This window comes from Besnoitia besnoiti, chromosome IX (genome assembly GCF_002563875.1).
Source record: "Besnoitia besnoiti strain Bb-Ger1 chromosome IX, whole genome shotgun sequence".
Taxonomy (NCBI): Eukaryota; Apicomplexa; class Conoidasida; order Eucoccidiorida; family Sarcocystidae; genus Besnoitia; species Besnoitia besnoiti.
This window is the reverse complement of record NC_042364.1, coordinates 2099882-2235774: the sequence shown is the minus strand read 5'-3', so window position 1 is coordinate 2235774 and position 135893 is coordinate 2099882. Positions and strand designations below refer to the sequence as shown.

The window sequence follows — 135893 nt, the reverse complement described above, 5'->3', positions numbered from 1 at the left end:
AGCCAGCCGTGGAGTGGGGTCGTTCGAACACACGAGAGGAAGCTGTATGGAAGAAACGGAGGCCTGAGAGATGATGCGCCACCTTGCTCGGGAGTGATCCTGCACTTCTTTGCGCCGTCGTTTGAACGGATTCCAAAGAGGGAATGTGTACGCTGGACGGTTTCTCATACACATGCATCTATACATAAGGCTGGTATGCATGTGCGTGGCGTCTCGACGCCGGGGCACACCGACAGCATAGCGCTTGCCTCACGCCGGCGCCTGCGGCACACTGAACCGCCCACACCTCCAGAGACCTCTAAAGTGCCATACCCTGAAGTGTTTTCCCCGCAACAAGATCCGCCGCTTACGGACCGCGGTGTTGCCCGTATACATATATATGTATATGGAATTAGGGTTAGGTACTTGTGCAAAACACAGTATACGCTTATACATAGAGATAGATAGATATGCAGCTAGATGTATATGTATGCATCCCCACCAAGATGCAAGATATGCGTAGGTGTCTGAGTTGATGAATCCATACATGACCCATGCGGCTGCATTCGTTTTCATTGGGATCTCGTCTGCCTTTTTTGCGGCGAATCGGCAGGACGCCTCACTTCTCTCGTTGACTGCTTGTCCTGCGCCAGTTTCCCTCGCCTGCGTGAAGCACGGCCGTTGCCAGAGTGACGCGTCGCCGTTCGAATGCATTTGTGCCTTTTGAAAGATTTGCGTGATCGCGCTACAGGCAGGAGAGGTCGATTTTTGTTGATTCTTGCCGCTGGTGTTCTCTGTCGCCCTTCCGTCTGCTGTGAGAGCTGACTCGTCTTTCAACGCGGGGGGACGGGGGGACGGGGGGGGGGGGCGGTCGCTGCCTCGCCAGACTGTCTTTTTGGCGCGTCGTTGTTTGCGCTTTTTCGCTTTTCTTTCTTCTCTCTTGCTCTCTATTGCGTGTGTCTCAATCTTGTCGCGCCCGCTCATCAACGGCTTCGCGTCAGAATCTCTTTTTTGTCGCGTGTTCAGGCTCTCCAGGACGGCGTCCTTCTCTGCCGCCTCTGCGGAGATCGAGCGGCGCGCTGGTGATCTACCGAGCGAGGCCGTTCATGCGAAAAGCCTGGGATTTTCGATTCGCGCGCATCCCGCTTTCTTCGCTGTTGTAAAGTGGAAGCGAGGACTGGCTCTCCCTCTTTTTCCTGCATGCGCTTCCGTTTTCTTTCCCCTCCCAATTCGCGTGCCTTGTGTTGCGAGCGTTCGTATCGCTACGAGTTTTTTCGCTGTTCGCGCACGCGTTTCCGCTCCGCAGCCCCTTCGTCTCCTCGCCCGCACTGAGATAGGGCGACCGCGTTCCCATCCGCTGTTCCACGTCGTTTCCGCGCCTTCCCGAGCATTTCTTTCTTGACCTCGTCTGTTTTCGACGAGCTTCTTCTTCTCGTGCATCCTCCTCGTGCCGCTGCATGCACGCCGTCGCGCGTGCGTCGGCCGCGCCCGCTAAACTCGCCGAAGAGGTTCAGAGGAGACGACGGGTCTTTTCTCTCTGCTCGCGCTGCTATCTGCGTGGATAGAGACCGGAGGCGAAAGCGACCAGGATGAAGCCGCAGCGACGAGGCTGCATGCGCGGACGTATGACGACTGAGTGAACTGAGGAGGAGTTGAGCATTCTAAAACACGCACCCCCGGTAACGGGTTCACTGTGTGCTGGCGGTCTCCGCTCCTTTCTGCGAAGCTTCGGCTCCTTTCAGCGAACCTTCGGCTCCGTTTTGCAAATCGTCGCCTTCCGCCCGCTGCGGAGCCAGGCGACGCGCGAAAGCTCTTGCCGCCCTCCTCGGTCAGGAGACAGAGGAACTCAAGAGATCGACTCTCCGTACCTCCTGCAGCCCCTTCTGCGTTTGTCCCCCCCCCCCCCTCCCCACGCGGAAGGCCTTTGTTGCGAGCGTCCGCGCCCACCGAAGGCAGCCAAGAACTATGGAAAAAGAAGGAAACGCGGCTGTTCACTAGCGCGTCTCTCCAGATCCGGTTTCCTCCAGCGACTCTCGCGATTCTTCTGAGGCGTCCACCCCAACGTGCGTCCACGGTCTCCCCTCGCTGTTCACCATGCGGAGTCTTCGCCCCTTCGCGGCCTCGACTCGCGGTCGCGCCGAGCCGTCCAGCGGGCGCGCGGCGCCCCTGTCGCTCTCTCCGCTTCTGCGTCCTGCTGCTTCTCTCGCGTCGCTGCCGCGTGCTGCGCCTCTGTTTCCCTCGCAGCGCAGGAGACTCTTCTCCTCGCTCGGCGCGGCTGCGCCGCGGCGCGAAGGCCGGCTGGCGTTTCGCTCGGCGGTCGCGCGCGCCTTCTCCTCGCGGGCGGCGGCGGCGGACGCCTCGCTCGCCTCCGAGTCCTTCTTGACCGGCACGAGTGCGCCGTATGTCGAGCAGATGTATCGCGCCTGGCAGAAGGATCCTGCGGCGGTCCACGCGTCGTGGAACGCATACTTCACCAACGTGGCGAAGAACTTGCCTGCGGGCGCTTCCTTCTGCTTGCCTCCGCAGGGCGAGGCGCTGTCGTCGCCGGGGAGCGCGGTGCCTAACGGCACGCCTTACATCGCGAGCGCGCCAGGGTCGCTACCTGCGGGCGCGTCGTTCGTGACCCCAGAGTCACTGCCGGTCTCGTCGCAGCAGAGCGTGCACGACACCAGTCGGCTGATTCAAATGATTCGCGGCTACCAAATGCGAGGGCACGAGCTCGCCTCGGTCAATCCGCTGGCGCTGCCACAGGAGGCGCCGTTCGTCTCGAGCGTCCGCGGGCGCTACCCGGCGGGGAAGCTGGACTTCGAGACTTACGGCTTCACGCAGGCGGACTTGGACAAGGTCTACGACTGCCGCGTAGACGGCATGTGCGGCTTTCTTTCCCCGGAGCTGCCGCCGCGCCCGCTGCGGCAAATCATCAAGCGGCTGGAGGAGGCGTACTGCAGCACGATCGGCGTCGAGTATATGCACATTGGCGACCGCAACGTCTGCAACTTCATCCGGCAGTGGATCGAGACGCCGACAAAGTACGTGTTCTCCGCGGAGATGAAGAAGAAGATCCTCGCGCGGACGGCGCGCGCGCAGATGTTTGAGAACTTTTGCGGACAAAAGTTCAGCACGAGCAAGCGCTTCGGGTTGGACGGCTGCGAGACTATGATTGTGGCGATGAAGGCGCTGACGAAGAAGGCCGCGCGCGAGGGCGTCAACAGCGTGGTGATCGGCATGCCGCACCGCGGCCGGCTGAACGTGCTGGTGAACGTTCTGCACAAACCGATGCAGCAGCTGCTGTCGGAGTTCCTGGGCGTCACTTCGTACTCCTCCGCGTCGTGGGGCAACTCGGGCGACGTCAAGTATCACCTCGGCGTCGAGTTCGACCACTTCGACGCGGACGCGCAGCGCTACATCCACATGGGGGTTCTGGCGAATCCGTCGCACCTCGAGGCAGTGGATCCTCTCGTCATCGGGCAGGCGCGCGCGCAGCAGTACTACTCGGAGGACGGAGACGGCACGAAGGTGTTGCCGATTATTCTGCACGGCGACGCCTCGCTCGCAGGCCAGGGCGTCGTCTACGAGACGCTGCAGATGTCGCAGCTGCCCAACTACCGCGTCGGAGGCGCGATTCACATTGTCGTCAACAACCAGGTCGGCTTCACGACGAACCCCGTCGACTCCGGCAGCGGCAGATACTGCACAGACATCGCCAAGGCCCTCGACGCGCCCGTCTTCCACGTGAACGCCGACGACCCCGAGGCTGTGACCTTTGTCAGCGAAATGGCGCTCGAGTACCGGCAGCGATTCAAGGGCGACGTCTTCATCGACATCGTCGGATACCGCCGCCTCGGTCACAACGAACTCGACATGCCCAAATTCACTCAACCCAGAATGTATAACCTCATCGCCAAAAAGAAAACCGTCTTTGAACTCTACGCAGACAAACTCAAAAACGAGGTACGACACAACAACAAGGGGGCGAAGGGGGGGGGGGGAAGGGGAGGAGGTAAAGCAAGAGAGAGGGGCACGCAAAAGGGCGCGAAGCGGAGGAGGTGCGCGGGTGATCTTGCCAGCTCCCGACGGGGAGAGACGACAGAGAGAGAAGAAGAGAACGAAAGAAAGAGATAGAGCGGGAGCGGCTGTGTGTGTGTGTGTGTGTCGGGCTGGTGAGGGCGCGCCGCAGACAAGAGACGGGAAGAAGTCTTGGAGGAGAGAAAGAAGAGAGGGATCGGCAACGCGTGTGGCTGTCGCGCCGTGTGGCTGTGCAGGGTGTCGTCGATGAGGCGGATCTCCAGCGCCTGAAGCAAAACATCCTTGCGTTCTACAACGCGGAATACGAAAAATGTAGAGACTTCCTCCCTCGTCAGCAGGTATGCCTTTTTCCTCGGCCTGCTGGTGGTCATGACGCGCCGCAGAACGGCTCGCTCTTTCTCGAGGAGAGTCGAACGGAGTCTCCTTTGAATCGCGCACAGAGGAAACCTACGCCGGAGGCAGCCGCGCAAGTGCTCGACTGTCGCTCGTCTCCCCTCGTTTCACCGATTGATCAAGGACTCGTTCCTGCGGGTTCCGTTATATAGTCAAAAATGTCTATCATTCTGTTTATCTGTCTATGTATGTATATTACCTATTACTTACTTATCCATCTGTCTGCGGCGACCTATCGATCTATCTATCTACGTATCTATATGTTTCGCGCATCTCTCGGCAGAGGGCGATATTCGCGCTTCCCTCGGTGCAGGCAAGCATTTTGCGCGCCGGCATGTCTGTCTATCTAAAGATCTACGTATAAATATATGCGCGTGTGCTGGTGCGTGTATTTCATTTTGGTCTTAGAGAGAGAATGCGTTTTTTTTTGCGCATGTGTTTCAGTACGAATACTCGCCGCAGTGGAAGCATCTGCTGCGTCCCGACGTGCCTGCAGCTCCGCAGTTGACTGGTAAGAAGAAAAGAGCATGCCCGAGCGGTTTTGCTTCTCCTCTCTCGCCTCCTTCCATTTGTCAAACGAGCCTGTCAAGCGGCGTTGGCATAGCGTATTTTCAGTGCCCGAGACCCCGAATACATGTTTGCATACGTATATATATATATATATATATATATTCACACATATACATACATTTAAATATATATGTATATATATTTGTGTGAAGCGGCGAGAGGCCGTCGACGAGCCTCGCCTCCGGTCGCACCACCTCTGCACGTGTTCACACATAGGTGTTTTTATTTTTAAATACATGTACATTTGCTTCAGATTCGTACCGCGTTTTCTCGGTCCTCGTTGGCTGCGAGAACTCTGCGTGTCACTCTCTCCCCAGGCCCGGAGGTGTGCCCGCGCGTTTTCGTTTTTCTGTGTGAGGGTTTTTCTTTTGCGTGTGAGTTTTTTTCAGGTGTGCCTCTGGAGCGTCTGCGGGAGTTGGGCACGAGGATTTTCACTCTGCCTGCGAACTTCAACGTGCATCCAACAGTTGGAAAGATCTTCAAGGAGAGACTGAACGCGATCCAGGCTGCGCCTGACCAGAACTTAATCGACTTTGGCACTGCGGAAAACCTCTGCTACGCGACGCTCCTCTCCGACGGCTTCCACGTAAGGCGATCGCGCTTCACGCCCTATTTTCTCTTGTGCATGCGACGCGTTCGTGGATGTAGGGAGAACTGCCTCTGCATCAGGCGCATTCATGTCCTGCGCGAAGTTAGTCCGAGGGATGTATATCTGTTGTGAGTAAATAAGTGGAGTTTTTATCGTCGAGCGTAGCATGTGGGCGGGTGTCTATTCATTCAAGCATGCGCATGTGTCTGCAGAAGCTCTTTTCCGTCCAAAGGCTGCTGCGTTGCATGCGCGGGGCAGCGAAGCCCGCAGAGAGAGAGAGAGCGGCGTCCACAGAAGAGAAGGGCGTCGCGACTGTGTGAGACTCGGTTTTTTTTCCTTTTTTCTTTTTTTTCAGGTGCGCATTGCAGGCCAGGACGTGCAGCGAGGCACCTTCTCGCATCGGCACGCGGTGCTGCATGATCAGACGACGTTTGAGCCCTACTCGATTTTCGATGCCCTGAGCCAATACGGCTTCCCTCACAAGATTCAAATCGCAAACTCGCTCCTCTCGGAGTATGCTGGTGAGTGTGGAACCCGCGAGGCGCTCACGCAGGCAGTCACAGCGCGCAGAAGTCCTTATAAGTCTGTATCTCTATACCTATACATATATATATCTGTGTGTCTCTCTGTCTCCCTATATATCTATATATATATATGCATATATGTCTGTCTGTCTGTCTGCGTTTATTTGTATGCTATATATCAATGTATATATCAATCTCCAGTCTATGTATATATCTATCTCTGTAGGTTCTGCTGGTGTATAGACTGTCGCGCGCATCTTTTTTGAGGTGCGGAAGGCTAGCGCTTGCCTGCACAGCATCGAGAGATGAGGGCCTACATCTCTTGTGCGAGACATGGACCCTCGAGGCTGCCATCCCACAATTATGTACGCGGGCGCAGGTGCACCTGTTGATATGTATATATGTGTATATGTGTATGCCATGCATGAGCAACGCTGTCTGCAGCTCTGCCTTCAAATATATATATATATATATATATGTAGTGACTTGTGCAGCGAGTTGCCTGCTAACTCTGTGATCGGTTTCCGGTTGTCTTGCAGCGATGGGCTACGAGCTCGGCTACTCGCTGGAGCACCCCGATTCGCTTTGCATCTGGGAGGCGCAATTCGGCGACTTCGCGAACGGCGCCCAGATCATCATTGACCAGTTCATCGCCAGCGGAGAAGTCAAATGGAACAAACAAACAGGTATCTCGCGGCCTGACGAAGCGCCGAGCGCTTTGCACACACTAGAAAGCCTATGGCACATGTACACGCGTATATATGAGTATATGTATCAGTATACTATACTATGGTACTATATGTTAAGTATATATGATGTATCTATAGAAAAATATATGGATACATGTAAATATGTATGTATATGCGTGGCTGATGGATCGCTGCCCGAGTGGCGAGGGCAGACACCAATTCCTCTCCACATACATGTAAATACACATGTATATATGTACGTATATCTGCATATATATGCATATATACTGGTGTATACTTGTAGATGTAAGTAGATTTCTGTATGCTCTCCGCACATCAGTAATGTTGTCGCGCGGTGTGTCGGGAATTTCCAGGCATTGTGGTGATGCTGCCGCACGGCTACGACGGGCAGGGCCCCGAGCACTCTTCGGGCCGCATTGAGAGAATTCTTCAGCTCTGCGACGACCGCGAGGACGTCATCCATCAAGAAAACTGGGAACTGGAGAAATCTAGCATCATCCAGCAGCACAACTTGCAGGTAAACCCGTTCGTGCTCGCGTGCGGCGGCTTCCCAGTCCGTATCTCCTCGTGTCTCCTCTGAGACGGTGTCTTTCTTGCTCTTTTTCCCTCTCTCTTTCTCTCGCGCTCTCTTTTCCACCGGACTGCGGCTGGCTCCGCGTCTCCGACCCTCCCTCTGTCACGATGCGTCCGGGGAGGGGGAGTGGCGGGGGGGGGGAAGGGTCGACGGGAGCCGTCTGCTGTCGCGTCTGCTCGCTGTCGGATTGTCTGTCTCTCTCTGGAGTGCTTCGGCTCTCCATCGACGCGTCTTGTTTCGCTGTTTGTCCTCTGAGGGCGGCAGTAACGCTTGTTGTGGCGCGCCGCGCATGCGTTCAGGTCATCGTCCCCAGCACGCCCGCGAACACCTTCCACGCGCTGCGCCGGCAGGTGCACCGCGAGTTCCGCAAACCGCTCATCATTTTCTCTCCCAAGCGAATGCTTAAGATGAGAGCGGCGATGTGCACACTGAACCAGCTCAACGAAGGCACGCGCTTCAGAAGGTGCGTTTGCTGTGGCGTGCGAGGCGGTTTTTGTTTTTTGCTTTTCTGAGTCTCCATGCTGGGGGGCGAGCGAGGCTGCTGTCGCTAAAGAAGTCGGGCTCTTTCCTGTTTGTAGGGACGTTAACCAACGCGAGACGCTCCCACGCGGTACGCTGAGGCAGCGCACCCGCGCGAGTGTCGAGGCATGCAGATACGCACATGTATCTACATTCGTCTTGCTGATACGCATATATATATATATATATATATAGAGAGAGAGAGAGAGCGTTAGTGGAGGACAAGGGAGAGCTTCATGAGGTTAAGTTGCTATGTGTTCTCGTTTGCAGATACATTCCGGATAAGACTGCCGAGCCCGAGAAGGTGACGCGGCTCATCGCGTGCAGCGGTCAAGTCTACTACGACCTCATCGCCGGAAGAGAAAAAATCAAGAATGGAGATCCCGGCAAGACGGAGGTCGCTCCTGGTGCGTGGTTTTCTTTTGCTCTTCCTCCTTTTTTTTCGAGGTCTTCCGCCTTTTTTTACACTCCTCGACTTCCCTTCTGCCGCGTGGATCGGCCTCGCCGGTCTCCGGCGCCCGCAACTCCTGTTAGCACTCGTCTAGCCTCAACCCGTCGCCGTACATAGGGCGACGCCGCGCGCGTGAACGAAGCGCCATCCGGGGCTACTCCACGTCTTCTTTCAAGTTCCGCTGTCGCCTTTGCGTGCGGTTGCTTGTATTGGGCGTCGTGCCTCTCTGGTTTCTTCAACCGCACTGCATTTTTCTGCATTTTTCTTCTTTTCAGGCGACAAAATCGCGATTGCGCGAGTGGAGCAGCTCTCGCCCTTCCCGTTTGACCTCTTCATCCAGGATCTGCAGCGCTACCCGAACCTGAAGTCGGTCGTCTGGGCACAGGAGGAGCCGATGAACCAAGGTACGAACTTCTTGAATGGGGGGTCAGCGTCAACTCCAATAAAAGACACTCTCGTTTGTAGACTGCAGAAGAGGATTTAAGTTGTACGGACCTCAGCAGATCCAATAACGTATGACATTATCCTTTCTAAAAAGCTGCAGATAACGTCCGTTATAGGGCGCCCAGCGATAGAGGCGACGCCCCCCCCTTCCCTTGCGTCTTTCTCTGGCGACTTCCGCGTCTTGGGCTTCTACTCTCGCTGCCTTCACGGCCTCTGCGCTCGTGTTTTGCTCTTCGCTTCCTTCGCCAGGCGCGTGGTTTTACACCTCGAAGCGCATCGAGTCTTCACTGCGGCATCTGGGCTACCCGAATGAGATCCGCGCGCCGATCTACGCCGGCCGCGACGTCTGCGCGGCGACGGCCGTCGGCGACAAGAAGCTACACGACGAAGAACTGGCGCAGCTCCTCGACGACGCACTGGATCTTAATCGCACTACGCATTCCTACCTCGAAAAATACATAAACGAACAGGACAAATAAAGCACTTTGCGATTTCATACATATACACATCTCTAGCGCGGAGGGGGGAGGGAGGGCCTTCTCGCCTGTGAAAGTGAATGCGTTTACAATCGTCCTATATATATATATATATATATATATATATATATATATATATATTTGTATGTCTATATATATGTGTGTACGCCAGCACGTAGGAGGAAAGAAGGCGCAAACGAAGAAATCGCAAGTGAGGACGTGCGCCTATTGGTTGAATACACTCCGTTCATCTGATGGCACGCGACACTCGAGAGCGCAGCTCTCTGTGCACTCAAACTTCAAAAACACGGAGATGTCTACGTATCCACGCGACGTCGAGCCGTGCCTCGGGAGCCCCTGAGTTGTTGCACAGCCGCCGCGTCTCTGAGAAACACGAGGAAGTCTAGAAAAAGAACCAAGATGTGCGAACGCTGGCGCAGTTGGAGACATGCTTTCCAGTGCCTCGGGCGAGAGCGGCGCTGGCTAAACTGCAGCGAACATGTGAAACTGTGGAGGCGGCTGTCGTGGCGGCGTCTATCAGCTCTATGAGACGCGCCTTAGACGTGTGTGTGTGTGTGTGACGACTGCGCACCTTAACTCGAGTCGAAAGCCATGAAAAACGCTAAAGGAACCACGGCAGTCCGCGAGGCAAACACGGCCTTCGAGTCGAGGCTCCGCACGCCCCGCCGAAGGCGAGGGGTTGAAGAGTTGCGCGAAAGACAAGCCGTCGCCTGCGACAGTTCGAGCGAGACGCAGCTGGCGTCAAACTCCTGATTCACTGAAAAACGCATAGGCGACTCATACAGGCGCAATTGTACGCGTACGCGGGAGCACGCAGGAAGCGCGTGAGGCGTGCGAGTCGGGCGCGCAAAGGATGAAGGAACGCTGTGACATTTTTTCACGCAGCTGTCAACACACTATCGCATCTGTTTAAATTCGCAGACACATGTGTGCCCCTTTCTTTCATCACTACTTCTATATGGATGTGTGTGTGGCTGCGCTCTATAGTGACCAGCGGGAGAGATGCGCCACTGTATTCTGCCCTCTATAAAAAAGGACATACATATATATATAAATAAAATTGTGCATGTAGATATATATATATATATATATATATAGATATTGATGAATCGTAGTGCTCATGTATCTGCCTGTATGCTAGCTGTATTCGTTTACTTCTCTGCGTCGCGGGCGGGGGTGTGTACGCGTGCCTCTTTTGTGCTTCCAGGCGAACGCGCACATGTGACCGATGAGAAGGGTCGCGGCGCGCTGAAATCGACGGGAGGCGGTGCCTCGTAGCGCAGTGGCAGAACGGCTGCGCAGGCCTCTCCCAATTGTTTTCCCTCACCTGCACGGATTTGAAAAGGAGGCGCGAGATCAACCGCAGAGTCCCTACACGCCACCTTTCTGTCTTTGCCTCCGTACATATACACATACGCACACTGGAGTGCTATATATATATACACACACATGTACACGCAGCGGTCACGAGGGCAGAAATCGGCAATTCCGTGACAACGAAATGCTGCAGGAAAAGAAAAGTTGCGGAGGCGCTGTTCGCAAAAAGGCCTCGAACCGTCGCGTGTCTTCGCTTCTCCGCTCGGTTTCCTCGTCCCAAACCTTCCACACTTCACTGCCGTCTTCCGCCTTGCCCTTTTTTTCGTTTTCTCGCTGAAAAACTGGCGCGCGCGTCCCCGAGCAGGTGGATTTCTGTTGTCCCTCGCAGCTTGGCTACCCGCTTCCCTCTACTCGTCTCCTCCAGCAGTCTCTTTTCCTAAGACGGTCTCTCCCCACACCGTCGCACGCGAACCCTCAGCCGGATGGCCCCCCCAAGTCTCTGCGCTCGAGGAGACACTTTTGTTCTACGGACCACACAGACAAAAATTCGCTCTCGACGCGAGCGCGCCCGCGTGCAGCCTCTATGAGACCCGCCATCCAACCTCCCTCGCACCCCTCGAAATTTCCCCGTCGCACACACATACGTAGAAGTATATAAACATATAAATGCAGAACACATATGTCTGCTCGCAGCGCCCGGCGACGCAGTCCCGCCGCAGCGCCACCCGCTCTTCAACAGTTGACCCTGCGTTCTGAGGCCGCGACGGTCTCGCTCTCTCTCTCTCCCCTGCGAGCGTATGGACGCATACAGATACGTGTATATAAACAACTCTACGATTCTGAATGCGTTTGGTTGAGTACACTACAAAATGCCATTTGCTTGACGTACGAAAAATAAATCTGAAGGCCAAAAGAGTTGCTGCCATTGCGTCTTCCACGAGCGCTAGATGTATGCCAGGAAAAAAGAAATGTCACTCCCTTCTTCCACTCACGCACGCAGATGCACATCTACAAAATCGACTACAGATGCATATATACATACGTATACATACATGTCCACATAACGGAGTTCCTGCACTCTCTGTCATCTATACACACATACGCGACCCCCTGTTCCGTTCCTTCGATGCGCTAAATTGCCGCAACCATCTGCGAAATTGGCGCAAAAAGTTTCTCGTACACGCCGCTACCGAATCCGATCACAAACACATACACATACATGTCTTTGATGTCGATCGATACAGAGGTCATTACGTTTATACATAAATGAGGTAAGACGAACGCGGGGCGTCACCGCTGCATCCTCCCCAACAGATGTCTCTCCGCCGTTCTTCTCTTGCCTTTCCTACGTTTGCGTATCTCCAATTTTCCGCACCTCTCCCAGAGACGCACTCTACTCAACTCGACGCATGCGAAGCACACAGACACATGCGATGGCATGCCCGAGATCGGCGCCCACCGCGCGCATTCCTCCTTCCCCCCCTTCCGCGAGGGAGTCATCGCGTCTTCTTCCACTCTCCCGCACCACCAGCCCTGCCTGCCTCCCTCTACTGCAGAAGCCTCTCTGCGCAGCAAGCGAGGGCCTCGGAAGGTCTACCCAAATTTTTCTGAGTCTACGCGAGCGCGCAGACAACTCGACGCGGCTTCTCGGGGCTCGGCTGCCGCAGTCGCTCAGCGGCGTCGGCGTCGCCCTTCGCGCTCTGCCCGCAGCCGGCCCCTAAGAAGGCGCAGGGGACTGGAACCTGCGAGGGGTCCGGCGGCCGCATGAAGACAGGCAGCGCGAAAGTGCCTGGCGCTGAGAGCCCAAACGTCGGCGCAGGAGGGAACGGCGGAAAGGCGCCGACGCCCGGCTTCGTGCGCGGCTCTTTGGCAGCCAGAAGAACGCGCGTCTTCTCCTTCGGGCGCTGAAATCCTGCGCCGTCGCCCTTACGGGCGGTGCCTCTCCCCTCCGGATTCCCCCGCGCCGGCGCCTCACACGGCCGCGCGGGCGCCGAAACGCAGGCAGTCTCCCCGCCCGGCGTGGGGGGTCTAAAGGGTGGCAGCGCCCCTGGCGAGAGGAATGCCTCCGGAAGCGGAAACGCAGGTGCCAGCACGCCGCTCGCTGCGCGCGCCTGCGCTCGCGTCGGCGGCGTCGACTCCCTCCAGCTGCGTTCTCCGCAGAAGCCCTCCGCGCTTCTGCTGTCGCGGTGCGCCAGAGGCGCGGGATGGAAGGAAGACGAGAGAAGAGGCAGGGAGGCGCGGTGAACCGAAGGAAACGACGCCGACGCATGGAGCGCAGGAACAGACGAAGAAGAAAGGAAAGTCGCCTGTCCCTTCCCGTTCTTCTCGCCCTGACGCTTCAAAAGTGCCAACAAGCGATTGCCCTTCTCGCGGTGTCGCTCTTGCAGCGCAGCCTCCTCCCCTGAGAGCGACGGCGAAGAACGCGACAAGGCGAGCGCAGTCGGCAACGGGGATGAAGCGGGAGACGAAGAGAGAGAAGAAGGCGAATGAAGAGAGGAAAACGAGAGAGACTTCTGCCGAAGCAGTGCAATCAGTCGCGACGTTGTTCTGCAGGTGCCCTCGGCAGGGAGGAGACTCGCGGGTTGGACTGGGCTGCAGGAAGTGTTTGGCACCGAGAGCGAAGGCGGTGCGGGGGAAGGCGGCTGCGAGAGCCCTTCATTCTTTGGCACATTTTCCTTCCCTTTCTCTCCCTTCTTCTCTCCTTTTCTCCTCTTCGCCTTGGCGGTCTTCGTCCCCGCCGCCGCAGATCCGCACTCCGCCTTCTTGCCTTCTCTTCTGCCGTCTGCGCTGCCGTCACTGCCTTCCTTCTCGCGCGTGTCGCGGCCTCTGTCTCCTCGCTTCTTCGCCTTCAAGGCCTCATCGGTGGAGCGCGCCCGGCTCACTCCACTTTCTTTCGTCTCAAGCTCGGGAGAGAGAGATGCCGCGACCTCGGCAAGTCCCGCCGAAGAGGCGCCTGCTGAGCCCGTCGCGGCTTTCTTGCTCCCCAGCCGCGCCGCGTCCTTCGCATGCGCCTTCCTGCCTTTCTCGCCCGCCCCCCTCCCCTCACCTCGCGACCCAAAGCCGGCCTCGGGCGCAGGCGCGGCCTCCGCCGCCGCTCGCGGCGACGACCCACCAGAAGAGGGAGAAAGCACCGACGCGCGGCGCGCAGGGGCAGCGCCACGCAGGGCTGCGAAGTTTCCCTCTCCCACCCCTGCAGGCACCACGGGGGATTTCTCGGAAGGTGACCCTCTGCTCGTTCTCTTCTTCACTTTCCTCTTGTCGTCCTCGCCGTCTTGGCCCGGGAGCCTGCGGCTCCACCTCCCGCCAGCCACCGGGCCCTCTGCCTCGGCAAAATATGAAAACGCCATGCTTGCTGCCCCCCCGAATTCAACGTGCATGCACCTAGTACGTGAAGCCGAATCGGCGACGTCAACGGTCCCAGTCGTCAGACTTCTTTTCAGAAACGGCGAAAACCCAACGCGTCCGAACGTCCGAACTGCGGGAATCAAACAACGCGGACACAAACCTGGAGTGGCACCCGATCAAAACGCAAACGCCCTCCCCAGCAACCTCGCTCCCATGCGCACATACATACGTAGATATGGCCTATACAGATCGCCCCGACACGAGCCCCCGCGAAAACTGAAACTGCAGACATCCACAACGCGATCGATAACTAACCACCGAACGCGGAAAAGCAGGCAGGCAAGCGTGGTACGCAGGCGGCGCACGAACGATCGGCGTACGCGCCTGAGAAAGCTTGGAGATTTCCCTCCCCTGGAAACCCAGCGACGTCGGCAATCGCGGCGGACTCACACTCCTCGGTACGAGAAACGCACCGCACTCGCATACCACAGTACATTCACGCACACTCTGCTCGTTATTGGCGTTTGCGCCTCCACTCGCGTCCTGCCCCGAAGACCTTCAGCCGCTACAGCGTCAAATGCGACACAGACACACCGCGAGCGGCGCCGGCGGGCGACAGGAGCCTTGCCACGACGAAAGGATAAAGTCTAGGACAAACAACTCTACCTACGCTCGCAGACACGCGTGTAAATGAAGACGCGTATCGTGAGCAGGCCTCAACTAAGCACAATCCGTTCCCGCACGTCTCGTGTCACCATGAGAGTCCGTGGGGGTGACGAAGAAGAGAGAAATACGATCCGAGAAGCACTCACACGCGTGCAGAGCACAAAGCAGGATACGCGCTGCCTGCAAGCGCCCAACGAGGCCGAAAGAAGGGAGACGGAACTACCTCTCTTCGTTCAAACGCGCAACCCGTACACGTAAGCGATCCACAGACGAAGAGAGCCTTTCTCTTCCCGCCACTACCGGTCACACCCCGGGCGCCGCTCCTCACACTGCGTGGACCGTGTACGTATACTTCGGGCGACACACACCGCGGGAACGGGACGCAGAAGTCCTCTTATGATACATTAAGCATTTGAAGACATATACGCATGCGGCTTATACCTTTGCGTAAGTCGCACACATGCATGTCATGTCTGTACGCTCCAGTAGCTGATAATGAGGACTACGCACACGCGTGTAAATCTATACGCGAATACACGAAACCGGTCTTACACGCACCTGTATCTCTTCGTATACGTCGAATCACAGCGGCCACGAAAGAAAGGAGAACACTGCGTCGTAGCCTCGAAAGAAAACGCGAAAATCCACCCGCGCGAACCACAACCCCACAGGCAACTACGGAAATTCTTTCTTCAGAAACACGCTTTACCCGGAAAAAAGTCTCTTCCTGGGTGTCTTCTTCCGATTCGGAGTACACCCAAAGAACACACAAGTCGTGGGGAGAGGACGGAACCCCAGGAAAAAAAAAAAAAATAGCCTCGACGAATCCTTCAAAATGCGCTACTGCGGAACTTAATGGACAGACGCGCAAGAGTCGTCACATAATCCGCACGAGCACGCACGTGCACATGTGTATGAATACGTAGACGTGGACGAATGTTATTATGTATGCCGACCCGCCTGTTCAATGCGGATCTCACTTGGCAAAACTAGTCCCAGCCCTCGATGCAACGCTGTAGGTGCTCTGTGCGACTCTGGTGTCTTTACACCTCAAGTCACCACAAAGAAAAGTCTCTTCCTTCTCTTTCTAGTGCCTGTTTGCTCCCGCACACGGAATCTGAAACCTGTCAAAAACAGCAGCGCGCTGAACACGCAAAACGCAAGGATACCCCACTTGCAGCAAGTGATACCCAGGTCTTCCCTCAGGACACAGAACCGGCACACTACGCTGGCATCTCAGAGCACTCCTCGATTCCAAGAGGACCTCAGCAGACACCGGAACCATGCAAATTGTGTCCTCTTCCTTCCCTCGAGACTGCGAACAAAGCGTGCGACACTCCCGCTCAGTCCACCTGGTGTATATACACCAGGCGCGAAGACGCTTGGGCAGGTGTATGTACGGTGGAGACCTACGGGTCCCGGGCTCACCACTTGGCGAGCTGAGAAAGAAAAAGACGGTTGCTAAGAGACGAAAAAGAAAGGAATTCTACATCAAAGCCAGAGCAACGGCGATAATCTTATCGAAAAAGCATGCTGATAAGCCTCTATCTTCCTTCCACCCTCTCCTTTCTCTGCTTCCGACTCCTTATTCCGAGAAACTGACACAGACCGACTCTCCTTCCGCTCTCTGTTTGTTCTGCTCCGCCTTCCTGAGAGCGTCAGTTTTCCATCCCCGACGACCTTTGCACATTTCATGCGTTTGCATACACGAACAAAGCTAGGAATGGATGCAGACGCAAAACGGGTGCCCGCCTATTCGTTTACAGTTCCCTCGCTGCAGTACGCATGAGCTTCATCCCGCCCGTCGCCTCCTGCCGCAACTGACGGGCTACAGAATATACGCACCTCCGACAGACAAATAAATATATGTGAATGCATATATACGCCCGTGTGGGTACGGAAACCAAATCTGTTAGACAGGCACTGTTGCAGGTTCGTCCGCGAGGCACAAGAACGCAACATCACACGCAGAAGCCCCTCACGATGCGCCTTCATGGACCTTGCCCTTTGACACCTTCTTTCAACGAATGATAATACCCATATAAGCAACGCATGCACAGAAGTATGCGGAGCGCCTCTTGTTGCGTAGTTACAAGAGGAGCCTATGTGAATCCACGCGCGTTGCTCCCTTCCTGTCAAGAGTGGCGGCGATTCTCAGGATGTTCAGTCTTGCCTACTTTCATCGCAAGCGTATCCGTCTTCGCTTCGTGTATTCGCTTTCGCAAATCCTTCGCCAGAGAGCGGCGAACCATGGTGAAAGAAACAGAGGACACCAGTTGGTTCCCAGCTTCCCTCTCGCTTGCGCGCCCAGATCAGAGTCGGGACCGCGCACTGAAGCCAGAAAACCGGGCAAGAACGTTCTGTTGATCCCGCGGCGTCTGGCGTGCGACTAGTTCCTCAAGCCCAGGCGGCGCTGCGCCCTTTCCATACATACGTATTTGCGAGACGCATTCTCACATGCGCGCGGTCAGATGCACACGCGCGTAGCTGTATACATCCCCGTCAGCACTGCCAACAGACTCACGAATCGGAAGAAAGTGGAGGTTGCACCAAAAGCGTCATCCAACGGTCATCCGCGAATTCGCTGCGTTTCCGTCTGCCCTGTGAGTCGTTCCTTTCTTCAGCGAGACGTATCCTTCCCCTCGTTGCTGGAAGCACCAGACAAAACACCCGAGCAACGAGCAAAAGGCCAGTCGCGGGAGCCTCTAAGTCTCTAGAAATCGCCAACGTTTGGGCACCCATCGAACGGCTCTAGCGCGCATGCAGAAAAGAAAGTGCCGTTCCGGCGCCGTGAGTTTCGGGCTGCGGAAAGGAACTGCGGCGCTGCTGTCTTCCGCAGGACCCAGCTGCCAGAAAGTGCGCGCTCCACGGCAGGGAAAGAGCTTCACAAGAAAAGAAACTCTTTACTGGAGCAGAAGACGCGCGTCGCAGGCGGCCTTCACCAGTGCACCACCCGGGACAAGTAAGGCCGCGCTCGTGACGCGCCCAACAGTCAGCCGCAATGGGCAGAATTGGCGACAAAACTCACGAAAACGGAACGGGAATCCTGTTTTCTACCTCGCTTCTGCCTAGAAAATGAAAAACTGGCCAAAACAGAAAAGAGCGAGGCGCGGGGCGACCCTGCGCGTCGCTCTCTCTGCTCAGTCAACAGCGGCGGCGAACCAAGCAGAAAGGACAGGTATTTGTCACCTTCTCGCTTGCGGAGCTGTTTTCTGGCGAAAACGCAATAAAAGCGTGAGTTTGAGCTGGAATGAGTCAGAGAGATGACGGCACGCCAAACACTCGATCCGCCGTCTCGTATGTTGAGCTGGAACGCGCGCGCTCAAGAACCGGGTCGCCGCAGCAGCATACGGGGCGACAAAACTGGCCTCTGCGCCTGAGAGCCGAACACCACGAAACAGAGACTAAAAAGAAGAAACGAGATTTTATCCTGTTCTGGCGATGCAACAGTCCTGCAGACCTGCAAAGCGCCCGAGAACGACCCGCTCGCGAAAGACAGCCAGCGACGCGCACAGACAATGCTGGCGGCTCATCCGGATGCGGGAGGAGAGGCGTGTCACTTCCGGCAGCGAAGCGAACTGCGGAGAAAGGCAACCAATCCGCGCGTGAAAGAGAAGAAAACGAATGTATTCTGGGGTTTTCTGAAGAGCCCTACAGAGAGGGGAGGAGACAGACCCACTAGAGAACGCCGCTCGAATGACTCCCGGAAAAGCAACTGCAACCTTGCTTCTGCGGGCGTCGCTTCTGCGCCGTCGCCCAAAAGTCGACGATTGACGGACTGCAGCCCCTCATTCGCTGTCACGGCGCCCAAATCAACTAGAATGAAAGAGGAAGCGCCCGAAGACGGAGTGGTGCTGCGTACTTTGTAGTCTCTCTCGTTTCTTTGGCAGGCAGAGCGAACCAACCCCATGGAGGAGCTGCGGTCGCCGCTGAGATTAGGTATGAACAACACCCACGCGGGAGAAGCCGCGAGGGTCCACTCCGTACAGTTTAGAGAAGACCTAAACAGCAGAGCATATACCCTGTCATACTCGGTCGAAAGCAACAAAAGTGCGCCTTACAAACGAACGGAGACAGGATGCTACAACTGCTGCACAAAGTCCTCCTCAGTGGTATGGCGTTCACGAGCCCAGACCCGAGATCCCCAGTAAAGAAAACAGCCGGTTCACATGTTTGTGCTCTCTGGCTGCAGGTTTCACGTTTTGTTCATTGCTTGCGTAGGCAACAGCCCGTGGAGTGGCGTGCTTTGCAGCTGCTCGGGACATCGTCCTGCAGCGGGGAACCGGTGTGTGTTTTCGCTGCAGCAAGCTCCTCTCGTGCTGTGAGTAAGGACAAGTCAAAAAAATATCAGCGCAAGCGTGCGGCTTATGGCAGTAGCGAGCGCACTGCTTGAGACGCTGTTCTGAGAGTGGGCGAATTGACGAGGCGTGTGTCTCCGGGTTCTCTGCCTGTCGACACACTTTAGGCAGCATCTGGATACAGGCGGAAAGTGCTTGTGCGCGCTTTGAACTCACGTGGATGCGTCGGAGGCTGCGCTCGACAGGAGCGAGAAACACACAAGTCGCCATCAGACTGCGCACTTCGCTGCGATTCTCGCGCGATGGGGCTCACTGCAAATGCTTTATCAGGAACGCCAGCAACGATGGGTGTCAGTGCGCCGTCGAATCCGACAACATAAACAGCCGCAAGCAGCCCGGGTAGCTCCCGGCCTACGCGCGACGAGACGTGCTTGCCAGCGCACGAAAAAACTTTGCGAGGCCAGAAGACTGCACGCGTCTGGCTATGCCTCGAGATTTGGTCGCCCCCCCCCCTTGCGCCGGCGCCCTCCGTGGCCGCCTCTGTATCGGGCGCGCCGGGGATCTCCGCGGACAGTTGTTGGCGAGAGGTCTTCCGCCGGCTAGCTACCCCCACGTAATGATATGTGGCTTATCTTCTGTCGCTTACGTCAGGTCGTGGCACAAACCAGACACTCAAAGCCGGGGTGGCACATGTCTCGACGTTGCGGCGTGCGAGCCAGTAATCTCACGCGAAAATACACTTTCTTGTCTGAGATAAGACACCACCAGGCCGCGGACAGACTCGCTGTCTTACGCCTGTGCCCACGGTCGGTCCCCCGTGTACGTAGTTACCCGCGTCCTTCTCGACGTAGGGCGGCGCGCGCGGATTCGATTTGGTTTCGATATACCGCGGTGTAGTCTCCATACACAGGGCAGACCACGAAATCTTGAGCACGTGCCTTACTTTTCTCTGCCGCTCTTTCTGACGCGGCAGGCCCTGCACATCCCTCGAGAAGTGTGCCACCGTGCGAGTCTGGGGTCTACGCCACGCCCAGAGATCCAGACGAAGCGCCCCGAAGTGTCTCTGATACGGCATTCAACCTTCCAGCCCCAGCCCGTGTGCCATCTCTTCGACGCCGCAGCTCGCCTGACGCAGGCCGCTCGGACGCCGAAAGGATCGTTTATTTTGCACCAACTGTGCAGCTGATTTTCGGAGGACATCCGATTTGGCTGCCTGTCCTTCCTTGCTCTAAGCCTCTGTTGCGGCTGCGCGGCTCGCGACCATTGTTTCCCTCACCTACAAGACAACTACGGGAGTCGTAGGCAGCCTGTCCGGTTTTCTCCTTCAAGTCGCGTTGAATTTCTCCCCTTGCTCAATATTGCGGCCGAAAACTGTCAGACATATCCGGACGTTCGTGCAAGGATTCGTTCCAGGAGCCTAAATCTGCAATTGAAGGTGGAAAATGCCGGCGACCAGGAGCCGAGTTTTTCCAGGCGTTCTGTGAGATCTGCATCTATCGATGATTCCGTAGGATCAAGCTCTCTTGCTTTGCAGTGCAAGCGTGCCGCCGAGTTGGCGACTGCCATGTGGACTTCGTTGCCGTGGAACGACTCTCACCAGGGACGTGTGTTTCGCGGATCTTCTCTAAGTTTGCCTCTTGTCTGTCGATTTGCCAACGTCTGTGCCTGTCTCGCCCGCTATCCTGTATCCCTTCCTTCCTGTCGCTTTCTCACACTCCCGCACAGATGGCCTCTTTTCGGGGTTTCTCACGGCCTCCCGTAGCCGCTCCCCACCTTCACGTCCCGTCGCTCGTCTGCGTTCTGTTTAGCTTTTCCTTCTTCTCGCTATGTCTTCCATTTCTGTTCTGCATCCAGTGCGGCGTCGCGCACGCGTCTGCATCCGCGTCTGAGATCAGCGCGCGCGGAGGTCACTACCGGGTGGCGCCGGTAACTGTCAACGGCTACTCCTCTCGCGTTTCGGGACTGGACGACTACGCGCTACATGCAGCCTTGGAAGACGAGGCATCTTTCATCGAAAAGTACGAAGTCTACCAGCCGCTTTCCGATAATTCTTGGGTCTGCCGCTTCTCGCTGACTGACGGGCCGTGCGCGAGCCGCTCGTGGTCTAACATCCCGCAGTGGCGCTTCTGTCCGAGTGAGTACTGCTGCAGCAAGACGGCCTGCTACCGCGGATCTTGCTCCAACTGGTGCGACCGATGGGGAAGCATCGCGTGTGTCGTTCCAGACCACGTGTACAGCGCGGACAAGTGCACTTGCAGCACCCATGGGCATCGCTGCTCCAACAACGCGACGTGCAGACTCCTGCCGGGTCCGAATGGAGGAACTTTCTGCTACTGCAACCGCGGCTACATCGGCGACGGACAAACCTGCGAGTCAGACCCATGCTACTCCCAGCCTTGCAGTCCAGGAGCCTGCTCGAGATCCGGCAAGACGTACACCTGCGCGTGCCCCGTAGGCTACACGCAGGACACGTCCTCCGGACAGGCCAAGTGCGTCGAAAAACGTGACTACTGTCGCTCGGCGCCTTGCGGCCCAGACGCCACTGTGTATGACTGCGTGAGCTTTGACAGCGGGACTTACGAGTGCATCTGCAAGGAAGGCTACGCCTTCAACGGGGTAAAGTGTGAAAAGCAGGACTGGTGCAAGAACAACGCCTGCGGAGACCCGACGGCCGTGTATGACTGCGTCTCGAACGAACTCGACTACACTTGCCACTGCCAGAAGGGATACGTGGTAGCCCGCAACGACAACGGGCAGGCAAAGTGCGTCAGAGCCGCCTGCGCCGCGGATCCGTGTGGCCCGTCGAATCTGGTGAAGTCCTGCATCGACCGCGAGGACGGCACCTACGCGTGCATCTGCTCCGACATCGCCGAGCTAGTCACAGACGAAGAGACTAAGCAGGTGTCATGCCAGCGCGCCGACCCCTGCAAAACGAATCCGTGCGGGTCTGAGTCGGCTGTTCAACAGTGCTTCGTCGACGGCTCCACTTACGGCTGTCTCTGCACCTCGGGCCACACAGCCATCACAGATGAATCCGGCCGGCGCAAGTGCGTCCAGGGGAACCCCTGCGAACTCGGCGTCTGCGGCCCCGACAAAGCAGTGGAAAACTGCTCAACCGACGGGCAGGCGTACACGTGCGAATGCACGCCGGAAGCTATCCTGTCCACGAGCTCCAAAGGCCAGCAGTCGTGCGTGATGCGAGACGAGTGCGAAGCCAACTGCGGAGCCGCTGAAGGCGTGATGCGCTGCCAGAAGATCTCCGACGACAAGTGGGACTGCCAGTGCAAATCCGGGTATCTTCTCAAGTATTCGAAGGGAAAAAGACTGTGCAACAAGGCGAACGCCTGTTCGGTCAACCCCTGCGGAACTTCCGACGCGGTCTCAGACTGCCAGCCACACCCCGAGGGATCCGGATACAACTGCATCTGCAACCAGGGCTTCGAGTTGCGCACCCGAGCGGACAACACGCAACTCTGCGCCAGACCCAACAGTTGCATAGGAGATCCCTGTGGAAAGCCGGAAGGCGTCTCCCTGTGTCTCCCGACGAAGGACAGCTACCAGTGTACCTGCAACTCGGGCTACTCGCTGGAAAACTACAACGGCAGACAACGGTGCGCGTTCGTGGGCGATTCGAGCTCGAGCTCGGAGAAGTCCGAGTACGACAGCACTGAGGACGAGGAAAGCTCGGGATGGTCCGCGGCTCAGTACGCGGGATGCGTCATTGGCGGCCTCGTTGTCCTCGTGGGTGTCGGCTACGGCGTCAGATACATCAGGTCCAGCGACGACGAGGACGAGGAGGAACCCCCTGGGATGCCTGGCATGCCTGGAGCACCCGGCATGCCTGGAATGCCTGGAGCGCCTGGAATGCCTGGAGCGCCTGGAATGCCTGGAGCACCCGGAGTGGCGGGCATGGGCATGGCCCCCGGCATGATGGGGTCGCAGATGTATGGCTCGCCCATGATGGCTCCCATGGCGGGCGGCATGTCGCCCGGCATGAGCCAGCGGGCGTCCTTCGCTGCCATGGGCCCGCAGCCGTCGTTCGGCCGCTGAGTCACGCGCGGAGGTCAGACAACGTGTGCCGGGGCGCGCGGCGTCCAGCGGGAAACGGACGTGGAGACCGAGGCAGAACGAGACGGAAACCTTGCGTGCGAACACTTTTGCAAGGCTGCTGTGGACGGACAGAGAGGAGGAGACACGGGGGGGGGCGGGGGGGAGGGGGGGGAAGGGTGGGAGAGGGGGGAAGGCCTACGGCGGAACAACTGCGCCGGAGGGTTTCGGCGGGCGGAGGGAGGGGCGGGATATCGAAATAGTGAATGCCCACAAGACCGTTTGATTTTGTCAGGAGGACAGACGGACTTCGGTGACAGGCGACGTTTTCCGTAATTGCGAAGGAAGGAGGCATACGCTAACCGTGCAGGAGCGTCGAGGATGCGCTTGTGTGGTGCGGACGAGTTTCACAGTGTGCTTAGCGGCGCCCACAGAGCTGCTATGCCGTGGAGAATGGCACAAGAACGTGATTGAAAGCGATCCGCGGGCAAGTGTCTCACGTCTCCGGATAGTTGCCAAGGACAAACCCTTTCCGCTCCACCGGCCGGCCCGGAAATCGACATTCACTGGGGCCCCACTTCTTGAGTATGCGCAGTGCGTAGGAGGGAGGGGGAGGGCGGCGCTGCCTCGAGGAATGCATGGCTCGTTCTTGTGCCAACTTTCAGCGCTGTAATATCACGCATTCGACGGGCCGTGTGTGTGCGCGTGCCTTCTGTGAGAGTGAGTTTCCTTGTCAGCTTTCGTGACGGCGAGTTTTCGTTTAGTCCTGTCTGTTTGATCAGGTTTAATGTGTCCGCGGTGCGGCGCTGTGACGTCACCTGTGATGTCTGAGTGCTTACTGTTCAAGGAAACGATTCTTTACTGCTGACTGACGCCGCCCAAGTTACGAGCGAGCAGATGACTTCTATCTTTCAGTGTCAATTTTTTTTCGGGTGAGGCGGACCCTGCCGCGCTGAATGACCGCGGAAAGCGAATAAATACCGCGTTCAACAGACACTGGAACGACTGCCTGCGTGCGGAATACCACAGATGACTGTCGCGCGAACGTACGCCGTAGCTGCTGTCAGTTCGAGTAGCTTTTTCTTGCAGACAGAAGAGCAGATTTCCAGCAGCTGCACGTGCATACGGGTTGGCGTCTGCGTTTTTAATTCAGATTGGAACGTCGACGCAAACAATGGCGCAAGTGGCGACAACTCGCCCGTGCGCGGTAGTCTAAGATTCGTTTCATCATGCACACAAACGTTTGGTTCTCGCGGCCTGTGAGGAAGCCTTTCTGGGAGTCAGGACTTTAGAGCCTGATTCGTTGGTAGGAAACCATTCAAAGGGCAGTGCCAGGCCAAATATGAGCGATGGCGTTCACTATCCGATCTGCCATGCATGCCTATATGTAGAGGCACTGCGGTACACAGCAGTTTCCTTCAGCGCGGCATTCAGTCAGGCGATGGGCGACTCCACGCGAAGTATTTGGAATTGACGTCGCTGTGACTCGCACTGCGTAAGCTGCCCTCGAGACCTCGTCTCGTGGGCAGGTGCCTCTGTTGGCGGATTTGCTAGATCGGCATCGTGGACCGCTTCGGCTTTCGTTGCGAAGACACCATGGAATGCATGCAGTCCACACTTTCGCACATGTTAGGACCGGTGAAAGCCAGAAAGTCATCCTAGCAGCTCCTGCACAGCGGGAGGACAACCAGACTGGGGCTGCGACCGGATCTGCTTAGCTAAGCGCGGACTAATTCTGTTGAGCCGATACGCGTCCTCAGCACAGTTGTAAGTCCAGATAGGGTTCGGTGAAGGGGTGCTGTCAGGAAGACATGCAGAGCGTGACTAGGAACGGGACGCGAAGTTGCCGAGCGTTTCGCGATAATCATCGCGCGGCGGGGGAGCGTTGTCTGGGAGCATGAACCGCGAGTGCGTAGATGAGGCGGGGATGCGAGCACACAGCTTTCTTCTTTGGCGGCACGGGTCGCAGACAGCTATCAGCAACTGCCCAACTGCGTAGGGCGAACCGGGAGCATGGCGACTGCTCCGACGCATTCGAGCGCTTTAGGGATAAAGCGGCGCGGGCGTGCACGTCCCAGTTAGCGCGGAAGCTCCAAAGGCATCCTCAGGCCTTTCTCTCCTAGAGTCGACATTCTAAAGGGTCGGTTGGCTGATTCAAACAGCTAGAGGTATTTGCTCGTCGGTGCGGTAGTGCCGCCACGAGGTTGGCTGGGATCGTTCCGTTGTGGCGATGACAGCCTCGAAGTGGCAGCATGCGAGAGAGAGACGGGTCCGACAGCGCGCCACATGCAAAGTGACATTCACCCGCCCGCTTCCACAGGACCTGGACACTGAAACAAGACGTCTCAGGTGAATTTAACCAGCCTCCGAGACCAAATTTCACGAAGTCGCGCGTGTGTCCGGCACTCGCCTCTCGTCTTTTTCGTTGTCGCGGACTCCCTGAGAGGCAATCGGCTGCCGCTTGTGGTCGGCGCATTCTGGTGGCTGCGAGCCCGGCAAGGGGCGAAGCGGCGCCCTGGGGTGAAGCATCCATACGAGAGGGAAGCCGTGCCTTTGCGCTGCCCTTTCTGGGGAACAGCGAGGCGAGCCGTGCTTCGTAGCACAAGTTATCCTCCCGTCAGCGAACGCTGTGCACCGGGCCGATGGTCGCCAGGCGACGGCGCGGGCGAGGCAACGACCGCGTTCCCTGCCTTCGCCAGTCTCCGTGAGGTGGCGAGCCCTGCGGTTTCCCGTCTCGTTCTCAATTACCAGCACCACCCCCTGTCGCGTTCCGCCTCGGCACCCTCGCGCCTCTGGTGCGGGATCTACGAGGCAACGCGGCTGAGGGGCTCCCGCGGGCGGTGAACTGCAGTCTGACGCGGCTGCCGCAAACCAGCGAACGCGCTGTCCCGCGTCGCCACTCCCCCTCCCCAGGGATGCAGCTGCGGAGCGCCTTTTTTGCCTTTTTGCCGACCGCTCTCGCGCTCGCCGTCGCCCCTCGGGGCCACGCCGCTGCGGAGCTGCCGGCGCCTCGGGAGCGGACGGCAACCGCCGCCTCGCTCCTGTCGCAGACCGACTACGCCCTGCCTGCGCAAGCCAGTGGGGACGTCCGCGGCGCCCCGCCGGCGAGGGCTGCTTTCCAGCTGGACTCTCTTGCCGTCGGAGACGTCCCCCGGCCGGGCGTCGGCGGCCGCCCTCCGCGTGGGAGGCGCTCGTCTCTCCGCGCTGCTGCTGCGACGCAGAGGACCCGCTCACGGCGCCACCCGGCCGCCAGGACGACCGCTGTCTACGCGCCACACGCTCGTGCGCGAAACAGAAGAAAGCAGCAGCAGGTGGACTCGACTGAGACGCGCTCAAGCACTGACCGTCACTACCGCAATGAGAGCAATCGGCGCGCTCGCACCCGGAGGGTGCGGCCTCTGCGGTCGGATGGGCACCAGTGAGTCTGCGTAGTGCGTAGAGGAGAGTCAGTCTTGAGCGAGCCGATCTCCAAATCTGTTGCAAATGGATGGAGAGTTTCTTGCCTTCCGCGTCGGCTGCGAGGAAAAGTGCCTCTGGAGACGGGGGACGGGGACGGGGGGCGTCTTGTCCCTTCGAGAAAGATGCCGAAGTGCATCCAATTCGTTTTTTCTTTCGCTGCTCGCCAGTCTCGCCTGAAGACACTCGGGGCCACGGACTGGCTGCGGAAGAAAAGGCGCCTCCCTTTTCTACGTGCGCAGTCATCACTTAAAGGGGCGGCGGCATTTGAGGCGAGCCGCCGGAGTTCCGCCCTCCTGCTGCACGCGCGCGAGGCGAAGGCGAGAACCGCTGAGAATGCCAAGGAGACTCTGCCTGTTTCTGTTGGTGCGCAGCGAACTCATGTCACTGGTCAACGTCGTCGCAGTTCTCTCGTTCGCTGCGATGCTAGTCATCACGAGGCTGCTGCGGAAGGTTGGCAACAAAGCCATCGAAAACGCCGGCACGGCAATAAGTAAGCTCCGATGCATGCGCGCTGACGCATCGAGGAGACGAGGAAGAAGAGCCGCCTCTACTTGGCTCGGGCCTCGAGGGACTCAGAACTCCGTCGAGACCCCGACGGGGGGGCGGGTGAATGGGGGCGGGGCGAATGGGGATGCGACCAGGCCACAGAGAGATTGGAGGATTCAGTTTCCCTGTCGATCTGATTCGTCCACGGGGGAGCCTTTGATATCGCACCCTGTGTCTGGACTTGCGGCGGCAGACAGACACGCCGCTGATACGGAGCCCTGCCCTGGAGCACTAGGACCGCTGTGCGGATGGATTGTGTGCCTCGTTCAACCGGGCGAGGAGCGAGGACTCGGAGCACACCTCAACGGAGGCGGCGCCTTGAACGTTGCTGTCTCCAATGCGCTGTGTGGACTGTCTCGCTGCAGAGGACATGATGTACGTCGGCTTCACACAGAGCCACGGGACTGGTTCACTGCGGAGCGTCTAGCCCAGAGGAAAGCGGCCTCCGTGGAGCCGACCCAGAAGGCACGCCTGCGCGCTGTCTACGCGCCGGAGCGGTGCTCCGATGCGACAGCTGGCGTGGCGTGTCGCACACATCCCGTGACTCGTGCGTGCGTCTCTTCTGACAGCAAGGAAGTAAGCCCGAGGACTGGCTCTGTGCCAGGGATGTGATGTCAAGCGTCGGCGGGGGGCGCTCTAGCGATGCGAACTCGAACAACTTGACGTTCGCTTGAAGGTATGCTGTTGTCGTGCGAAGCCGATTAGGCGGGTCGGCGCCCATGGCGGCGACAGTCGCGCAACCCGAGTGTCTGCCGAGGGCGGCGGAGGTCGCTGGTGGGTCGCCTCGTCGGCGTGCAGCCCAGGAGCCACGCAGCCTCCGCGAAGGCGATCGTCGCTCGTCCACCTACGCAGCACCTTCTTTTGTCTCTTCGGCTCTCGCGCCGCATGAAAGGCAGGGGGGGGGACCCCGCTGACTTGCCGGCGCCACGCATGCCGCGATGCATGGTCCGTCAGCGAATCGCCGGCGGGTCTTTTGCCGCCGCGACATCGCTGCCGTCCTAGGCTGGTGCTCACGGACAGATCGTAAGTTGCGAGGGAGACCGACCGGAAGGGCTGTTTTAGCCACGCAGAGAGTGTCGAGGCGTCTGGGATCTTCTCGACCCCAAAGGGCGGCGCCCGCTGCTGCTGTCTAGGGCTGGGACCGCAGCAGCGCGCTGCTCAGGTGAGCGAACGCCTTCTGCCGTGGCGTCCAGCAGGAGCTCGAGGTGTGCGTGCCTCTTTAAGGGGCTCGCTTTGCTGTGTGCGGAGGACAGGAGGCATTTGCGAGGCCCTGGCTGTTCCGCAGACTTTGGTGACTTCGCTTGGCTTCTTTCCTCGTCAGGGCGACCACGTAAGGTCTTCGTCCGCCGCACTTCGCTGATGCTTTCTAGCCACACGACGCTCAGTCACGGAGGGCAGGGGACGGCGTTTCGAAACTTGCTGGCACCGTGTTACGCTTTTACCCTCACAGACCGTAAGTTCTGCAGCAGCGACCCGCGATAGACGTCAGATAGCTCGTCCTCCGCGGTTCGCAGACTTCAGCTTCCTCATCCTCCGCAGGTCGCACGTCGCGTATGCCGGTGCCCGAATCGCGGTCGCGCTGCCCTCCCGACGCGTTGGCTTCTGTTTTCTTTTCGTATCCCAACTCATCAGGCAGTAGTCGTCGCTGATCCAATCTTTAACGTGAGCAGACTACTGCTTTCGCCTAGCTTCCGCACGAGTTCGAGAGGGAATGCTGAACGACGCCGCAGTGCCAGGGCGCCAGATGCAGCAGATCTGCTTCAGAGAACGAAGCGGCCGACCTGCACAATGCGAACTGTGCCCATTTTTTTCTCACGCGCTTCCTTCGCGGGTTGGGCGCGTCTGATATTTTCTCAGACAGTGAGTTTCCGCCTCAGCAGAGCTGCGGAGGACCATCCCTCGGTAACGCGCGGAGCCTGCGAGGAGCTCAAGCAGCCGGGAGAGAAGGGAGCTGGGCAGCCCGTCGCGAGTGCTGGCGATTTCTCGCCTTGCCGGAGCCGAGGCCCGTTCTAGTCAGAGCTACTCTGGCGCCTCGTTTGCGGAGGCTGAGGGAGTCATTGAGCGGACGGCGTGACGTATCAGAGCGAGATCTTTCTATTGCGGGCGGCGCAGCTCGTGGCAAGCTCTCAGCGATTCAAGGCGCGAGACAAGCATAGCATCGGCATTCGCGAAACGGGGAAGCTCGTCTGACGAGAGCCTCGCAGACAGTGCGCGGAAAAATCACATTCATAAGACGTTTCGCGGCTCAGTTTATTTGCGCGACAAAGGGGCGATGCCTCGGCAGCCCTATACAAGTTACGTCGTTGTTAGAGCGTCACGCGAGGCCCCTGGATATCCGGTTTTTGTATGCGTGCAGAGGCGTCGCGCGGTGGGACTGGAAAATCGTGTCTGGAGTGTGTGTGTGCACTCCAGACACGGCTTCCCTCTGGGGTAGGCGTCGGGCGAGATGGGGCCCGGAGCTAAGGTTGTTCCTGCCGGGATGTTTTCTCCGGTTCGGAGTTACGGAGTTACAAAAAAGAGATCAACGTTTAGATTTATTTTCCAGCTTTCAGCAGGCCGTGGATTCTTCCACCAGCCCTTGTCGCGCATGAATCATGGCAGGTTCGCCTTGCCCGATATGTGGTTTTTCCTCTTCAGCTGGCAGTGAGTCCTTCCACAAGCGTTTCTGAAAAGCCGAGGGCGCACTCCGCACAGCGGCGCCTCGCCCGCAGTCAATCGTCTCTCGCTGCCGAGGGCATTTGCCTACCCCGCATGTTGATGTTACCTCACAGCCAGATACTTTTTGATTGTTGCGCGTCGCTCCATCGTCAGCTTGTAAGCCCACCAACATCGACTTCAGACAGATAATAGAGGGCTTGGGCTGCTTCGCTGGGTCTTGTTTTCCTGCTAAGGCTGAACCAGAGTGCCGATGCTCACCTTTTAAACTGAGGAGTCAAGTAGGGACAAACCGTACAAGGCTTAATTATGCCCATCTCTGCATGAAGGTTGAGACTATCGGTTATATATATTAGACGCGTACGTCCCGGCTAGGGCGGGCACCGGAGGAGACGAGAATTCTCTGGGCGACACCTGTCAGGGCAGTTACCCTGTCGATCTTCGCGGCTGGAGGAGCCGCCAGGCTCACGGCTCGTAGTGCGGGGGGAGCGTTTTACGGCGAACGACAGGTCGTACGTTTTCTGAGAACGTCATGCCAGCGGCAGTTCGCAGAGCATATTAGCCGGCTGGATACTCGCATCCGCAGCTACAGCTTTGTTCTCAGGCTGCAGCGACAAGAAAAAACGGCTTACACGCGTCACCGTAGACATGCGCATTGCTGATCGTGCTCGTGGGGAGAGAGGGGGGAACGACGTCACCCGCAGTCTTCCGCGGGGTTTTGCCGGTTCCGTGCCGGGCTCAGTTTCACCTTTGGAGGCGAGCGCATGCGCAGGAGACTCGGACGCGTGTGTGCGGCTGCTTTGCTGCCTCTGCAGGCCGTTTTCATCACCCTCTTCATCGCGGTAAGCCAGCGTCTCCGCCCCGCGGCAACTAGCGAACACCAGCCCCTGGCTACAGACGAGTCGATCGCAGTCAGTTGCTGCACTCGCGTTCTTCTGAAGCACAGCAGCTGCGGCTTTCTGTCGATGGGTTTGGGGAGATAGCCGCGCGTTTCGTCGTAGCTGTGCAGCTGCGCAGCGGGTAGCAGAGAGAAGCCGCAGTCTGCTTTGGCTTGCACAGGTATCAGGGAGCGTCGTGTGCTTAATCTGTGTGAGTCTTGAGTCCACCCCCCACGAATGACCAGCGAGTACGTTTCTGCGAATACGCTCGTCGACGGGAAGCAGGATGGGGGGCGGCCCTGCAGCGGGCCTTCAAAAGAAGGGTGCTCTTGAGTGAGTTTACCGTGGGGACTGTGACGTGTCTCGGCGTCGCTTTGACTGACAGGAAGTATGCTGGCGATGACGGCGAGACCTGCTGCTAGATGTCTGCACTACCTGATACGCGGCCTGCGAAGGTGCCTGGTGGAACGTGGGAGGCTTTAGATCCTGTTCTGGGTTCGGGAGGGGGCAGGGAGGGTGGGGGAGAGAAGCGTTGCCGGGGACGTTTTTTTTTTGAGTGGTGCCTTTGCCCTTTTCGGATCAGTGCAGTGCGTTGCCTCAGGACTGCCCCCCGCGATCGATTTCCGTTTCCCGCACACAGTTGGTAAGTCGAAACTCGTGCCATTTGTGTTTATTTTCTGGCAGGTTTGTGCCGGGCACGGGCAGTTTTGAGGATCTTAACTCCGGGCGAAGGGAGAAGTCGTAACAAGTTCTTTTGGTGAACCTGCGGAAGAAGCATTCACGCGTTGTCCTTTTATTTAGCCACACCTGCTGCGGGTCTTAGCGGACGCGATTCCCGAGACGCGTGTCGCACACGCCGGCTTCGTCTGCATCGTTATCGTCTGTCGCAGGTTGTAAGCTACGCTCGGGGGACGCAGCAAGACGCTGTCGACTCGGTGAGTGTGCATCTGCTCGCTGAGCCGGGGTGCGTGTGTCGTATCGATTCCCGCGAATGGATTCTTGAACTGCGACGGCGGACGTTCCACCGAGGGTCGCTGGGCGGCCGGAGGGTTTTCCCAAGAACTAACGCGATCTCCTATTTTCTAGGACCATTACTGAACTCTTCTGGTCTGATCCTAAGTACGCAGTGAGCTAACTAGATACACGGAATTTGACAAGCATTAAGGGACCGACGCTCACCGCCGCAAGCGGCCCTCGGCGTGTTTCAACAGAAAATCATGTACGTCGAGCTCCACAACTGACGTATCACACAATGCAGCCATGTACACACAGCGAAGACATCCAGTTCGGCGCGGTGGGAAGCACTTGCCAGTCAATCTTTCTCTGAGGATGCGCGCGGCGGGCTCGTGTGCCATGTATTGACGTTTTCCGTGGGCAGCGGCCCTCCACGCGCCTAACGGGGTTCTGTGGCCTGCGCTCGCGCCGTCCCCCTCTCCCGCCGCTGGCGTCCCGCACGCTACTCGAGGGGGTGATGCTCTACCTGTGGACAGGTTCGAGACCCGCGCAGGGAGCAACGTGCGTTGAGGGGGGTCAGAAGACGCGAGTCTGAAGCCCCTCTCAACCATAGGAGCGCCGCGGACGAGCGCTTGAAGCGGAGCAACCACCCCTGAGCCTCAGCGAGATCCTGGCGAGGATTGGCGGTTCGCCAGAGTGCACAGTGCGTGTCCGCGTGTGCTGGGATGCCGTTCGCGCAGAGTTTAGGTTTGCCATTTGCACCGGCAGGGATACGATACGCGAATGGGAATGGGCTGCGCCAGCCGCGGACGCTCACGATGTCACGCAGTGGGCGTGACTGCGGAGGGGTTGCCGGCTGCCACATCGGGGGGCGTTTCCTTACGCCGAGCAGCAAGTCACGCGTTCTGTCCTTCGAATCGAGCCGAGCTGTGGAGAGTGCTGGGCTAGCGTGTTTGCTGCAGAAGGTGTCGTCTCGTCTGCGTTGGGTAGAGGGTGTTTTGGGCTTTGTATGTGATCTGTCTGCCGAGTATAGTTGCGCGGGTTTTCGATAGGGGGGCATTGCCTCCTCGTGCGTGGATCGCCTCTCGCCCTGCCTGAGAGGCAGCGCTGTGAAGAGGGCAAGCTGGAGTCTCGATGGGATGGCGCGTGCACCGCTTGGTATGGGAGCGAGCGCGGCTCGAACCTCGTGCTACCCTCCGTCTCGTGTGTTGCGCAGAAACATATACGCGAGCCCGGCGCCGCCGAACTGACTCCAACCCCCTAAAGAGCCTCAGACGCTTTGACTTCTCGAGCGTCGTCAACTCGCGGAGTGCGTTTCCACGTCGGATCGTCGCGCAGACGCGTCATCGCCGCCGAAAGCTAGAGGAAGCTACGCGCCGTGAGGGGAAGGCTCTTTCTTCGCCCTGCGCGCTTTCTCACAGGTCTTCGCAGCGCGCCGTCCCCGTCGCTGTTCTCCCGGTACCTGCGGCGAGTTTGACTTCCGCTTATTAAGAAGGGAGGCTCGAAGACCACCATAGGGGTTTTGTGGATGAGGCACGTTTTACAGTCGCAGCGGGCGCCTCTGCACTCCTGATCAGAAACCGGGCCGCGCATGCCCTGGCGTGACGGCGGCACCCATTCGGTTTTTACTGAAGTCGAACATGAATCTTGTTGTAGCGGGTCCAGCCAGCACTTTTGTGTTCCTCGTGTCTCAGCCGCATGACACCGGCTCGCCTGTCGATGGACCCATTTCGCAGTCTCGGCAGCGATGCGTCTCCGCGTCTTCTTCATCCATATAAAGCAAGCTGTTGATTTTTTTTCATCATAAGTCTGTTTGTGGCAGGCGCGCGGCATCACACGCCCGGAACGGCCCGCCTGAGTGGCGGCCCAGCAACCGCACCTACTCTGCAGCGCTCGATTTGAAAATTTTGGAGACGTCTGCTGCAGGGTTTTTGCCTGTTCCCGTTTTTTTTTGGCGGAGGGCCGCGGTTGACGGGAACGTGTCATCGCCTGCGATACTGACGCGTTCACAATCATCGCCACCCAGCGTTGGCCTGTCACGTTTATCAAGTCACCGTTTCATAACACAAGGCACTACCAGACACCGCATACTTTAGTCGTGGCGATCCAAGGATGCAAAAACCGAAATTATAGTAGGCGTTCGGTTCAAACGGTATAGAAGCAGTGTTGACAGACTCAAACATCGCCAAGCGCGTGAGAATACCAACGTGCCGCAGAGAAACGCTACACAGCAGCCTCGCTCCACTTCCCGCGTTGAGGGTTTTTCTGTGTTCCTCTGACGCATGAACCAGGCGCTTTTTCGGAAGTTACTTTCGGCGAAGGTGTTTTCTGCTGTTTCAGCTCAATTGTAGTTCGTATCAACTCAATGCGCCTGGCCGCGCGATTGGCGAGACCGAAGCAGTGAATTTGCTAGGCTCGTCGCTCGAAGGAATTCCTTCAGCACTCGCTCTTATGCAGGACCGATATCAACACTATATTGCTCATTAAATGGAAAGCTAACACGTCGCAAATGACATTTTTCATCCGTCGTTACTTCGCCGATACCAGCGTCCCGTTGTCGCATCCAGAGATTCGTTGCTGGGCTATCAGAAGCTAAACGATCCAGCCCCTGCGTACGCGCTCCTCTGTCAGCACCTCGGAAGGCAGCAAAAGTGACAGGGAAGCTCGCGAATGTATCGCGGTTGACCGTACCCGTATGTATGATCAATAAGAGTAGATCTGACACCGCCTAGGTAGCCCACTTCGAGAAACATGCAATGTCGCCAGGTACCGTACAAACGTATGTCACCTCTGACGACCTGCTGCGGCACACGCGATTATATACAGGTGTGCGAGGCGTCGTTTGATCCCTCCCTGTGAAAAAAGCAACGACTAAATAATTTATATAATACGCGTTTTGCTGTTGCTGCCGGCGGGTGCCACATGAATGTGCCTATCCAACGCCCGTGATCTTCTGTTTCTTTGTATGGACACCCCCTATTTTCTCAAGATTTCCTTGACGATTGTGTTTTCGTGTTGAGCGCTGAGCGTGCTCCATAGCTCCACAAGCGAACGGACACTCTGCCTCATTCCTAACCATTCTCCCAGAAGACCAGGCTTCGGTGTACCCTCAGGTGTGGCGGCGAAGAGCTGCAGTTTGAGCATGTCCTCGCGATGCATGCATTGGCAGTGTGTCATAGTTGTCGTGCCAGCAGATGCGTTTTGACGCCGCATAATAATACCATGTACGGAATCGTATTGGAATGGATTCAATCGTACATACTGAGTGTGCCTGATTGTTGAGATGTTCGTGCGCAAGAATGAATACAGGCCGCGGATCATTAGGTGGAACGCTGGCAGACTAATTATTTAGGCGAATAGGAATATGCGCACGAATGCACTGGAATTCCCAGCAGCACTGGGAATTCCAGTGCTGCTGAAAATGCATTTGAACACATAATTGCGACAGCGATGCCAGCTGCGATCACATGCGAACAACTCAACGCCACGCAGGCACGGAGGAATGCTGTGCTCCTTCATCACGTGTGAGAGTCGTTGCCTGCAAACGTTATCGAAAGGAAACGACTAGCAACAAGCGATTCGTAGCTTCCAATGGCCCAACGCCGCTTTCCATTGCGGAAAGTTCGTGCATGCGCACAGCGTGGGCCTTGCTCATGCGCCTTTGCGCGCCGACACACTGTCGATCCTCGAGTGATCAAGTTCGTTTTTTTTACTTTGGGAAGTAGCTCAGAATTCGTTTCGCGCCCCTCCTTAAGTCCTTTTCTTTATCGCTTGCGGCAAAGAAGCTGGTGTTACCGGTATTCTCCAGGGGGGGCGTCTTCTTGTCTGTAACGGCGGCCTCAAGTCCAGCTGTCTAGCTCGCTCCGTGACCTTTGTGCAAAGCACTTTCTCAGCGAGACTTTTCCAAAAGAAGCACGTTTCTCTCCCCCCACTTGCGCCTGCTCATCCTCTTGACTCTGCCTGTCTGCCCTGACAAGCAGCTAGGCGTTAGTCTACGCGCGTGTCAGAATGGTTTCGCACGGAGCTGGCCTGCGTAGCTCGCTGACAGGGGCCCGAGGTTGCCGCATCGGACAGACTGACCTCTGAGAAGATCTGCCACTGCGTCCTGCGAAACCGCGAGACGGGATCGCAGCTTCTGCGTCTTATTCTGGTGGAAGGCGTTAGCACCCGCAGCGCCACCTTCCGCCTACGCGTCGACATGCGACGGCCTTCGGGCAGCAGTGCGCCGTAGTCTGTTCAGCAGGCGAGCCGCGCAAGCGGGAAGCTACATTCGCCGTGTCTCAAGCCCATATCTTCTCGACTCCTGTGCTCTTTGGGGCTGCTGCAGCCGTCGTCTCGGCGCAGGGTCTCGGCGCAGGGTCTCCGCGCAGGGTTTCGGCTTCGTTTCGCCTCCTGGGATTCCAACGAGAGCCGAGCCGCCATGGCGCCCAGCCCCGCGGCGCGCGCGGAGACGGCCAACGGGGCTTCTTCTCCGTCAGAACGAAATGGAGAGACACTCTCTTTTTCGTCGCTGCCCTGCGCTTCGGAGTCCGCAGAGGAAGCCGCGCTGTCCGCGCTCAACGCGTCGCTCGTCGTGGAGGCCCTGGAAGACCTGAATCCTGGCGCAGAGATAGAACCCGCTGCGGCTCGAGTGAGTTCGTCTCTGCCTGCCTTTCTCCTGCAAAACAAATCCGCATCTCTTCCATCTCCACCTGCCTTCCTTCACTTCCCTCTTTCTCAAGCGAAACCCTCGAAGCTTAGGCTGACAAGTCCCGTGCTGAGCGAGGAGCTTTTAGAGCACTCTTATCCGCACCCGCGTCTCTGACCCGCGCCTGTCTGCAGCCCGTCGAGGGAAGCCTTTGCCTTTCCTCTTGCGCTGCCCTCTTTCGCATTCGATTTCTGGCCTCACGCGAGGACACGTGGCTGCGTCGTTCGCCTGCCTCGATGATAACTTCTCGCTCGCTGCAGCTTCTTCAGTTCTTTCCACTGCAGCCAGCTCTTCCGTTCCTGTTTTCTTGCTGCCAATTTCAGCTCGTAGGCGGCGTCCTCGACGCCTTCGTCGTGGACGTTGCCTCTCAGGCTGCGCGCCTTTGCCTCACGCGCCGCGGCTCGACTCTCCGCCGCGACGATCTTCAGTTTGCTCTAGGTGCGAATTCTAGGTGGCAGCTCCCACGCAGGCGCAGCGAGCAATTTGGGGGCCCCTCTGCTCACAGAAGCAGGCGGAGGCGTCGCCTCTCGCTCTAAAGCCGCGCAGGATCCGAAGGAAAAAGCGGAAGCTCTGCGGCGACCAGGCCGCGGTTCAGAGCTCTGCTTGGACTCGCCTGAGAGCTGTACAGAACTCCCGCGGCAGGCAAAGTATTTGGGCGCAGCCGCGCCACTCGAGTTGTGCAGCTTTTCCACTACAGGCGCCGGACAGCACGACTGCCCTTTTTTCCCGTGCACATCATACATGATATACACAGATATGTGTCGACATATATACACGAATATATGGATATGATTCAGCGTGCTGAGCTGCCTGCAGCTGTCGATGTGGAAACGTGGGGAAAAGGTGAGCGAGCTGAGCGCGGGTTTTCCGTCCTGATTGGTGACTCAGCTCTGTTGCTGCGTGCCATCGACCGTCTTGATCTGTGTCTTTTGTTCTTTCGTTTCGTTGCGCTGCCTGCGTTCAGCTTGGAGCTTTTCAGTGCCTGTCTTCGCGACGGGGTCGGCGTCTACGGCGGGGGCTGGTATCTGCGTGGAGCCCGATGCATCCTGTCCTTCGGTGGCGCGAGCTGCGTTGCCTCGGAGCAGCGACGCCGGGCGGTGGTCGATGCAGGCCTTCGTCGCGCTGCAGGAGGAGCGCCAGCGGCGACTTTTTCATCAGCTCTTTCTTGAGCAGCAGGAGGGCGCGAATGGCGGCCTCGGCGCGCGCCCCGAGGGAGGCAGGAAGATCCGCGTGCGCACACTGGGGCAGAAGAGCGCGTCACTCGCCAAGCCGGCGGCGCCCGCGCCGCAAGACGCCGCGCTTGACGGTCCTGCAAAGCGCGCGCGCGACGATGCCGAAGAGGGCGCCGATGGGACCCCGTCGCGCGCTAAGCGCCCGCCGGCCTCGCCTGCCCCTGCCGCCGCGGCGCCTGCAGCAGCGGGCGCAGCCGGGGGGGCGACGGCGAAGGCGCGGCAGTCTCCGTCTTCGCGGGCGGAAGGCCTTCCGAGTCGGTCCCACAGAGCGGCGCCCGCGACCCTCGCGCGGCCGCGCCGGACCCGCAGGTCGACCCCGCGCGAGGCGCCGCCCGCGCGCCGGCGGCGAGTTGGGACCCCAGAGGCCCGAGCCCCGTGCCCGGGGGCGAGACGAGGCCCGCAGAGGGAGCGCCGGCGCGCGCACTGCCTAGGCCGCACGCGGAGGACCTGCCGCGGACTCCGGGCGCAGCGCTGGCGTCGCGACCCCCACCTGCGGCGTCGGCTTCAGGCGGAGACCCGCGGGCGCCGGGTCTGGCGTCGGGCCTCGCGCCTTTGGCGGCGAGCCCGGCGGCCGTCGTGGCGGGCGCGTTGCCGCGGGGCGCTTCGGATGCCTCTGCGTCTCTGCCGGCCGGCGCGGCGCTCGCCCATCACCCCCAGGCGCCCCCTTCGCCTGCAGCGGCGCACCTGCGCCCGTTTCATCCGGCGGCGTATGGAGGAGGCCCCGAGGGCGCGTTCGCGCCGCGCTTCGCGGCCGGCTACTACGCCTTGCCGGCCGCCGCGCACAGCCGACCCCCCCAGCCCCCGCGGGCCTCCAGCAGCCCCTGCAGATGCCCGAGCCCCCCCCCGGGGCTGCGTTCGCCTCGCCTGCGGTGCCTGGGGACACTACGCAGCAGCAGCCGCTCTACTTCCCCACGGCCGCGGCCGCGTATGCTCCGCCGGCGCTGCAGCCGCACGGCGGCGCGCTAGTCCCTCCGCAGGACGTTCGCTTCTTCTCTCCCTATCCGCCAGGCAACGCCGTCGCTGCGTCGCCCGCGAGGCCCTCGCACCCGCGCGGCGCGGGAGACGAGCCCAACCCTGCGCAGGGGAAAACGTTCTAGGGGCGTGCGGCGCAGAGCTTACGTCGGTCGAGGCGCCAGCGACTCTCCATCTCTGTGCTGCCTTCGTGCATGAAGCAAGACTGAGCGCGCTGCGTTTTAGGCGTCCTGCGTCTGAGGCTTTCGCGGGCGTTCGTACGAGTATAAACACAGATTTAGGTGTGTGTAGGGTGGCGTCAACTTGAAACCCCCTACAGACATTATTGTACTCTTGTTTCGCACTATGTTCGTTAATCTCTTTGTCTCCTTTCGAAAAGCAGAGAGGCGATTAACCTGTCTAACCTTGCACCCTAAAGCGCCAACAGGCACTCTCAGCGTTCGAACTGCGCGGAATCGAAGCGTGCCGACATGCAAACAACGTACAGATACGAGTCGTTTGTCTCGTCGTGCGTGCGTGGCTCCTCCCACGTCGTTCTGCCACGTAGCGAAAACGAGAGACGGTTCCTGCGATTAATTCGCATTTTGCAGCCTCCGGGCTTGGAGACAGACTCTTGGCGTGTCGTCCGTCGACAGAGGCAGCGATGAAATAACGACAAACAGAGCAGCGAATGTGGAAGTACCGCGACGTGTCCTATAGTGTCGTGTTTCGTTGTGGCGCCTGCGTTGCGCGTATGGAGTGATTTATAGAGAGAACTACACCTGAAAAGTCACTGAGAAGAAGATTCAGCGAGGGGTTACAAAGTGATTCCGTCAGAGAGCAGCGGAAACGCGTCGGCGAACCGAAGGAAAACCACGCAGCGACGCAAGACGCGCCGACGAGACTGGAGATGGGCGTGAGGTAGTATCTTTCTTTTTTTGCACGAGAGTTCACATCAGAAGACGACAGCGCGTAGCTGAGCTCTTTTTTCGCATACAAACAAAAACTCAAGGCAGCTTGCGAGTCTGAGACAGACGAGCGGGCGCGAAGAAGCCATATGCACCCCCGAGCACGCACACAAATCCCACCCCAGGACGGCTTCATCGGCGCGTTTCTTTCAGAGAAAACTAGAGACGAACCGCTTCTTAGCCGCGGAGGCCCTCAGGCGGAGTCGTCTCGGAAGCTCGCTTCCCTCTTCTCCTCTGAAGGAGAGAACGACAGCGCTTTCGAACTGCGACGCGCCTGCGCGTGGAGGCGTCGCGGCCGCCGCGTGCAAGACTCCGAGGCCCTTCGCGAGGCAGCGACGCTTCGCTGCTCGGCTTTAGTTGTCCAGAGCCCCCCAAAACCCGACAAGCTTCGCCTTCTCTGCGCGTCGCCCCGCCCCGAGGAGAATTTCGAAAACCGGGGTTGAGGCCGCAGCCCGGCTGGGGCCCTCTGCGCTGAGGCGCGGCAGGTAGGCCTTGTAGGCCGGCACAGACCTACGCGCAAGGAACGTAAAGGCAGCCGCGGAACGGTTTGCACCTGCGCACGCCCGGAGGAGAGGCCGAGAGCAGAAAGCCTCTTCACGCGAGCCGCGTTCGGACAGAGAAGAGCCACAACCGTGAGCGAGAGCGGTGCGCTCCTGGAGACGGACACAAGAATTCTGGCGGCGGGGGAGACAGAGTCGAACGGATGCAGAGACGACAGCCGAGAGAGAGGAATCCACGTGAAGCATGTAGAGAGCTTTAGCTCTGGCAGGAGAGACGCCTGGGCAATGCCGAAGGCAAAATCCCGTAAAACGCAGACTGCAGTGGATGGGAACTTCGTTTCCGCTCACCTGTCAACGAACGCCTTGACTTCCTCGTCTGACATGCCTGAACCCGAGCTCGCCTTGAGCGCCCTTCAGAGCGACACGACAGACAGAGGAGAGCGCAGTACAGACATACGCGAGAGACAGCAGAAGCGACAGAAGCGGAGCAAAATTGCAGCAGACCTGATTGTGACACTCCAAGCGTCGTGGGTGCGCTAGGACAAAGAAACTTTCGCTCGCTCGACACCGCCGGAGTGCTTGGATTCTGCGGCGTCTTCCACTCCCTCAATTCGCGTTTCAACTGCCTCGTTTCCCCGTTCGCATGGATTCGACTTGCGTCGTCTGTCTCCTTCGGGCCTTACTGTTCTTGCTCAAGTCGCCAGCCATACACGCGTTGGAGATCGTCGACCTGCGAGTGATTGCATCGCGCGAGAAAAAACGAGCGCGACAGAGTTTTCACCGCAAAAAGACACTCGTCAAAACGAATCACTGGACACCTCTTTTGAGCTACCAGCGTGCAAGGTACAAATTCATGCGTATGCATACATAGTGACGTAGAGGACGGAGGACAGCGAAGAGGAGGTAGAGAATGCGAAGAGGAAGCAGGGGGAGGTTAAGGTTGGACAGAGGAAGCTAGCAGAGGAAATCGAGGAAGGACGAAGATGAAAGCGAACAGCAAGCGCAGCTCGAAGGCGCGATGACGCTGCGAGTTGCGTGAGGAGAAAAAAACCAGAGAAGACAAAGGAAGCGAACACACAGGCGATGGAGGCGCGAATCCCAACCGAAAGAGCCTGAGTCGAGAGAGAAGGCCCGTGATAGAGCGAGTCTGCGCTTGCTTCGGTTTTTAAACGACATGCATCTGCGCACATTCCCGAATGCTGCGCGCCTTCGGGGTACTCCGAGCAAAGGGGCGATGCTCTGAAAAGCGAGAAAGCCGAGAAAAGACGAAACCTGAACTGACACACGGTCCGCACCTGGAGGATCAGCCAGGCATCAACCAGCGCATCGATTTCTTCGTATTGCTTCAGAGACCTGCAGACCCAAGAGACGAAGACGCTTCGGCTCCAGCGATTTGAACGACAGGCGCGGAAACGAGCGCTCCACGCAGTCCTTCGCCTTTCCTGCCCTGCTCTATGAACCCGGGGATGGGAGTCCGAAATCCCCCCTCCTTTCCTCCATCCCTTTTCCTGGGTGTTTCAAGGACTCGAGGGGCCGCCCCGCAACGGCGCCGTGCCTCACTTGTTGATCGGCTTCATCCATTCTCGCTCATCCTTGCTCAGACTCGGCATTGTCTCCTCTGTCGCGTCGGAGAAGCTCTTGTAGCCTGCCAGCACGCGCCGCACGAGGGCCGAATATAAGCCGGTCGCACACGCAGAGGAGCAAGCATGAAGACGGCGACGAGAACCGCGGCACCGCCGAATCCACACTCCACAAAGAGAAGGTCACACAGGAGAAGGCCCGTGCGCGAGCGAGAAGGGCGCGGGAGAGAAAAGGGAGTTTAACAGACGGAACGAGCTGCGCACAGCACAGTTAAGCGCACCGCGAGAAAGTTCAGCGGCGAGGCGCGAGGCGAGTCACTCACCCAGGAGCCATCCTTCGAAGAGAATCAGCTCAATGCCGCCAGTTTTGAGCTTGGACCACTCCGCGACGCAGAGCCGATCGCCGCGCCCCCCGTTCAGCGACTTGTCGTACACCGGGACCTGAACTTCCCTGCTCACAGTGCGCATCCAGCCAACAGACACAGAGCTCATCCCGACGTCTTTCCCCTCCCTCCGCAGCAGCCCGCCCAGGGGATGGGCGAACCGCGGGAAAAAGAGAAGGTGGCTGCGCTGCCGCGGGAAGGGCTCCTTTCTCGGTTTTCTCACCCGTTCGGTGCGTTGCGCTTGAGGCTGTCGAGGACGCAGGCAGCCAGAAGAGGCTCGTGAGTGCCTGGGTTGCCGCGCCCCTGCAGAAGCGGATTGTCGGGGTGCTCGCCCGCGAGCTTTTCTTGCTTGCTGGCTAAGGCGTAGAACGTGTCCAGCGACAGCGAAACCGTCTCTGTCTTCTCGGCGTCAAACAGAAACTGCACGCAACGCGCCCGCCGCGAAAGCAGAGGATGCGGCGAAGGATGAGCGAAGCGCGAAGAAAACACACACACCAACTTGCGACGCAGAGAGAAGGTGGAGGCGGGGGGGGGGAGGGGGGGGGAAGGGGGGAGGGGTAGGAAAGGCGACGTTTTCGACGCGCAGGAGGCGAAATCCGCGGAACAAAGGCGTTGACAGGCAGACGCCGCGCGAAAGAACGACAGAGCGACCGTCCACGCGCATCACGAGGCTCGCAAAGAGAAGAAACTACAGAGAGAGTGGCACGGAGAGCGCGAAGGCCTGCAATATTTGCTTCCCATCCTTCCTCTATTAGGCTCTCTTTTGTCTCCGTCGTTTCCCTGGAAACGCCTAAATCCATCCTGTCGTGTCGCAGGTTGCCTCTTCGCTCTCTCGCGCGTTGCGTCGTCGGGCCTTTCTCTACTGTCCCTTCCGTTTGTGACTTCTTTCACCGTGATATCCTGCAGCGGGGTCGTTTTCTTCTCCTTTCTTGCCGCTTCTTGCGCTCTGTCTATTAATCTACCTCCCTACCGCCGGTCCGTCGTGCGTTTCTGATTTTCCCGATTGTTTCCCCCTTTTTTCCACTTTCGTCTCTCCGCTGACTGGTGTATGCTGACCTTGAGTGCATCCGTGAGCGCCGTCTTCCCGCAGCCCTGCGGCGCTGAGATGGCGACGAGCAGCGGCGCGGTGCCGTTTGCGGCTGTGGAGTTTTCGTGCCTCTTCTTCTCTGCGAGGAGATGCGAAATCCACGAGAAGGCCGAGAGGTAAACCGGCGCCAGACGTGCGAGAGCCGCAGCGGTGTCGCCTGGAGAAAGCCCCTCTCTCTCCATGGTGTGTAGCGCCTTTTTTCCTTCCTCTCTCTCGCACAGCCACGCCCCCAGCCGCCCCTCGAGGTCGGCGCGGCGGGGACCCAAGGCGGCCAAGAGCCTGCTCAGCTCCGGCGGAGTGACTGCAGACGGAGAAGCCATTATAGGACAGCGGAGGGGCGAACAACGGGGGAAAAAACTAGAGGAGAGGCAAAGGCGCGGTTATGCAACTGCGAGCGAACGCCAAAAACGGCGGGAGCAATGAAGCCACGCAGACAGGAGAGGCACGCGAGGAAGGACAGCAGAGAGGCGAAACCGAAACAGAGACAGCGAAGAAAACGAACTAGGGCTCAGTGACGGGGAGAGGCTGAAAGCGCACAAGAAAAACACACACACGTCAACAGCAGCTAGCAGAACCGCCACGTCGGTCGTGCCGGTTGGGGAGTTGAGCACAAAGATGAAGACAAAAAGCTCTTTGACTGGAGATTCCGGTAGAGCAGACCCGCACATATGGCAAGGAAAACCCGACACGCGTGTCCTGCCTTCCCTCGAAGGAAAAATATCGCCCAGGTGCTTCTCTGCATATGTCCTGCGCGTGTGACAGGCGCAGAAGTGGGAAACAATGGCAGCACACAACGCGGAAATCTGTGTCTTTTCTCACCCTCGCGGTGTACATATACCGCGCACTTTCACACTTTCGCTTCGTTATAGCTCCTAGCGTTTCTCATCCTCGTTAAACGCAGATGGTGCTAGACACAATCTCTCTCGAAGTGGAAGAGTGGCTTTAAAAGTGAAAGAGCAGCACGGACTCCGCTCGCTTCTACTTGGCGCGTGATTCAACCGTGCTGTCTCCCAGAAAACATGCGCGCGCGTGCCGCGTTCGCTGTTGATGCAGAGTAGAGACACGTCAGCATCTTGCGGATTCCTGTAGATTCCGATACCGAAATGGTTCCTGCACTCAGCAGGTCCTCTTCTGTTGTTGTGCGTCCATTCTCCGTCTTCTGTGTAGCCGTTCTTGCTGCGTCTCTCCTGTGATCGTAGAGTCGCCACCGAGGGAGAGACAGAGGGCACAGCTCCAGCGGAACTTCGCACGGCCTTCGGTCCTTCTTTCAACTCCCTCCACTGCACTTTCTCCTTGAGCAGACGTAAGGAAGAAAAGCGATGCAAGCTCGAAGAGCCTCGGCCAGGCAAAAGCGTGGTCTGTCTCGACCCTGCGACTTCTCACCACCAGCCAACGCGGACAGGGGAGAAACAGACGTTTGTCGCATTTCCTTTCATTCGTTGGAGCCTTCTAGCCTCTTCTGGGTTTACATTCCGGCGTTTTCCATCTCCCTCTCCTGCGTCTTCTCTGCTTCCTGCGCACACCGAGCGGGCGAGGAGTGCAGAGAGAGACACCAGTGAGGGCACGGAGAACTAGATGAATGCATCAAGGTGCGCGTCTTGTCTCGGGCAACGAAGGGAGAGAATGAGAGAAATAGCTGGCAGCATGCCTCGAGGAAGAAGCAAACGGCCGCTACAGTGACATTCGAGTGGATCCTTCCAGTTTCCGGCATGCGGACCCGCGGAAGTGCGACTTAGAGCAGAGGCAGGTGAGGAAGAGGGCGACGGAGAGAAAGTTGTGGAACCGGTGAAGAAGACGAGCTCAGGAGCCCGGGGGATCATCCGCGGAGAGGAAACAACGGAACAAGGAAACGAAGGTGCGTCAGAAAATGGACAACGGGATGCGCCAAAGCCTTGACCTACTTTTTGCGCCTGTCGATCCGAGGAGAACGCCCTCCAGTGTGTCGCGTCTGGCACGGATTCTTCGGGGTTTTCAAAATCTGCCTCAAGAAGAATGCTTTGACAAGAACTCTTCTCAGGCGGCAACTGAGGGAAGGCCGTCTGCTGGATCGGTTTCTCTGAATGGCGAAGAAGACCGCGTTTCTGTTTCACCCCCCGTTAGAGAAAGATGCAGCTCCCTGCGCTGGTGTGGCAGCTTCGTCTCACTTCTTTTCTGCTCCTTTTTCTCTCGCGTGCGGCGAAGTCTCTCTGCCTCGTCTCGGGTGCCGGTCGCTGCCCTCTCTCAGCTTCCGCGTCTGTCTCTCCCTCGCCTCGGCGTCCGCGTCCCCGCGCGGTTTCGGTACTGTCATGCGCCTCCAGTCTAGCTTTTCGGTCCTCGCTGCCGTCCCTCTCCGTTTCGCCTTCTGCCGGCTGGCGGTCTGCTTTCTGTGTGCCTCTCTCACGCAAACCTGGCGGTGCACAGAGAAAGGGCCTTTTCGACTCCTGCTCCTCCCGAGTCCGCTTGTCGCGGCCCTCGCCTCGGCCTTCCTTCGCCCTCGCTTCGCGCGGGGTTAGGCCTCCATCTCAAGCCTCGCGTCGCCTCCTCGGCTCGTCGCTCTTCGCGTCGCTCGGCGCGGGCGCCGAGACCTCGCCGTCTCTCTCCGCTGGCTGCCCGCCTCTCCGTGCGCCACCTCCCCCCGCGGCGTCGCCTGTTGCGCGCCTCGGCAGCGACCTCGCGGACGGCACTGTCGCCATCCCGCGGCCGCTTGAGGCCGCCGCCCTGGAGGCCTGCTCCTCTGTCCTCCTCGCGACAGACTTGGGCACGCAGAAAATGGGCATGGCGCTCTTCTCCCTCACCAGCGCGGCGGGGGACAGATCGCTTGTCAGCTCGCGCCGCGTCGCTCCATCGCGCCGCGCCGCGGACGCGGCTGCGTCTTCCTTCTCCGCCGCCTCCTCTCCCTCGTACGCCGCTCGCCCGCCTCATTCCGGGCGCCACTGCCCTCCGCTACGAGAGAGGGAGGCAGCGGAGGCCTCGGCAGGCAGCGGGGGCCTCCGCGAGCGAGCAGGCGAGGCTCCTGAACTGGCGGCGACTGGCTCGGAGACAGCGGAGCTCCGCAGGCATCCGCACTCGGCGTTCGTAGAGGCTGAGCGCGAAGCTGCGCGCCGCGAGAGGGAGGTGCGCCGGCGAAGCGCCGAAAGAGACAGACGCAAACTGAGAGACCTCTCGGGTGTGGCTAGATACCTCACGCTAAGTCGCCTCGCGGACGGGGAGGACGCAGTCCGCGAGAAGAAAGGCATGGAAGAAGCGACAAGCGACTACGCTTTGCCCCCCGAGAGAGGCCTCGAAGACGCACTCGACTCGCCCTGCCGCCAACTCCTCCCTCTCTCTCCTCAGGCTCTCAACTCGTTTTCATTCTTTTCTTCTCCGTCTTCTGATTCGTCTTTCTCGCCGTCTTCGTCTTCTCCTTCGTCGCCTCTCTCCGCGGCCCCACCGTCGCCCTCCTTCGCGTCGCTTGCTTCCCAACCGGCGGTATCGCTGCTGCGGCGCTTCACGCACGGCGGAGACATCGAGGCGGCGGTCGCGCGCGTCTGCGGCGCCGTGGCCGCGTACGGGGTCCGCGCGCTTCTCGTCGGATACCCCAAGAATCCCTTCCTGCATCCGAGCCAGTAAGACCGCGCCCGTAAGACCGCGCCCGACGGCGCTCGGCTTCATCTTCTCGTGCGCGGCATCTCCCGACTGCACTCTGTTTCAAAACAGGCGCGCGGTCGCCCCGCCTTCTAACTCCTTGAACTGCTGCGCAGGCCTGATACGTGTGAACTCTAGTTTTCGCTCGAGAGAACGACGACTCACACGCTCCTGCGCTGCTTCCCAAGCGCATTCTCTGAGGGGGCCTTTCTCGCGTTTGAAAGTGTAAAGCTCAAACTCGAGAGAGAGTGGGTGTTTGAAGAAACGCCTCCGTCGTCGCGCGGCCAGCGCCGGCGCCGCGGGCGGCGTCCTCTGCGCTCGGCAAACGATTTCGCTTTCCCTCCCTTTCTTCCAGCTGGCGCTCGCTCGCGCGTACGTGGAACCGTCCAGGGCAAGGCTTGCGTTTGCTGCGCACACGCGGAGCTCCCCAGTTTTGTCGTCGAGTGCCTCTGTCTGCTGCAGCGCCGCGCTGACGTTCCGCTCGCTGCTGTGCCGCGACTTCGCTGTGCTTCTCGCGCGCGCTGTGCTGCGGCAGGCGCCGCACCTGGCGCCCTCATCCCCCCTCGCCGCGACGCGCTCCACTGCTGCGAGCCCTGTCGTCTTCCTCCACGACGAGGCGCGGACGACTCTAGAGGCGAAGAAGATCGGAAAGGGCGACCAGAGGCCCAAAACGGGTAGGCGAGAGCCACTGAGCGCGAGACCGCGCCGGCGCGAGGAACGACGAGAAAGAAGAGAATCCAGCCGGCGACAGACAAACCGGTTCCCAGTCTGCACCACGTGGCGACGCACAGGGGCTCTCAATCCCCCTGCTGCCGGTCGACCGCGTCGCATCTACACATATAGATGTAGATGTATCTAAGTGTATATATGTATTTCTATGTGTGTAAATATATCTATCTATATCTATATCTATATCTATATCTATATCTATATCTATATCTATATCTATATCTATATCTATATCTATATCTATATCTATATCTATATCTATATCTATATCTATATCTATATCTATATCTATATCTATATCTATATCTATATCTATATCTATATCTATATCTATATCTATATCTATATCTATATCTATATCTATATCTATATCTATATCTATATCTATATCTATATCTATATCTATATCTATATCTATATCTATATCTATATCTATATCTATATCTATATCTATATCTATATCTATATCTATATCTATATCTATATCTATATCTATATCTATCTCGCTATCTATATGTATATATATGTATGGGAGGACGCATACCGCGAGAAGAAGGCATCGAGGAACACTGGACTGCGGACTATCGCCTGGAGAGGATCTAGGACAGCACCGTGTATGTCACTTCCGCAGGAGAGGCGGTCCTACCCGCCTGCAAGTATGCTTGACTCATACGCAACATCCCCGCATTTATGCATGCCCTCGTGTGCTTTCGTGCGTGTATCCTTTCGCATCATCGGGAGGGCGCACGCACGCACAGGGCTTCCGCTCGTCTAGGCTGCTGGGGCCAGCGGGCGGCTCCGCTTCCTCGCCCATTTGCTTAAATTTTTTAAAAAGTTAATAATATTATTTTAACTTGCAACTTGTTTAAAAGATGTATTTTCAAGAAATAAGAATTTTAAAGTAAACTTCTCCTGTAAACAAATTCAATTCTTTCGTAAAACAAATGGGTTCAGTTTGTCGTTTGTCTTGTCGCTGCAGCGGAGTTCCTCGACAGCCGCAGCGCGGCAGTGCTCGGGCGCGTCTTCTTGAGCGCGCGCGGCGCGGGCAGCGTCCTCGTCCTGCCGGATGCCCGCACGTTTTTTCCGCTGTCCTTTGTCTCCGCGCGACGGCCGCTCTCGCAGTTCAAAGAGGTAAAGACTCCGCTTCTTCTCTTGGCTGGCGCCAGGCTGCACGCACGCGCTGCTGCGGCGTCGGCGCGGCGGGTCGTCGCTGCGCGGCGTGTCTGTGTGCTGAGACGCCGCACGCTCTGCTATCTTGAGGATCTCGGTTCTGCTTCAGGATGTCTGGGCAGCGCCTCGCATCCCTAAACCGCGAGTTTCTGTTCTCTGCTGTCACCCCGCTAGCCGCGCTGCGCCAACGGCCGCTACCTGTCTCTTTCTTCCCTCCCGCCACTCCCTCTTCTTTCTTTTCTCCGTTTGCGCGGCTTCATGCGTGGTAGTCGCTGCGTGTCGCCGTCCTCAGTCGACAGACGTGCGCATCCGCGACCTGGTTGTGCGTGGATTTCCTGTCTTGCAGTTTTATCGCGTGCATCCAGCTGTCGTCGAACTCGCGAAAACCGTCCCCTGGGGCCTTTTACTGTGAGACGCAGTCGGGCGCGCGAGGCGCACGCCGTGCGGCGTCGGTCTGTTGTTGGCGCAGCGAGAGACGAGACATGCAGCGCGAGAGGAAGATGGAGAAAGGAAACCTTGCAGTCTTCAGCGGCAAAAGGCGAAGCGCCGATGAACAGTCAGCCGGAGATGAGTCTTGGCCTCCAGGGAAGCCTGAATCTTCGGTTTCGTTTTCTCGTCGGATAGCGGTGGAAGACGGCGCTTGCCTTCGCAGACGAGATAATGGAATGACGTGCAGAAGCGGTTCGACGTCGCCGCACATCCTGTCTCGAAGAGTTATTTTGCATGAGCGCGGCTGCGGCGGTGCTCCTGCCGGAAAGCAACGGATGTCTGTGTCACTCCGCGGGATACCTGTTACGTATTTACATATGCATATGCATGTATATCTACATCTGTATCTATCTATCGATGCATACATTTACACATCAGTCTATCTTTGTAGCTACATGTTTATTTATGTCTCTCTGTGTCGGCAAATTGATCAAAAAGTCATAGGTGCGTGACGCGTTTGAGAGAGAGGAGGATTGTGTGTGGACACGGAATCTCATTGGCGCGTGGCTGCCTTGAGGACTTCTTCACGTCGTCCTCTCTTTCCCTCTCTTGGCTTCTTCGTCCCCTTTGAGGAGAGTTTCCACGAAGAATTCCCCACAGAAGAGCTGAAGGGCCGCGTGGGTTGTCGCCACAGAAACGCATCCGCTTCACTCGCAGTGGGCAGCTCATCTCTGCGCTATCAGACGGCACGCATCATCGTGCCTGCGCGGCGTTGCATCGGCAGCTTTGTGATCAAATTCGGGAAGGGCGCCTTTTGTGCCGCTGGCGAAAAGCAACTCCAGCCTTTTCCTTGTAAAGCAACTTGCCGTGTCCTCCAAGTCTTTGCTTCCTTCTCTCGCCGTCTCTCCTGTGTGGCTGCCTACCAGGCGCTCAGCACTCTGTCTCTCTCTCTCTCCCCTGTGCGCCTCTTTCCGTATTCTCTCTTGTGTGCTCATTGCCTGACTATCTCGCCCTCGTCTCTGTGGGCACAATCGCCCCTTCCTCTCGCTCCGGCGCGCTGCGCCGGCCTGCCGTCTCTGTAGAAGCGACACCGGAGGGGGAGGAGGGCGGCGAGCTAGAAATCGAACTCGCGCATTCTGGGGTCGCTTCGCGCGACTGCTATGTGAGCAAAGCAGCGACTCTACATCCTAAAGCTTGAATGACTGACTGAGGGCACACGGCGGACAGCCTCCTGCGTAAACGCGACAGGAGTGAAATTCGCAGAGGCATACGTTCGGCCGGCGCAAGGGCGAGTTCGTTGCTTTGCCCCTGCAGGCAACACTGGGTATCGAAACTCGAGATTCAAAGACGCAGTGCGGCGCAGCTGAAAAATGGAAAACCGTGCGCAGTCAGAACGGCGAGAGCTTACATTCGCCCCAGGACACGCGAGACAACACTCCGGCGAGCGCGTCGTGCACAAACGTCTCTCTGAGCGAAGGCGGAGTGGCTGGTCAGCCTGTCGCACGTCGGCGTGCGAGGGAGAACGCTCTCTCTCCATGGAGGAAAAACGCTGAGCGTGCGAAGCGAAAACCGAACTTAAGCGCCCGTGGGGAAAAGGACTTTGCTTCCCCAAAATCTCCGCATTCGAGCGCGGCCTCTTTCGACAGTGCAGACACACGTTGGAGACCTCCTTTCTACAAATAGGCGACTCACATGTAGATATGTATATATGCCTATATATTTGCATGCGCGTTGATGTGTGCGCTACGGCTCAAGATAGGTACTTCTGTTTTCATAAACTCCCATCGCACCAACTTTGAATGTACGACCGCAAACACACACGCCTCGCGCACCGCAATCCGTCAATGTGAAGAAAAAAAGGCAATCTTCACAGCGATTGCCTTTGGAATCGCGGCCGAGACACTTTTCCGGCGCACCAATGACCGCCTGCGCGCCGCCACCGTGAGGCGCCAAAGGCCGGCGCGGAAAAAAACAAAAGAAAAATATCGAGAGCCCTTTCAGCCGCAGGCGTCGGCTCGGCCCTAACGCGCGAACGCGCCACATTTATATTTATATCTAAATGCCTATAGGTATGTATGGACGTATACATATGTGTGCATGTACATGTATGTATACATGTGCATTTATGTAGGGAGATGCATATAGGTGTATATATATGTATATATATGTATATATGTGTACAAATGTGGATATACAGGTACGTATGCGTAACCCCGATGTAGGTATCGCATGCATGAGCGTCGCGATCGCTGCGATGGCAACCGGCCGTCGGCCGGAGCCTGTGAGTCCCTGGAGCCTGGCTCAGCGGACACGGGCTTCAACTGCCAGGCGTCTGCGGGGTCTCGCTGCGTTCAGCGGTCGCGGGCCGCCGCCCCGTTCGCCGTAGCGCCGCCCGTCGCGGCTTCTTCTCCGTCGTCAAAGTGCCAGACTTGCCAAACTTTCAGCTCACGATACAGGAGCGCGAGGTGTCTCTCGCCGACGCACACTGCGGCGATGTGGCGCGCCTGGCTGTTTGGGCCCTGTCTCCACACGAGGCCTTTGCGCCCGAGGAGCCCGACCATCCGTGGCGGGCCCGCGCCCGCGCCCAACGACAGCGAGGCGAACGCCGCCTCCTGACGAGGCGCTCGCCAGATAGGCGACAACGTCGCAGGGAAGGCGGCCGCAGCAGCCGCGGGCGGCGACGTCCTGGAGCTTGGCGCAGGCACCATCCCGGCGTCGGAGTTATCGGCAGGAATTTCAGACTGCGCGGTGTTTCCTTCAAATGGTGCAGGGCGGGGGCTGAGGCCCTTGGCGGGCTCTGCGTCGGGCGGTCGCCTCGCCTCGAGCTCCGTTTCTCCCGGCCCCGCCCGCTCCGCGTCCTCGAGACGCTCCCGAACCTCGTCGAAGCGGGTTTCGGCGCCTCGCGACTCGCGTGCGCCTCGCATCTTCTTCCGCTCCTCCTCGTGGCGCTGTAGCTCCATCATCTGCTGTACGTACAGCTGCTCCACGCTCATACCCAGCACGGCAGCTGTGGCCTTCAGGGCCTCGGCGGATTCCGGATCTAGCAACTCGCACACGACTTCCGAGGCCGCCGCCCGCGCCGCCGTCTGCGCCGCGACGCTCCCCCCCGCGCCTGCGCGCGACACCAGACGCCCGTGGCTCGCGCCTCTGGCAGCAGCCGCCGCCTCTGCGAAGGTCTTCTTCCTCTCCTCAGCTGGCGGAGACGCCGACGACGGCGTCTCGGGCGAGGGCGCAGAGGGCGCGGAGGAGGAAGACTGGAGGGCGTGCGAGAGACGAGGCTGGACCGTAGCTTCGTAGGAGGATTCGCCCTCCGTTCTGCAGCGACCGTCCCCCCCTCCGTCTGCGCCTTGGCTCGACTCGCTCTCTGTCTCCAGCAGCGGCTCGCTCGCACCTTCAGCCTCGCTGTCGCCCGGCCTCCCACCGCGCCATCCGCGTCCAGCGCCCCGGGCCCCCGCCTCAGGAGATCGCTCAGGGAGCGCGAGGAGAGGCGGGAAGTGTGCGGAATAGCTCGCCGATGTTGCCAACGGAGGCGAGGCGCGTCCGCCCCTCAGAGCCGCGAGGCGCGCAGAGAGCTGCGGCGACGCAGGCGAAGCCGCAAGCGGGAGTTGCGGCGGCGGCGGCGACGCGGGCGGCGGAGACGCGGGCGGCGACGACGCTTGAGAGACGGCGTCCGCGCAGGCTCCCCCCCACTCGGCAGGTTGCCGTGCGCGCTCGCCTTCCGTCGACGGCGAGCCCGAAGACCGGACAGGTGGGAATGAATCTTCGTCGGTGTCCGTGAGGTCCCGCCGCGTAAGCCCCCCCCCCGCAGGATTCGGGATTTCTCTTTCTTGAGGTCGTATTCAATTTGCAGCTGTACCGCCTCGATGAACACGTCCGCGGCTCCACGCGAGCACGCGCCGCCCCCCGCTGCAGAGGCACCAAACACACTCTGCAGCATGTCTGCGACGCCGTCGCCCTCCACTTCCTCCTCTTCGCCTTCCTCGTCGTCCTCCTCTTCTGGCTCCTCATCAGAGAAGTCGCTGAACATCTCGTCCGCCCCCAGCCTTCCGCCTCCCCCCCGCGTCCGCCGCGGAGGAGCTCGGGCTTCACGAGGATGCGGCCGTCGCCGTCCGCGAGCGGCCCGCGATACGCTTCGCTGCCAGCGCCGCTGGCCTTCCGCTTGACCTTGCGGCACCGCTGCGTCACGCTGTCTCTCGCGAGCAGCCTCGAGGCGCTCTGAGCCACGAGGAACTCGTCGGACGCGTCAAGCGACGCACACCTAGGTCTCGCGCTGCCCCTCCCCTTCTTCCACGAGGCCTGCGCCGCGGCCGCGACCAGCCGCCGGGGCTTCGTTCCTCCACTCCGCGCCGACCCCATGACTCGCCCCTCAGAAGCCGCGTGCGCGGCCGCGACGACAGCGAGTGCGCCCGAGAGCGGCGCCGAGACGCCCGCTTCGCGGAGGAAACGCGAGGCCTCCGCATCGAACGAGCCCGCGCGGTGGCTGAGAAGCGCCGCAGAGAGCGAACGAGCGAGGGGAGGGTCGGCTGCAGGTGGCGCCGCCGCCGCAGCCCTCAGCTGAGGCGAGGTGGACGAAGCGAGCCCGTGGGACGCGGGCCGTGCGAGGAGGAGCGCGGCGTACGAAGACAGGTGCGACGGAGTCAGCGGCGGATGCTTCACCTTCAAGTCGAGTCCCAACAGCTTGCGCTGCCGCAGCGTATCCCAGACAATCAGGACTTCAGCCATGTCCACCGAGACCAGCCGGCGGACGCCATCGAAAGCGAGGCGGTAGATGCGCGTCTCATGGCCGCTCAACACGCACAGCGACGAGCAACGGAGCTCGTTTGGAGGCGATAACGCGTCGGGTGCAGACGGAAACAGAGTCGGCGACGGAGGCGCCGCCGGCAAGAAAACCGGGCCTGCAAAGAAGGCGTGACAGAACAGGGAGACTGTGAACCCTTGCGGCGCATCCAGCGTGTCGAGCGGAGACACGCGCATCTCGTTCGCGGCCTCTGCCGAAGCCTACGACGCTCGCAGGCCCCTTGCCGCCCTCCTGGGCAACCCCCCCCCCCCCCCTAGGGCCCACAAACAGACATGTTCATAAATATATGCATACAGACTCCTATTCAAGAAGAGGAGTAAATGTGTGCCTGACAGGTGAAGATATGCGAACTGTGCGAAGGTCGGATGGCGCGTATGTCGCATGTGTTTCGCTGCTTAGCCGAGGCCTCGTTCTCACCGTCTTCGTGCGCCTGCACATTCCTCTGCGACCCGTCTCGTCCGCGGCCTCGCGCGTTCGCTCGTGGGCGCTCGGGCTTCTTCGGTTTCGCCTTGAAGGGCTGCGGCGCGTCCTCGTACTCGAGCTGGAGGAGGCGGAGGGCATGCCCTACGGCGGCCGCCCAGCGGCCGCCGCCGAGAGACACCAGACACGTCGGGGGACTCGCCACGAAGAGCTTCCCGATCGCGCCCTCGCGCGGGCAGCGCAGCGGCGACGAGGAGAAGCCTCGCAGCGGATGCGCGGGAAACCCCTCCGCAGGCACGGCGCGTCCAGACTCCACAGCTGCGGCCGCCGCCTGCCGCAGTGCCGCAGCGGCGCCACAGGAGGCCCCACGCGAGGGCGGAGGGGCGCCAGAAGAGGCGGCGGCAGGCGCGAACGCGACTGCGAGGCTCGAGAGACCCGCAGATGAGGCGACTCGAGTCGGCGCCGCAGCGACGGGGGCAGGCGCGGGCGTCGGTGCGTCCGCGGAGGACGGAGGCAGAAGGCGCGTGTGAGTGAGGAGATTCTGCGAGACAGAAAGGACGCGACAGCACGACCCGAGTTCGGAAACGAAGAACGCAGTCGCAGGGCAAGCGCGGACCGCGACACGTATAGACGCATTCGCACATCTACGTATCGAGCCGTCCTTCCGCTTGGCGTGCCAACTCTCAGCCGGAAGCAGCCTTGCTTGCACTGGCGCAGAGACCCTTGAAAAAAGAGTTCGAGCTTTTTGCAAATGCTAGCGACCATGAGGCAGAACTCCTCTTCTTGATAAAAACTATCTCCTTTGCGTGTGATTCGAAGAGTGTCTTTTTTCTCTCTCCGTGCGTGAACACTAGCCCTACGACCCGCTAGACTTTGCACGCAGGCAAAAAAATGGCGGTACATATTAGATTATATTCGCTCTAATGGTATTTAGTAAGTTAACATTGAAACGTATCCAGTGTAAAGTTTGAACCACGACGTGGAGACAGCCCGACGAAAGGGCCCGTTCACATGGCAGAGCGAACTGCGCACCGTTCAGCTCCAAGACAAAAGGCCACGCGGTGAGCGAAGGGCCTTTGAACCCGAAGACCCATGCAGCGTCTCGCGTACTCGCCGGCTCGCTACGTCAGTACATCCAGCTCTCTATCTACACCCTGGCTGCAGCTCCATAGGCACGTATATTATCATATAAGTGACTACTATACTATGAAGTATGTGAATATTCAAGTGTTCAGCGCGTGTTGTTGTTCTTTGTCGCGTACCTTGAAGGAGAGGAAGAGGATTTTCGAGTCGACGGGCGTGGAGAGTGCAAACGCCCCCCACTGGAGATCGACAGTGAGAAGGTCGAATTGACCCGCCACGGTGTACATACACTCCCACTTGCCTCCGTAGCTACACCGCGAGGCGGCCGCCCCCCCCTCGCGCCGGTCAGCTCTTTCTTCTTCCTCGCGCTCGCCTCCGTCTCCGCAGCGCCAGTCCCAGCGGAAGATTCTCACGCCGCCGCCTTTGCTCGTTCCCGCGAAGAGCCAGAGCGCAGCCGCGCAAACGCCCTCGACGCGGTCACCGCGCGCGCTGCCGCAGGGCAGCGCGTCCTCCAGCGAAGCCAGCGGCGAGACGTCCTCCTCGTCGCTCTGTTGCCCGTCGCGCGTCTCCCACGACGCAGAGTCCGTGCGGCGCAAGTGCCAGGCGAGCATTCCGCCGTCGGGTGACGGCGAGAGGCTCGCCACTGCAGAGGAAAGCGAAGGCAGGCGGGGCGGCGAGGACGCCGAAGCACTCTGCAGAAGGAGCGGGGAGTCTGGGCACTCGGCCTGCGTGGCGGCGCCGCGCGGCGTGCCGCTGCCGCTCGCCGGCTGAGGCGCGGAGGGCGACGACAAGACAGGGCAGTTCCACGGCGTCCCAGGCACGAGATGGAGGAAGTCGATGGGACCCGACGACGAGGCCGCGCGCCCAGGCGCCTCGTCCGGCGCCTCGTCCGCCGCCGGCGCGGCGATGCGGCCGACGAACTCCAGCGGGCAGCCGCCACTCGCCTCCACGGCTGCAGCCTGTGCGGCCTCGCGGTGCCGCGCCGCCAGCGCCGAGTGCGGTCTGCACTTGGAGACAGAAGAGAACGAAAAGAAAGGAGAAGAAAAAGAGGAGGAACCAGGCGCACCGGGGGAGTACGCAGCGGAGTTGGCAGGAAGCGCGGGCGGCGCGTGCGCACAGGTGCATTCGCGGACGAGGCACGGCGACGGCGAGGTTGCGTAGATCGCCCCTGCCGACGTCCCCGCCGCGAGGACCGATACGAAGGAGACGGGCGGCGGCCGAGTGCCCAGGCCGCTCGCGCTGCCAAGCATGAACGCGCCGCGCTCGCGGCAGCAGCGTCGCGCCGGGTCTGCCTTCTCCGAAGTCTGGGCGTCCTGCGCACCGCCGAGAGGGCCGGACGCCTGCAACGACGAGGCGGACACCGGCGCAGCAGCCGCTGCGAAGGAGACGACTGGCGAGAGCGCCGGCGAGGAGGGGACGGACCGGCGGGCGGCGGCGACCCCCGGGGGGAGGCACCCAGCGAGCCTGGAGGCGTTCCTTTTCCAGGCGACTCCCGTCGAAATCGTGAGGAACTCGTCTTCCTCGAGCGCGCAGCACGCCACGGTGTGCGTATGAAGCACCTGAGGCCCCGAAGCGTGGTGCTGCCGCCGCAGCGAACACAGCGCCACCGGATGCAGTCGATACAGCGGGACAGACGCCGCCGCCGGGGCAGAGGAAGAAGAGGAAGATGACGATGAGGAAGAAGAAGGCAAGGAGCGGGTGCTGGGCGGAAGCTGCGCCGCGGGTGTCAGAGGCGCTGCAGCCTCCGCTTTCGCCGTCGGTGGCTTCGCCTCGAGGTCTGTGCCCCCGTTCTCGTCCACGCGGCTGTCTCCGCCGCAGGCCTTCTGCTCCGCTTCGTCGTCCTGGGTCTCCGCGGCGCGAGCCGCAGCCGCAGCAGCTCGGGCCTCGGCCGCGCGCAGCGTCTTGGCGCGGAGGGAGTCGTCGGCTGCGTCGGTCTCACAAGGAGAGGAAGCGACATGACAGAGCGCGGGCGACGAGCAAGAGGCTGAGGGGCCTGCGGCGCAGTCGCGCTTGCCGCCCGCCTCACAGTCGTCACAGAGCACCTCGCCCCGCCCGCAGCTTTCGCGCGCGTCAACCGGCAGGGAGGACGAGGAGGCTGAGGCGACGGCGTGGGGACGCTCCGACGGCGGTAGTAGCGGCGGCAGAAGCTCCACAGGCTGAAGCGACAGACAGAGGAAGTGGTGCGGCGCAGACGTCGAGACCGAGGCGGCCGCGGGGGCCGTCGCACACAGAGGAAGCGCCGTGAACTCCGGCGCGATCTTCTCTTGCTCGTTCTCCGCGATGAGGTCTTTGGCGTCTTCGGGCTGCCGCTGCGGCGAGGCGGACGCTGCAGCGAAGGCAACGCCGGGAGAGGCACCGCCGGCCGCCGCAGCACTGCCGCCCCTCCGCGTCTCCTCCTTCTTCCTCCCAGCCCTCGAGCCGGCCTGCCACAGCAGCGGATGTTGTAGGCAAGGCGCCCAGGAGACATGCGGCAGACGCCTGACCGGCGGGCGCTTCGTTCTCCTTCGCCGCCCAACGAGAGCCTCCATCGACGCGTCGACGCTCTCCCCCGCGCCCGCGGCGCCGGCGCCGTCCCCCCGCGCCTCGCGCTCCACCTCGCTGAGAAGCGCCGCTGCTGACGCAGCGGCCGCGGCGGAGGGGAGCTGCGAAAGCGAGCGCGCAGACAGGGCCGCATTCGGGTGGACGAAGCGCATCGTGCCGCCGCCGGAAAGCAGAGGAAACGGCGCGACGAGCGGCATGGAGGAAGGCAGCGCAGGGAGACGCACTTCGCCCGCAGAGGAAACTTGGCTGCGCCCGCCAGCGGCCGCACCGGGCGCAGGCTTCTTCCTGCCCAGGTCTGCGGTGTACAGACACCGCGAGCCGACCGTGAGAAGCGGAAACGCGTCCTCACCGGCGACTTGGTCGGGTGCGCGCCGTGTCTCGTGGCGCACAGTGAAGGAGAAGGGCGCCGCGGAAGACCGGAGCGCGGGCAGCTGCCGCGGGAGCGAGGCGGGGAGCAGCGAGGGCGGCGGATACGGAGGCGAGACGAGGGGGACGGGGTTCGAAGAGAAGAGCGGCGGGCAAGCGACGATTGCGGCCTTCTCCAGGGGTTCGTCGGTGAACACCGAAATGCGCTGTTCGCGAGAAAAGAACCCGAGTCGCCACCGCCGGTTTGCCTGCCCGAGTCTGAGGAAATCCTGCCGACTCAGGCAACTCGGCACTGTGACCAGTTGGAAGCGTTTTGCCTTCCGCTTGCCCTCCTCTCCGGCTTTCTTCTCACGCCCCCTCTCGTCGTCTGTGCCGGCCTCCTCAGCTGCGCAGGCCCCAGCATCCCCCCGCAGCTTCGCGTCTGCCAGGCTCGTCGGCGCCGATTCGAAGGACCCCGAGGAGGAGAAGAAGGCGGAGGCGAGGACGGCGGGAGGTACCGCCGCGGGGAGGCGTGAAAGACACAGCTTTCGCGCGAGGGCAAAGTGCCGCCACGTGTGGGATGGGAGCGACGGCGAACAAACAATCGAGAAGGCGACCGTGTCGGTTGAAAAAAGAGCGAAAAACGATGCGAAATCCAGGAAGGAAAAGAGCCGATGCAGACACTCACTCGGCGCCTCCAACAGAAAAGCTGTAAAGGGCGGCAACGCCACCTCCACAGCCTTGTCGTGGGCGCCATTCACAGCCGCCGCCCCTTGGTCGTCTCCGCGCCGTTTCTTCCCGCTGTCTGTCTCGGCCGCTTCGCCCTCGCCTTCTCCCGTTTCTCTCCCTGCGCCGACAGCGCCAGGGCGCTCCATGTCTCCTTCTTCTTCCTCGTAAGCACGCCCGTCGCTTCTCAGCAGCCCGCACGTACCTCCGCTGTCGCTCCCTCCGTCGTGTAGGGAGCAGCCCACCTCTCGGACGCGCGTCAGATCTCCCTGCGGCGCGTACTCACCCGCCTCTCCGGCGAGAGGCAGGGAGCAGCAGTCTGTCGCACACGTCCCCCCCTCCGACGAGCCCAGGGCCTCGGGCTCGTCGGAGGGGGGACTCGCGCCCATCCGCGCCCCTTCGGCGGCGTCGCATCGGGCGCTGCGTTGGAGACGAGGGCGGCATCTCGCGCCGGCGCTCTATCGCCACCCGGGCGCTGCGAGGGCGGCGAAGGCGAGGAAGGCGGCGAAGGCGAGGAAGGCGGCGGAGGCGAGGAAGAGGAGGAAGGCGAGGAAGAGGAGGAAGGCGAGGAGGGAGATAAGCGAGACGCGGACGCGGCGGCGGGACCAGCCGCCGGCGGGGACGGCGCTAGGCCAGAGGGGGACTCCCGGGGGCTGCGACGCGCAGGACGCGGAGAAAACGAGCGAACAGGCGACGCGCACAAGCTGACATCTGCGCTGCCTCGCTCCTGGCCTCTCTCGGTGCACGAAATGTCCGCGGGCACAGGCGACAGCTCTCGTGAAGAAGCGGAAGGCGGAGACATCTCTCACAAGTGAAAAAAGGAGGCCCAAAGACAGGGAGAGCGCGAATGGGAACACGCCACGGAGGGCAAGAGAAAAGCAGTGAGGCAGGAGAGACAGGGGAAGCCTCAGCGAAGAGAAGGAAAACAAACTGGCGAAGACAGCCACGCTCCCTGAAACAGACGGAAGCAAGCGAGAACGACGAGACAGACGGGAGGCGAGAGGGAGGACGAGCGAGAAAAAGAAGGAGAAGAGAAAAGCAAAAAGCAAAAGCGACGCCACCGGCAACCGGAGACCGCCAAGGTAGAAACAGTGGTCCAGAGCCGCCACCAGAGAAGAGAGAAGGCGTTGCGGCGAACGGACCAGCCAGAAGGACAAGGCTGTACCTTACAGACACGACGCTGAAAAACTGCGGAGGAGGACGGCGGCGAAAACTGCACCAGGTCACGCAAACGGATTACGATGTAAGGTGAAATTGAAGGGGCGAAGCGAGATGAGAGACAGCGACGCGAAGCACGAGAAGGCGATGACGAGGCACAGAGAGTTGAGAGGAAGGATCGAGCTGAGAACTAGACTCTGCAGTTCAATGAACAGGGAGCCTGCTTCTCTTCTTTCGCGCGACTGCGAGGAAGCCAGAGACAGGGTTTAGACTTTAGGCAGGGCCTCAAGGGACCGAAGAACCAACAAAGGTTTCGAAGCATGCGGAACGAAGCCCCGCTCTCACGGGGGAGAGAGGAGACTGACGGCGCGGGGGACTATTTGTAGAAAAAGGTCGTGCCTCGAAGAGTTGTGCGCGTGCCTCTGCCGACATTAGGCGCACAGCAGCCGCCTCAGGGCGGCAACCGGACAATCTAAGAAGAGGAATTACAGTGCAGACTCGCGCGTGGTTGGAGGGAAAGCAGCAGGGCGAGAGAGAACGAGGACGACGCAGGACGCTTATCAACCCTCCGTGAGCGGCTCTCGCGGCCGCCGGAATGGGGCTTCCCCGCTGCAGCGGAGAGACAAAGAGACAGAGAGGCGTGAGAGGAGGAGGCGGGGAGAGAAAAGGGCGTTCGCGAGCTTACAACCAGGGTGAAAGGCAGGCAAGACGCTGCGATGCGGCCGTTGCGCGCGGAAAGCAGCGGAGTTCCTCGCGGAAGCCGCCGCCGACCTGGGGAGACGAGGCGTGAGTAGAGGGTCCCGAGGGCGAACAGGAGAGAGGGGACCTCGGCAGTCCCGCAGAGAACCAGAGCGGAGAACAAAAGGCCAGAGAAGCCCGGGAAGAACCGCTTCTGGTGAGAAGTCGGGAAAAGCAGCCGCTGCGAGGACTCCAGAAGCCGCAGAGTGCGTTTCTTACGCCGGAGAGCTCGTGCGACCCGCGAGTGAAGGAAGAGCCGTGTGAGGAGAGAAAGGAGCGTTGGGGCGAAGAAAAGCCAGGCGACTGCGGAATACAGGGAAAGGGAAGAAAGCGTGCGCGCCTCTCGTCGTCCAGCAGCGGGCGCGGCCACGAGACAAGGCGATGACGATCCGCGGACGTGCTTTTTCTCTGCGCAAAATAAGCCTGCAACGGCGTCCGCGTAGGGCAGATGCGAGGGTAGGACCCGCCTGCTGCTTCCTCTCTGCAGGGCGCGCTCGCGTTTCCTCAAACCCGAAGGCTGGCTGGGGCAGACGAATCGAAAACGAAACAGAAACGCTGCAGAGGGCTGCAGAAGAGATGCAAAGCGAGAGGAACCGAGCTCAGACGGCAGGACTCGAAAGGCTGGCGCGCCACCGCGCTCCACAGCGGTGCGGAGTGTGCCGTCTGCGCGTGTCTTTTCTCTCCTCTCCCCCCCCTCGGTTCCCTTGCCTTTCCACGGAGGTCTCTTCTCCTGATTCCGCCTTCTCGAGGGGGTCATGGATGCGCCAGATGTCTGTAGAGAGGGGAAAGAAGATGCAGGGAGAGAGAGAAAGGGGATCGCGGAAGCGGAGTCCGAAGTGACCTTCGACAGCCCCTACACACGCACACACTCACTGAAACTGCCTTCGCTGCGTCTCAGCACGCCGCGGGAGACGCTGCCGAGGCCTGGCGCCTCGCCGGGTCCGTGCAAAACGACAAAAAGGATGGCGGAATTGCCAGCGACTTCGCCATCCCCCTGGACAGCCCCCCAGCGGCTGCACGTAGGCGCTGACCTGCTGTGGCGGGTTTTCGGGCTGCAGAAGTCGGGGTCGGCTTATATTCGGATGGCACGCGGGTCCGCGCCCGTGAACGCGAGCCGAGGCCGCCGAGCGGGAGAAAGACACTTGGCACGGCCGCAGCGGGAGAAACGGGAGAAGAAGAGGGACAGCAGGCTTGTCGAGTCTCGCGAAGAAAGCCGTAAACCCTAAACCCTAAATAAGAAAGACGTGAGCTGACGAAAGGGGTTTCTCGCAGAGGAGGCGGGGAGCGGTTTCTCAACGAGAGACAGAGTGCGCGCGTCTTGACCGTCTTCTTGCGGGCGCGGTACCCGTGAAAGCACTTTGTATTCAAGCAATTGCTTTCATTCCAGGCCTTCCGTCGCTTGCTAGCTTCTTCTCGCCCCTGAGCCATTCGTCTGTCGGTCTTCCTTCTAGCCTCTGCGGCCTCCCTTCGACTTCTGCGTCGAGTTTCCGCCGGACCACGCGTTCTGTGCTTACGACGTGTGCGGCTCCGCGCTTTTTTCCGCCCCCAGGCCTTGCTGGCGCCCTCGTTGCCCGCTTCCATTTCTCCTCTCTCCTCTGCGCCGCTCACGGGCGCGCCCGCGCCGCTCCGCTCCCTCCCCCTACCCTCATCCCCCCGCCCCCTCCTTTTCCGCGATCCTCTTCGGCGCTGCCGCTCCCTCTCTCTTCTTCTCAGTTCTGCGCGTGTAGTCCTATCGTCGCTTCTGCCTGTTTCCGCAGACACGCAGAGCGAAAGGGCGCGCGAGGCCACCGACAGGAGAGAGGGGCGCCGACGCCCGGCCGCGGTCGCGCCGGTCGCCGGTCCCTATCGACTTTCTTTCTCTCTTCCTCCTCTCCCTCCTCTCAGTTGCGCTTCGCCTGGAGAGGAGGGAGAGTTCGCGCCCTTGCAGGTCTCCCGCGCGTGTCCTCAGTTCTCGGTCTCCGTTTTTTTTTTCGCTTCCACTTCCGTGCTGCGGCGATGCGCGTGTGATGCGCGAGTCGTCTTCAGCACTCTGCTTGTTCGTGCGCTTCTGCAGAGATTGTCGCCAGGAAACGACGCGTTGCCGGCGACTGGCGTGCGAGTCGAGGCACGGATCGCTGGAGGAGGGAGGGAGACTGAGCTCCACGATGTAGCTGCGACGTTCCGCTTCCTTGCGACGTTCTCTCTCCTCGCCTGCCTCGATTTCTCCAAACCTCTCGACCTCTAAAGCGAGAGGAACCCTGAGAGAAAAGGAGGCGAAAAAACGAAGGTGCGGTTTTCTGTGGCAGCGAAGCGCGCGGCTTCTGAAAGTGTCTCCCGCTGCATTCGCTTCGGCGTCGCTTGCGGGCAGGGGCAAGAGAGAGAAGGGAGAGCGGGAGAGAACGGGGATAGAGAGAGATAGAGAGGTAGGGCGAGACGTGAGAGCTGGTCTAGGGACTTCGCTGCGACAATCGAGTCGGGGAACGAAGAGGAGGGAGAAGAAAGGGCGCAGAGAGCGAAGAACCTTGAGAGCTGCCACAACTAGAGGAGAACGCGAGAGAAGAAGACCGTCAAACATGGAGGTCGCTCCCTGGGCACTCGAGAGAGATCGGGTGGCCGCACGGCGCCATCATCAGGTTTGCTATGACGAGTGGATTCAGGTACGAAAGAAACGAAGCAGCTATGCCTTCCAGTCTTGCGTCTTTGATGCGCTCTCCTAGCCGCTCACCCTTTTGAAATGCGATGTTAGTCCAGTGGCTTTTTCGCGACTCGATCGCGGTCTCGGGGCGGGTTTGTCTCAGGAGCAAGCCCCGTCGCTGCTCTGTGTGCACCTGCCACTTCCCCTCGCCTCCCGTTCTCGGCTGGCGGCGATGTCGGCGTCTCTTTCGGTGTCGCTTCTTCTCTTCGTTTCTTGTCTTTCGCCTCTTGTGCTTGAGTGTCTACGTGTCGTCCCGCTCTCACCTTCGCCTGCTGCCTCTCGTTTCACGTGGCTCTTCCTTCTGTTGCCTCGTGCGCGGCTCCCTGTTTTTGTTTCTGCGGCTCGGGCGACGGTGGCGGGCCGCGCCGTCCGCCCCCCCCCCCCCCCCCCCCCCCCCCCCACCCCCGCCCCGCGCCCGGCGGCCGCGCGTCGCTGCGTCCTCAGTGCGCGTGTTCGCGGGCGTGTGCTGTCTCAGTGCGAGCTGTGCGGGAAGTGGAGGCGCTGTCCAGCGGGGACGGCGGAGGTCTTCAGCTCGACGCCGTTCTCCTGCGAGAGGAGTTTCTGGGAGCCGGCGCAGCGCCGCGCCTGCGAGACCCGCGAGGAAGAGTGGAGAGGCCGAGTCCTCACGCTCCACGACAGCGGCGGCGAAGAGCGACGCTGGAATTACTTCAGACGTCCCAAGCCCGAAAAGGCTGCGGAGGGAGTGAGCCGGAACGCCTAGGTGCCGCCAACGCGAAAAGCGAAGAAGCACGGAACAGAGCGCGTCGGGGCAGGGCTGTTGGCACCGATGATGTCCTGCACTGAGGGCGTGTAGAGATAGACGAATAGACTGCGTCGCAGCTGCGCGTGCACACGAAGAGAGGAGTGCGAGCAGGACGTGTTTGGGGGCTGCGTCTGCTTGCGTGCAGAGCGGAGCGTCTTTGCTGCAGGCGTCTCCTTCGTTTCGCCTCCCTTCGGCGCCGGCGGCGTTCCGGTCGACGCCTGTTTTTCCTCGCGAGCCACAGCCCGCAGAGGCTGAGGAGGCGCGCAGCTCTCGTCCCCGCGACGCACTCGCGCCGCTCGGCCGCGGGAGTTGTCCGGACCCGCCCCTGCCTGGGGACCTGCCGCGGCTCTCGCCGGGGAGGAGGCTCCAGCGAGGGCTGAATCGAGAGACGGAGGCACTCGCGGCCTTCCTGCAGGAAAAGAAGAAGGAGCACTCCGATTTTCTGTCGGGTGTGCACTCAGCCGCGACGCAGGACTTCTTCCGGTCGTTTTTGAACAAGTGTGACCCGCGCGAGGTCGAGCGCGGCGCCGAGGCCAGCCGCGGCGGCGCGCGGTGGAGCGGCAGCGCCTCTTTCGCGAAAGCCGCGGCGGCGGCGGTGCTTTCGCCGCGCGTAAGTCCCGCTCCTGCTGGTCAGGCCGCGCGCTTCTCCGCGCTCGCGAGTTGCCGCCGGATTCTCCAGCTGAGTGAAGAAGATGCGGGCGAGGGGCCTGCGCGACGCAGCGCCGAGGCGATTCCCTCGTGGAGCCCCTCCCCGCTCGACGTGCTGGCCTTCCTCGGCGCGAACGAGGCGAGCGACGACGCGGACACGCGCAGTGCCGCCGGTCGCCCGCGCGGCAGAGGCGCGCGATACGCCCTCGATGAGCTACTCGAAGAGCAAGCCTGCCACGAGCTGTGGGAGCACGCGCGGCGCGTGTGGGGCCTGCGGACGGGCGCCAGCGACGCCGACCGGAGACGCGGAGACCCGCTCGGCGAGATCCCGAAGGCCCCCGGGGCCGAGAGCACCCCCGCCGCAGCCGCGCGGGCGGCCGCCCTTGGGGTGCGGCTCCGCCCGAAGCAGGAGGCATGCGCAGAGAACGGGCGCGACGCAGGTGAGATCTCAGACGCTAACTTTGTTGCGGTTTGGTGGCGGGAACGCCCTTGGAGAGACTGCGAGTGTGTGCGCGCCTGTGTCGGTTCGCGTATCGGATTGCATGGTCGCAGAAGTCTACATTTCAATTCTACCTGCTTTCGCCGGAGAGCCTGCTAGAGAGGAAGAGAAGACGAAGGAAAGACGGAAACGCGAGGCCGCACGCGACGCCAGACGAGAGCGAAACTACGACAGAGAGGAGGACCAGCAAGGCGTGAGGGGCGGTGGAAGAGGAGACGCGCCTCTCCTTTCTTTTTCTCATGCAGATGTGCCTCGCGGACCGGGTCTGGCTGCTGGTTTCGTGTGTTTTTTTGTCTGCGGCCGCCTCCGCTCGCAAATGCGTTCGAGTGTGTGCCTGTCTCTGTCTCCACTCGCAGGTGCCTCGTCGCTTTCGCCGCCCCGCGTCCTGGTTGCGTCGTTGAGCACCGAGTCGTCGCTTTCGTCGTCGGGTTCGTGGCTGCGCGGCCTCTCCTCGAGCGCCGCGTCGCCTCCGTCCGTGTCTCACTGCGCCGCTGCAGCCCAGCCCGTGCCTGGAGTCTCCTCGCCGCCAGGCGACGCCGAGAGGCTGTTTCTTCTCAGCCAGCCTCGCGGGGGCAGTGCGGGGGGGTCTGGTGTGCCCTCGCGAGGGACTAGTCCGTGCGAAGCCGCCGACGGCGCCGCGGTCGACGGCGCGGGTTCGCACCCGTCGCTCTCGTCGTCGCCGTCTCTGTTGTCCTCGCCCACGCCGCTGTCGACTTTGCACGCCCGGGGCTGTCTCTCTAGGCGGGGAACGCCTGCGCCGAGTGGAGAGGCCCGAGGGGGGGCCGCGGCCTCTCCGTTGGGCTCTGGGGGCACGAGCGACCGCGCGGGAGGCCTTCACGCCTCCGAGTCTCTGCGTCTGGTCTCTGCGGTTTCGCCGCCGTCGTCGCCGACGTCGAGTCCGTTGGCGCTGCTCGAGGGCTGCCGCGCGGCGCGGGAGAGGACCTCGGAGGTCGGCGCGCTCTCGGCCGCCGGTGCCTCAGTCTCCTCTGCGTGCCCATCTCCTTCGGCGTTTCCGCAGGCGGCCGCGTCTGCGCCGGCCGCGATATCTCCCTTGGCGCCCAAGATAGAGGCGCTGCTGCGCCTGCGGATCATTCAACAGATGGTGTGGCCTGGAGACAACCCGAACTGCTGCTCCATCACGTCGCGCTTCAAAGCGTCTAACCACTCGAGCATGATTCACGACGTGTACCGCGTCGGAAAGTACCAACGAGCCATCAACATCGTCTGCGGCGAGAGGCGGAAGCGGCGAGTCGCCGTCGAACGCAGCCAGGCAGCCGCGACCGGCGACCGCGCCTCGGCGAAGCGAGAGCGGAGAGGAGACGCGGACCGCGGGGCGGGTGGATTGCACGCCGCCGCGCCACCCGCGGAAAAGGCGCGAGACGAGGAGGAGGAGAAGCGAGAGGACGCGCCGAAAGCGAGGCGCACGGGCCGCCGCCTCGTCGCACTGAAAGACGGCGAGCGAGAAGGCGAGCGCGCCACAGAGGCCAGAAAGCGAAGAAAGGCCCCGGGCGCCGTCGCCGCCGACAGCGGAGGCCTTCGAGAAGAAGCTTTGCGTGAGACAAGCCGCGAGGCCAGCGAAGGCGACGACGCGGAGAGCGACGAAGAAGAGGACGGCCCTGACGTGCTGGAGATCGGGACGGGACCGTACGCGCTGCTGGCACTGAATGCGTCGCGCGCAGGCGCTCGGCGCGTCGTCGCCCTGGAGGCCGACCGACAAAGCGCCTCCTCGGCGGCGCACTTCATCCGCCTGTATGGCTTCGACAAGGTCGTGACTGTCTTGCACGCGTACAGCAGCGACGTCACCCGCCGGCAACTCGCCGAGCAGTTCGCGGCGCTGCGGCCGAAACAGAAGGCCCCTGAAACCGCTCGAGGAGGCGCAACCGCGGGTAGCGATCGAGAGTCGGCCTCGCACCCCGGGGCGAGGCGGCGCACGCGGCGGAAAGCAGACGGCCGGAGGAAAACCGCGCTTGGCGGGGCGGGGGCTGGCGCGGAGACTGCGACGGGGGGGCGGAGCCGTTTCTCCGCGCCGACAGGAGGCGAAGACCTGTCGCCCGGGGCGCGCCGAACGGGCTCGGCAGACAGCGAGCCGGCGAGTGAGTCCGCAGACCCGTTTTCGCGCCTGCTGCTGATTCACGAGATCATTGGCGACTTTGCAGGGAACGAGGGCGTCGCGGACGTGGTGCGCCTTTTGCAGCAGGAGTGCGCGCCGCACCGACCGCGGTCGATTCCGCTTGCTGCGCGCTCGTTCATCCATCCCTGCATGTTCCCTTCTTCGTCCTCGTTTCCCTTCCCCCACTTTCTCCACAAACAGCGCAGCAGAATCTCGCCTCGCCACAAACTTATTCAGGCGATTGGCCTCGAGCAGCACGCGCTTCTCCTCGCGTCTGGCGCCGCGGAAATCGACGTAGTCTACGGCGCGCCGAACTTGGAGAGGAAGTCCGAGCCTGGTGACGCCGCGACGAAGAGCGAGGCGCCCGAAGACGGAGGCCCGCGTGGAGGCGCCGAGGAGACGCCGCCACGCGCCGAGAGGCAGCGGCGACGCCCAACAGGGAAGGAAGGGAACGACGCGCAGAGGAAGAGCCAAGCTGCCAACTCGGTCCGTTCAGGTCGAACGAAAAAGGAAGAGCGCGAGACCATGGACACAGACCAGGCAGCGACTAACGGTCAACCCCCCGCGGAGACGCAGGCCGGCGACGCAGTCGAAGCCAAGCCGCAGTCGGCTCTCCTCGCGCCGGTCTTCGAGGACTTGCTGTTTGAAGAGGAGATGCAGTGCCAAATGCAGCAGCGCAGATTTCTTCGCTTCGCAGTCGAGAGAAACGGCGCAATGGCCGGGCTTGTCGTCACCAACGAAGTCGAACTCGTCAAGGTGAGCGACGCCCGTGCCGCTTCGCTGGCCGTTGCGTTCCCTGTCTGTGAATCCTTTGGGTGGTTTCTTGTTTTTTTCCTTCCCCCTTGAAGATCTTCCGTGTCCGCGCGGCCATCGAGATGCGGGGTCTAGGGTTTGCAGCGGAGAAAGAAAGTCTCTGCCGCGCCACGGCTTCGCGTCGTCGCGCGTGTTCAGATACATCCTGCGCGAGGACAGTGCGTGCGCACATCGTCGCGCTGCGCAGCTGAAATTCTCCACGCAAGTTTCAGACGCACTGTCTGGCTGTTCCTTTAGGGGCTGTGCGTCGGCACTGCGGAGTGCGTGACCAGCGGACCGGCGCCGCATGCGTTCCCCGGCGAGTGCCCTTCGGTGTGGTACAAGGCCTTCGTGTTGATGCCTGACGAAGTTCTCGTGGACGTTGGCGACCAGATCCTCGTGGACGCCTCGATCGACCTGCAGAACTACCAGCAGGACCCCGCGCCCGCCGGAGGGGCGCCAGGCCGCGTGGGCGCCGCGGGGAGCATCCCTTCCCGCTGCTCCCTAGGCCCGCGCAGAGAGACCAGTCACGGTCGCGGGCGGAAGCGGCGTCGGTGCGCCGGCCTGGCAAGACGCCAGGCGAAGGAGGACGCGGAGAGCGAGGAGGGCGACGAGGGCGAGACGGCGGCGCAGGAGGGAGACCCAGCGGAGACGATCGAAACGGAGGCGGATGCGGACGAAGCTGCCGCTGAGGCGGCGACGCAGGTCGCGCGGGCCTCGAGGGAGGTGAGGCCAAGCGGTTGGGAGGGTGCCGACGCAGGCGGCGAAGAGAGACCGCAGCGCGGGCGTGGAGGGGAAGGGAGAATGGGGCGGAACCGCGGGCGCGTGCGAGCGCAGGGAACCACGGGCGGCTTAGACGACGAGGCAAAGGAGATGCAAAGTAGAAAGACACCGACGGATGGGCGCTCGCTCAATCCAAGACGTCGCACGCGTGCGTCGGCCTTCTCTCGTGGTCCGTCTGCTTCAAGCTCGCGACTGTCTTCACCGCGGCGTCCTGCGTCATCGGCGTCGCCGTCGCGCTCGCCTGCCGCGGCCAGGCGCCAGAGAGAGCGAAGGGGCGGCGACACGAACCCGCAGCGACTGAAGAGCAACGAGGAGGCACGTGAGCCGCCGGAGGCGCCGAAACGGAGGGCGGGGGCGCGGGGCAAGGGAGGAAGGGCGGTACTCCACGAGGCCGCTCCAGAAGGGAAGACAGGAAAATATTCCGAGAGCGGGGGGGAGCACAGAAAAGCCGGGGAGAACAGAGCGATGTCGGTTGAGGAACTCGGGCGAGAAGACCCAGGCGAAGACAAAGCGAGCGAGCGCGACGACGCAGGCGTCAGGACGCGCCGGCAGCGCAGGCGAGGGGCGGCCGGGAGCAGGGGAGGAACGTGGCGAGCCGCAAGCGTCCGCCGCGTGCAGCGGCGGACGCTTGCGGCTCAGGTCGAAATCGGTGAGGCGAGCGAGGCGCAGCCACTGGGAAGGCGAGGGGGGGCGGCGCTGAAGAGCGGCCGGCCGCAGGGGCGTCACGCCCAGCAGGTGGCGGCCCCATCCGCGCGAGACAGAGAGACGAGCCGGAAGCGGGACAGGAACACCGGGGGCAACGGTGAAGGCGATGAAAGCGAGGAGGAGGCGGCGCCGGGTTCCTCCTCTGAGGACAACTCCCGAGACAGATCCCCGGTGATTGACCGGCGGATAACGCGCGCGTGTGCGCGCCGAGAGGGTCGCACCGCAGAGGACCGAGTTCACGCAACAGGCGCATCTGGGGAAGCAGCGAACCCAGACGAAGGGCAGGAGGAGGAGGCGGCGGGAGACGAGAAGTCTCGAGACGGTGAGGAGACGCCTTCGCCGACGGAATCGAGGCGGAGAACGAAAGGGCGCATGTCGGCGCATCAGAAAGAAGGCCCTGGAGGCCCGCGGGCCTCGGTGGCTTCCACAGGGAAACCCGCACACCCCTACTCTCGCCCGTGCTACAAATTCGATATTTCCATCTTTCGGCGACGCGACTTCCCCGAGGTCTCTTCCGCTGCGTTCGCGGCGCTGTCCTGCGGAGGGCTGCGGGCGCTGAAGCCGTTCTACTTTGCGTCCGTTGACGTGCCCTTCGAGGAGCAGGTTCCGCACGCGCCTCCCTCTGAGAAGACCAAGACGAAGCCCAGACGTTCGCAGGAGCCCGACGATGCGGCCGGCGCGCTGGTTTGACATGAGGCGAAAGAGAGGCGGAGACGGAGAGGCGACTCGCGGTGAACGAAGATGAGACACCGCGGACTGGGGACGGCAACGTGCCCTGGGTGGCGGTGCGCGACTCGCTCTCTCTATCTCGATGCAGAGGCAGCCACAGATCGCCTGAGCCGCTGGGTTTTGTCCCACAGCGCCGCGTGTTGTCAGCGATGGCGAGAGACAGAGGAAGCGAGGGAGAACGCTGTTCTGGCAGCTTCTCGGTGTCCAGGATTGTTTTGAGGAGTTTGGCTCCAATCGGTTTTTGTCTGCATAGGGAGAGTTTGAGCGTGTTCCGTGTGAATTGGCGGATGGACGTGAACGCGTTCGAAGGCATTCACAAGATGAGGACACACCTAGATGTAGACTCGCCACGGATCAAGAGGACTGTCACAGTGGCCGCTGTGTAATAGTTGTTGTGTGCAGGAAGCCGCACGCGTGACTTCGTGTCGTTTTGTTTCGTTGTTTTCCAAGTCTCCTAATCAGTTTTGTGTCAAGGGAGAGTCCTGATTGCGTGTCGCGTCCCTGCGGCCAGGGCGGTTGTCTCCAGGGCGAAGTCGGCTTCGCGGGGCGGCGACGGATGCGTCGATGCGGACGCTTTTGAGGAGCGCTTGACTGCGAGCAGAGCTCTTTGTCGACTCAGACGTTGCCCGCACTCGTGCGCGCTTGTCGGTAGCGAGCTGCTACAGTGGAGAACGCTCCCGCTGCAGTAGACAGCGATTCACACTCGCAGGTCCCTGCTGCGGCGCCCCTTCGTTCACCGAAAGGAACTCATCACGATGTCTCATGCCTAGGTGCTTCTACAGCAGCAGCTGCATTCCAGGGAGGACGTCTTCGTGGCTGATGTGTGTCGAGGCGCAGTGGCTTCTTCTGGCAGAGTGGGACCTGGTGCATAGGCGTCAACAATGGATGTCATCACCAGCGTCGTAGTTACGGCGCATTTGTAGAGGATTTGGTGCACTGCGACCTCTGTAGATTGGCCGTTGACACAAGTAATCCGCTGCCTGATTTTACACTTGTTACGTGACAAGCGGTGAGTTCAAGTCTACTTTTTATGCAGTCACTTCAATACGCAGTTGTTGAACGATGTTCTATTGTGCTAGCATCGTTTCGAGAACAATGTGTATATCTATCTATGTATACATAGAGAGATAGAGATAATCATCTATTGAAGCGGTCAGGTGTGCCCGGAATGTACTCATAGATAGATAGATCAGTCTATCTGGGCACACTTTATCAACTCAGCGCAGTTATAGAACTCATTACCTTGCGAGATAGTGTAGGAAACTGTACAGACATGCTCGGGTGTCGGCGGGCGGGGCGCCTCCTGTCTCCTGTGTCGGCCTCACCGCGGGATAACTTCTCCTGTTAATGCGTTTGAGGAAGACAACTACAACGCCATTTCTTCGCTCAAAAAGCGGGGAGATTTCCCGCACGTCGTTCATCCGCAGGCCCTCAGTTGTGTCTGGGAGTTTTTGACAGGCTGCTGGCGTAGCGCAGCCTTGTGAAAGACAGTGTTGGGCGGCCCTGGCGTGTTTACCCTGTGATTCGAAAACACAACTCAGGTCCTCGCCACGATGTCCTCGATTGCCTCAAGGAAGAGTTCTCTTTTTTTTCAGATGTTCGTACGCCTGCGACTTCGATTATCAATCAAAGTCGCCGACGCTGTGTTTCTCTGGTGTTGATTCTGCACCTGCCTCAGACGTGAAAGCTAAGGTATCAGGAGACGGTATCTAAGCTACGCACGAATCGCAGGACAGAAGGATTCCTTGACGTCCAGCAGACTTCCTTGCTGCTTTCAAACTCTCCCGCCGTCCTGTCCGCTTCTAGAGAGGTACAAGGGAGCCGACGACTGGAAAAATTTTTGTCGACTAGATACCAGAGATGGAAGGCACCTTCACGCACAGGCACGTGGATCTTGCCTGCTGTGTGGCGTACCTGCACTGCCCTCCTAAATTTCCTCCACCTTTTCCAGGTGTTCAGATGAAATGCTTCACTTACACTCAATCAATCAAGCTTTCTGCATGTTTTACTATTTACTCGTCGATAATGACTACTATTTATTCTAAGGCAAATACTAAAACCCTCAAAAGAGTTTTCCCTCCTAGGGAGTGAGCTTATCCATACGTGAGTTCAACTGAGGGCGAAACGTGAAATTTCTGGTTCAAGCCTGCCGGCGAGTACACATACAGAGGCGACACTGCGATTCCGTGTCCTGCTTTCCGGTGGTCTCGTCCTTTGCTCAAGAGAGAAGCATTCCGTTGTGTCTTTTGCGCTGAGCCTGATGCGCGTGTTCCCCTTCGATTCCAAAGTGATTTAAACTGCCCAATGCAGTGACACGCCTTCTCTTTTCATAAGCGCAGAGTGCGAAATGCGACGTGGAGCCACGAACGTGAGGGCAGCGGGCTAGGCTTTGAGGACTAGCCACAGATCCGCCCCTCCTTCGCAGACAGATGAGGCAAAGTGACGTGGCTCAGATGTCTGCGTGGAGGCCGAGGCCTCTCTGCGACACGCGCAGGGTTTTCTGCACCCTCCGCTACTGTACAGACTCGTTAGGACAAGCCAGCCTGCGCTGTCTCGGGCCTTCGAATCGAGGTGAACTGCCAAAACAACAAAAGCCTCGCATATGCATGTTCTCACTTGGCGTCTCCTCAACCAACACAACTCCAGGCTCTCGCTCTTCACTCTCGGTGCTTCGTGAACGCGGCGTCACAGATCTCTTTCCCTCTGTCCTACCCTTCCCTGTGTTGCTGAGCATTCTCTGTGTGCTCCACACACCTCGAAGTGTGCGGCGACGCCCTCTTCCCCCCTCACCCCCCTCCCCCTCCTCGCCTCCAACGCGAATCTTCGGCTCGCCGAAACGCCACCGGGACTTTCCTTCTCACGTCAAACCTCTTAGCAGACCGAGCAGCTTGCCACGGCAGCCACGCCTCCGCGCCAGCTTCCAGAGGACAGCACTCGAGCATACGACTGCAGACCTGCAGCCCGCGATACACGTCGCGAGAGGCCGGCGAGCCCTGGCGCGGCGGCGGAGGGGCGCCGCGCGAGCTGACGCAGAGCGAACGCCGAGGTCAGAAATCGTATACGTCCCCTTCTCTTTACTGCTGCTTGCACTCGGGATTCTCACCCGAAGTGCCGGCGGCCTTCTGAAAAGAAAAACAGGCACGCGCTCGCACGCGATACAATCCGAGATTCCACACCGCGCGGGCGGGCTCTCCGGGTTCCCTCCATTCCCCTGAGGAAACCCTGCGAAAAAGCATCCCGCCCCCGTGAGCGCCGGCAACCCGCCCACGCCATTTGAAACACACTCCCCTCCTCGCCGTTCGCACAAGATCTAACCAGGAGTCCAACTCGTAGTATACCCTCCCCACGTCCGCCAGGCGGCCCGCGACGCAGCAGCCCAGCGCGAGGCCATACACGCCGCAAAAAAAAAACGCGGCCGCCACGCAAGCAGAAGGCGCAAACCCTTCACGCCGCCCCCTCCGCCCCCCGAGGCGCAAGGCTGAGTATGGCGGCGGACGAAGAGAAGCTGCCAGCGCCTGGCGACCACCGCGCGCAGGCTGCGCAGCAAGATGCGAGGGCCCCGGGCGAGGAGGACATCCAGAGGCGATGCCCGCGTCTCGTTCGGCGAGGGTGTTGCCTGTGAGAAGAGCACGGCAGTGCAGCTGGAGATGCGGCGGCACGAAAGCGCGAAGGAAATCCCCGAAAGTCCACTTTTGTTTAGAAAAAACCGTTCAGCTGTACCTGCCCACCTTTTCCGCGGTGACCCCCGCGAACGGCCCGGCGCGGCTCCTCGTCGTCGTCAGAATCCTCATCGTCGTCAGACAGCCTGCGCGAGAAAAAAACGCAGGGCTCTAGTGAACTCCGTGCATAGGCAACGAGGCGCGGCAACCCATTCAACACCACTGTGACCATTCGCGCGCACGCTTGAGTATTCAACCCGGAAAATGTCGCTATACACAAACATACACATTTATATACATACAGGTCTGCACTGGTGTAGGCACGCATGCGTAAGGAGGGTGCTGCCATGCAGCGGAGTCGTTCACGCGTCGCCCGCGTACACGCCGGTACGTCCACGCCGAGTTTCCAACTTTGAAAAAAAGAAGCTTCTCCACCTCGTGCGAGACTACAAACCTATATATATATATATATATATATATACGTATACGCGCCACATGCAACGCTGGAGCGGCTTCTCTACTCACATGTCGTCGTCATCGTCTTCATCGAAATCGTCGTCGAACTGGTCGTCGTCGTCGGCCTCGCCCAGAAACCACTCGACGGCCTGCGGGACGATCTTGTCCTGGGAAGAAAACGAGAAAGAACAGACAGGGAGACGGCCGCGTGAGAGAGAGAGAGAGAAAGAGACGTGCGGCTGGACGCGAAACGCGCACCGTCACCCGCCTGCAGGGGCCAGGCAGCAGCTTTCGAAGAGTTCTCGCGGACATGTCGACTCGCACGTGAAAAGTCCCAAAAGTTGTATATATCGCATGCGCTGCAACGAAGAGTCACATCTTCCGCGTACCCGAATCGTGACGCCGATATCGTAGTCCGCCTCAACGATCATCTGGAGCTCTCCAACCTGAAAAAAGACCACATTTGAATCGGCTTGCCTCTCACACACCTTCGTGCCTGCTCGCCACGCAAGCCACGAGAGATGACGCTCCATTTTCGCCTCGGCACCCCTCCCCAAAGCCGCGGAGAAGAATCCGCTGCACACTGCCGGTTTCGAGCTGCTTTCGCAAGTTCATCCGCACACGCACCGGCGAACTCGGTTCGCCGGTGCGCTAAACACACCGAGGTGTGGCGTATATCGGCGTCGGGAGCTGTCTCTTTCGATCTGATGTTTCGATGGAGCCGCGCTGCGCGGCGTCGCGGGGTGTTTGTGGGTCGCGCACCTGCTTGTCAGACATGGTTTCGAGTTTTTCGTCACTGGGGATTTCGTGGTCCGTGAAAAAGTTGAAGAAGCTCTCATTGTCGACGACCTCCTCGACGGTGCGAGTTTGGCGAGTCTTCTTGTTGCGCTGCTTGCGACTAACGACTTTCTTGGTGACGTCTTTGCCTTCCTTCCACTCAATTTCAGTGCTTTTTGTGCTCGTCAGCTCCGCGCCGTGGCGCGCCGACGAAACCGTGAGGTGATACTCCTTGACGAGGCGCGTCGGGGTGAAGAAGGGGTTCGGCGAGAAATCAAACACGAGCCGGAAGCTCTCGGGCACGCCAGTCGCCTGCGCGACCCCCTCTTCGCCCTGCTTTTTCTCGACCTCGTCTTGCTCCTCCCGGGTGAAATACTCGCACGAAACATTCTCCAGATGCTGCAGAATCGGCTCGTCGTGCTCCTCAATCAACTCCGACAACGTCGAGTTCTGCTTCATGCAGTTCATCCAAAACGCTGGAACAGCCTGACTCACCACACGCCCGCAGACAAGAAAAAAAAGACCCCACTCACTCAACGCCTTCACTGCCCACGCAGACCGATACCCACTGCACCATAGGCGCCCCTTCTGTGCCGCGGCTCAACGCGAGAACGGCATCCGAGCCCCTTTTGCGGAGGCAGCCACGCCCGCCACCGCCTTCAAAAGAGACGGAGGGGAGAGAGGAAGCGGAACCAGAGACGCAGCGACGTGCCTCTCTTGCAGTCTTCTCCGCGCCGCAGTCTGTCCGCCTCCATCCTCGCAAGTAGATCCGAAAGCCAGAGATGTACAGGTGTCTACGTGCCCTGTGACTCGGGGGTGTGCGGCCAAGGTTGTCGGACTGCATGAGACTGCATGCGCTTCAGGAACGTGTCTTCGAAAAAATCTCGCCCGCCTCCCCTCGCTCACTGGCGTGCCAAACTGCGCAGAGGGGTTCGCAGGATCCTTCTTCAGGAGACACTCCCTTCGCTTGGCGTAGAGCGGCGCGTAGAGTTGCTCATATTTCATCTTGAGCGCGACGAGCTCCTGGTCGTACGCGCGCTCGAGCTCGTCGTGCTGGCCCTGGAGCGTCTGGAGCTCCGCAATCACCTCCTTCTGCTCCTTCGTCAAACTGTTCAAAATCTCGTTCTCGCCGTTCTCGTCGCCCTTGGAATCTAAACCACACGCAAAAACAAACACGCACAGTCCAAAAAACACTGTTGTACCTACACAAGAACATATAAATATGTATACATACATATAAACATGTATATACATAAATGTATAGATTCAAATTAAAAAGTCGACGGCCCTGTCGGGCGGCCTCGAGGAACAGCGGCCCCGCAGCGCAGCCCCTCCTCTAAGCCCCACCCAGTCTCGAAAAAAACAGTATCCATATAAATAAAAATATATATGAATATATGCACATTTGTGTATACCAGAGGGTATCGAGGAAAGCGCAAAACTGCATGCAACACTTACCGATCGTGACGGCTTCGAGTCGGTTGCTGATGAGTTCGATATCGGCGGAGGCGGGGGCTTGCCCTTCCTGTGAGCGCATGCATTGAAAAAAACGTGCGATGGTGGCTCCGCGCGGAAGCGCCACAACAAAACACAGCATCGCCGCTTACCTCACTCCAAGTCACACGGCAAAAAAGCTGCGTCATCCCATCGCAGACAGATGCATACACGTATATACATATGTCTACACGTGTATGCTTGTACTCGTATACATGTAATAGGTATATAAATATATATATGTATAACGCTTGTGTACTCATATCCCTGCCACAGTGCATATAAATACATATGAATACGAATGCGTATAGGCACGCCGGAGGAGGCGCACCTCCGTGATCTCCACCGACCCCCTCGAATAGCATCTGGATACGAAAACCAGGAAGTGCAGTTAGCGCACAAACTCGAGGATTTCATTCCAGCGATACGCAGCCGCTTCTCTCGCCGAATTTTCAGTCCGAGCGCACACACGATTCCGGGTTACATTATTATTATTTTGCGTCTCTTTTTGCACACACATATATACATATATATGAGGATATATATATATGCGCACAAAGGTGCAGCACGACTATATATATATATATATATATATATATGATGTCTCGGGACGGAGGAAGCCAGGGCGAAGTCGTTCGCGTGAGAGGCGAGAGGACGCGAACTGCTCACCGCTTCGGGTTTCTTGGAGGCGTCCATGATTCTGACAGAACAATAGAGACGACTTGACAAAGAAAAACGACCTGAAATGCAGACACGCCGCGCACCGCCGCAACGCATGAACAGTTACAAGGAGGGGAGCAGGCAGGAACCCACGTCCGGGCGCAGGCGGGCCTGCTCACGCCCTTGGACAGACGTCAACACGCACACTTATATCTTGTGTGGTAGATTAAGAAGGGACGCAGGCTCAGGACACAAGGAAACCTGAAAAGAGACAGCAACCGAGAGGCCACAGAACAGCGGCGGCCTGCGGCTGCGCGAGACTACTACTCGCTGGGGGACGGCGCAACGCAGCCGTGCACTCGCAACGGCGTCGTGTGAGCTCTGTTTGAGAAGCTGGAGCCTTCCGACTGCGGCGAGAGTGCCTGCCGAGAGGGAAGGCCTTCCTGCGGCCAGGAAGGAGTCAGTCGACGAGACACTCATCAACCCAGCTTTCCACGGAGGCATCGTCTACCCAGATATCCGCAGAATACGTTGACTCGAGCCCCCAGACGGAGACTGCGACTTCCACTCTTTCAAGTCTCTGTTTTGAGACAGTCTGCGCGGCCTCTGGGCAGCGAAGGCGGCGGAAGACGAGAGAAAGCGCGTCTTCGCGCTCCGCGCGTGGGTGCCGAGGGAGCGACGAGGCCGGAGACACACTGCCGCCCCCCGAGACGGGCGGCGCTATGTCGCGTGGGAATTCGCAGCCGCTCGCGTCACCCACTCACGGTGCAAAAGGAAACTCCCTGCGACGCGGACTGTGGAGAAGGCAATTATTTCCCGCGTCCTTTTTGCGCCCCTGCGCTGGCGGGCGCACGCGCCCTGTCGAGAGAAATCGACGCCGGCAGCCCCGCGAGCAGCGCGGAGAGACAGGGCGGCGCGCTGCCGCGGAGAGAGGCGGCGTCAGTTTCCTTCTCTTTTGAAATTTCTCTGCATGAGCCTCTCGCAGATCCCTGCCCTTCCTTCGACCTACTGGATACAAAAGCTGAAGCCGTGAGACGGCGGAAGAGGAGAGGGGAGCGACGGAGGGCGCAGCGGTCTTCGCATACGCTGAGGTACAGAAAGAGAGCGGAACGCAGGTATGCACAGAGAGGCAGAGAGAGAAATGAACGAGGAACCGATTTCTGATGAACCAGCAAGCCTACCTTGCACACCCCTCAACGGCGAAAAGGCGCTTGTGTGAACTGGCGCATGCGCAGAGAAGAACTCCCGCTAGAGGTGGCGCAGAAACCTCTCGGCTAAAAGAGGGAGACAGACGCCTGCTTTTCTCCCTCCGTTGCATGCGCGCGAAGAAGGCCCAGAACAGACGAAAACGAAAGACAAAACCGCATACGACACGCTAATGTGCTCCAAACTCCAGAAGAATCCCAAGCGTCCTTAAAAGAAGAAAAGGAATAAACAAAGGCGACAGGTCAGCACCCGAGGCCGCCGACGACCGAGCGCAGCTCCTTTTCGCCTCGTGCTTCCCTCCCGATGTCTTGGAGATTCACTGAACTTAACTCGGAATGTGTTAAAAGGCGGGTTTGGCAGAGAACCGCGAACACAGTGACGGCGTCATGTCCACTCTCTATCTTCGTTGTGCGTGTTTTGTCGCCTTCTCGCTCGCCTGGGTGTCGTAGACCGGTCGTTGATCTCGATGCATTCACATGCGGAGGAAGAACGTACCGAAAGTCGGGAAGCGATCCAATTTTTTATGTGTCTCAACCTCGTCTGCTCCACATTTGACACCAAAGAAACGCACTTCGCGATTGAATTCATCAAACTCTCACCAGCTATGAACCCTGCCCTCTTTTCTCGTCTGGGTGAATCTGTTTTCGCCAGTGTCTGAATTTGCTGCCTTAAAACTCGTCGTTCTTCTTTCATCTTTCTTCTGCCGGCTCGACTGTAAAGTTCTCTCTCCCAGTTCTGAGTCGCACTTCTCGTTTAGGTTTCGCTTGAAGTGCGATCCAGGGAAACGCTGGGCGCTCGGCTATCTCGTTTCCTCTTCCTCGTTCATCAGATTCCTTCTCTTCGTCTTCTTAACGCCGTCACCGGAGAAAGACCTCGAGACTTTGTCCTTCCTCGCCTGCTCTCTGTCCTCTGAGCCGCCCCGTCTTCGCGCGTTTCTTTGAGTGGAAGACACGACATCTTCCTTCGCAATCACTGTCAGCGAGTTCTGCACGCGCTTTTTTCTGCGGCTCTTAAAAATGGTAAGGTTCCTGCCTGCGCGCGCATCTTCGCCGAAGGCCTTCTCGTTGCGCTGTCTCGCCAACCTCTCTTAGTGCTGCACTGATGTCGTCTGTCAGCAAGCGGGCTGCCTGTTGTGTTTTATCAAGTTGATTCCTAATGCGTGCGAGGGGGCAGAGCCACTTTTTCTAGCGAGCCACCTCGACCCAATGAATTCGTACATTGTCGATTCAGTCTCTGTCTCCGCGTTTTGTCTTCTTGCTCGCTCGCTCCGAGTGATCATGGCGTAGAGGTTGATGACTTCTGGAATGAGTTTCGTCCTCGGTTTCAGTCTTGTTGTTCGCCGAAAGGACCTGTTTGGGTTGCCAGCCGCTTCCTCAATTTTCACCGTCGTGCGAACATTCCGTTCTCTCTCCGCTCTTCTTGTTCAGACTTTGTAGCGGACCCTTTCGCGGCTGGCTGCGGGGTATGCATTCGCGTGTGTCTTCGTAGGAGGTGCGGCCTCGCGCGCGTCTCTCTCCCTGCTTTTTTTTCGCTGCATGCGCGCCTCGTCGTCCTCCACGTTTCATCTCTCATCTCCGCCCTCGACTGCATCGCGTCTGTTGCGGCGCGTCGCCCTCAGGGTTTGAGCGCAGTGCGCCGCAGTCGGGAGCAGCTGCGAGGAAGGGGAGCGCACTTTTGGATCCCTGTCTCTTCTTTCCGTCTTCCCGGAGTTCCGGTTGCCTCCCGGAAGCAGGTCGCGTCTGAGGGGAGTGCAGATGCTAAAGCCCTTTGTGTGCAAAGGCTTGTCGCTTTCTTCTTTCGGCTCCGCGGCTCCTGAGCTAAGAGAAGGAGGGCCTTTCGGGGATGTGTGGAGACTTCGCCGGCGCGTGGGGAGACACACGGCGCGTCCTCCGGGTTCTGTGATGTGCTGCAGTCGACGCTGGCTGAGTCCTTCCTGTGCGACTTGCAAGATCTGGAGGAAGATGAGGAGGGAGACGAGCTGCCTCCGGACCTCTCTGCGGTCCCTGCGCCTGCCGCGGCGCAGCCTGGCTTGGTAGGCCTTCGTTGGGGACTGAATGGAGCTTTCGCTTTCGCTTCAAGACTGCACCGAAACGCCCGGAAGCTGCCGCCAGCCGATGCAGCCAGGCTCTTTTCCCTCTTCGTTCTGCGGAGTACTTACAGAAATATCCATACAGATATGAGTGTACACATATGTCTGCAAACACGTGTCTATATCTATCTATATTTATATCAATAGCTGCGCATGTCTCTGCAGAACGCCATCGCCTCTTCTGGCGAGGGATCGTCCCCATCTGATCCCATTCACGACAGGCGCACACGTGCGTACCTGCCTACACAAACAAAACAATATATATATGTGTATACACGTATGTATATATGCATAGGTATTTGTATGTATACGCATAGATGTGAGTGTTCATGTGTCATGATACGCGCAAACGACGTACAGGCTCGTATAAATATATATGTCTTTTATTCAAGCGACGTATCTGTGTGTGTGGCAGAAAGGCGACGCCGGCGGTGGGTTGCTGGGCGCGCCGGCGGACTCGCTGCTGGACGGCGCGCGGGCGGCCTCGAAGCCGAAGAAGAAACTCGAGGACGAAGACGACCTCGACACGCCCATTCCGGATGCCGTCGCTGAGTACGAGCAGAAACAGCAAGAAAACTACGTCGGGGTGGTCGTCAGCGACCTCATGCTTCAGCCGGACTTCATCGCACTCCTCGAGGTAAGCTCTCTTCCGCGGCCCCCCCCCCGCTCCGGATGCACTCCGCCGCGTCTGTGCGCCTCCGCCGCCTGAGGGCGATCTGCCTTCGGTCTTTTTTGTCGTGGTTTTTGCCTTCCTTTTCTCGCATGGGAGGCGATTGTGTGCGCAGCGACTAACGCCGTTGAGTGAGAGTCGGCTGTATCTCTCGCTTCCGGGTTTGGCTCCGCGGTCAGAGTGTTTTCCGTCGCACACGTTGTGAGTGAGGAGAGATGTGTCGGTTGTCACGCATGCAGGTCGGCGCAGATGAGGCGGCTACGTGATTTGCTTGGGGGTCGTCGTGTCACGTGTGTTGTCTTTTGTTGCCTCTCTCTTCTGTGCAGCGCGTGAGGGCGTTGACTCCGCAGGAAGCTGAGTATGACAACGAAGAGCTGAATCTCATCGAGGAGTGCAACCAAAGAGTCATTGACGTCGACAGGGAGTAAGTTTCCGAAGTGTTTCCGCGCAATCCAGGCACCTGCGCGGGCACCTTGCTTTCTCATCTCTCCCTCTGTGTGTAGGAGTCTTCGTGCATTTAGATGTATAAAAATATATACGTTTATACATATATATATGTGTAAGTGAACCTCTGAGCACATATCGGGAACTCGATAAAACCGACAGAGAAATTAGCATGCATATTTGCAGATGCTCGTACATTGGTTGACCTTCCTCGCTCGAAGAGGAGGTTGAAGACGCCTCATCGAGGCTCTGTTTTGCGCATATGCAGTTAGGGCATGCGTAGGGCTGCGTGACTTGAAGCTATCTGTGTGCCTTTCGAGGTTTGCGTGTCTGCTTGCCTTCGCAGCATTCTGAACATCCACAGATTCATAAAAGACATCTACAGCATCAAGTTCCCCGAACTCGAGTCGATCGTCCAAGGGCCGCTTGAGTACATTGCGGTTGTACTCCGCATTCAGAACCAAACTGTACGCCGCTACACGCCTAACGTCTTCTTTCATACCTCAGACAATGCATACACTCTCTCGCACATGCTGATGCAGATGAAGAGGCCGCATCTGACACATCCATATGTGCATTCCTCTACATCTATAGAGCTGCGCGTAGAAGGATGGATGCGAAGCTCGGTCAGCTACACGAATGACGGCTGAAAGGTCTTGTCGCATTCGCCTCTTTGCCTCTGTGTTTCCCACGTGAGAACTGTGGCAAGTTGCGCATGCAATACCTGAGAAACTCAAGACTCATCTGCGTAGCTATTGGCTGCCTTCATGCAACACCCGTTGTGTTCAAGGCAGTGCGCAGAGAGAGCAGATAGTGCCCTCAGCACTCTGTGTGCAGAGGCAGGGGACGAAATTGCGGTCACGTGTCTTTTTGAGGGAGTCGCGTCCAATTTTTTTTCATGCGTATGTCGGTCTCTCCTCGCTTTTCCCGTTTGTGTCTTTTCACTGTTTGCCTTCGATTTTGCATGCACGCAGGACTTGACGCAAGTCGATCTGTCAGATCTGCTGCCCTCATCGACGATCATGGCGCTCACTGTCGCCGCTTCTCTCTCAGTCTCTTCTTCGTCCTCATCTTCCTCCTCGGGTATGGCGGGCGCGGGAGACGGAAAGAAGAGGCTTTCGCGGTATCCGCGACGAAGAGAATGCGAAGAAGACACAGGAAACGCTCACGTGGAAGCTTCGTGTCTGCTGTGCCTTCTGCGTAGTTGTGGTGCAGGAGAGAACCGCACCAGCGATGAAATCCCGCTTTTCAGCGAGTGAGTTTCTGTCGCTTCTCTCTCCTTCCCAGACGCCTGCTACTGGCATTCTGTTTGTTCGGTTTCAGGGCGACGGCTGCCGGCCGAAGAATTCTGTCAGGCGATCGCGGCGGCAAAAGAAGCGATTGCCCTCGCAGAAAAGCGAAAAGAGGTGAGAGGGTAGCTTCGCTTTCTTCTTCAGCTGCGTGGGGTTGGGTTTACGAGTCTTCCAATGCTCGAGGCTTCCTGTCGCGCTCGCCTCGCTCTGCCTGCCTGTTCGCTGCCGCGTTTCGAGTCTCGCGCTCGATCCTCCTTCACAAGGCAAGACTCTGGCGCGTGCGGAATGCCCTTTTTTCAGATTCTTCAGTACCTGGAGAGTCGCATGACGCTCATTGCACCAAACGTCTCTGCGATCCTCGGAGCGGCGCTGGCGGCGCGTCTGCTCACGCGCGTCGGGGGTCTCAAGATGCTCGCCAAGATGCCTTCGCAAAACATCATGGTAAAACAAACACGCATGCGAAACGAATGCGGAATCCAGCATTTTGCAGCAGGCGCCGCGCGGCGCCACGTGTGTAGACCTCTTTGGTTGCACGTTCGCGTCAGCGTACATCTGCAAGCGTGTTTTGAAGTAGAGTCTGTTTTCCGCGTCTGCTGCGCAAACACGGCGTGTTTGTAGACTGCGTCCCGCGGCCCTCTGTGTCCTGCTGTCCTCAGCTTGTCGGCTCACAGAAGAAGACGTCGTTCGCGTTGTCAGGGGGAAAAGGCAGCGCGACAGGGCCTTTCAGCGCGTTGCTCTGCTCTTCGGAGATTCTGTTGTTGACGCCGCCCGCCTTCCGCACGCGGGCTCTCCGCCTGCTCGCGGGAAAGGTCTCGCTCGCCGCGCGCGTGGACTTCTTCGGCGAGTCGCGCGACGGAGAAAAAGGGAAAACCCTCAGAGAGGAAATTGTCCGCGCACTCATCAAGGTGAGAGGAAGAATGAGGTCTCGCCTGTCAGGGGGCAGATTTTGCTGAATCGTCGCGGATCGTCGCGACAGCAGACATGCGAGGAGTAGAGCTCATGCGTCGCCTAGATTACGTGCACGCGTGTGCGTCTGTCTGTGAGTCTCCTTCGACTTGGCGGGGGGAGGGGGGGCAGGGGGGGGAAGGACGCGTGATGTATTCGAGTTTGTTCGCGTGTCAGTTGTTCTCTTTCGCAGGCTCAAGAGCCTCCGCCAGCTCCGCAGAAGAAGGCGCTGCCTGCACCCGACGAGCGGGCCCGGCCGAAGCGCGGCGGCAAAAAGTATCGGTGAGTTGGTGCTCGGAAGATTTTCTCCCATTCAAGAGCTTGGTGGGCGCCGAGCAGCTGCGTGCCTCGAACCCGCAGAAGGCACATCGTGGCCAGCGGAGTAGCCCGCGATCTGCCCGTTGTGTGTTTTCCGACGACTCCGCGCGGGTCTCTTGGGGTTTAGGGTTTAAAGTTTAGCGCGACAGTCAGGAGTGATTCAGGCGTCGGCGAGGGTGAAAGGGGGGGCGCGGGGTGTCTACGAGTAAGCGGTCGAAAACGACAGGCTCGACCTGCTCTCTTTTGTACCGCTCGGCGATCTCAAGGTTTTTTCTAACTCCCGTTCGTTTGCAGACGCATGAAGGAGAAGTACGAGCTGACGGAAGTGCACAAGCAGCTGAATCGCATGCAGTTCGGCGTCGAGGAAGACCAGAACGGCCTCAAAGGTACGCAGGGGGAGACACCGAGAGAGGTGCTGGCAACTTAATTCAAACCCTAACCTGTCCCACTGACAAGAGACCGTCCTAAGGCGCCAAAGGGGGGAGTTTGTGCGCGGCAGCCCTTCTGCGGTGAAGGACACGTCGCACTCTGTTGGAGATGCCTGCAGTCCTAATCTACCCAACGACATAATATGTGAATGCATGCATGTCTATGCATGTATGTGTACGTGTATCTATGTAGAAGTATTATAGGTGCGTGTATGTGTGCGGTCTTTTCGCACTGCGTGCGCTATCTACGCGGGTTTTTGTCTGTCGAGGGACACGGGGGTCGCTTACAGGTTTCGTTCTGGGGGACGCTGCATGTGCGTTGTGCTGCCGCGTGTTTTTCTCCTCAGCCAAGGGCTTGGGTATGCTCGGCAAGAGTATTGCGAGCGGCCGTCTGAAGATTCAGGCCAAACAGCAGAAGAAGCTCCAACCAAGTAAGCGCTTAGCCGTTGGGTTCCTCTTCCGTGTTCGCCTCTGTCGGTTTTTCAACCGAACTGAGGAGGGAAAGGGGGCGGGGGGCGACCAGGTCGGCGCCTCGCTGCGGTTTCGAGTCGAGGACGTGTAGGGGGGGATGTCCTCTCTCTTTCTGTTTCTGGCTCGCATCGCTGCCGTCATCATATCGTCCTCTATCATTCCATGTGTCGCCTCTCTCGGTTCCCCTGCGGGAGCCTCGAGGAAGGCGTCTGCGCGAGTGCCCCTTCCATGCCTGCCGTTCTGCGGGCGGCGGTGCGTATATGCACAGAAAGGCCGATGCAACATAAGCTCTAAACGCGCCTAGATCAGCGCGGCAGTGCTCGGTGTTGTCTGCGTGTCGGGATCAACTCGGGCGCGCGCTGTTCTCAGGCCAGTGCCCTCCCTTCGCGCAGCAGTGGCCGCAAGCAGTGCATCAGATGCGTGCGGAGATACCTATATGTATGTGTATATATGTGCCTGTTTTGTATTTTGTCGTATTTTGTGTGTCCGGCTGGCTGGGTTCTCCTCGTGTCCAGGCCGCAAGCGCCAGCAGCAGATGAACCGCGGAGGCCCGGCTCGCGGCGGGACCGAGACTGCGGGCTGCGGCTTCTCGTCTTCGCTCACCTTCACGCCGATTCAAGGCATCGAGCTCTGCAATCCGGATGCGGCGGGCGCGGCGGCCCTCCCAAAGAAGCAGGACGCGAACAAGAAAGTGAACTACTTCTCCTCGACGGGAAAGTTCACCAAGGTGAGGCAGCGGAGCGAGGGAGCAGGGGGGGCCTCCACGGCCCCCGCGCCAGCCAGAGACAACCGCCACAGAGGGCCCTCGCGGGGGGGGGAGGCGGGGGGGGGGGCGAAGCTTGGTTGGACGAGAGCGTCATACGCCCTCGCAGAGGACAGAAAGGCCGCCGCACGCGAGTGCCCTGTAGATGGGGTGTTTAGAGTGCAGTCCACAAGGCTTTAATGTCTCCTCGCTGCTTGGAGATGTGGCTCGTATCTCTGCAAGCATGGGAGGCATGGCTGAGTGGGGGGAGGGGGGAGGGGGTCGCCATGTTAGAGCTTTGCAGACTCCCGCCTACGGGCCTGCGTGATGCGCTGTGCGCTCCCTTGCTTCGGGCTGGTGTGCGCTTTGCAGGTCGAAAAAGATCTCGCTTCCATGGTGCCCAAGGCGGTCTGAGGCGCGTCGCCGCGTGGCTCTAGTCCGCTGGTGCTTCGGCGACCTATTCTACTGGCGTCTTCTTTAGCGCTGCAGCTTCCCGCTCGTGGCGTTCTTCTTCTCCTTCGGTCTGTTTTTCGTCTGTATTTCTGGCCTCTTTCGCGCATTTGTCACGCCGGCTTCCCCCTGACGGCTTCTTTCGCCGATTTCGTGTGTCTGGCTCCTGAAGGGACTTTTCGTCTGCCTGCTGCATGCGCGCGAAGGCGCGCTCTGTCAAGCGAAGGTTAGGCCGCAGACGATTCTAGCAAAAGAAAATCGGACCTCATCACCAGAAAGTGCTCGCAGTGCGCGACCGCGCAGAGGCGAGGGGGCCGCCGCAGATGCGTATCGGTAGATTTTTTTCTTGCGCTGTTTCTGAAGACTGCAAACGACTTGCCCCCCTTAGACTGTTCGAAGATGAACTAGCGATTCTTGTCACGCTTTTCCCCCAGAGCGGCGGCTGCTGGCGCTTCCCCGCGTCTTGCCCGCTCTTCCGCGTTCTTTCTGACTGTTCGTGTCGCAGTTGTTTCCTCGCTTGTCTCCGCTACAACCTAAACGCCTGCATGCATGCAGGTCGGCCTCGCCCTCGAGGGTTTTTCACTCGTTTCATTATGATGGAGACCTCAGATTCGGTTTGCTGGGAAGCCTGAGGGCGGGAACGGCGATGTGGCCCGGCGCGGCCGCAGCGCTCTTCCGCTTCGAGCGATATTTGATCAGCTTTGGGTTTTCATTTATCCCGTTCACTCTCTGGTAGTGCGCTACTTGCGAAGTGAAATTTTTGAACTGAAAACGCCTAAAAGTCTAGAGTGATCGTTTAAATGTGAACACAGTCTTGTTCAAATGTGGTAGTATGGATCGACCAACGCAAGACATAACGTATGCGTATGTCACCCTATTCGATCAAATTGTATCATTTTAAAATCATTGCCCCCTAGACTGTTAAATGTGAAAGACGGCGTAGTAAGTTCTAAATTACTAGAAAAAAAATGTGCTCGAAGCATCGCTGTCGTACGTTCTCGCCCAAGGGCGGCGCTTCGAGTGTCATCGCGCACGGATCCCACGTTTGGTCGATACACGCAGAGGAGACCAGTGCGAAAGAAAGAGATGACCGAGTACAGCCGCCTCGTCCTTGGTGTAGCAAGGGAATGCTTCGGCGCGTATTGCATGACCGCAGTCCGCAGCTGGAGGCCCGCGGCGGTGGCGGGGAAAAGCTGCGCCTGCCGCCAGCCTGGGTGTCGCATGTACCTATGCAGTTTGATGCGCGGACGACACCCCTTCCGCGCCTGCCACCATCGACACACGCATGTGAAGACTTCCAGGCTCCGAATGGTCCAAATTGTGTCTGAATGTGATATCTCGATCTAACAATCTCCATGCATATTGGACGAACCCCTAACACCATACGTGTATAGTGTAAGGAGGCGCAGGATAGCCGTTTTTAGATAGCTGAAGGGACAGCTCCAGCGGCTAACGCTGAGCGAGTCTCTGCAAGAACGCGGCCGCAAAGACTGGCGTCTTCTGGAGCGTGAAAGCATCGAGCGTTGGATACGTGAAGATCTGTAACGACGCCAGGTGAGACGGGGGTCGCTTCAACGTACCCTTGGCCCGCGCGGGCGGTTATCGATATTCAGCTGTATGTATCGCTGCATGCATGTTCATAGCTATGTCAAGGTCGATATCGTGCCGCTGCGAAGATCTGCACACTCCAGTGAGTTGCAGCAGACCACAGCAGTTCGCATAAGAGAGCAGATGAAGAGTCCCATGCGCAGAGGCGGCGCGGGCAGGGCTCGAACAGGGCGCGCCGAACGTGGCAAGAGAGCCCTTGCGCCGGAAACTCATGGCGCGCTTGGCCCTGAACCGGGCCGGGTGCACAAGAAGGAGCGTTTCTTGCCCAGGCAACTGACTTTTCCAGAGGTTTACTGGTGCATGCGCTACGTTTTCCCCTTTTTCAACTTGAGTGGCTTCTGGAAGACGGCAGCCGCCCACACAAAATAGGGCATCGAAGCACCCGCTTCATCACAGAGACCGCTTCCGCGGGCTCCCACCAGAGGGGGTGCAGTTCTCGGCGCGTTCTGTGTTTTCCCAAGCACCTCATCTAAATTTTCACTCAACACTTGTAGAGGAGGCGCCCGATGTGGTAGCTGACCCAGCCCGGGGAACACCGGGGGATCAGGTCCTGAGCGACCCCGGGCAGACTCGCACAGACGCGAGGAAAGGCCGTCTCCCAGAGCCAGGGCTCCAGACGCCGGAGGCGACGGCTGCTCTCCAATAAGAGTCTGTGGCAAGAAACAGGTGTGCCCGCTTTCCCTCAAAGTCGGCTCGCCTGCGAGAGGGCTTGTTGGGCACCGGGGAGAGGCATGGACAGGATGCCAGAAGACGTAACGGGGAGGCAGAGCCGGATAATGCCGCTGCAGGCCCGCGCCGTCCTGCGCCTCTGCATGGGGGGAAAGGGGGAGGTGGGGAGGGGTGTCGTTGTGGCACACCGGATAGCACGTGGCGCTGCGCTGGAGCGCCAGCGGTTCGGCGCCTCAGCAGTTCATGGGTATGTATGTGTGTGTGTGCGTGTCGAACTTCTGTGATGTGGCGTGTGTGCGAGCATGCTACGCGTCTCGTTGAATTTTCTTCAAGTCTTCGTTATCCTGGCGCTGGCAGCGGCAACGGCTGCGCTGGTGTACGCGAACACCGCCTCAGGTACGGCAGACTGAACCGGGTTAGGTCGAGGCGCTGACCGCTGTCACTCGGCGTCTTCAACGCGTTTTTTTTCCTTCCTCTGAGCCTGAGTTTTGTGAAAGCTGGATGCGTCTCCAAGACGCAGGCTTGGTTTACGGTTGGCGGCGTCGCGTCAGCTCAGAGTCTTCCAGCGCGTTGGGGGGGGAGGGGGGGGGAGGTTTAGGGTTTTATGGCGGGAAGGGGCCTCATCTCGGCGTTGCTGCTGCGCGGACGCGCATGGTATGAACGGCGAAAGTCCCGTGGACGGCCGGTCTGCGCAGCTGCTGTTTGGTGTGGAAGCGAGCGTCTGCTTGGCGAGTGTAGCGACGTTCCTGCCTTGCTCCAAACATGCATGAGAGACGGAATGTAGTCAGGTGTTTGCCGGAGTGGTGCGTGGGGCCGCGATGTCATGTCTGTCGGTCACGTCTCTCTGCGGATGATCTGCGTTCAGAGCCAGGAAGGCGAGCCTCAGGAATGACGGTTTCTGACTGGTGGGAGCGGCTTCTTCAAGGCCTGCGTCTCTGACAAGGGGACGGATCCGCTGGAGTAGAGGTCCTCCGACGGTGGGAGCAGCTTGCCGCTGTTCGGTTGACGGCGAAAGCGCATCTCCGCGAGAGCCGCGTTTGCGGATCTCATCTGTGCTGGCGCGTAGGGATAACGTGGGTGTAGCACCCAGCAATCCTAGCTGTCTTAAACAGGTCGTGTTGTGTAAGATATTTAATTCGTGTAGCATATACAAACCGCGTCTCTCCAACCGCCAAAGACGCAAAGGATATACTCAGACTCCGGGAGCCTTCCGTTTGGTGCGCCAGACGAAGCCGAGCTCTTGCGTGCGAGCTGAACGCATCTCGTAGCCTGCTGCCCGTGCGCGGCGCCATGCTCACACAGTCCCGAGGTCAATTTGAACTCTTGCCTGACCCAAGGCCCTGCTCTACGGGACGCCGCTTTCGCAAAGTTTCGAGCGCATGATAATCGAACCAAATCAAAAGCCGTTTGCAGGAGAATTAGGGTTCAGTGTCCAGTAAGGCCTGGCACCTACTAACGATTAACTGATTATTATCTGGAGATGAGCCTCCTTGATAGCATACTGCAGGGTTGAACACTTGGACTAATCAAACCTGGGAGCATAAAAACAATATATATGGCAAGATTGAGCGTAGACTATCGAAAGAAATAGGGTGCTCCGCACTTAAAGCAGCCTTCTATCCTCACCCGAGTGACCAAGGTACTGCATAACGGTGTTGGAGAAAGGAGAATTCAGCAGTCATATACTGCTACGGTAACTACTAGATTATTTACGTCAACGACTGAAGCAATTCCACCAGTTTCGGATGGGGCTACTTTCGACACCGCATCACATGCTGAAAAGTACCACCCAGGTACGATATGAAGCGGCGATGCATCGATGAGGAGCTGGAAAAGGCAGCGGGTCCTGTTGCGCCGACCAGACGTTCGGATCATGCCGCGTCCGTGCAGCAGCACCTACCGGTTCGCTCTAGGCGCAGCCCCGCATTCGGGGGAGGGACGGCATAGTCGATCGTCAGCGCACTTTTTTCAGACTCTGGGGCTTCTACGCCAGTCATTTTCTTGAATCGCTACATGCTCTAATACTGTTAAATCCAGTGATCGTTTGGATTCACTGGAATCGAAAAAACAAAGACATTATATCCGGACCGTGATTCCCTTTCACTGTCTGCGAGAGGCGTTTATATATAACGAAAACCAGCAGCAGCAATCACGGTGTGGTTCGATTCACTGTTTGCAAGATTGCTTCATATCTAGAAAGAGTGGTAAACGTCTGTGCGAGCAACTAATGTTGTGCCAGGAACGACTGAAGCAGTGCTGCACATGCGCTTGATTGAGATTCAACGTCCCGCGTGCTGACTCCGTTTGCTGCTGTTTTCCTTGGAACGCCGCACCTTCCTGCTGCCCTGATCAACTCATTGGTACTGCGGAAACTGATGCGTGGCCTACGTTGCCATGCTCAGAGACTATAATTCAGGCCCCCTGGAACAGGACGACAGAAAATGTTCGTGCCGACATACCTCTGCATATTGTGAGGACTCCAGGAATTCCACCCTCACGCGGCGGGTGGTAGGATACTCATGCTTTTTTCAAGATGCCAACGAGATATCAACGACAGTGAACCTTACTCGGTTCACAGAACAACATACAGGGATAGATTGCCTTGCATTCCAACTTTGTATCGGATACGCGTGATTCTGTTCCTACGGCTGTCTCGCTAAATTTTTAAATCAGGAATACGTGTTTTGCCGTCTACCAGCGGGCCGGAGCATCGCAGTTGGACACGATGGCACCGTCCCACATGACTTCCGACAAGGTTTTGTCCAGTATTTCCTAAACCCTAACTGAATATATACCTCTCAGCCCAGTGGGGCGGGTTTGGTAGACCGTCTCTGCGTCTTGCTGATAATCTCTTCTCGGGCTCTCCTCACCGTCTGAACCCCGGCAAGTAGTTCATCACGCCCGCTCGGCCGAATTCCGCTCGCTGCGTTGACCACTGCCACACTCGTAATCTCTTCAACGCTTGATCCACAGAAACGGTGACGGAGAGCCACGGACGGGCTGCTCGCGCAGCGAAGAGCTGCCCACAACAGAACATGCCTCGATTAGTGAGAAGAACGAACGAGAAACGCACAGGTTACGTTTTCTGTTCCTGTGAGTTTCCGTAAAAAGCATATTGAACCCGTGATTTTTTTGTCATATGCGGTGTAGTTTCCGGCGGCAACGCGAAACAGTGTTATCGCAGAACGCGTCGACGCATGCGCGGTGAGCGGCCTGGCGCGATCGCCGGCGGATTCGAGCCTTCCCGTGCTCAACAAAAACTGCGAATCTCTCATCTCACTTGAAATTCATCGTTGCGGTGAAACTTTCACTCAGAAACGGAAGCTGTCCTCGTCTACCCAGCAAAGAGGACCGTTGCCGAAACGCGCGCCCCTCGTCATTCACGCGCTCGGCCTCGACTGTCTGAGGAAAGAAGTGCCTCGATGGCATTTCGCGGTTGCCATTGCGTTTTGGTCTTTTTCTGTGCCGCAAAAGAGGGACTCCAAATTGCCTAAAAGACACCGCGTGTTATTCTGGTGCCCTCTGAGCGATGGAAGTCCACTCGCCGGCCGTTCAACGCCACCGTGACCGCGCGACTTTTCACATGCTGCTCGAGTATCTCTTGTAGGATATCGATAGAGTCGAGCCCTCGGGCCCTCAAATAGATTCATTCTTTAATATGTATTACAATAATACTCATTTATATCAAAATCTAGAACCACATTCACTCTTAGCTAAATTCTTAAATTCTATAGAACAAAACACGCGTCAGTTAATTGGTTTAAGTAACAATATTATTGATATTGGAAATGCATGCTTTCTGATCATCAAGTTGCTGATACTGATACTAAAATGATACATATTGAAATATTTCTTCTGAAGATTTTGCAATACGAATGAGTTCGAACATCCATTTAAAGTGTACCTCACATCCTGACGAAGCGTGCTGTGTGCGGAGGCGAGGCATACACGAAGCCAGGAGGCCTCTTGGCGGCGGAAATTGTGGGCGCGAGTTCAGCCTTCGCGGCGGCGCTAGGCGCTCGCCCAGCCTTCTAGCTTTCTCGCAGGTTCCTCTCCTCGACGGCCTGAATGCAGGCTGGGGAGAGCCCCTCCAGCTAAGGTTTAGGCCGTTCACTCACAGATGACTGCCTCTCGCCGTTGCGGAGATCCGCTCCCTTCACCTGCGTCTGCGGGTGGGCCTCAGGGTGAGAAGCATGGAGAGCAGGAGCCTGAGGCCCGGAGGGCGGACGGCTGTTTGGCCTCTCTCCAGGCGCAGCTCTCGCAGGGGCTCAATCTCCACACACTTCTAAACGACCCGCTGCTAGTTGTTCTTCTTCTCTCCTTCCTCCCCTCCAGCGCAGACGTGCGGGCGCTTCTCGTCGCCGCGCTGCCGCCGCCTCTCTCGCCCGGTACTCTCCACGATGCATCCTCTCCAGCCTCGTGCCTCGCCCTGACGGACCGGCCTCCGTCGCCGGGGCTGGACTCCTCCCTCTCTTTCGATTGCCGTCTCACAGACAGTCAGTTCTCTTCGGGCTCAATTACGCCGGCAGGCGGCCGAGTGGGCTACGCGTCTCTCCTCGAGTTTGAGAGCGAGGCAGCCGAGTGCACCGATTTTCTGTCGGCCTCGCCCCTCCACTCACTCGCCAGCAGCTCTACGCGGCAGTTCGCGGGCGGTGCAGCGCGCCGCGAAGGCCGCACATTCGCGTACTCGCGGCACTTGTTACGAGCGGAGGAGAGCTGTGCGTCCGCTGCGTCTGCGTTTCCTCCGCCTGCGCTGCCGGCGCCTCTCAGGCTCCCAGCCGCCATTGTGGCGTGTTTCTATCACAGCCTCTGCTTTCGGAGAGGCGACTTGCTTGATGCAGCGGCGGGGCGTCCTCTCTTCTCGCCTCAGAAGGCGTTTCTTTGTCAGCTTGAAGGCTCGCCTGCTCCTCGCGAGAGCGGTGAGGCCGCCTCTAGCGCGCAGGCGCTGCTTTTCGAGACTCGCGGCGCGGCCGCGAGCGCAGAGTACTGGAGGAACATATACTTCACGCTCATCCACGGCTCGCGGTGCGACGACTGTGGCGCGGAACTCGAGCCCGAAGAGAAGACGAAGGCGTCTCAGGGGAGCGGCAGCTCGCAACCGAGCGAAGCCCGGAGCTTCGACAGAGCAGCCGCGGCGGAGGCCTCTGCCCTCCTCCCTTCCTCCTCTGTCGCCCTGCCTGCAGGGGTCGTCCGCAGCCCCGCCGCTCCTCCGACCGCGCGCGCGTCGTCGTCGCCCGCGCCGCCTCCGCCCATGGCGTCTCTTCTTCCGCGTGCGAGGACGCCGTTCGCGCCTTGCTCGGCTTGCGTGTGCCTCTGCAGATCGTGCCGCGGCGCACTTCGCCGTCGAGCGGAAATCCTCTGCACACTCCAGAGAATCGTCGCAGATGTGGCCTGCGTCTGCCAGCAGACCGGAGGAGACGGCCCGCGAAGAAGGTGCGACAGTGAGAACAAGAGGAGACGCGGAGAGACGGGCGTGTGCGCAGAAAGCGCCGCACGCCCCGCTGCAGACGTCGGGCAGCACGTGAGCGACGCGCGAGATCCACGGCAGGCCCGCGCGTGGCCTCAGCCAGGGGTTGGAGGAGGCGAGGGAGAGGACCGCCGAGCCCTTGCGGCGTGTCCGCAGCGGTCGCAGCCCCCCGCCGACGGCCTCGGCGGGGGAGGTCCCGGTGGGGGTGGGACGGCTGCTGGGTTGCCTCCGCGTAGCTCCGTTGCGGCGACCGTGGACGCGGCGGTGGAGGAGCTGTTTCGGCACGGCGGTCTTTTCGTCGCGCAGGCTGCCTTCCAGAAGCTTTTGCTTCATCACCGCAGGATGGTTCAGACGGTGCTGCGTGCACTGGGATCGCAGATTCGCCAGGAGCTCCTCCGCACGACCGGCGTCGACTTCTTCCGCCGCGTCCTGTCGCCTCTCTTGGAGGCTTCCAAGTCGCACCGCGAGGGCGGCCTGGACGAGGCGAGGCACAGCCGACGTGCAGGGGCCGAGAGCGGGCTGGCGGGGCTCAAGAGACGCCGAGTCGGCCCCACGGCCTTTATGGCGGCGGCAGGCGCAGCGGAGGTAGGACGACGCCACGCGCCGGAACGGAAGGGCGAGCAGCTACATGGTCTGTTTCGCTTTTCAGATGGCGAGAAAAAAGATCTGGGTGCGCTGCTGCAGCGCTGCTTCCACGGGCTAGCCATGCCAGCTGTGTCGACGCTCCTCCACTCGCTGGGCGGGGTGCGCGGCGACGGCGAATGCAGTCGGGAAGGCCTCGAAGACGACCCTGGAGGCGAGGCGGAGGCAGAGACATCTGAGCGATGGGAGCAAAGCCTGAACTCGCTCGCCAGCATGGAGACCCTCTACGCGACTCGCACATCATTCCTCTTGCTCGTCAACCGGTAAGCTGAGAGATAGAGAGAGGGAAAAAGCTAGCGAGGCGCACGGGTCCGTTGCATGCAACGAAATGGACGATTTGTTCAACCGCCGTGCCAATCCTGGTTGTCCGCGTAGATCTACACGCATATATATACATATATATATATATATATATATGTAGCTATGTGTATGCGCACTTCTCAAGTGCCCTGACGTTGATAGAGTCGTGGTTACTAGGGATGTTCGAGTGTTCGCTCAATTTCAGCTGCATGCTCCCCGTAGTTGATTCCGCTGGTTGCCTCAATATGTCTGCGCGTTCTCAATTTTTTTTCGTGGCACTTTGCAGCGGTGTCGTCTGGCTGCGTGGATTCTGTAGCACCGTGTGCCACTGAGGGCTTGTTTGCCGCTCTTTCTTCGACGTTTTTCAGCTTCCATCGCCTGCTGGAGCACCCGGATCTTCCGCTGCTGCATACGCTGTACGTCCAACGCGTTCAGACTGCGCGAGCCATGTGGCCTCCAGCCACCGGGCCCCCCTCGCCGCACGCGACGGATCCTGCCGCAGAGCCTGCTTGTCCTTCTTCGCCGCAGCCAGGGGACGCGTCGCCGGGGCCTCGGGCCTTGGCTCCGCCATCCCCTGCGGCGCCTGCATCGGCCTCTGCGACGAACTCGCTCGACGCAGGAATCTCTCAAGAAGAAGCGCGAGCGCCGGCGACGTGGCCTGCGGAAGGCAAGAACGGAAGTGGCGCTCGCCCGTGCACTCAGGAGGAAAGACGTCGAGGCGGGGAAGGGCGACCAGAGAGCGAAGGGGGGGCCCTCGGGTTGGGATCCGCGCGCGCCGTGGGCGCCGGAGCGCCCGCCGAGACAGGCCTGTGGACTGAGACGAGGAAGGACGACATCGAGCTCGTGTGCTGCTGGAGGATTCTCGAGTGTCTGTGCACATTTTTGTTCGATGGCAGAAGCAGGAGGCCGATTCGCTGTTACCGAAAAAGTGAGTGGGCAGCCTTAGTGACCTTTCGGTTTCATGTTCACCGTCCGATCTGAAAAAAGGGACTCGCAGCGGCCACGCTGCATCCCGGGCGGTGGAGCGCGATGTGCGCTGACTGCTCTGCCTAGCGCGAGGGACTGCCTCATCGACCTGCTCTAACAGTCTCCGCTGCCCGCATTTTCTGGCCTTCCACGGTCTGCGCAGCTGCCGCCGCCTGCGTCGATGGGCACCTGTCTCTGTGGCTTTTGGCGCTTGATCCACGAGCTCTTCGGCCAGTCTCTCTGTGAACGGTTGTCTCTCAGCTCTTGCTACGCGTCAGTTCGTGGACCACCTGTACCGCCTGGCTCAGGACCCCACAGCGGAGACAGCTCTCTGTTGTCACTTCTCGCCGCTTGTGGCCTGCCCCCGAGACGCTCTCCACGCGTGGCCTCGATGAGCGTACACCTTCGTTGCAGCCGAAGGCCGACCAGGAGTTCCTGACGGTGTTTTACCGAGTACTCTAGCTGAGCGGTGACTCCCGGCTCCGAGCGGGATCTGAACACTTTTGAAGGGTTTTTTGAAGCTTTATCCATTTCTTGAAGCGGTGCAACATATTTGGATTCGGGGATTTCACGGCGGTGTACTTGTTTTCCGCAGAAAGCGTATTTGTTGTCCATCTGGCCTTGCTCTACATTTGGCCAACGGGAAGGCAAGACATGCCGGGAGTGCCTGTGGTGCTCGCTCTGCGCCGACCGCCTTCTCAGGCCGGTCACTGGCTGAGAGGGAATCGGCGAGCCGATACAACGCTGCCTGGCGAGAGTGCGCAGAAGAATTTGCCGCAGCCGATTCACACGCATTCTCGCCTACAGCTCACAAGGTGAAAGCCGTCCTCTAAATCCGTGGATTAAAACGAAGCGGAGCGGTAGACATCCATATATATATATATATATATATATATATACATTCTTGTACCGATACTTCATATCTGCTTTTCCCACCCATGTATCTACTTCTAGTGAGTCTGCCGAATTCGCGCCATCTGTAGACCACGAGAAAACGGGTCTGGACACGCGGAGTTGTGGAAGGGAAGAGTGGAGCCTGTAGTAGGATGTCGAGCCTGTCGGCTGAGCTCATGGCTGACTTGCACATCCAAGCGGGGACGAAGTCGATACGATTGTGACAGTCACAGATCTTGGTGCGCGGATAAGCGTCCATATCGCAAACGTCGCATAAAAACCGCCGGCATCGTGGCGCCAAGCTTTGTGAGCCGCGGGACTGGGAAGCATGAGAGAAGCAGCCTGGCAGTGCGGGCGAGAGACCGCCAATCACACGTGCGAACAGGCCACACCGCCGTTTTCGGATTCCACGCACCACAGGGGCGTGATGGGCCAAGCGCGCGCAGGATAGTGACAGGCGCCGACAGAGCAAAACAAATAGGAAGGAGGAAGAAAACTGTATTCAATGAGGCGCAGTCGCAGGACAGCCACAGGCTGCGGCAAGAGACCCTTGAGGGTTTCCGCTGGCGGGATCGGCGCCCGCCTTTGGTCTTCACCTCCGCTGCAAACAAGGGCGCCGGGGTAGTCGACTGGAGCTGTCAATGCAGAAGGCGTGTTCCCCAGAGGCCACGTGAATGAATGAACAGCGCGAGTCGAACATGGGCACGTAGGGGGCTTGCGGCGCACTGCGGGCTTACAGGATCTCCACCTGAACACCATGCCCTAGCCTCACAACTGCAACGATCGTCGCGCAGTGTCCCACAAACGCGCCGAAAACTGCCCCAGTTCCCCCCCCCCCCCCCACATGCTATACCTACATGCATACATGTGCGTCTGGATGAAGAGAAGATGAATCGGCGGCGCAGCGCAAGACAAAATTATGTTGGCGGCGGCGACCCCTTCTGGCGCGTCCGCCTTCTCCACGTCCAGTGGGCGTTCAGACTGGTCGTTCGCTGCAGACTTGACCTTACTGAAAGTCGCGTCACGCAGCGGTAAGCGCTAGAGTTGCAACAAGCGAACCGAGGGAGCACAGAAGCGTCGCCACGCCTCCGCCGTCGAGTCTCCCGTGCGTCGCGGCTGCGTTCCTGTAGTATGGATTGTAGAACGGAGACGGACCGGGCGCGGGAGAAGGGACCCCGGGGGCCAAGGCGGCCGCGGCTCGCAGCGCCGCCTCGTTGGCGCTTTGGTGCATCTGCTGCTGCACTTGTTCAGCGACTTGCGTCTTCTCAACGACGCAGATCAACTCGTCCTGCCACCCTTTCACGCGCGACCGCTTCGCCGGCGTGATGCGCCAGCGATACAGCGCCTGCAGCTCCGGCGGGAACGACATGAAGGAGGGGCCTGCAGAGAGACGCCGGGTACAGCCGCAAAGAAAGCAGACTGTGAAAAAGATCCCGCGCGCCCGGGACGCCACGCGAGAGGCGTGCGAAACAGACGAACACAAACACAGTGATACAACCCTGATGAAAACACACGAGCGCCGTGACGCTTGCGGCGCGCGGATCAAAAGGCCGCGCGGACAGAAGCCAACGCGCAAGGGAGGGATCTCTAGGTTGAGCTAGGCGAGCCAAGAGGGACAGGAAAACGAGACCACGGCTGCGGACAGTCGTGCTTCTGTCCTAGGCCTCTCAAGACTTACATTGCGCCGCGCCGTAGAAACCTGTGAACTGTTTCGCTCGGCAGTATCTGAGAAGACAAGCAGGGAAGCAGGCTGGGATAAGCATCCGCGCGGACGGAGAAAGCGCCACGGTATCGAAGGCAGACACAAGAACGAAAAACGTAGACAGACTTATCGACAACGGAACAGGGCGAGCTGATGTCTGCTGCTAGATATCGCGGCAGGATGCCGCCGTTTTTGTATGCAGAACGACAGCGCGTCACCCCTCAAGATAGAACTGAAACTCGGTAGGAAACGCAAGCGACGAACGGGCCGTGCCCTCCCACGAGCACGGAATGTGGCTGGTCCCCTTTTCTCTTTGCCCTATTCCATGCCGGCTTCAGGAATAGACACCTCGCACTCAGACGGACGGCACGCTGTGGGTCGCACGCGTGTGCGCATGCATACACACACTGAGGCGAAGTCTGCAGTCTCTTAGCGCGCTGGAGGGTCAGAAGGAGAGACGATGCTGATGGCTGCAGAGGTGCGATGAGAGGCGAGGGTGCGCGGCCATCTACCTGCACGGCGAGTGAGAAGATCCAGGGATGCAGCTTCCGGAGTACGCAGAGTAGAACATGCAGTTGGGCATGACGCTGATGTCTTCTTCCGAGTCAGGCATGAGGTCGACGCCCGCGCCAAGCTGTCCGCTGAAGGCAGGCGTGCCCTGGAGTTGGACCAGAGAAGGTCCCCGCTGCAGGGACGCGGGCAGGGCGGCGCCAGAAGGCGCAGAGGCGCCAGGCGAGGCCGCTGCCGCCGCAGCGCGCAGGCGAGCAGACCGGCTGTGAGACTGAGAAGAGCGAGAGGCGGAAGAGGCAGCAGCGGGAGAGGCAGGAGAGAAACGAGAATCTTCACGCTCACTCAGATTCGGTCCGCCCCCGTGGACGTGTGGAAGAGGGAGGGAAGCAGGGGAGACAGAAGGAGAGCTCCCCGAGGGTGACAAAGTGACAGACGGAGTGCCACTCGGCAGAAAAGACTTTGCAGCATGTGTCCCCCCTCCGTGCAGAAGCCAGCGAGGACGCGCCGTGATCGCGCCGGCGCTGGCAGCGACAGAAGCCAGAACAAGAAGCACAACTTGGACGGCGCTGCACAGCCGGAACGAGTCCTTGGAGCGCGCCATAGTGGGCGGGCGCCTTTCCATGTCCTGGTTGGCGCGTGCCGATCCTAGGGCTCCCTGCTCGCTCGAGCCTCAGAAGAAGAACGAGGAAGGGAGGGAAACTACAGGCGGTGTCTCAGAGCCTGCGCAAGGCCATGCTCGGATTTCATTTTCTGGTCAACTCTGACCGACTCTGCAACAAAGATAAGGCGCGTCCACGACCAGGTTTCACATCACCTTGCTCAAGAGCCGGCCGAAAGCGGTGAAGAAAAGCAGCAAGCGGCCTCGGCTGAAGCAGACAGACTCACTGAAGAAAAAGTAACGACACAGAAGGCCGAGAAAAAGAAACGATGCAGGCCCGCCGCTCGGCGCAGCCTCAGCGAGAGCGACCGCAGATCACGAAGACCGAATGGCGCCGCAGGGATGCCACCAACGAGAGCGGCGGAACGCTGAATTGTGATTCCGAGTCTGCAAGAGAGCAGAATTACTAGAGGACTGGAGTAGCGTGCGGAATGAAACAGAAAACGCGAGGGAACGAGAAGGCAGCAGACAACAACTACGCTTGGTGAGCAACCGCTGCTGACGGTAAACGCGCCACACTGCAAGCCAAGGACTTCTGAACTTTTAGTGCCGAAAAAAAATGAGGAAGCGAGGAGAGTTTCCGAAAAAAAGCGGGAAAAGCCTGTTGCGCCCGAGGATGACGTCAGTGTCTTGCATGTACGTTGTTAATCAATTCTGCAGTGAGACGTGAGAGGAAGAGACGACATTAATCGCGTCGTTGCATTGAGCAACAACCGCCGTCCCCCGCTCACGTTTTGACTTCGTGACACTTCTCTACTGAGATTTCCCGAATCAACACGTGCATCCGTGTTGCCTGTTTTCCGGTGAAGCGGCGAATGTCTTGTCACAGAAGACAGCGCAGCCAGGGTTCCTAGCACTCTTGACTATCGAACCCGCGCTGGCGCACCACGTGGCAGCTAGCTACAGCCGCCCACATCGTGTGTCATGGCATTCAGTCTGAATATTTCCATTTTCTGAAGGTGGCACGCGGGGGCGGCAAATCTGCACGCATCTGAGGAACGTTTTAGACGAAAAACCAGAGTTAGGAAAGCCTGCCGTGGAGAACAGCCTGCAGTTCAGGCTCCATGTAAAGCCAGTTAAGACACACGAAATCCCTGGACCGCAGACACTCCGCGAACGACGACTAGAATGCATTTGTAAATTAACCTCCTCCTGAAGCAAGAGAGACTACCCTTGTACCCTAGAACGTGTTCAGGCTGAAGACATGAGCCCAGACTTCCGCCGTTCTGCGCGGCTGAACCCCCCCTCGCTTAACGCTACAGGGTGACCCGTGCAAAAAAGAAGCAGAATCCAGGCTCCATGTGCACCAAACGCTACATCTCTGGTATGACAAGGCAGGGACTCAGTCTCATGACCGTCCTCTTGCTGTAGTCTTGCGCCTTTGGCTTTTCATTGAGCACGCGCGGACTCGTCACACGTACGCCCTCTAGAACGCCAGGCAGGCGCTTTGGCAGGCTCTATGGCTTCCTTGCTGCCTCTCCGACTCAAAAAGTTCCTTTTGCCGCACAAGGATTCGGGCATAGAATCTCGGGGGCGAAACAAAACGTGCCAGTTTGCCAGAGGTTCAGGCTCGGGCGAGGTCCGCGTGAATTTGTAAGGAAAAAGTCTGACACTCTACACTGCCTTGAGTTTTCGCGCCTCGCGTGCATTCGCCGCGTCACTCGCGCGCGAGCAAGACGCTGCTTTTCCAATCCCCGTGAGTTTCGTCTTGGTCGCTCAGCGTGGGAAACAGCTTACTTTTTTCTGCTCACTTCCCACCAGCGTGTCTTACGCATTCAAGAAGAGAAGTTGAGTTCGGGGGCTTTATTAGATGCCCTTCCAGTGCGAAAGTGCTCGCGTGTCGATCATTCTGAATGCGGGTCGATACAAGCTGGTTAGCTACGCCGGGAAAGAGTGGGTAATGTGATTTTTCTGCGAACTCTGGACCGAAACCATTTGTCTTTGCGCCTCCGAACCGTTCGGCATTCCGTCTTTCCCCGCTTCGTAGGCACCTAGCTGTCCCGGTGCGTCGGAACGAGTTTCCCTGCATGTTCGGACTTTTTCCGCGAGCTAGCATCGTCCCAGCGTGCTTGCCAGACCCGTTCCCGCATGTCGGCGTTGCCTCGAACTGCTTGCCGCATATTTTTCGGAGGACACTTGTGACGAGAGTCGTCGCTTCAAAGGCGAATACTGCAAAAAACGCAGGAACCGAGCGGCAGGAACCGCAGAGAAGCTACACATCGCACCCTGCCTCCGGGTTCAGTGTGACGGAGGGAGGGGGGCTGTGCAGCGGCTCCTCAGAGTTTCCCGCAGGACTTCTTGAAGCGAACGAATTGAATGCCCGTTGAGGGAGGGGGTTTGCTTTCATAGGACGGTTTAGGGCACGCAGGAGTCTGCATTGCCTGTCCCTGCATGGGCGGTTTTTTTCTGTTGAAGCTATCGCGGCGTGGCTGGCTTTTCTTCCGTGCTTCAGTGAATCGAATGCAGTTCATGAAGCGGTTCCCTGTTGTCAGAGGCATCTCTCCTCGAAATAACTGTGCTTCTGCTTCTCCGTGTCCGTTTCTTTTCCCGCGGGAACACGGTCTGGGAAATCGGTACGCTGCTGCGCCCGCGAGGAATGCCGGAATCCGGAACTCGTGGGAACGTGGGAGCACGGCAAAGCAACGCGCCTCACCCACCCAGCTTCAGTGCTTCTCGCCAAAGCGAGCATTGAACCCTTTGTGTTCACGACGCCTGGCGCAACTGTAGCGGCGGCAGGCGTCTGCCGGGATCCTTCCGTTTCTTGTCTGCCTCCATCGGATTTACTCCGGGTATTTGCGGTACGATAAGTAATTGTTTCGTTTCAGCCCTTCTTGTGCCTGCTGCGCCAGGCCTTCGGCGTCGTCGTGCTAGAGTTCGCCCGTTGCGCCCTTCTTTCTCGGCACGTCTGCCCGCGGAGCAGTATTGAGGGCTGTCAAGCTAGCCAGGACCCGCCAAAGGCCCAGAAATCGCGCGAAGTCAGCGCGCAGGTGGGGTGTGCACACGCCAGACTCTTCTCAAGCTTGATTTTCTGGAAAGCTCCTCCAGCACTTTCCGAACGGCTCCAGAACTGCCGGGCGCGCTCCCTGCAGCGCTGCCGCAGTGCGTCATCCGCCCTTTTCCTCCCTTCGTCCTCCTCATCCTCTCTTCCCGGGTGGCGTGTGCTCCAGGAGAGAGAGGAGTCAAAGAGGAGAACGAGATACGAATGAAGTGAAACACAGTTGTGACTAGACGTGTCACAAAAAAGGCGTGGCTTCCGCGTGAGCGCCCTCGGAGGAGTTGCCTGTCGCGGGTTCGGGAGCGCCTCTAAGCTCCGCAGGGCAAGAGGGCACAGAGAAGTACATGCAGGAGGAACTGCAGCTCTCATTCGTCTTTTGTCTGTTTTCCAATCTTATGTCTCGCACTCGATCGATCCCGGGTGCCTCACTGCCCAACTCTGTCTCTACTGGCCCTGGGCTCTCTCCCGTCTTGCTGCCCGTGTCTACAAAATCTTATCCGGTTTCTTCAACTGCCGGCGACCCCGCGCCGGATTCGCTTGTTTCTGCTTTGCTTCTCGTCCAGAGACCTTGACGGTTTGCCTCTTTTCTCGTCGCGTTCGTTGCCTTGTCTGGCCTGCGCGCCGCTCTCTTCGTTGCCAGTGCCTCTCCTCTGGGTCCCTTCCTCGCAGCTTGCGTTTCGGCCGCGAATCTCTGTTTCTCTTCAAAGCGCTCTGCTGCTGGCTTTTTTGTTTCGAGGATGGGAGCTGAGCACAGCACACATTCGTTCTCCTCCAGTGCCTTTGAGCGAGGCGAGGCCGCTTGCCTCGCGGAAGAAGGACAGGCGCAGGCGGGTGTGTCTTCGCTTCGGCGCGTTGCCGCCTCGAAACGGTATAACGGCCGCCACAACCCATGCAGCTCGGTCACTGCGTGCGGACGTGTCAGCAAAAATGCTCAGTCTGCAGGTGGGAAAGTTCCTGCCGGCGAGGAGGCGCCCGCGGCCTCTGCGGGCCGGGGCCTCGTTTCACTTCTGCCTCTCAAGGAGAAAAAGCCAACAGGGATCCCCCCGCCCCGGCAGAGAGTCGGCGATGGCGAGCTGGACATTCTTCGCACTAGCGGCAGACGGAGCGAGAAGGTGTCCAGAATTTTCGCGACTGCGCTGCGGAAAGCAGTTCAAGAGAACAAGCCGGGGGCAGTCGCCGCGCTGCTTCACGAGACACCACAAGCAACGGTGAGAGCGAATTGGAAATGCTTGCTTCTGCATGTTCCCGGGTCGAAGTTTAGCGCTGCAATGTGTCGTCGTGAGGCGGCTCCACTTCCCGCGTGTATAGAGATGCACCGTTCTCGTGGATCACAGATTTCCCGCACCCCTGCAGCCCGAGCGACTATGGCATTGCAGGTTGCTGTAAACCGCGCGGCGAATTCTCTGGTTTGCGTTCTGCCGCCGCCTAAGCCTCACCTCTAGCAGTGACACAGTAGTTGCTGCCTCTCAGAGAGTCACCACTCCCCAGCACTGCTTCCAACCCCACAGATGGAAAGTAGTCTGTATCTCTTGGTGAAGAGCCATGCGTGGACGGCACGCTGCGGTTGTTGCGTTCCCTTCAGCAAAGCGGCTTGTTGTTTGGCGGAGATTCCGACTGCCTCGTGGTGATGAACGACGTCGTGCGGCGTCGCGACCCAGCGCTTCTGGCGGCTTTTCTTCGATGCCAGGCCTGCACGCCTGAGCAGATCTGGCCGTGTGGCGTCCCCGGCTGCCACGGGCCGTCCGTCGCGGCTCTCTTTGCGCCGGAGATCGTCGGAGACTCCTCGAAATGCTTCTCCCACACCGCGGACAAACTGCTTCTCCCTTCACCTGCCTCGGCGCCTGCCTCTCGACAGCCGGCCTGCGTGCGCCAGTCAGAGTCTTCCCTCACGCTCTCCGACGGCGCGGTGGCGCCGCCCGCGGGGCCTCCGTCGCAGCTCGCGAGCCAGTACACGTACCTGTATCTGCCTGCGCCGCCCGCGAGGGGCGCGGCTGTCTCCGTCCATCCAGAGGCCGCCGGGAGTACCGCGAAGACCGCGCCGAAGGACGACCTGCGAGCGGCCTCCGCTTGGAGGCTGCTGGGAGGGAAAACGCTGTCGTGGTACGGGAAGAAGAGAACGCCGCCTGCGAGGGAGAGTCAAGAAGGAAAACGGGTTCTGCGAGCTCTCACGCGACAAAGTGCCTTGAGGCTCGGGGACGCGATTCTCCTGGAGGGCGACGCTCGGTGCATAGACGTCATGCTAGACTGCATCAGGAGGCCAAGTAAGCACGGTCAGACGAACTACACGCGAGACAGAAGCGTTTTTGTTCGGGAAGAGGGAAGAAGATCCACGCAGGTGTGGTGTGTGCAGAGGGGGGGGGCTGTCTCGGATGCTCTCGTGTGTCTCGAGAAGAAGCGACTTGCAGTTGTCACGGGGCTAAAAAACCAAGAGGCCAGTCAGGTCTTAGAGGCTCCTTGGAGTTGAGAGATCCTCTATCTCTTCGGGCAGCCAGAGGCTTCGGGGACTTCGTTTTCTTGAGGGTGGCATGGGCCTCGTCGCCCCACTCCCCAACGTCAAAAACGTGGGCGCGAAGAGACGAAGCGCGCGTGCAGAACGGGGCGGCGGTACCAGCGAACAAAGGCTTCATATATATCTATATCTATATCTATATCTATATCTATATCTATATCTATATCTATATCTATATCTATATCTATATATATATATATATATATATATATATTTGCCGATCTTGGTATGTGCAGACAGCGGTGTGTCTATATACATATACGGAAGCATATGCATGCTTCTGTGTACGGCGGACGAGGACGGCGAGAAGAGATGTAGAAACTTTTGGAGTGAGGACGGGAATGAACGCCACGAATGCAGCGGAAGGAGAGGGCACCGACAGGCCAGGGAGCCCAGCCGCAGGAGTCGGGATTTCGAGGCCTCTTTTCACTTGAGGCCGTTTCGGGGGATGCCTGGATCTGTGATTCTCTACCCTGTAGGTTTGTTTCTCGTCGCGGCCGCAGCCACAGCCAGCGTGGATACCGTCCAGAGACTCCTGCGCAGAGGCGCGAATCCCAACACAGTCGTGGTACGCGTGTGCACATCTGTTGAGTGTCGCCTTGTGCGTTGTTTTTTCTGCGTCTCTTCCCAGCTGCCTCGTTTTCTGCATCACCGCGGGCAGCCTGTATCTCTGTCGCATGGCCTCCTGAGAAGCGCAGCGTCTCTGTCGAGTGTTTCTCGCGACTGGCGTGCTGGAGCCCCGCAGCCTCGCGAGCCTTCACGATTCTAATCTGTCGCTTCAGCGGTTCGTCTGCGTCTCATCCGGGGGCACTGCGAGTCTTCCGTCGGCCGAGAAAGTGGGCGTGCCTGGCGCGTCGACATCCGAAGAGGTCGAATGCTGGCGTCTTCATTTCCAGTAGATCAAAGAATGGAAGAGATGAGCGACCGTCGCGCGTGATACCGCATGCAACCCCCTGCCTTTTTCGGGATATCGTCGCTTGTTTTTTTTATTTTTTTCCGTTTTTCTTCGCACCAGCATGGCTTCAGTCCGTTGAACGTCGCAGCCTCTTCGACAGTCTCCCCGTACGAAAAAGTCGAGCTCCTGCTGCGATATGGAGCAGCGCCGGATTTTCCTCTCGTGCCAGTCGCCGCTCCTTCGCGCACGCGGGCTGCCACAGATCCGCCACATGAAGTCCCCACTGTCGCCGGCTCCGAGGACTTGCCTGCGCTCATGCACGCGGTCGTGACTGGCGATCTCAGCCTTGTAAGGTGCACATCTGAAATGCATATAAGAATATATATATCTATTCGATATGCACGTCGATGGCGGTTGCAGGTATAGGTGCTTTCCTCTTTCGTTTGTTACGCTGCTGCTTGCACCTGCGCCTACATGATTGCGGATGTATAGCCGTGTGTCCACCTCTTGGCGAGTTGTCTTGTCACACAGCGAAGCCCGCTTTGCGCTGTAGATGCCTATGGATTCTTGCGGTGAAGAAAGTCGGATCGCTGTGTGCGCATACGGGCGGGACATGGCCTTCTGAGTGGAGTGTTCCGCCGATTTTCAGGCGGAACTCCTCCTCGAGCAAGGCGCCGATCCAAACATCTTCGTTGAGGCCTTGGGGCTGCCGACACCGCTCTTTCAGGCTGTTTTCTGGGGTGATTTGAAGATGGTGAAGTTGCTCTGTGCGTACGGAGCTGATCCCAGCATTGCCAAGCCGGTGCGTTTCTAGGTTCCTTTGTCGAGCCTTTTGTAGCTCGCTGGATCTGCCTGCTCGAGGCGTCAACCCTTCATTAGAATAGGCATACCTGCACATACCTATATATATAGATAGAAAGATAGATAGATTCATGTATGTGTATGTGCACTCAGGACACACTCATAGGTACTGAACGTATGTGCATATATATGTGTGTTTCCTTCTGTTTTAGCATACCTGGCCTCGCCATACGATTGGATCCTTTATCCCGCTACGACGTGCAGCACACGCGTAAAGTTCCGTATGTATGTACGCATGTATGTATGGGTGCATGTATGTATGTATGTATGTATGAATCCCTGGCTCGCGGCAGGGTGTCTGTAGATAATGCTTGCTACGGTGTCAGGATGCAACTTCCGTACGTCGTGCGTGTCTTGGGGTCCTGGGGCGCTGGCGCAAGTAGCGAGGAGCTTTGGTGGCTTCGTTCAGACAGGCAAAAGTCCGTGAGGTGCGTCTGCGGCGCTTTCTGTGCTGCGTGCAGAGTGGAGAGAGCGTGCTTCAAACCGCGAGCCGGGCGCTGCAGTTTTCCCTTCTCCGGAAGCCGAGGCACATCGCAAAGCTGCCTCTTCCGCGCTCGTCGCCTGCGCTGTGTCGCCAGATTCGACGCATTCTGGGTAGGCGCTGATTTCTTTAAAGCCTGTTTTCTTCGCGTCGGAGCTATGCTCACACCGCAGGGCGTGTTCCCCCCTGCGAGCTTGCTCAGCTTTTCTTCCCTTCTACTGTGTCTAGTGGAATTTCCTTTGCCTGCCTCTCGACATCGCTCTCGAAGTTGCGGTGTGCGTGTGGCATTTACGCAGAGGACTCTTACGCCGAGCGGTCGGCTGCAGCTCGGACCGCAGTCGCGAGCGGGCGTGCAGCCGCGACTGCGGCGGCGCCTGAGGCGCGCACAGCCCGCAGGACGCAGCTGGGTTTCCGCATGGCTTGGGAGAGTCGAGTGTTTGCTGAGGAGACGTGCCGTGGGTCGGGACAGCGCGATTCGAAAGAGAAAAAAGGCGCAGGAGAGAGGGAAACAGGGAAGCACGAGACGGCCGCGGACGCCGAGGACGCGGAGACCGTCACGGGGACTCCGACGTCATCGTGTCGCTCGCTGGAGAAAAGCCTGAAGGAGGATGAAAAATCGAGAGTCGGGAAGGCCTCTCCTCCCGCAACTGGCCGCAGTCAGGGTGCCGCGAGAAAGCCCAGTGAGGGGTGCCAGGTGTCGAGGCGAGTAGACAAAGACGGAAAAAGCGCCTTGGGGAAGGCGGCGGCGCCGAGCAAGGTGCCTATCGGCGGAAGGGGGCTCTCCCTGGCTTTCAGTTTGAAAGACGACGGGTCGTACACTGTCGAGAAGGTCGATGAAATGTGGGAGAGGGCAGGCTACAAGAGCTGAAGGAGAGAAGGGAGGAGCGCGGCGGCGAGGGACGCGTGCCTCGGGCGAGAGAGGAACGCGAGAGCGCTCGTGACAAAGTTGTGAAGTAGAAAAGAGGGAGCGCCAGACCGCGCAAGCGACACAGGGAACCAAGGGACGTAACGTTCTTTGGTGGCGTGCGCGTCCCGCCTGCCGCCGCGTCTGCGGTTGGCGTTGGGAGACTGACGGCCGATGGGGAGGCATCCAGAAGGGGCATGTGCAGCGGCCGAGGCGTGCGAGCTGCAGTGGCTTAGCATATTCGCACGTGAATAAAGTGGATCGCAGCGCACATATAAAGGTATATCATATATTTTTCTGTCCGCTTTTCAATTTACTGGAAGTGTTCACGCCCGCCTCCTCCTCGTCCACATCCCAAATATATATATATATATATACAGGCACGAACATGTGCGGGCGCTTGGGGGTGTCTCGCAGAGAGTAGAGAAGATAGATCAGGCGATGTCTGTGCGGAGGGCGCTGCATTATGTCGCACCTGCCGCGCGCGTGAGTGCCTTCGGCCTCCGACGCACTAGCTGTCTTCGCCTATATATATATATATATATATATATATATATATAAGATGAATATCTCGATCGAATGCAGAGAACCGAGTCACCGCTCTGTGTGTAGGTATTTTTCTCTGAGAATGCACTTACATGGCTGTATGTGCGCGCGGACTCAGGGAGTTCTTGGTTCCCGGCGGTCGTCTCCGGTGATAGACACGCCTGAGGCTTGAGTCGTCTCAGCTTTCGTGATCCACGTCCTCGTGTGCCGGGACGTACGGTATCCACGTCGGTAGATTCGTGTAGGCTTAGCGGCCTAACATGCCAATATCTATTGTCAACATGGACGTAGCTGCGCCTGCACCAAGCTTCTCGCAATGTACCTCTGGGACGCGTAATCCTAGGATGCTCGGGCGACGCCATTGCTCGCGCACAGCGGTGTATATCTACATACACATGCATTTGCGTATATGTATAGTGTATGGATCAACTTTGCGGCTGCGTCGCAGTCAGTAGTTTCCAGTCCACTTTCCCAGTGGTAGGTCGCACCGGGGCACGACGGCATGCGCGCCGTCTTTCTTTCAACTTTTCGCCGCGGCGTGACACCTCTCCGGAGGCGATCTGCTGAGTCGGCGACGCTGCTGGCAGATTTTTAGGGAGGAAAAAAAATCCCGCGAAGCCCGAAGCCCGCAAATGGATGACAAGGAACCGCGAGCAGGCCGGTCAGTTACAGCTACTCCGCACACTCAAACCGTTCTAGCCTGGCCGCGGATCTGTAAAGCGAGAATGTGCATTCGATTTCGGTCTCACATGAGAGCTAGCGTTACTACGGTTGGGTCGACTTCCGGTAAATCACGATCGAAAGGCCGAAAGGGGCCGAATTCCCTCTGAAAACTGGCAAATCTGAAAAACCGAAATTGCTTGGACGGAACGTAAAGCTATCGAAGCACACCCGTCTGCAGACACAAATCACGCCCGGCAGGCTCGGCTGCCGCGACACTTTATAGTCAAGCACAGGCAGACAAATACAAGTATACCTGTTGGGAAATTAGGAGCTGGCGCGGATGGGCTCAGGACCTAGCCTGAGCAAGAAGTGCTGACTGAGAAAACCTCACGTGTTCTCTACGTTGCCATCGGCGACACATTCGAGGATCTTCGCTGTATGATCGCTCAACCCTCCAGCCTCCGTCTCTCCTGCGGCATGCACAGTCTGAAATTTTGAGATAAAACTAAGGCAAAGCACACCAAGCTGGATACCCTCTCACATCCAGTTCACAGCGCCAGCCATGTGCATGCACCAGTGAACGAATAACCTGGCCGCCTTCGATGGAAACGCGGAGATCGCTGCGTCAATCTGAGAAATATGCACGGCAAGCTCTCGAGCGCCACAAAAAGATCCGGACTTGCCGCAAAGGCGTCGTGGGACGGCACCCCCTCCAGCTTTGATTCTCTTTCAAACGCCTCCGGTTCATTCTGTCCGCCTCCTCAGTCCCCACTTGACTAAAGAGAGGCTTTACTGGAAACTGGGTGCGAGCGCGGAGCAGATCGCTGGGCGTCCTGGGTGGCGCGGCGTCAGCACCTCTTTCTCCCTTCGCGAGAAGGGGATCACTGTGCGCCTTCAGGTGCTTCGTCCTCTCTACGGGTCGTACGATAAGTCTATTCCTTTCTGCTGCATTTCTCCGTCCCGGTCGCTCTGCCTCCGCCTTCATTTCTGCCTTCACGGCGCTGGCCGCATGCCCCACGGGCTCTCAGTCTCCTCTTCTTTGGCGACGGTGCCTGTGTCTACCTGACGCGTTACTCGCGCGCTTGCGTCATCGCCCCAGAGCCTCTCGCGCGCCTTATCCAGCTTTTCCTCCCAGTGGGGAGGCCAGCCCCAGCCATGGCTGCCCATAAACATATGCCCCTGGCTCCCTGCCAGTGGTTCGGCGTCTCTTGGAGCCGCAGGCGGCGCAGAGACAGCCCGCCGCTTCGGCACATCGAGTGTACCCTCAGCATTCCCCGGCGGGTGCCCCTCCAGTCGCTGAACACTAGCGGCAGTCGGCGTTGCACGGGCTCCGGCCGCCGCAGGCCCGTCCATGGGGGACACCGCCGGGTGCGCATCGCCTCGCGTGGTGAGCCACGCACGTACGCTAGCCCCCTGCGGGTTGGTCTGTGCCTCTGCCACAGCTCGGTGCCGCAGAAGAAGATCTAGTCCAGTTTCAAACGACGCGGCTGGGCTCGGGCGCCTGCCATCCGCTTGGCCTCTCCCGCCTTCCTCCCGCTCCTGCGCCGACACGGGCAACTTCGCGCGGGTTTCACCTGCCGAGGGAGTCTCAGCAGGGCTCTGTGGAGCATACGCAGTCTCTCTGCGATCTTGAAGCGCGCGCGAGTCGGCAGCTGGGTTCAGCTGGCTCGCCCCTAGGTCGTGAATCTTTTCCTGTACACCTGTCGCCTCCACGTGTCCATCACCCCGGTGCGCCGCCGACACCAGCCCCTCTTTCCTCGCGGCCATCTGGCCTCGCCGCACGTTCTGTGCGTCTTCGCCATCAGCGCCCCTCTCTCGCGGGCGTCTCCCTTCCCCTTTCTTTGTTTCACCCTCGTGTGTCTGCTCAGTCGCGTCGACGACGACAGGCTCCTCGCGGATGTTCTCGAGCACTAGCCGCCGCGGGCCCAGTATGGAACTCAGAAAAACGGCGGTCGGCGTCCCTTCTTCTCCAGCAACTGCAGCGACGGCGCGGCCTCGGTGCCCTCCCGCATCCGCGGCTGCGTGGACGTCGCCGACCCTCTCGCGAGCCGGCTTTTCGTCCTCCGCGCGGGGGCACGGGTAACCCCCTGCGGACTCTCGTACAGCCACAACATCTTCTCCCGCGGGCGCGTCTTCCACGGATCCCAAGGGAACCGCCCAGGGGTCTCCTTCTGCATGGCTGCGTTCCTTTGCGTACTCAATGGCGTTTCTGTGCCCGTGCTCGCTCCTCGCGGTCGGGCGCGGCGTATCTGTCGCAGCACTGACACGAGACTCCTCCTCGCTCGCCTCTTGTGTGTCCTCGCAAACTACTTCGGTCACGCCTTGTCTCCTCTCGCTGCAGCGTCGCTCGCGTCGGCTTCTCTCCGCATCCTCTATTGCTGCGAACGCCTCTCGCTCGGATGCTGGAGCCAGGCCTGCAAAAAAGCTCTCTAGACTTTGGCCGCCTGTCTTGTGCTTCGCGAAGGCGCCGATCGACGCTTGGTTCGCGTCAGCAGCTCCATGGAGGCCGTCACCTGCCGGAGGGCCCGCGCCGGTACCGGCGCCACCTTGGCCTCGAATCTTGGGCTCCTGCTGAGCAGGGGACGCGCGCCCCAATGGCTCTGCTCTTTGCGGCGTGAACGACTCGGGCATGAAGGCTGTAACCGCAGGTAGGATCGACTCATGCTCTCCTTCCTGCCGCGCAGCCTCTGATCGCGTCATTGGCGCCAGAGTTGAGCGAGAAGAGACTTGGCGCTCCGACTCGCCCGAAGGAAGCGGAGAGGGAACGCGGGCGAAAGGCAAAGACGAGGAGGCAGCGCGGAGAGAAGCACCGCCGGGGGACTCTTGAGATCTGAACAAGCTCGTCGCGGACGCGTCTTGGCCACCCAAAGACGCGGAAAACCTCGCCTGGCTTTCGCCGCCTGTTGCGCGCGCTGCCGCAGTCTTCACGAGCCAGGCTTCGGCCTCCTCGAGTGCGCGAGTCGCGACGCCGTGTGCGTCGTCCCCGCTTTCTCTCTCTCTTTCGCTCTCTCGTCCTACTTTTTCCTCTCCTTCCCTCCACTTTGCCCGCGTTTCGTCTTTGTCATGGCCGCCTGCTTCCCCCTCGAGTCCGTTTTCGCTTTCGCTTCCGTACTCCTGTCTGCGGCATTCGCGCTCTTGGCGTCGCTCCCGCGTGCGGCGCTCGAGCTCCAAGAGCCTTATCAGGCTGCGTCTCTCAGCCTCGACTTCCTGCGGTCGGCCGAGGCGCATGAGCGCAATTAGCCTGTACGCATGCACTGTTTTTCGTATCTCGAGAGGCGCCTGGGGACCGTCCCCTGCTTCTCCCGCGGCTTGCCCTAGCGACTCGCCCGCAGGCCCCCCAATGTCGGCGAGCGAGCCTCTTGCCGCGTGGACGCCAACAGTGTTCCTTGGCGAGAAAAATTCGGCAGACACAGCGAGTACCTGCCCCCAAGCTTCCGCGGCAGCGCACGCGCCGACGGTGAGGGCGTAGGCGACGAACGGGAACTCAGGGGCAACGGGGACGCGTCCTCCAGACATCGGGCCGTCAAGACTCCCGAGCAGCCGCTCCATATCCTGCGAAAGGGCAGGGTCTTCTGAGCGAAGCAACGCAGAAAGCGGCGCCAGCGAGGACGCTTTGGCGTGCTCGGCCTCGCGTTCTGCGCTTGTCGCCGCCGGACTGGCTTTCTGTTTAGCCTCGAGAAGCCGCCTACGGAACGCAACAACCTCACGCTCAAACTTTTGGCGGGCTTCATCCTCTCGACGTTCGCGCGCCTTCTCCAGGGCGTGCAGCAGCCGGTATTTCTGGTGTCTCTGCTGAAGCAGGCGCAGCGTGCCCAGGGCGGGTTTCCACGCCCCACTGTCCCGACAGGCACGTAGAACTGCAATGTACGGCTCAACACCAGCAGCGACGCTCCCGCGCTCACTGGCCAAATCCAAGATCAGCTCGCCGCTCAGTGAGTCTCCCTGGGCTGCGTCGTTCGCGGCTTCGTCGCGCCCGCATCCATCCGCAGACTTTCCGCCTGGGTCGCCTTTCGCCCCCCCTTCAGCATCAGCCCCAGTGGCTGATGTCTCCGGGTGCCCTGCGTCGTCTCGCGCCCGTCCGGAGCCCGCAGTGCTGCCCAAGTCTTTCATGCCGAGGAGCTGTGCGAGCGACCGCCTGTATCGCTCCTTCAGCGTGCCAGTCTCGCGATGGAGAACCAGGAGAAGCCGCAGCGCATAGTCCCAGTAGCCGCAAGCGGCAAAGCCCTGGATCGCTGCTGCGTAGCAGGGCGCGGCCGCAGGGAGGCGAAACAAATGTTCGTCCTCCGTGGAGGCTCGCCCGCCCTGCCGCTCAAAGTCTCGCCAAATCTGCGCGAGCGCGAAAAACTGCCTCTGCTGGCTGCATGCGCGGAGCAACAGCTCGAACGTCCGCCGCGTCGGCGAAGACTTATCCTGCTGGAACACGACAACACAGGCGTAGTACGTCTGGAGGGTTGTGCCTCAGTCGATATACTACTAAAGGCAGCAAAGTCGCGGGCCCGCCGGTGGCATGGCCATACTATATATATATATATATATATATATGTATATATATATATATAACCCTAAACCCTATATATATATATATACGGCGTGTACGCGATTCCTGTCTCTGCCAGGTATCTCTCTTTGCACGGCGCGAAGAAGCGTTGCACTGCGTTGGACGACAGCCAGCATGCAGATAAGACTCACCACCCACTAGAGCGGACTAGCCTTGCACGAGGGAGCAGGAAGCGGCGCAAGGGTCCGACGCGTCCCTGGCGACCGCGGGGGGCACTGCGCCCAGCCAGGCCGCCTCAGGGGGATGCGGCTGAGCGTGGAGGCTAAGTGTTGGCGCGCTGTGCAATAGCGCGGAAGCGTCCACCAACTGCCATAACACTCTTTCGAGGCGGCGTCCCGCGTGTGCCGCGCCCGATGTCTCTGCGGCTCGGCGCATCTGTTTTCTTTACTCTTCGCGCACCCTCACTGCGGCTAACTCTTTCCTTCGTCCGCGCCGCTTTCGCTTTCCTCGCGGCGCAAGGTTCCCGCTCTTCGTTTTCCCCCCCGAGCCCCTGCGGCGTACCTGTGGCTCGGCCTGGTCGAGCGCCTCACCCGCGAGGCGCCGCTGCTGCTGGGCGAACTGTACGTCTTCCTTGTAGATGACGAGAGCTTGCTTGAGTCGGCCGGTGCGCAGGCAAGCCTCGAGGGCTGCATTGACGGCGGTGATGGGCGGCTGGTAGTCCTCGAGCAGGTGTTCCTGCTCCTGGACGAGCTGCGCCTCAAACTCCCCCAGAATGCGCTGCTTGTCCTCGTCGCTGATGTGCATCTGTTGCTGAGCCGCGGTACGCTCCAAGTGCTCCGCGCGACGAGCCACTTCGCGCTGGAGCAGGTGCTGCTTTTGCATGAAACGCCTCTGCAGCGCCTTCAGCTCCTCGTAATAACGCAGCGCGTCGTCGTACCTGCAGCGCCAAAGCCGCGCGAGGGACAGAGGACGAAACAGGAGGCGTGCAGCCTACGCGGAACGGGGCAGAAAATGGGAAACGCGAGCACTGAGCTCTTCGCTTCACCCCTCCTGTCTTTTCCAAGGGGCTGGCTGACCTCGTTCCAGGCATGAGGCCCGTCGCCCCGGATACTTCACGCTCATGCACTAACACCGAGGCGCCACGGGGGTGAGAGCAATGGACGACAGAGGATCGATCTCTCTATCTCCCCGCCTTCGCTCTAAGCAGTTGCTGCAAGGACTCCTTCGACTGAATGAAAAAAGGACGGAAAGCAAGTCCCGCAGCAAAAGGCCGTGCAGAGAAGGCGCCCCAGGGAAAACACGCGCGCACACAGCCTGCGGCGATGCGCGTTGATGCCACGCAAGACGTCAGGGGTATGGAGCCGGCAAGCAAGAGAGAAGCAAAGGTCGGAGTCTGCCATCGCGGAGACGCCGCGCGTTGCCTACATCATCCCAGCCAAAGGCCTGGCCTTCTCTCGTGCCGGTCTTTCGCCCCTGGGGCGCCCCCTAGTTTGGGGTGTCGCTGCTCCCTTTCGCGGAACTTCAGCATCTCTCCTCCACATGGCTCTCGTCGGCGTGAAGTTCTAAGCTTCCCACGATCTATTCCCGTGGTGGCCCTGCGCGTTCTTCTTTCTTGCCTCTGCATTCGTTTTTGCTGCGTACCTGCCCTCTTGAGTGAGCGCAATGATCAGCTGCACGTACAGCGCGCCTGGCGGATGCGTGACCGCTGCCGTCGCCTCAGCAGTATCCGGCGGCAGCACAGAGGCAAACGTGAGGAGGAACTTGTCAGCGTTGCGGCGGAGAAGCGTCTTCAGTCTCTCCATCAAGCGCGCAGCCGCCCGTGCGTTGGTCGCGCGGCAGCAAGTGGAAATCGCCAGAGATAGCAGACTCGGAGTGAGCGAGACCGATGGAGAACGCGGCGGCGGAGACGGCGCGACCGGCGAAAAGGAGGCAGAGGACGGGAAGGGATAGACAGAAGAAGAGTGAGAATCCAAAGCGTCGACCTGGTCCAGAATCTAGGGGCCGCAAAGGAGGGAACACAAAAACAGGAACCACACAGAGGGTCTGGCACACAAGAGAGAGAGATGTGCAGGGGCAAATGCAGCAAATCTCTCACCCCGGGTTAGCTACGTGGGCGACAGTGCCCAGCAAGCATCCACGACACAGCTGTAGTGCACACGATCGCATGCGGTGCTCCCTGAACTCTAAAGCCTCAACACGCCTCAAAGCCCTTACGCGGCTCTCTCGTGCATGCGAAACTACACAAAAAAACTTTACTCGTCACCAACATGCATCGCCAGAATTCCCGAAGCCCTGCTGTATGTGTAGGGATTGGAAATGCCGCTGCCAGTGCGCGAACCTGTAGGAGAGCGGTGTCGTCGGCGTAGTACTCTAGGAGCGTGAAAAGCGAATGGAGAGTCACGACATCGATGGGGATTTGTTTCTCTCGCATCGATGCATACAGCCGCAAGGCTCCAGGCCGGTCTCTTTGGCGCTCGCAGGTGTGGAGAGCCGCGTTGTAGGCCGCGGTCATGGCTTCGATTCCTGAAAGGCAGACAGCCAGAAGGAAAGAAAAGTGTAAACGCGGAGCGATGACCCGCCCGTACCACAAACAATGCATCAAGTCTGCATGCTGTATCGCCCGCAGGGCCATGCAGGACACAACGGGAAGAGACGTGGAGGCCGCAGACTCGACAACAGATATGCGTTGATATGCGACAGATCGCAGGACTTTATATACTTCGCAAGCGATACCGCGGCTGCGTAGGCGGGAGGAGGGAGGAGAGACTCGGAGTGCGGCAGTGCGGCACGCCAGCGGATTTCGAACACGCAGGCACACCATTTGCCGCGACAGAAGACGCTCCAGGCGCAAACCTGTCCGGAGCCGTGTGCCGCATCTGCGAGTCAGACGAAGGCCTCCACGGCGACGCGCGTTAAGTTCACTCCCTCTCAGCGTGTCGGACTGCCACGGATTGGACTCAGCGTTCTGGCGTCTTTCGCAAGCGACTGCGACTGGCGCTCCCGCAGCCCAGAACGTTTCGGCTGCATGCGGCTGGTGCGCGGAGTCCTCTTCCGCAGCCTGAAGCCTCCAACCTCGCCCGCGAGCTGCGGCTTTCTTCCCCTTCGAGTTTATGATTATTGGTAGTGCGAGTCCCCAAGCGACTTGTATCCTATACAGTAAATTAGCTAGTATCGTATAACTTAGTCATCCTGTCTCAGAGACGATCACTCCAAGTGCGATGCTACTGGTCAGACTAGCATCTGAGCAGTCGTTTTCTCTTGCTGTTAAGACGCACGGTCGGAAGGAACGCCGGGGATACTAGGTCAGATGAGAGGAGAGTTCTAATCCTTGGATTGTGTGGGCACCGTCGGCTCTTTACTCCCTTGTTATTGAACAAAATTCAGTTAGGAACGCTAGTTCTCCGCCTCCGTCCCGCAACTGGCAGATTCATGGGCACGCAGGTACCTGTCGGGTCCGCTTGCTCGAGGAGCTCAAATGCTTTCTCGTAGTCGATGCGCAGAGGCGAGAGTCTCTTCTGCGTCAACTGCGCGTCGTCGTCGAGAGGATTGGCATGCGTGCCGCGCGAGCTGCAGAGGAACGAGGCCGCTCTCCTGCTGGCCCTCCCAGCAGACGGCGAAACTCCGCGCGAAGCGGCAGACGAGGCGGGCACAGAACGGCATGCATGATCTAATAGAGGCCACGACCGATGCAGAGGCGCCTGGCTGGAAGACGAGGCGAACGAAGGGGACGCCGAAGCCGAGGGAGGAGCCAAGAGAGACTGAACGCCTGGCGGCCGCTGCGGCGAGCTGAGGGCAGGCGCGAGGGGCGTCCACGACGCGGACGAAGATGGGCTGTGGCAGCACAGAGCTGAGGAAGTCGCTCCGTGGAGGAGTCGCCAAGAGGAACACCGAGGCGCGCGTCGACAGACAGTGCCTTGGAGGAACGCCGCGCGTGAGGAGGAGAAGGAGGAGGAGGAAGAGGAAGAGGAGGAGCAGGAGAGATATGGAAATCGAAGAGGATCAGGCGACCAACAAAGAGACGAAACGCAGGCGTTCAGGCGGTGAGGCCCTCGAGATGTGCGGTCCCGATGCAGTTGACTTAACGTCTCTGCGCAGCGCGAAGGCGCGCCCGGCTTCACGCGGCCAAAGTGTCTCTGTTTTTCGCCTGGTTGCTCAAGACAGTGGGCGATTTTCTGCCAGTCTTCTCGCCTGTCGAGGCTCTCTTCCTCCCTGTCCACGCTTCTCCCCGCACTCCTCGCCGAAAACGCCAGAGCGCTCTCTCTGGTGAGGTAGCGCCACCGCCTCACGCCTCTTGCCGCAAGCTGCGTCTCTGCGTCGGGTGTGTGCATGCCTCTGGAGTCTGCGTATGCTGACAGGCCGCGCGTCCATTCAGCGTGCGGCGGAGATTGTCCCGCGGCGTCGTTCTCTCGATCGGTTTTGAGGATGGCGGTCCCGCCCCGCTGCTGGCGTGCGGAGTGTGAGCAAGAGGCTGGTTTTCTCCAACGAGACGCGAATCCACACAAACCGGAAAAAGGAAACAAGAGGGGACTACGAGCCACATGCGCACACGGTAAAGTCTGTGGAGAGAGAAGAATGCAAAAGGCGAGGTCCGAGAGCAGCAGGAGACAGAGCAGGAACGAGGACAAGAGAGACGAGGCCGAGGCGACATACATTTTTTCGGCTGAAGAGTCACAGAAGGGGGGAGCCAGCTCTAATTTTTTTCAGAATCGCTCCGAAGGCATCAACGGTCGGTGTCGCGGAGTCCCCGCAGGCCTTCGTCGGGAGCATGTGCGACGCCGCGCGTTGTCGCCTCCTCCATCGTGCGGCGCTGAGACGAATCGAAGCAAAAGACGTAGATGGAGCGAGGAAAGGCGGCCGAAGGAATGACAGAGGGGCGGAGAGCTCTACTGAGGAGAGGAGAACGAAAGCGCGGCGAAAACACGTCGCAGAGCCCGCTGCAGCCTGCAGCAGACATAAAGAAGGGAGGCAGAAAGCAAGGCGCAAAGAGGCGATGAAGCCCGTGACGAAGACAAGAAGGGAAGCAGAGACCGAGAGGGAGAAAAAGGTACATGGACGCGAACGAGTGGGGCGGGGACGAAGCGAGACGAAGGAGCAGGGGCGAGATGAAGAGCCCCGAGAACAGCAAGAGGCTGAACAGGACGCCAGAGAAAGGTTTAGAGTTCGGAAAAGGATTTCTTTCACAGATGCCAGAGAGGTGCAGAGAGGCAGTCAGGGAATTGCGCCTGGAGAGAGACAAGACACGACAGAGAGACACCGAATGAGCTGTCAGTCGCGCAAAGTCGCTGCGGTCCGCAGCGCACTCGAGACACCCGTGTGTCTGCATGCGCGCGAGAACCCCGAGACAAAAAGAGAGACAGAAGAGACGTGACGCATCGATTGTCCCCAACTGCAAGATCTAGTTTTCTTCGTTTTTCTCGTCCGCGTCAGACTCGGTTTGCCTTGGGGAGGCCGGCATCTGTGGAGCGCCTCGACACCCGGATCAGTGTGTAGCTCCAGAGAGCTGTGGTCTGGCGAGTTGGGTGTAGAGGCGTTCGGCGCGCGAGACGAGGAGGCAGGGAATGAGGAAGTAACAAGAAGAAGCGAGGCAACGATGCAGGTCGTTTCGGTCGAAAAGACTGCGAGGGCGTGAAGTTCTCCGCAGGCCGTCGCGCGCGAACGGCAGCTGCCGGAGCCGTCGCACACGCAGCCCAGGCCTCCTTTTCTTCTCTTCTACTGCATCTACTTCGCCTCCAGCACAGCTCCATTCGCTAGCCAAACCTCCTCCTCCACCCACTGCGTCTCCTCGGCTTTCATCTTCTACTTCAGCTCTTTAGTCGTTAGCGCTGGAGGCCAGCGGACGCCTGCGGCTCTTTCGCCGTCTCTCGCTACCCTTTCCGTACATCCAGTGGAGGCGCAGGGCTGCGTTCCTCTTCTCGCCCTCTCTTTCTCGTTCTGTGTTTGGATTTCCACACCTCGCTTTCCGTATTTTCCTCGCCCAGCTGCCACTTTGCCCTCGCCCACGTGCCGCCCGCGTCGTCCTTTGTCTGCCCTTGGAAGAGACCTGATGAACTCTGCGAAGAAACCAACGCCGGATCCGCAGCGGAGGGAATGGAAGGCAGCGAGAGAATGTGGGTGTCGGATCCCAGTCATGCGAAGCGCATGGAAGCGTTAGTATTTGGCTTTTTTTTCAGCAGGTCCTGGGCAAGAGGCAGCTGAGGTCGAGGTCACTAGTAAAGTCCTCTCCGCTGGATCCTGAGGCGGAGAAGTCCCCCTCCGGGTTTGCCAAAATATTTCCTCTCAACGCCGAAAAACCGAGAGACACGAAGCGACCGCACCTTCCTTCGTGTTTTCGGAGCCCGTATCGTCTCTGTTCCTCTCCTTCGCGTCTGCGGCGCGTTTGCTGGAATCGTCTGAGCTCGATTCGCGGTTTCGACTTCTTCTTGTCGCGCGTATCTCTCTGTATTCTCCCCGTGTATCCCGACGTCTGCTCTCGGCCTATGGCTTCCTCTTCGCATTGGCTCTTCAGTTTTTCGTCCTCCCCCGCCCCCCCCCCGTCCCCCGTCATCTCTACGTTCTGTCGGCGCTTTGCCGTCGCGCGCAGGCCTCTCTTTTGTTCGCCGTTCGTTCCGTCTGCTCTTTCTCTTGCGTGTCTGGCGCCCTCCCCTTCGCCTCGTTTCCTCTCTTTCCCCAGCCTTCCGCTCCTAACTATCTTTCTGCTCGCCTTCGCTCTCTCGCTGTAATCGCCGACAAAAACAGAGCCAGGCGAGTGCTGGCGGGCTCCTCGTCCGCTCCGGGTTTCCTTTTTCCTTCGATCGCGCGCGCAATGTTTGGCTCCTCTGGTGGAGGCTTCTTGCCTGCGCTCGCTGCGCCGGCGACCAGGCAACCGCCCTCTGAAGCATTCCCCCCTCAGGTCCTTCGCTCCCTCGCCGACAAGAACTACGAGAAGCGAAAGGCCGGGTCTCAGGAAGTTGAGGCGCTTGTTCGCGCCGCGCTGCAGCGCAAAACGGAGCTCGAGTTGCAGTTGCACGCGCAGGTTTGCGAACTGCGGCGCAATGCGGCACCTCTCCCGGACCTCGCCCCCTGCGATCCAGGAAGCGGCAGAGACTCGGCAGGGGCGGGTACAGGCCCCGAGCAGCTCGAGGCTTTCGAGGGCGTACAGGCGGCGAGGGAGCGGCAAGCGAAGGAGCGGGAAACTGAGGCATTCTGGCGAAAACAAATTGACGCAGAAGAGATGAAGGTCGTTCAGATGATCTCTGTCCTCAACCGTGAATTTTTGCTCCACGTCTCGCCCAACAGTCGCAAAGGAGGCCTCGTCGCCATCGCCTCGGTCGCCATTGCGCTCGAGGTGAGCGCAGCTCTCTGCGCAGCAAGGAAAAGAGGCAACAAAGAGGCAACAAAGGAGCGCCTTGCTCTACACTCCGTGCATGCGTCTCACCACTCGGTCTCAGATGAGGCTTGGAGCCTAGTGGCGAGAAGGGCCTCAAGGGGAAACGGGGGCGTACTGGGCGCCATCGCGGCTTACACGCGGAAGACAGCAGCCTGCCGAGCGCTTTCTATCCTGCTTCCACGTGTTTGACGCGGTTCGCTCTCGAAGCCACTCTCTCAAGGGAGAGGAGCGACCTTATCCTGATGAAACGCACTGTCCCATGGAGCTGGTCCCAGCCCTCCGGAGATGGGAGCATTTTCCCTGGTGCTTCTGCGCCGCTTCGCTTCGCGTGTTTTTTCCTCGTGTCTCCATCTTCTTTTCTCCCCTGTCCCTGTTTTTCATCTTTTCTCTCGGCTGCAGACCCACGTTGGTCGCTTTCTGCCGCTGATGCTCCCGCCGCTGCTCCGCGCGTTCTCGGATCCCGAGGCGCGCGTGCGCTACTACGCTTGCGAGGTGCGTCAGCATCAGCGGGAGATCATGAAGAAAAACTCTAAGCAGTCCAGCGCAGCTGAATCTGCTGATCCAGGTTGGCGTCTGCGGTCTTCATCGAAGGGCACGAATGCTTCACGCTTACAGCTTGCGAAAACGCAAAACTCACAGGGCAACATCCTAAATTCTTATCGTGCTGCTACCTCTCTGCGGTGTTCAAAGTAATCCCATCCAAAACCGAACTAACGCGGTTTCCTATTTTCTAGTACTATTAGTGAACTGCACCTTGTTCAAAAACAAGGGAGCAATGAGCCGCCCGCGAAATTTGTTTAGGGACTTCACGAGGCGGAACAATTCGAGGCAAGAGTTTCAGGCCAGAGGCGTGCTGCGCACGCGCTGGAGCGACACGCACAAGAAAGGAGAGAAGCGCAGGAAGGAGGATCGCAGGGGTATGCATGGACGTGCGAAGTCAGACGCCAGTCTTGCCACGCGGCCCGCCATTTCTCGTTCACGCAAGGACACTCCACAGCGCGAACAGAGACCGTGGTTGTTTAGCCTGTGTCTGTTGTCGGTGCAATATTCGGCGTCGCGACTCGTTCTGGGGTTTCTCTGGAACTTCATCCCTGCCTACGCTCTACAGGCCCTTTACAACGTGCTCAAGGTCGCCCAGACGTCTGCCCTCACCTTCCTTAACGATATCTTTGACGGCGTCTGTAAGGTGCGTGCCGACGGCTGGAGCTCCAGGCCCTGCATTGGGCCTCGCCTGTCTTAGGGAGGGGCCTTGTGTTTTCCAGCGTCCCTCCACCTGTCCCATCCGGAGTTCTCCAACCGTAGGCAGGCATGTGGACCCTGAACTGTAAACCCTCAAGTGTTCAGGGGGGTTTAGGCTTTAAGCTGGCGGCTCGACCGCCAGGTGGACTTTGACGCCTGAACTCGAGCTCCTTCCTTTGTGTGCACACTCTGCTGGCTGTGGTGCCTCGCGTTGTGAGCAGCTGTACGGGGACGTCGACCTGGACGTGCGCGGAGGCATACTCTTTGTGGATCGTCTTTTGAAGGAAATTTTCGTCTCGGCAGTGAATTGGCCTGGGAAGGAAGACTTCCTCCTGCTCCTCGTGAAGCGATGTCGGGTCAAGAGCCCCTTCATCAAGATGCTTGTTGTAAGTGCATGACAGCAGCCTGCATGACGGTGCCGCGCAGATGCCGCCACGCCGCTGGACCGCTCCATCGAGAGGAGAACGCGTTGGCGTTGGCATCACGGCAGTCATGTTTCACCGCTCGTCCGCTGCGCAAACGGCAGTCGATACACTTTCCGCGTATGTGAAGCCGCCGTATGTGCAGAATCACGCGCCAGTCCGCCGAGGCGTGCGCCGAGTCTGTGGGGTGATGGGGTGATCTAGAGGCGTGCATCTTCCCGCCCTCGATTTGCAGCCTGCTGGGAGCCGACAGGCAGTGGCAACGGCAGCTTTTGACATGGTCGGAGGTGCATGAAGGCAGCGTCGCAGGCATTTATCTCTTTCCTCTGCAGCTCTCTTGGATCTCGCTTCTCGACTCCTCCCCAAGTCAGTCCCCCTCTCTCTCGCTCGCTCGGTTGCCGCCGCATCCTCCATCACTTGCTTCTTTTTGCTCTCGGTGGCCCTCTCGCCTGGACGCGCTTGCGTGTTGAGGGGCCTCAGCCCGCAGGCACTCAAACACAAACCAGTTTAGGGTTTAGGGTCTGGGAAACAAATGTAGATCGCGCAGGAGCGGGGGTGTCTGAACGTGGGCGTGCAGAGGTCTGCGTCAAAGTTGTCTCGCGCGCATCTTTTTTGCAAGTCGTATATGGTAGTCTGTCGCTCTCAGACTGTGCGGCTGCGTGGAGCTTGCGGCACGCTGCTCCCTGGAGTCTGTTCAGTGTCCGGTTCTGAGGATCTTCTTTGTCGTGCAGACACGGACTTGCTTCAGCATCTCCAGCTGTTTCTCGAGAGCCTCTTCGCCATGCTGGGCGACAGCCACAGGTACCGCGCGCTGCCGCTTCTCTCCGCACGTGCTTCCACAGCGTCCGGCCGTTTCTGCGTCGCTTTTTTCTGAGCTTCCTTATGCACGCGGCGAGCGTAGACGAAACGAGATCAGAGTCGCTTGCAGGAGGTAGCAATTCTCGTGTGTGACAGGGAAGGAGACTGTGTGAATGGCGGATGGAGACCTACCAGGTAAACGGGGAATGCGCACAGAGGAACAGTCCGACGTGGACGCGGGCTGCGTGTGCGTTGGCGTTGTGGTGGCTCACGTGCGTGGGGCCCGCGCATGTCCTCTGCCTGGAGTCTCTGCACATGACAAGAAAATTTCCGCCGCTCGCGTCTCGTTGTTGCGGCGGTCGCAACGCTCCACCGCCCCAGGTTCTCGCACGGCTCGACGGAGGCCCCTTTTGAAAACACCCTCGCGGAGAGAGACACAGCGAGAAGAGACGATGATCTCATAGGCCGGTTACTGTAGATCGGCCTCGAGATCGATGAGGGGAGCGTCCGGCACTCGCTTCCCCCCCTTCCCCCCCACCCCCCACCCCCCATGCAGGCGCATAGCTCTATGTGCGATAGGCATATTCAGGCGCCGACGTTCGTGCTCAATGCACCCATCCGCACGACCCGCTCTTCCTCTCTGTTGTTCATAGAGACATTCGCCATGCAGCGGACGCTTGCATCGCTAGTCTTCTGGAAGACCTCAAAGCCAACGGGCCAAAAAGTGAGTCGAGCTCGTTGATATCTCTGCCTTGCAGACTCAAGCGGTCGGCCTCGGATTTGGCTCTCGTCTGTCGGAATGGCTCGTGTCTCTGGGTCTCCGCAGTGTTTCTTGTCGGTGCTTTCTCTGCCACCGGAACAAAGATCTGCCTCGTGTTTCTGTGCTTCTTCCTCAGCCGACGTCACAGTCCTGGCCGCAGTAGCGCGAGTCGTCCTGCGGTGTCTGCGCAGTCGGGATTCCTTCTCGCGTCTGACGGCTCTTGTGTGGCTACATGCACTTCTCTCGCTGGCGCTTCACGCGTCGTCTGCGCAGCGTAACCCGGCTGCTACGGCGCGCACCCGCGAGAAGCACGACGAGGCAGAAGAGACGAAGGGAGGGCAGGGAGCGGAAGACCGGCAGCGCAGGCAGGGAACCGAGTCGCCTAGCTGCATGGAGATCGCCTACAGCCGCGAGGGAGAGGCGCCAGACGCCAGTCAGAGTTCGAAGGAGGAGGAACGAGACAGACGAGGCGAAGAGAGAGACGACAACAGAGACGCTGTCGCAGGGGAGCGAGGAGAGAGCGAAGACGCGGAAGTCCGCCAGCGGCAGATCTGGCAGGCCGCGCTACAAAGGGAACTCGAGGTTCGGAGGCGCCAACCAGCCTCGCAGGGGTGATTGTGGGGGTTTCCACGTGCTAGTGGTTCACGAAGAGCAAGACTCTACATGCATGTTTATACCCACAGCACAGCTTGCTCCAACTTTGTGGAAAGGCAGCTATTATTTTCATTGGATGTGTTTGCAATGCACATATCTTTTGGAATGGCATTTCCTCCAGCTACAAATAGCCATCTCCAGTCGCGCAAGTGAGAGATCGAGAGTTTCAAATGTAGACGCGTATGTACCCATGCGGCCGGAGAGGCCCCGAGGTAGGCGGTCGCCCTCTGACGAAACAGGCATGCGGACAGACGGCCGCATCGTGTCGTTGAGGGGGCCTGAGCGTTGCAATACAGAGAGGGAGCAACAAACTGCCTCTGTTGCTGAGTCGCGACTCTTCTTTGTGTGTGGTGCTTCGTCTGTGTGCCCAGCCGCTTTTTCCCGAGATCTTGGATGCCCTGCTACAGTGCGCTGCGGACAGGGAAGAAGGTAAGTGTGGCGCAGCATCCCTCTACGCAGAGAAACGCTATCGAAGCTAGTCTGCGTGATCCAAGGCCAAGAGAGTCTTAGCAACGAGAGAGTCTGAGAAAGCTCTCTGCATCTTTCGCTCGGGTGTCTCCTCTTGCCGAGCTCAACTGAGGTCCCGTGTTTCCCGCATGGACGCCTCGCCGCATGCGCAAGGAGGAAACGCCAAGCCAACTGACGACGAGTCGCCTGAGAGAGCTGGTGACAGCTTGGAAGAGAATCTGATCGTCTCGCAGATCGCCCGGCGCGGTCTGAGTTCACGCATCGGTGAAGGAATCGACGGCAGTAGCCAAGCCAGTATTTCAAATCGCCAGATAGGCGCGCAGAAATATTCGTTCTTTTCCGCGGGCATGCGTGGGAAGACATAACGAAAAGAAGACGAAGGCTGGGCAGAAGTGCCGAAGAGCTTCAAGACGACCTTAGCCAGCAGGCAGATCCATGGGAAGAAGCCCAGGTGGTAGTTGCGCAAGGCAAACCGGTACATGGGCACGTGAAAGTGGCAAGCTGTCAAAGGTTTGTTGTTTTTGAAACATCAAGCCTCCTAGATCTGAACAGTATCCTGACTCTTCTTGCGTGTCCTACCTGGTCCGGCTCCTCCAGAGATACGCCGAATTGCTCTGCAAAACCACCTGCATCTCCTCTTCAAGGTGAGCTCCCTCGGCAGCTGGGGGCACCTCGTAACGTCATATCCTGATGCGACGTCTCGACCTAGAATGAACGCTAGTACACGCTTTGCTGCAGCAAGGATCTCGGAACTCTCAGGCGCCACATGTGGCTATCTTCATGCATGCATGTGCAGTCTCCTTCGGTCGCGACTTCCCTCTTCACATGCGTATGCACAGAGGACAGCACCGAGCTAAAATGAATCTATGTATGTATGTACGTATTTATGTTTGTATTTATGTATGTATTTGGGTATGTATGAGTAGGCGTAAGCGTGGGCTCGCCGAGTTTTACGCTAGGGTTGGCATACGGTCTTGGAACTCACGAGCTAGCGGACGCTTTGTCGTGACTCTCGTCCCGTAGACACACAGCAACGTAATGTTCTTCTGCCGGCGTCTTTGGAGGGGTGTCTCCGCGCGAGGCTACCCTTGGCTCTCCGTATTCTTCTTCTTGTCGCGTTGGTCGGTCCGCACTACTCTTGCGTGTGCCATCCCGTGCTACCAGAAACGGGGGAGCTCAAGCCGGATCCGGCCTCTCTTTTGTGTCTCTGATGGGTGGCGGTCTCCCCTCCCTCGAGGCCCCTCCTTTCGCCTGGACAATAGGGCGTTCGGCGCGTGCAGACAGCTCCCTAGTCGCGGCTTCATCGTTTTTGTATTCGCCGTGGATCGGGGTTCGCGTTTTGCATTTATACTGTTACCCTGCGCACAACAGATGATGGGGAGCGGCCTCGTGTTTGACGTGAGGCAGGCGATCGACGTGTTGGTGTTCTACCTCCACCTGCATGCTCCTTCTTCGCGTCCCACGACGTCGGTCTCTCCGTTCTCCCTGCCGCTCGCTCTCGCGCCGTCGGCTGGCGTGCCCGTCGCACCCTCGTCCGAGGCGAGCAGGGTGGTGTGTCGGCTCTGCCTCCAGTGGCTCTGTCTTGTTCTACTGCAGAAGCGCCAGGCAATTTTCCGTGCGGGCCTCGACACTCTCTTGATCCAAGCCTGTCTCACCGCCGTGAGGTTTGCCGAACGCGAGCAGGGGTGCGAGGGGGAGGGAGAAGGCGACGACGAGAGACACACGGCGTCGACGCGTGGCGCCTGTTCGTCTGCCTTCGGGTCCTCCTCTCTCTACGTCGCATCTTCTGTCGCCTACGGAGCGAAGCGGTACCACACGCCTGCCGCCGCCCACCGCACCCCTCTTTCCGAATCCGCAAAAGACCGAGACACAAGCGGAATCGAGGAGAGTTCGGTGCATGAAGCGGATAGAAAGCTCTCGGGAAACGCGGGAGTCCACAGCAGCATCTCTCCCAGCGCTTCTCTCGAGTCCGCCTTTCACGAGGTCGTCAGCGGCCGAAACAGACACCAGCAAAGTCGGCGGAGGCGAAGAAAATCGGAGAACGAAGACGAGCACATGACTGAGATGGCGCTGCGGATCCTCGCGAGCCTGACGGACGAAGGCCAGCACGTCTTTGATAAATTCGTTGAGCTGCTGCTGCAAAGCTTCGAGGTTGACCGACGCGTTATGGTGAGAATTGAAAGGACGCGGCGGGGGCCTTTTTCCGAACTTCGTATAAAAAATATAACAAAAAATGACTGCCTTTCGGAACGACCTTTCCTCGCTGTGTGGCGGTTGCCTCCGCCAGTATTTTCGCCGTAGCCGTCAGCAACCCAGTCCGCCGTGTCTTAGCTGAGAGTCAATTCAAAGCGTGTTCTCGCGGCGCTCGCCCGCGCGTCGCTGTGTGTCGCCGACAGTTTGTGAGACTTTTCGCCCTTGCTTTGTGCACAGGATACAAGGGGCCGCCTGATGCTTCGCCATTTCTGCGATTTCTTAGACCCGCAGAAGCTGTACGAGGTCGTCGCCGCGTCTCTCGCACACCGCGCGAGTCGCCTGGAGGCTGCCACGTTTGGCCACGGGTGCGGAGATTCGACCGCGCCCTCAGAGGACTCGGCGACGGAGACAGCGAGTCCAGAGCGCGTCTGGGGGGGCGAGCAGCTGACAGGACACACGCGCTGGAAGGCGGTGAGTGAAGGCGGCGAAAGCGGTGAGGGAAGGCGGAGAGGAGGCTCCACGACGAACAGGGAGACGACGGGCGCAGAGGAGACAGAAGGGCAAAGCGCGAGAGGCGATGCGAAAGGCACCCGAGAAACTGCCTTGCCCACGGAAGACGCCGGAGCCGAGAGAGACAGTGGAAGACAAGGCGGAGCAGGAGCACGTTCTGCAGCGGAGGTTTTGCAGTTCATGCACCAGGCAGTCCAAATCTTCAACTGGATTCTTCTGGCGGCCCCAGTAAGTGCGAGGGGCTGCGTCGACAAGGCACTCGACGGCGCGCACTCTGGCACCAACCGGAGGTGCCTCGAGGGTTTCTTGTGTGACGTATCTCATCACAGGGGCCGCTGCGGCATGTGTGTTGAGGCACCTTAGGGGTGCTGCTGCTGAGAACTCGGCAATTGTTCCGCAAGGTCTGGACGAGGCACACCGGCGTGAGTATTGATGAACTCTCCTTTCCAGAACGGAAGCGCGACGCCTACGCACAGAGCCAGATGCGAGTGCGAAGGGCGACCTCCTATATCTCAGTCCCCCTCTGTACTTGTCTGTACCATCTCTCTCGCCCGCTGATTGTGTCTCTCCGCGGGAATGCATACTGCGGACACCGCGCACGGAACCCTGCCGTCGTGGGTGGCGGTCTACTATGAGGCCACTTCGATGTTCATTGGGGCCTCGAGGTTTCTATTTCGAGCTCTCGGCTGGCTCGGTGTCAGGATATCTGTCGGTCCATGTTCTGTTCCCAGACGGTGTGCTGGCATTTTCTTACCTGTCCTTCCTCTGTTGTGTTTCTCTCGCCCCCGCAGATCAGCCCGCTGGTGTCAAGTTCTCTGCCTATGTGGCCTGCGGCCGCATCGGGTCGCTCGTGTTTCCGTTCCTGTATGGCGGCGGGCCCTGCTGTTGTCAGTCTCGGCTACGCCCTTCTGCGGCTTTCCCGTTCCTTCTCAGCGGCAGCAGTGGGCGCCGAGGTTTTATATTTTTCGTCGGTGTCTCTGCTTGTGCGCATGTGGTGTTTCCCTTCTGTGACTCAGGAGACGCAGGCGCTGCGCGAATCCATGTTGCAAGGTATGGCGAGGGTCCACCAGAGGTCACCGAAGGCTTCGTATCTCGACACAGATGTAACTGCTTGTCATCAGATACACTGCCAGATCGCAGTGCCAGGCTGTGTCTGCGCAGGCCGACAGACGTGATCACGGCAGTGCACGCGAATCCAGATAGACACAGAGAGGTGCACACATGCTTTCGGCAAGCACGTCGAGGCAAATATACGGTGAGGCGCGAGTGGCGGTGGGCGAAGCTGTAGCTTGACAGTCTGGATATGCAGACTGATCACTGGATGTCGTATATCACTGCCACGTCCAGGGAGGCGAAAACAGGCAGACGCGGTAACAATTATGTCCACACCCGGGATAGTGGCGCCCTGTGGAAGACACACCTGTGCACACCGGTGCGCCAGCATACTCGCCGTAAGGCATGCGTAAGGCGGGTAAACGCATCTAGGACAGGAGGACGCATTCGTCGATTTTTGCAACTTAGCAACTTAGGAGTCGAAAGGAGACCGCCGCGCGCCATCGCAGTGGACAACGGCGGAGGCACGTCGCCGCGATCAGGACACCTGGGGCGAGACCAGCTGCCGGTCCCGCAGCGCCGTCGGTATCTGGCGAGCGCGCAGCACCCCTAGCTGGCATGTCCAGTTGGAATGCCCGTCCCCGGGCATTCCAACTGCCTCCGCGGTTGGGTCACGGCGCCGGGGGGGCCGTTACTGGGCCACGCGTCGCGTCCGTGTGAGTCGCTTTGTTCCACTGCGGACCTGGCGCGCCCACCTGCTTTCTGGCGTCTGCGTCTTGTTCGTGCTCAGACGGAGAGGCCTCACTTTTTCGTCGGCTTCTCCCAGCTTGGTGAGCTTTTGTTGCACTCGCTACCTCATTTCCAAGTTGGCGCGGCGGCTCGCACACGTATCTGGAGCATTGTCAGCGCCATACGAAAGCCGGGCCTCTCTCTAAGCAACTACGCAAGTGTAGCTAGGCTGATGACTGCGGGGAAGGCCGCGCGTGTAACGGCGTATGCGTCTTTGCGCAAAAAAGGGAAGAACTCTTCGGAGGTTTTTTGCGCGTTCCCTGACCCCTGTGCTGAGCTCATCAGGAGCAGGGGCATCCAGAGGGTATTTAAAGGCAGGGAATGTGTAGCACTGAAACTGTGAATTGGTGTGCTAAGGAAAATGTCTGCAAATGGGCCTGCTCAGTCAGAACAGGCGTAGATGGAGACCCTTCAGACCTTGGACTGTAGCAGCACTCCTGAGTCGGCTCATCTGTAGGCGTGCGGTGTCGGGCGGGCACATCTGGCGGGAGACCAGGAGAAAAGGAAGAAAGTATGGAAGGGGAAAGAAAAACCACGAGGGAAAGATGGACAGTGCGTACACGTCGAATTGGTGCTTTGTGGGACCCGTGTACGCGCGAAGCAAGGCCTTCGTGAAGAGCTTCCGTCGTGTGGTCGGCGCCCATGCTCCGGCGTTTCAAGCGCGTCTGTGTCTGCTTAGGATGCACAACCCTGTTGCAACTCTGGCCCTTTCTCTTCGCCTGCGCCAGCATCGACTGGCGGTTGCGCTTGTCCAACGCCTGTAAGCCACTAGAACGGGGAAACGCGTTGGGGATCCGTGACTGTGACGATCTGTTCTCCTCGCACTTGAGTCCGAGGCACACGTAGTGGTCAGCGCGGTGTCAGCGGGAAGATGCAGATCGTCAACAGCTGTGACTGTGGGCGAGCATCCGAGCAGCTTCTGTGTGCAAACTTGCATAGATGTGTACGCTTGGCCCCATCTAACCACGCTCCGCGTTGCGCCTGCATCCATGTATCATTTGGCGGGCCGCTGCGAGTTTCGAGTAGACCGGGACGCGGTCAAGTGGCAGGAATCCGCAACGTAGCCGGGCGGTGCTGCGACTGCTTGTCTACATCCGCTCCAGTTGACGGGCGATGCGTACGTGCATGCTGGAGGCAGTCAGGAACGGTCGTTCTTTCCATGCGGGGCACCTGAATGGTGCTGCGCACAGATGGTATCGGCGCTGCGGGCGACATTCCGTCTCGCCATCACCGCGGATGGTATGGAATGTCTGTTTATCAGCGGATAAGGGCGTACATGGGTGCAAAGCTGTCTTGGTACCATACGTTCGCTTCTCGCGTTCGTCGTCCCGTGCTTGCAGCCTTCGCGCCAGCCGCAAAAACTCAGATATGCAATGTGGAACAGCGGCCTGCAGCGATTTATGTATATAGGTGCGTGTCCTAGATCAGCACTGAATGCGGTGGGATAAGCGAGACCAGCTGACGGCCCGTAGTTCTCCTCTGTCTTCGGGTAATGCTGTCGATCAGCGAAAACTCCACAGGCTCTGTGTTTACCTGAAGCTACCTCATTGTTTCTTTCCAAGCGTGTGCCTTTCCTGCTCGCCTGATCCCTTTGACCCAGGGCAGCGTTAGGAAGTCTGCCTCTTCAAGTATACGTCCAGCTCGATCAGCTCGTACTTCTCTTCGAGTCTCCATCTTTCGTCTCTGTTCGACTCCTACTCCTCCAGCCTCAGGACCATCCTGACCTTGTTCAGGCTCTCGTCGGTGAGGTTCACCTCCTCTTGTGATTTGTCGGTTCATTCTTCGTGGCCAAACGGCTCTAGTATGGCGCCAAGTGTATTGTTCTTCCCTTCTTTGTCGCCCCGCCACTCCGTTTTCCAGATTTTTGCCTTCATGGTATCCTCTGATGGCGTCCCCTCCCCTCGGTCTTCTCTGTCGCTCCTGCATCTCCTTGAAGTTCATCTAGCCGGTGTCGTTACGTCAAGATGTTTAGCAGTCCGTTCAGTCGCCTATTTTTTCGCATGATTCTAGCGCGTAGCGTCTATGTAGAGAGATTCTGTATGTTTCCGTTCTGTTGTCGTCCTCACGATATGTCAGTTCAGCAGTCTCGTATCGGTTGTTAATCCCGCAGCTCATGTCTCTACTTTCTTCGCGTCGTTCTCGTTGTCCGCCGGTCCAATTTTTCGTGGATTGTTCGTGCGTATTTGTTGCTATTCCCGTTCTTCCGTTGTCCTCACACGAGGCAATGCGACTTTATCGTTGTAGGGTTCCCTGTCTGTCTTCTCTTCAGGTCTTTCACTCTTGTTGCCACAGAACGGCGCATACGAGCTGCTCCACCGGCGGCTCTCTCTCCTTTCCTGTTCCGCTGCTTCTGCATTATCTTCACCTTACTCGGCTTCGTCCTACGTGCATCCGCCCAAGCAAATTTCTTCGTCGCAAGATGCGTGAGCGATACGGAAAGTGTGAAGAAGAATAGTGGAATTCGAGTTAGGTGTCAGTGTGTGGTGGTACTGGCGTAACGCGGCGCGGCACTGGCTTCGGCCCCGTGAGCTTCTGACAAAATCTGTGCCGTAGTGCGATGGTGTTCGAGGCGAGTTAGACCCACGGGGTGCGATATGGTTGTCGGCACGCGACAGCTGCAAGGTGTGGGACTGCATTATCTGCTGCCTCTGCGCCTGTTGCCACTCCACGTCCCCCATGACTTTGTGCCGTCGAGACGATCGAATGCCGTTCATCGGGGGGTAAGAGATCCGAGCCTGGCGAGTACGGGAGGAAAAGGGCACGTCCAGTCATATGTCTCCGCCAGAGTAGACCGCTGTATGCATGCACTGCATTCCTATATGTGCATGGCCAACAGGTCACCTCCGCACACGTTTCGTCCGTGCTTTTCCCGTTCCGAGGTTCGCAGTATTTGTTAAATGACGTTCCCGCTGATAAGGATGGGCAGGTGCGGCGAAGTAGGCAGGGTACGGTGGGCGGCAAGGGGAAGGCTCTACAACAACACGTGTACGAATATCTAAATGACCATGCTGGAGCAGGTTTTTGGCCATCCTGAGCTTTTTCTGCAGGCGAGGACAACTGGAGAACGACGTCGCTGCCATGACGCTTGTCGAAGATGCGTGCCGCTGGTTCGACAGGCTACGCCTCGTTCATAACGCCGCTCTTTCTTTAGAAGGTAACCTCCCACTTTGATCCTTCCTTCAGAGTTCCTTTTCACGGCTTCAGTTCTGTGAACTGTGTTCAGTTTCCGTGGATTTGCTCTGTTAAGATTCCCTCGGGTGGAAATCGCACGTTCAAGCGCTCCAAGGGATCTCCCTGGATTCTTTCCGAGTCGTGGGCCTGCCAGTCCTCTGTAGATGTATGCTGTGGCACGAACTCCGGCATCGCCAGACGTATATGTATAAACATGCCTTTGCGTTCATGCGTATGTCGATGTGTGTGTCTGTTCTGCCCAGATACTCCTTGTCGTCACGTCTGTTATTGGTGCTTTCTGTGCTCGTCTGCAGATACGCAGGAGGTCTTGTCAGCGCCCTCGATTCTCGAGGTATGTCCCATGTCTTCTCTTGAGGCGCAAGCATTTACTTCTTTCCAGTCCCTGTCCGACGCGGGAGTGACGAGCCACAGGCGGCGAGACTCGAGAGCGCCGTCTGGGAGGGACTTAGCATCCGCAGGTGGAGGCCGACATGGGAGCGACACGCGGAGTGCAGTAGACGAGAGAGAGGAACGTCAGGTGGAGGGGCCAACCAGCGAACAGCACTCGAATGACAGAACAGCCGGTGGGGAATGAATGAACAGTCCCTCACGTACAGATCAAGCGGACCGGCAAAACATGTGGAGGAAAAAAGTCAGGACGATCGAGGAAGCACAGCGAACGCCAGGTTTCGTTCGTAATACGTCTCCGTCTACAATTGTCCGCAGACGAGTGACGCCGTAATATGAGATACTTTTGATCACTGGCGTTTTCTCAACTGTTGGGTTCTTCGTTCGACCAACTCTTAGGCAGCTGGCCGACTCCTCTCTCGTGTAGAATCTTTGTTCTTTATCTCCTTGAGCCCCGAGACTATCCGAAAACTTTGCTGAGAGCTTCTGCGCGCGAGCTGTATCAGTTTCAGAATGCTAACGCCTGTGTTCACCAATATGGCAGTTTTTCTCCGTGTCACGAGTCACTGTTCACTTCTTGGTGCCGGGGTATTGTTGCAGCCCGGTATCGGTCGCTGGTAAACGCGCACTTGCGAGCCAGACCGTATCGAACAACCCGTAGTGCCCCCGTTTGAGTTAGTCAATATGCGCATCTGTAGCAGTACTCCCTAAACTGTAGTATGTCCGCGCTATGTATGCACGTGCTCGGATGCGAGGCTTTACTAGAGCAGGATACGCATGTGCGTGTCACACGGCCACCCCGTTTTTGCTCAGCTCATTCACTGTCCGAGATGGGCAGGGCATAAAAGATTAATCGAAGAGGTGCCTTGCTTCCACGCTTCTGTAGGTCCCGACAAGCCAAATCATCACTTGTTTTTGACGACTCCTAAATTTTAAAGAGCATGTTGCCCGGTGCAGTTGGCTAGTAGATCAGCTCTACAGAAAAGGAAATGGAGGGCGAAGGCTCTACTGTTTTTCGTTTTCACTTTTGTTGGCAGGCAACCGAGCATCTAAAAACATATATATATATATATATATATATATATATATATATATATATATATATATATATATATATATGTCTGAATGTTTGTGTACTTCGGAGCACATAATGAGCTTCGGTCCGGCGGTGGACGCTATGTGGGGTACAGTGTACTTGTGTATGTTAGCATGGAGTGTTTGCTGAGCATCAGTACAAGGGTCCTTCGTTTTAGGTGTTTCCCACAAACAAGATCGGGCCTCTGTAGCGACTGTATCTTCGCCGTACGGTCACCTTGCCTTTTTGGTTGTCGCTGAGTGAAGGCAGGCACCCACCTGTCTCCGCTGGCGTGGAAAGAGGCTCTGTCTCCTCTGCACCAGCGGAGACGGATCTCGAGCCGTGCTTCGCAGGCAAGCCGGAGGGGAGAACGTACGAGCGCTGCTTCAACGGCAGATTTTCCAGGTATTGTTAGACAGAGTAGTTTAAAGCCTGTATGAGGGGATAACAAAAACGCGCCTGGCTCTTCGCAAAAGCATGGGAGGCAAGGTGAATTTTTCAAAGCGGCGGGTTTCGGTGGGAGTCACGTAGCTCTTGTCTACCCCCGACACCCCTTCGCTGCGCGCCCCCTCGCCTCCAGTCAGTGCGCGACCAGCTCTTTCCAGCAATACCCTCGGTCCCTCACCAGCTTGACTGCTTTGTCAGGCGAACTCCTTGTCTTATCACAGGTATTCCAGCAACAACGAGGGCGACAGACATCACGACCATGATCACACTGAGACCAGGGAGCAAGGCGAGATAGAAGGTTTTCACGACTCCACACGTGAGATCCAGAGCATGCTCCATACATTTAATCTGGTCCTCCACAGACAGATTCTTCAGCCATGTCTCGAACTCCCTCTCCTG

At 59.1% G+C, this 135893-nt stretch overlaps 18 protein-coding genes across 18 annotated transcripts; 11 read left to right on the top strand and 7 right to left on the bottom strand.

Annotated features, from left to right (window-relative positions):
* Nucleotides 1-2073: 2073 nt before the first annotated feature.
* BESB_014830 (putative 2-oxoglutarate dehydrogenase e1 component) lies at nucleotides 2074-9258 on the top strand (the record flags this gene model as incomplete). The annotated part of the gene is made up of 11 exons (XM_029360212.1): nucleotides 2074-3930; nucleotides 4242-4343; nucleotides 4843-4909; nucleotides 5358-5554; nucleotides 5913-6078; nucleotides 6621-6767; nucleotides 7145-7308; nucleotides 7665-7828; nucleotides 8155-8291; nucleotides 8611-8739; nucleotides 9029-9258. The coding sequence occupies 11 exons, from the start codon at nucleotides 2074-2076 to the stop codon at nucleotides 9256-9258; spliced, it is 3360 nt and encodes a 1119-aa protein (XP_029216879.1).
* Nucleotides 9259-12206: 2948 nt separating this feature from the next.
* On the bottom strand, nucleotides 12207-13940 carry BESB_014820 (uncharacterized protein; the record flags this gene model as incomplete). The annotated part of the gene is made up of 1 exon (XM_029360211.1): nucleotides 12207-13940. One exon carries the CDS (start codon nucleotides 13938-13940, stop codon nucleotides 12207-12209), a length of 1734 nt encoding a protein of 577 aa, XP_029216878.1.
* A 6687-nt stretch (nucleotides 13941-20627) lies between these two features.
* On the top strand, nucleotides 20628-22952 carry BESB_014810 (microneme-like protein; the record flags this gene model as incomplete). The annotated part of the gene is made up of 1 exon (XM_029360210.1): nucleotides 20628-22952. The coding sequence occupies one exon, from the start codon at nucleotides 20628-20630 to the stop codon at nucleotides 22950-22952; it is 2325 nt and encodes a 774-aa protein (XP_029216877.1).
* Nucleotides 22953-25864: 2912 nt separating this feature from the next.
* On the top strand, nucleotides 25865-28967 carry BESB_014800 (uncharacterized protein; the record flags this gene model as incomplete). The annotated part of the gene is made up of 5 exons (XM_029360209.1): nucleotides 25865-26367; nucleotides 26780-26898; nucleotides 27349-27530; nucleotides 28276-28284; nucleotides 28812-28967. The coding sequence occupies 5 exons, from the start codon at nucleotides 25865-25867 to the stop codon at nucleotides 28965-28967; spliced, it is 969 nt and encodes a 322-aa protein (XP_029216876.1).
* A 6894-nt stretch (nucleotides 28968-35861) lies between these two features.
* Nucleotides 35862-38457, top strand: BESB_014790 (variable surface lipoprotein; the record flags this gene model as incomplete). Its single annotated transcript, XM_029360208.1, has 4 exons — nucleotides 35862-36071; nucleotides 36452-36566; nucleotides 37093-37669; nucleotides 37869-38457. The coding sequence occupies 4 exons, from the start codon at nucleotides 35862-35864 to the stop codon at nucleotides 38455-38457; spliced, it is 1491 nt and encodes a 496-aa protein (XP_029216875.1).
* Nucleotides 38458-39632: 1175 nt separating this feature from the next.
* BESB_014780 (glycerate kinase) lies at nucleotides 39633-43149 on the bottom strand (the record flags this gene model as incomplete). Its single annotated transcript, XM_029360207.1, has 8 exons — nucleotides 39633-39789; nucleotides 40128-40190; nucleotides 40463-40509; nucleotides 41075-41132; nucleotides 41340-41424; nucleotides 41683-41810; nucleotides 41966-42162; nucleotides 42799-43149. The coding sequence occupies 8 exons, from the start codon at nucleotides 43147-43149 to the stop codon at nucleotides 39633-39635; spliced, it is 1086 nt and encodes a 361-aa protein (XP_029216874.1).
* A 1786-nt stretch (nucleotides 43150-44935) lies between these two features.
* Nucleotides 44936-48743, top strand: BESB_014770 (uncharacterized protein; the record flags this gene model as incomplete). Its single annotated transcript, XM_029360206.1, has 4 exons — nucleotides 44936-46413; nucleotides 46895-47106; nucleotides 48141-48292; nucleotides 48678-48743. 4 exons carry the CDS (start codon nucleotides 44936-44938, stop codon nucleotides 48741-48743), a joined length of 1908 nt encoding a protein of 635 aa, XP_029216873.1.
* Nucleotides 48744-51111: 2368 nt separating this feature from the next.
* BESB_014760 (uncharacterized protein) lies at nucleotides 51112-58822 on the bottom strand (the record flags this gene model as incomplete). Its single annotated transcript, XM_029360205.1, has 4 exons — nucleotides 51112-52475; nucleotides 52786-53655; nucleotides 53976-54519; nucleotides 55241-58822. 4 exons carry the CDS (start codon nucleotides 58820-58822, stop codon nucleotides 51112-51114), a joined length of 6360 nt encoding a protein of 2119 aa, XP_029216872.1.
* Nucleotides 58823-58932: 110 nt separating this feature from the next.
* Nucleotides 58933-59475, bottom strand: BESB_014750 (chloride transporter, chloride channel (ClC) family protein; the record flags this gene model as incomplete). Its single annotated transcript, XM_029360204.1, has 1 exon — nucleotides 58933-59475. The coding sequence occupies one exon, from the start codon at nucleotides 59473-59475 to the stop codon at nucleotides 58933-58935; it is 543 nt and encodes a 180-aa protein (XP_029216871.1).
* Nucleotides 59476-63121: 3646 nt separating this feature from the next.
* On the top strand, nucleotides 63122-70233 carry BESB_014740 (uncharacterized protein; the record flags this gene model as incomplete). The annotated part of the gene is made up of 5 exons (XM_029360203.1): nucleotides 63122-63205; nucleotides 63719-63946; nucleotides 64152-65094; nucleotides 65510-68019; nucleotides 68314-70233. 5 exons carry the CDS (start codon nucleotides 63122-63124, stop codon nucleotides 70231-70233), a joined length of 5685 nt encoding a protein of 1894 aa, XP_029216870.1.
* Nucleotides 70234-73346: 3113 nt separating this feature from the next.
* BESB_014730 (nucleosome assembly protein (nap) protein) lies at nucleotides 73347-76701 on the bottom strand (the record flags this gene model as incomplete). The annotated part of the gene is made up of 7 exons (XM_029360202.1): nucleotides 73347-73394; nucleotides 73993-74077; nucleotides 74457-74554; nucleotides 74777-74833; nucleotides 75150-75650; nucleotides 76071-76315; nucleotides 76623-76701. The coding sequence occupies 7 exons, from the start codon at nucleotides 76699-76701 to the stop codon at nucleotides 73347-73349; spliced, it is 1113 nt and encodes a 370-aa protein (XP_029216869.1).
* A 2839-nt stretch (nucleotides 76702-79540) lies between these two features.
* On the top strand, nucleotides 79541-86337 carry BESB_014720 (snoRNA binding domain-containing protein; the record flags this gene model as incomplete). Its single annotated transcript, XM_029360201.1, has 15 exons — nucleotides 79541-79543; nucleotides 79961-80015; nucleotides 80342-80566; nucleotides 81033-81250; nucleotides 81610-81707; nucleotides 82074-82194; nucleotides 82702-82810; nucleotides 83051-83133; nucleotides 83320-83460; nucleotides 83676-83924; nucleotides 84158-84246; nucleotides 84577-84668; nucleotides 85058-85141; nucleotides 85697-85908; nucleotides 86296-86337. The coding sequence occupies 15 exons, from the start codon at nucleotides 79541-79543 to the stop codon at nucleotides 86335-86337; spliced, it is 1821 nt and encodes a 606-aa protein (XP_029216868.1).
* Nucleotides 86338-92770: 6433 nt separating this feature from the next.
* BESB_014710 (uncharacterized protein) lies at nucleotides 92771-96420 on the top strand (the record flags this gene model as incomplete). The annotated part of the gene is made up of 3 exons (XM_029360200.1): nucleotides 92771-95022; nucleotides 95428-95987; nucleotides 96287-96420. 3 exons carry the CDS (start codon nucleotides 92771-92773, stop codon nucleotides 96418-96420), a joined length of 2946 nt encoding a protein of 981 aa, XP_029216867.1.
* A 1520-nt stretch (nucleotides 96421-97940) lies between these two features.
* On the bottom strand, nucleotides 97941-99732 carry BESB_014700 (uncharacterized protein; the record flags this gene model as incomplete). The annotated part of the gene is made up of 3 exons (XM_029360199.1): nucleotides 97941-98299; nucleotides 98598-98644; nucleotides 99134-99732. 3 exons carry the CDS (start codon nucleotides 99730-99732, stop codon nucleotides 97941-97943), a joined length of 1005 nt encoding a protein of 334 aa, XP_029216866.1.
* Nucleotides 99733-103521: 3789 nt separating this feature from the next.
* Nucleotides 103522-108398, top strand: BESB_014690 (ankyrin repeat-containing protein; the record flags this gene model as incomplete). The annotated part of the gene is made up of 7 exons (XM_029360198.1): nucleotides 103522-103992; nucleotides 104367-105045; nucleotides 105773-105861; nucleotides 106309-106536; nucleotides 106838-106990; nucleotides 107511-107643; nucleotides 107827-108398. The coding sequence occupies 7 exons, from the start codon at nucleotides 103522-103524 to the stop codon at nucleotides 108396-108398; spliced, it is 2325 nt and encodes a 774-aa protein (XP_029216865.1).
* Nucleotides 108399-110636: 2238 nt separating this feature from the next.
* On the bottom strand, nucleotides 110637-118469 carry BESB_014680 (uncharacterized protein; the record flags this gene model as incomplete). The annotated part of the gene is made up of 5 exons (XM_029360197.1): nucleotides 110637-114056; nucleotides 114703-115078; nucleotides 115783-116135; nucleotides 116480-116664; nucleotides 117587-118469. The coding sequence occupies 5 exons, from the start codon at nucleotides 118467-118469 to the stop codon at nucleotides 110637-110639; spliced, it is 5217 nt and encodes a 1738-aa protein (XP_029216864.1).
* A 2474-nt stretch (nucleotides 118470-120943) lies between these two features.
* BESB_014670 (HEAT repeat-containing protein) lies at nucleotides 120944-125341 on the top strand (the record flags this gene model as incomplete). The annotated part of the gene is made up of 8 exons (XM_029360196.1): nucleotides 120944-121465; nucleotides 121907-121999; nucleotides 122616-122693; nucleotides 122968-123132; nucleotides 123501-123534; nucleotides 123900-123969; nucleotides 124620-124690; nucleotides 124863-125341. The coding sequence occupies 8 exons, from the start codon at nucleotides 120944-120946 to the stop codon at nucleotides 125339-125341; spliced, it is 1512 nt and encodes a 503-aa protein (XP_029216863.1).
* Nucleotides 125342-127219: 1878 nt separating this feature from the next.
* Nucleotides 127220-134159, top strand: BESB_014660 (HEAT repeat-containing protein; the record flags this gene model as incomplete). The annotated part of the gene is made up of 9 exons (XM_029360195.1): nucleotides 127220-128017; nucleotides 128279-128779; nucleotides 129568-129601; nucleotides 130395-130434; nucleotides 131073-131153; nucleotides 131994-132136; nucleotides 132663-132816; nucleotides 133441-133547; nucleotides 133879-134159. 9 exons carry the CDS (start codon nucleotides 127220-127222, stop codon nucleotides 134157-134159), a joined length of 2139 nt encoding a protein of 712 aa, XP_029216862.1.
* Between the last annotated feature and the right edge of the window lie 1734 nt (nucleotides 134160-135893).